The sequence below is a fragment of the Xenopus laevis genome, chromosome 9_10L (assembly GCF_017654675.1).
Source record: "Xenopus laevis strain J_2021 chromosome 9_10L, Xenopus_laevis_v10.1, whole genome shotgun sequence".
Classification (NCBI taxonomy): domain Eukaryota; kingdom Metazoa; phylum Chordata; class Amphibia; order Anura; family Pipidae; genus Xenopus; species Xenopus laevis.
The window spans coordinates 125,707,713-125,826,888 of NC_054387.1; the positions used below are offsets into that span (position 1 = coordinate 125,707,713).

Here is a 119,176-nt window from a genome sequence, read left to right on the forward strand (position 1 = left end):
CTATTTCGCTGAAAAATTCGAGAATTACCCGCAAAGTTAGTGAAATGGCCATCAAAATTCTTTTGACGCGCGTCAATTTCAGCATATTATTTTCACAAAATCTTTAAACATTATTGAAGTGCTTGTTGACAACTACTGATGGGTGAATTTGTCCCATTTGGCTGAAAAATTTGAGAATTTCCCACAAAGTTAGTGAAAATTCTTTTGACGCGCTTCAATTTCAGCATGCGCCAATTTTTTTACGTGCACCTATTTTGTCCAAATGCATTAAAGTCAATGGGCGTCCAAATGGCCATCTATATTCTCGCCCAAATATTTTTGACGCAGTGGATTTTTCACTGGCGAATTTTCTGAGCAGTTTCGCAAATTTAGAAATTCAGAAATTCGCCACAAATTTGCGACTGGCAAATTTATTTGCCCATCACTATTGACAACCTTGCACAATCCAACATGAGATTATTGTTCTACTGCGTTTGCTTCTGCTCAGATTGGGCTTCCATTGCAACATCTTCACCTCCACCTGTTTGTCCTTCTGGTAATTCCATCATCTCTTTATACTGACGCTTGAAGAACCCCAACTGCAGACATAGGTAGGAAATGATAATACAGATTTAAGGGAGTTACTTATCATAGGTTGAATTTTAGAGTTTATGTGAGTTTATTACTGAAATTTACTCACAGTTTGAATGGTAGCTTATTTAGGAAAAAACTCAAACATCTAAAATTCAAACAAAGGTTACTGACCCGAAAACTCAAATCAAATTCAAATGCAAATCGAATTGAGTTTTCCTCGGTATTGATTCGAACTAATGTTACCGACCCGAAAACTCAAATCAAATTTGAATGCAATTCGAATTGAGTTTTCTTCTGAAATAAAACTGTCAGGAAGGATATTAACTTCTTCAAATAGGTCAACGGACCTCTGCCATTGACTTCTACATGAACTCGGCAGGTTTTAGGTTTATCGAATTTGAGTTACTTTCAGGGTAGGTGGATGATTAATTTCGTATTCGAGTTGGTGGTTTTAAATTCGAAATAGTAAGTCTTGACCAGAAAAACAACTCAAAAATTTGAATTTGAATTTACCATTTGAACCTTAGTAAATCTGCCCCCAGGGATAGAATTGACCTATAGAAATGTATCCACCTATAGAACCACTTACCTTATACAACGCAGCAGTGATCAGAGCCAGAAGAACCAGACCCCCAACACTGCTCCCAATGATCATAGGCAGGTAGTTGTACTCAGTGTACACCTCCAGCACCGTCTGGGCCTGAGGCACAAACAGTTGATTAAACATCAAGTAACCCATGCAAAGAGGTCTAAACCTGATCTATTAAACTTGAATTTCTGTAATTTTTACACTTGATTTTCTTGTTGATGTTACATCAGTTTTCACCTGGGCTTTCCTTAGCCCAGCCCTTAGCCAGGATAGCACTTCACATAGATGTGTCTAACATTATCATCTTGTCATATTGTTCCTATCTTGACCTACTGTGTTCAAAATGACCAACTCATGCTATCTTGCCAAGCTGTTGTTATCTTGTCCAATACTCATCACCTTGCTCTACTGTTTCCATCTTGTTCTACAGATTCAATCTTAACTCATTGATGCCGTCTTATGCTACTGTCTCCAAATTGTCAAATTGTTGCCATCTTGCCTTTAGGCTGCAATGGTGCCTTGTTGTCTACATCTACTATCATTGTACCAGCTTTCTCATTCTACCCAACTACAGTGCTGTCCTGTGCTGTCTCACTACAACCTAGGGCATCTTCCCTATAGATATATCAGACTCTTATACTTGCTACTGAGCCATGGAAGGAATCATGTATAATGACAGATTAATAGAGCCAATACCTGAGCACTGGTGAATGGTTGGTTCTGCTCTAGGATGTGTTGGTATCTGTCCGAGTCATACACAATTTCCGCAGAACTTTGGAGCAGCACTTTCTGGTTGGGAGACTGAGAACAAAAAAAAATACAATGATAAGTATTGCCCTACCAAGAGTGATTTTTTTATTATAGGGGTTCTAAAGCCAGAATTGAATTAATGTAATCTTACTCCCTGAAGCATTTTTGCATCTAAATTCATGTTATACTTTTAGAGGTTTGGCATAGACTTGCTGAATAGATCTCTTTAAGGGTCAGCAAAGCCATAACTGCCTAGTTAGTTAATCGTAGGGTTTCCGTTGAGCTGAAAGTCTAAAACTGCTAATATCTCGGTGAGCATATTTTGTTTAATAATGACTTTTATTATATTTCCCTACAAGAGTAGCCAGAACAGCAAATTAACATTCATTCTAACAGACAGACAATTTTAGGCTTTCCAGGTGGTCTGCTTTAGTGCAAAATAGTCTTCAAGAAACCTACTACAGGTTATCATCTACAACTACATCATGAATAGGCCTTGCAGGAAGTTGGCAACTACTTTATTGTAAAAAAATGTTCCCTTTCTCTGAGCAACATTCCAATGGCATAACTGGAAGTTTCTGGGCTGTATAACAGATTCTCTTTAGGGGTTCCTATTGTTTAAACTTAGGCAAAGATTAAGTATTTTCTTCTGACTGCACTTTTATGTTTATAGAAGGCTTGGGTGACTTGCCATGCATCCTTTCTAGCTGACTGATGGAAGAAGATAAGGGTTCAGTAGTGTCTTCAACACATGATGGAATATGAAGGTTCAGTAGTGTTCTCAAAACCTGACATTCAACCTCAATGTTATACAATCCCTGATGGGTTGAAGAAAAGTGACTTCCAATTGTCGATGGCTAGCAAGAGCCATTGCCAAGATATATTGGGAACATACTGAATGCAAGGTGAATTTCATACATCACATACCTTTCTAATATATAGCTTTATAAATCAGCTCTTACAATAAAACTTAAACATATATATTCATATATAATCAAAGTACAAGTCTCATGAGACATGCCCAAGGAGAACAAGTACAGTTGGTCAGGTATTTCTTTTACTAACCTGATTGGCCCAGTCTTTGGTCACTTGTCCAGTGATTGAAAAATTGATTGATTTCTGAATGTCCAAACTGTTAATGGTACACTCAAACCTGAGGCATGTCATCACAGTGCAATTCTATGGAAAAAAACCAAGATAAATCAAAAGACATTTGTAGGAAGAGTAAATAGCTACTTGAAGGTAACTGGAGGGATCAAGAGACAATTTAGGCACTGAGAGGATGAGAAATAAGTTGCTGTGCAAACGGACAAACACTGTTGATATCCAGAAGTGAAGACAGGCCAGAAGAACACATTGTAGACATAAACATTACAAATTAAGGGGTGATAGCCCAGAAGACAGCTATAAAGAGCACCAACCTTTGCATAAATAAATAGGAACAGATGTCCAAAAACGTAGGGGAAAAGAAGTGTTTCAGAGAACATAGCACAATTTCAGGTTGTTTACATCAGTGATACCCAATCAGTGGCTCAACCCCTTCGATGTTGCTCACAGTGGCCTCAACACAGGTGCTTATTTTTGGCAATTCTTGGCTTGGAGGAAAGTTTTGGTTGTATAAAAACCAGGTGTACTGCCAAACAGAGCCCCCTGTAGGCTGCCAGTCCAAATAAGGCCTACCAAATAGCCAATCACAGGCATTATTTGTCTCACCCCAGGAACTTTTTTCATGCTTGTGTGCTCCCCAACTCTTTTTACAATTGCTTGTGGCTCATGTGTAAAAATGTTTGGGGACCCCTTGTTTAAAGAAATACTGGGTATATAATGAGGCGTTATAAGAAGGACAAGTTCTGCCCTTTGGGATAATGTGTGACTATTTGTTAAGCATATTTTCCCCCTAATTTTGAGATGGACCAAATCTGAATTATGGTGAGGATCTTGCAACTCCCTGGATTCTGTCCATCCTAGGAAACAGAAGCTAAGCAGTTATTTACAGCGGAATTAGAACTTGAGCTTGGCGTTTACCAGAACTGGGCGAAATTCAATTTGCTCCTTGAATTCTTCTGCATTGGTTATTTCTCCAGTATTGTTACATATCGTCGTACTGTTGCTTAGATCTTCCTGCAGAGAAATATGGAATTAGGAAATATGCTCTGTGAAAGCTAAACATCAAGTCAACCCCCCCCAGGAACTGTATTTTTTCTGCAATAAAAGGAAAGTTGTGTATAGTAAGAAACTAGTCTACTGGTATAATTGGATCTTGATGAACTAATTCCACTGGAGAGCAAACATATAAAACTTCTGTGTAGTTTATTTAGAGATGCATTGAACCTCATGTTTTGGACCTTATGGCACCAGAAAAAGGACCCATGAAGTCTCAAACATGTAGTGCCATGCATCTCTAAATAAAGCTGTACCTGCTTGCTCTCCAGTGTCATTTGTTCATCTACATTTCATAAAATAAAGTGTACTTGGCAAATCCAATCTTGGATTTAGCACCTAAACCTTTTTTAACTTAGTGGTATTAAACAGCATATGAATTTATATGATATAAGTGGGTTATTGGGCCCCAAGGAAGTGAAGTGAATTTTTGGACCCCCTCAAATTAAAAAGTTGTCCTGCTTAACCAATATACATTGAAATTGCTCATTAATTAAGACCCTACTGTGTCCTCTATACTCCAATGTCCCCTTGCAGCCACAGGGTCTGCTTCCTCTATTGTAATACCCCTAATCTATCAAAAGGAAAATGTCCTACAGACCAACATGACCTTGTTTCAATAAATCTAACTGCATACTAGCTATTGGCTTAAGTCGAAGGGGCTCAGTCATCATAATTCGAAAATGTTTCTCTATGGCTTATCTTAAAATGCAAGAAATCCAAGTTGTGTTTTTTTTGCTGCATTTGTTAAACAGGCATTCAACTTACAATTTCTGGTATTTAACTATTATTGTTGACATTTGAGGATATTTCAGTGGGCTAAAACAGATTTATTTAATACTTGCAGCAATTTTGCTCAGAGTTCAACAAGTTTTTTGGCATTTTAGATGTGGAGAAAATTTTTGGCAAAAAAACAAATGTTGGGATTTCAAATATGTCTTTGAAAGAATTTTGAAATTTGAAAGAAACCCCACAATTTGAACTCAAAACTGACCAAGGGGAATAAAACTTGACTTAGACAACTTTGTGCCTTATTGTAAAATTATGAGGCCGTATTTCCTGACTGAAAACACTGTATCCAAAGGGTGTGAGGGTCTCCCAAAATAAAGATGCAAATATAAAAAGTAGAAAAATTTATTAGGACATGGAGACCTAACGCGTTTCGTGCCTATAGGGGCACTTACTCATAGGCTTAATGGCACACCCCTGTGCATCTGTTATATAGGGGCTGTGACCAATCACAAGATTACAAACACATGTAAGTGAAGTTCCACCTAGTGGTGAAAGCATAAAATTTTACATACATATCCTAAATAACAAAAGATACACCTCAAAAATTAAACAAAAATAGACAAATGAAAAATGATATATAAATGAAAAAATGAACAAATAATTGAAAGAATAATTGCAAATGAAATTATCTGTAAAGAAAGAAAAATATACTAAAGCCAAAAAAGTTAAAATTTACAATACATAGTCTGATAAGTTTTCCCAATGTATTTTATAACTTTCGTATATACATATATAGTATATTGTGTATATTAATGCATATATAGCATACCGGATGGCCTACAATGAAGGACAGACCTCTATTCAAAGAGAAATTGAAATATATGTAGTTTAAAGGTAGACTATTCAACAAGACTTCAAACAAAATCAAAAAAAGCATGTGACGTCAAAGTCGCTATTAAGACCAAAAGGTTTTCTACTCCCCAAGAAAAATATCCATTTTGTTTCCAACCAGAGTAGTTTTGGAAGAACATCTCCCCCTCGTTTTCCTCTTACCACTCTATCAATACCCAAGACAGACAATTTAGTAATGTCTCCCCCATTACACTCCTGAAAATGCTTTGCTATTTGGGAATCCCTATGTCCCTTCCTTATATCCAGAATGTGCTCTCGAATACGATTTTTTAGGGGGCGGGAAGTTTGACCCACATATTGGATATTACATACTTTGCATTCTAAAAGGTAAATAACGAATGAGGTGTTACAGTTAATATGCCATCTGATGGTGTATTGACGTCCCGTTACACTAGACCTAAAGAATTTTGTCTTAGTGACCTGCACACAGGTTAAACATCTAGACGCACCACACTTATACATGCCCTTGGTGTTTAACCAGCTCGTATTGGTAGTAGGTGCTTGAACCAAGCTGGGGGCAAGTGTATTTCCTATTGTACGAGTGCGGCGAGTGACCGTTTTATATCCTAAGTCAAGTACTTGATCCAAGGCTGGGTCTGTTCTTAAAATGCTTAGATTTCTTTCAAGTAATCTCTTTATGTGATTATACTGCAAACTAAATTCTGTGATGAAATGAACAGGTTTATTTATTTGTTCCGACTGTGTGGTGATGTTAACCGGTGTATTGTTATCTGTTCTTAGACACAGGCTCTCTCGTCGTTCATTAGGATGGTAATTAAGGGCTTTATTAAAGGCTTGATTTAAATGTTTTTCTGAGTAACCCCTAGCACGAAATCTTTGTCGTAGTGCTTCTGACTGAGATACGAATTCTTGTACGTTTGTACAAAGTCTTCGTAATCTCATAAATTGCCCTATTGGTACTGCCTTAATAACATGTTTGGGGTGGCAAGAGGAAGCTTGTAACAGAGAGTTTCCGGAGTTTGGTTTTCTATATATAGTGGACAAAATTCGGCCACTATCTTGATAGAGAGTTAGATCAAGAAAATTGATAGAATCTCTACTTACAAAATGTGTAAATTTAAGGCCTATTTGATTTGAATTTGCGTATTCCACAAATTGCGAAAAATGCGCCTGTGTGCCCCGCCAGATCACAATCAGGTCGTCGATACACCGACCGAAGAATACAATGTATTTACTGAAAGGATTATCCATATTGTAGACAAACTCTTCTTCCCACCAACCCATCGTGAGATTAGCATATGAGGGGGCAAATTTTGCCCCCATCGCTGTGCCACATTGTTGTAAGTTAAATTTGTTACTGTACAGAAAGTAATTGTGTGTTAGTAGATATCTTATTGCATTGTACAAAATAAAACTCAAGGGGTCATTTATAAATGCAACCACAAGTGTGAATAATACTGAAGCAATTCATTGAGGCATTTTAGTACACTTGCCTCTTATGGGAACCCTGGAGATACCTTGATCTTTTGGTAGCTCCAGTGTTTCCACAGTGGGTTACATAGTTACATAGTTACATAGTTAAATTGGGTTGAAAAAAGACAAAGTCCATCAAGTCCAACCCCTCCAAATGAAAACCCAACATCCATACACACACCCCTCCCTACTTTCACATAAATTATATATACCCATATCTATACTAACTATAGAGTTTAGTATCACAATAGCCTTTGATATTATGTCTGTCCAAGAAATCATCCAAGCCATTCTTATAGTCATTAACTGAATCAGCCATCACATCACAACATCACCCGGCAGTGCATTCCACAACCTCACTGTCCTAACTGTGAAGAACCCACTACGTTGCTTCAAATGAAAGTTCTTTTCTTCTAGTCTAAAGGGGTGGCCTCTGGTACGGTGATCCACTTTATGGGTAAAAAGGTCCCCTGCTATTTGTCTATAATGTCCTCTAATGTACTTGTAAAGTGTAATCATGTCCCCTCGCAAGCGCCTTTTTTCCAGAGAAAACAACCCCAACCTTGACAGTCTCCCCTCATAATTTAAGTCTTCCCTCCCTCTAACCAGTTTAGTTGCACTTAGTCTCTGCACTCTCTCCAGCTCATTTATATCCCTCTTAAGGACTGGAGTCCAAAACTGCCCCCATACTCCAGATGAGGCCTCACCAGGGACCTATAAAGAGACATAATTATGTTTTCATCCCTTGAGTTAATGTCCTTTTTTATACAAGACAGAACTTTATTTGCTTTAGTAGCCACAGAATGACACTGCCCAGAATTAGACAACTTGTTATCTACAAAGACCCCTAGATCCTTCTCATTTAAGGAAACTCCCAACACACTGCCATTTAGTGTATAACTTGCATTTTTATTATTTTTGCCAAAGTGCATAACCTGCATTTATCAACATTGAACCTCATTTTCCAGTGTTCCAACTTAGACAAATCACTCTGCAAAGTGGCAGCATCCTGCATGGAACCTATAGTTCTGCACAATTTAGTATCATCTGCAAAAATAGAAACAGTACTTTCAATGCAAGGGACCTAGTACAGAGCCCTGCGGTACTCCACTAACAACACTGGTCCAATTAGAAAATGTTCCATTTACCACCACTCTTTGTAGTCTATCTTTTAGCCAGTTCTCTATCCAGGTACAAATACTATGTTCCAGGCCAACATTCCTTAATTTAACCAGTAACCTTTTGTGTGGCACTGTATCAAATGCTTTAGCAAAGTCTAAGTAAATCACATCCACTGCCATCCCAGAATCGAGGTCTCTACTTACCTTCTCATAAAAAGAAATTAAGTTAGTCTGGCAACATCTATTAAAACCATGCTGTTATACACTCATAGTATTATGATTTGCTATAAAGTCCAGAATATTATTCTTTATTAACCCTTCAAAAAGCTTTCCTACCACTGACGTCAGACTAACTGGCCTATAATTTTGAGGCTGAGAACGGGATCCTTTTTTGAATAGAGGCACCACATTAGCAATTCGCCAGTCTCTCGGCACTATGCCAGATCTCAATGAATCTTGAAAAAGAAAGTTAAGAGGTTTGGCAATCACAGAGCTAAGCTCGGTAAGTACCCTGGGATGAATACCATCTGGCCCAGGACCTTTGTTTATCTTAAAATGCTCTAGTCTCTTTTGAATTTCCTCATGTGTGAACCATGCATCATTAGTTGTATTACTAGAATTGGGACTATTAAGAAGGAAACCTTCACTTACTGGTTCCTCATTTGAAAGACGAAAAATATAAATTCAGAATCTGCACTTTTATTTTGTTTTCATCAACCAGCTGACCCCCCTCTGAAACTAAAGGTCCCACCCCTTCCTGCTTCATTTTTTTACTATTAACATACTTAAAAAATAATTTTGGATTCATTTACTGCTTGGAATTGGAAATATCCTTTTCCATATCAATGTTAGCTTGCCTTATAGATTCTTTGCATGATTTATTGGCCTCCTTGTACCTTAAATAGACACAAATCCTAGCGCTATAATAGGGATTTTTTTCGTTCACAATTCATGGCCACAATTCCTGGTATGTAAATAGATTTGGCACTCGCTCACTGTTCAAGATCTATGCCCCGGACCTCACGCTATAAAATTGGAACGGTACAAACTCCTTTCACATCAACCGGTTTTCAACGAAAAATCTTACCCAGGATGTTCTGTGACCCAGGTGCTGCCGCCCTGAGTCCGTCACCAAGGAAAACGTATCCACAGCTTGCAGTATATTGGTTGGACAGCGCACTCCAGGGCCCTCTTAGAACAGAATTGCTTGTTTCCAATTCAGCATTTAAAACAAATTTCCTTTATTCAAACATCTTGGTACACCAAATTACACAGCGCCATGAGGTCTGACGCGTTTCGTGTCACTGCACTTCATCAGAGACCTCAGATGTTTCGGCTGTCCCAGCTAACTTGAAAGCCTTAAAAGCAGGTCTTTTCTTACCCACCTCAACACCAACGCTTCTATTGAACCAAAAAGGTTTTGCTTTGCAACGACGTTCCTTGCTTACAAGTTGAATATACTGACAAGTATATTTATTAAGCAGCATTTTAAAGACTTCCCATTTTTGTTCTGTGTTTAACCCTGTGAAAAGCATTTCCCACTTAATATGTTGCAGAGACGCCCTTATACTGTCAAAGTTTGCACGTCTGAAATTTAGTGTTTTAGTTACTCCCTTATAGAATTGCTTCTGCAACAGAATCTCAAAGGAGACCATGTTATGATCACTATTCCCTAAATGCCCCTCACCCACACAAATGTTAGAGATCAGTTCAGTATTGTTAGTTATTACAAGGTCCAAAAGAGAGTTATTCCTAGTAGGTTCTTGAACGAGCTGGAATAAAAAGTTGTCATTCAGCATATTTACAAACCTACTAGCTTTTTCTGTCTTAGCAACCCCATTACCCCAGTCAATCTCTGGATAATTGAAGTCGCCCATAGCAACAACTTGACCCAGCTGTGAAGCCGCTTGTATCTGCAAGAGTAGCTGGGCTTCATACTCGTCACTTATACGAGGTGGTTTATAGTATACACCAATGATAATTCTTTTTGTTACCTTTTGCCCAGTCAAAATCTCTACCCAGAGTGATTCTACACCCTCACCAGTGCCAGCTATTGTTATTTCTTTAGCGCATGGCTTTAATTCAGGCTTTACATACAAACACACTCCTCCACCCTTTTTAATCCCTCTGTCCCTCCTAAAAAGGGTGTAACCATTTAAATTCACAATCCAGTCACATGTTTCATCCCACCAGGTCTCAGTGATACCAATTATATCATAATTTTTAGAGCATGCAATTAATTCTAGGTCTCCCATTTTACCTGACAAACTCCGTGCATTTGCAGCATACAGCGGAGGTTACTACTTTTACTTTTGAAATTTGCATTACTTAGTGGAGAATAATATGTTAAGTTAGTATTATTCTGTTTTCCTTGTAACAGTGGGACCTCCTTAACTGGTAAACTGTATGCCCCCCTTACTCCTCCCCCATGACCCCTTACTAACCTCACTGCCCCATCTACCCTAGCTTCCCCATAATTCTTTATCTCTACCCACCCTCCCCCTTGTCTAGTTTAAACACTCCTCCAACCTCTTAGCCATTCTTTCCCCTAGCACCGCGGACCCCCTTCCATCAGTAGATGCACTCTTGTCCAATGAATAAGATGCAAATACTTTTTGAAAGTGTGCTCCAGAAATAAAACAACCCCCACTTTGAAAATGCTTAAAGCAACTTGAACCCAATTTGCATCAAAACACAATTGCACGTGATGTGGGTAAAAGATGCAAGACCCCAGTACGAGTGACAAATGGTACAAAAGATTCCTGTGTGTGTGAATTGTAGGTTTTTACCTCAGAGACAGTGATGCTGGGTTTCTTCCATACAACAGTCTCCTTCAGTTTCACAGGGACCATGAATATAATGGATAGTGGTAATGACCTCTGCCCCTGATTCCCAACCTGTTGGGGACAACGACAATACAGCCATAAGTGTAAGTTTGGTGGACTGGTGCACACATTCAAAATGAATTGAAAGCTCCAAAGAGAGTCAAATTGAAACTAAATTAAAAAAAACTTGCTCAGAAAGCTCTACCTACCTTGTACACGTGCTTCACTTCACGCTCAATAGGACTTCTTTCTGATGCAGAGTGGTTTGTGTACTTAGTGGATTCTTCAAGGCTAAGGCAAGAGACAAATGTAGCATTATGGCAGAAAACAATTAACAAAATATATAATAATGTCAGTGATCTAATCTTATCCAACTCATCCCTCTCATTACATGTTTACTTTCAACACATAAAGACAAAGGTCCTGCCAAAGGTAATTAGGTAGGGCACTTGGGATATGCTCAAGGTAAAGTCTAAAAGTAGCAACAGTCTTAAGCTGGCCATAGACGCAAAGATCCGATCGTACGAATCAACGTACGATCGGACTTTCCCATCTCCCGACCCTCTACTAACCATTCAGATCAAAGTCTTTACCATTCCGATCAAATAAGAACAGATCACCCAATGTTCTGCCCCTGACAGCAATCGTACGATACTTATGTCTGACAACACTAGTGACAGTCTCCCTCTGAAAATCGTACGATCGGCAATACACGCAGAGATATTATCGGGAGCCGACAGAAATTTTCTAACCTGTCCGATCGACCAAACGACCGATCTCCGATGGACGAAAAATGTCGGGACTCTCCACACATGGTCCGAAAATCGTACGAATCCACGATTCGTACGATCGGATCTTTGCGTCTATGGCCAGCTTTATCAGTTGCTCCAAAGTAATAACCTGTTTTTGAACCCAACTATCTGCCCTATCCATGATGATGCTTTGTATCGGCTTTACATTGCAATGGACTTATCCAACATACCTGGTGATAGTCACATAGATTCCATACAACACTTTTAATTGGGCAGTTGATTTCATTAGGTCATTGGGTGCTCCTCCATTGTCACTGTGGAAAGATGTAGGACTTGATTCTGGTACAACTTTATTTAAAGACAAGCTAAGTAGTCTGTCAGCAAGAATGGGAGTAAGTGGTGGAGGGATGTGGAAGTTGTGATGGGGAGGATGATGTCTAGACCAAGATGGGGGGGGAGGTTACAGGCATAGCAGGCAGATCAAGAGGAAGGTTGTAGGATGGGTAAAAAAGAGGATCGGGTGATGGTTGATATTCAGGCAAAGCACCGGGCCAAGTAATATTGACTTGGGTATCAGTACTACCTGGCCCAGCTCTGATTTATATGCAGGATAAATAGGTATAATTGTCACCAGCTGAATGGAGGATGAGCAGACCACTGACCCATTTGTCCTCTCTGGTGCTACAAATTGAAAATTTCAGCTGCCTGGTGGTTGGTATATCAACACATGAGAAAGGGAGAATGTCCACATCATCCCTTTCTTTCTGCTGATGCAAACCTTGGGCCATTGTTGTACAGTATTTGGTGGGGTGATTAGTCAGATGCTTTGAAGGCCAAAAAATGTTTGACCACCTTCAGAGATCTGATCATATCAGACAGACTGACCACTGTGCTGTATTGCTATTGGATACACTAAGGAGGGAAATGATTTAATGTCCTAAACAATGGATTAAAGGTGAACTATCATCAGAAGAGGTTTATATGTAGGATCATTTTTAACAATATGATAAAAATTCTCAAGTTACTCTGTATGTTGGTCACCTGGTAACATTGGTTGTAATAGTCAAAAGGTTTCCCAGATCAGCCAAAGAAGAGACATGGAAACTGACCACAAAGATTGCCTGAAAGAGAAAACCACAGAGAATGTTGTTATGCACTGGAATTCTCAGGATTGAGAGTTCTGCACTTGTGTCTTCTGGATGAAGCCCAGGTAAATCCTTAAGTGAATTGGCAATTCTAAGAAACTCATCTTTGCTGAATTGGGAATAGCCACAAAAAAGCAAAAACCTGAATATATATCTATAGTGAGATCTCAAGAACCCATTGAAATCCAACATATCAAGCAAGCAGAAATGTTATGGTATGGAAGTTCATCAACAGATTCCTGATAAACCCATAAACTCTCTACAAGAAATCAGTTAAAAGTGGTAAGGGGGTGACAGGTAAGCCTACCTCAGGCTGCAGATTGTTTGATTGATACTGGTTGATACTGGTTATAAACTAAATGCTTTTGCATTATAACCCATTCATTGTCAATTATTGCTGACAATAGTTCTCTTACCATAGCATTGGGTCTCAACAGAGGGTTGTTGATACTGCAGACAACATATCTCTCCCCCTCAGTAGTAGAACATTTAATTGTCATCAGGCGCCTGTTGCTCTGAAAGATGAAATATTTACATGATATAAAAAGACACCAAGAAGTGGATTTGAGTAAACTGTACATGTTAGAGTGGATAGACACACCATTTAGGATCTATAATCATTACAGATATTATTTAAAAGCAGGAATACGAAATTCAAAAATAGAAATAAAGAATTGGTTCCCATGCAAAGAACTATTCACAATTTTTTTTAAACAGAACAATAAATACATGCGGGCTAAGCTTTTGGCCTCTGAAAAATTGTAAATATATTGGTTACAGGTAGTGATGGGCGAATTTATTCGCCAGGCGCAAATTTGCGGCGAATTTGCGTGTTTCGGTGCCAGCAAATAAATTCGGGAAATGCCCGCGAAAATTCGTGGCAATTTGAAAAAACGGACGCCGGCGTCAAAAACGGGCGCTGGCGTCAAAAACGCGCCGTTTCACAAATTTTTCGCCGTTTCACGAAATTCGCGCATTTTTCGGCGAAGTGAAACGGCGCAAATTCGCCCATCACTAGTTACAGGTAATATATTTTCAACATAAGCTAGAGAGACTGACAAATTGCCGAATGCATTAAACTATTTATCCAGTATAATCTACCTCCTCACAGGCCTACTGTCTAGTTTGTCCAAAAAATCTACGATTTGCAAAAATTAAAAAAAAATCTACGATTTCCAAAAATTCCTTTTTGACTCCAATATTGAACCAGTCCCTGAATCACGTTTATACTAATTATCGTAGCCTTGACTTTTCTCACTAAAACCTAGAACTTTGGATAAGTTAGAGGCTGCCACAAGCATCCCCCAAAAGCATCTAAAAAATACAATATGAGACAATATGAAAGAATGCCAAGAGACTTGGCTGAACATTTTTGGGGCCTTCTTAGCTCATTCTACAGGTATGGGATCCGTTATCCAGAAACCTGTTATCCAGAAGGTAGACTCCATTTTATCCAAAAAATCCAAATTTTGAAAAATGATTTCCTTTTTCTCTGTAATAATAAAACAGTACATTGTACTTGATCCCAACTAGATATAATTAATCTAGTACACTTAGGGGCAAATGCATCAAGGGTCAAATATCGAGGGTTAATTAACCCTCAATATTCGTCTGCGCAAATACTTCGATTGAACGATCGAAGGAATAATCGTTCGATTCGAAGGATTTTAATCCAACGATCGAAGGATTATCCTTCGACCAAAAAAAGTTTGCCAAGCCTACGGGAACCTTCCCCATAGGCTAACATTGAGTTCGGTAGCTTTTAGGTGGCGAACTACGGGGTCGAAGTTTTTTCTTAAAGAGACAGTACTTCGACTATTGGATGGTCGAACGAATTTTAGTTCGATTCAAAGTTGAAGTCGTAGTCGAAGGTCGAAGTAGCCCTTTCGATGGTCGAAGTAGCCAAAAAAACACTTTGAAATTCGAAGTTTTTTTTCTTCTATTCCTTCACTCGAACTTAATGAATGGGCCCCTTAAGGTATGAAGATCCAAATTACAGAAAGATCCATTATCTGGAAAACCCCAGGTCCTGAGCATTCTGGATAACACATACCTGTAGTTTTCTGCCTAAACTAAACAGTCTTCAGTTACAGCCAGGGATAGACGCAAACCCTCCCAATGCTGATTAGTAGGCAGGCTCAACAACAGTAGAGAGAACATCAGTACCTGGATTAGAGACACCCTCCTATAGGACAGTCCTGGGGGTTGAGTTATAATAGCTCTAGAGTTGTATGAATCTTCCGCATAGTTCTGCACCGAGAGAGTGACATTAACCTCAAGAGACACCCCCACCACAAGATGCCTGAGACTGCAATGAAGAGAAGTGATTGTAATTTAACATCTGAAGATAAGTCATAAGAGGTAAAACAGTGGCGTGCTTTATGAAAAGACTACAATTCAGCAACTTTTACTAGACTATACAAAAAGTCAAGCACCCTTATGGTCTATAAAACTCAAGACTACACTATACTACATTGCACTACAGTAGAACGAAAAACAGGCTGGCAAAAAAATCCATGTTTCACAATACACCAGAAAGGTACGATAAGGTTATTAAAAAATCAGTCAAACCACAGAAAAGAACTTGTTTCTACTCACTCTCCAAAGCTGGCGTTGATCCTTAGATCATCCTGGCACTGTCCATCACTCCCACAGTTCTTCTGAAAGGAAACCTGAGGAGATACAGCCAAGGGGACTGATTGGGTGTATCAAAACTGGTGCGTGCATAGGGGATTTTTTTCAAAAGAAATATTTAGTTTGAACATCGGCAGGAAAGTAAAGGGGTTGTTTACCTTAAAATGAACTTTAAGTATGGTGTAGACATTGAAATTCTGAGCCAATTGGTTTTCATTTTTTATTATTTGTGGTTTTTCAATTATTTAGCTTTTTTATTCAGCAGCTCTCCAGTTTGGAATTCCAGCAGCTATCTGGTAACTAGATAGCAACCAGTCAGTGGTGTGAATGAGAGACTGGAATATAAATAGGAGAGGGACTGAACAGAAAAATAAGGAATAAAAAAATAACAATAATTCTAAAATGTTAGTCTTGCAGAGCAATAGTTTTGTAGCTGCCAGGGCCAGTGACCCCAATTTGAGAGCTGGAAAGACATGCAAGAAGAAAGAAAATAATTCCAAAACTATAACAAACAAATACCGAAGACCAATTGCAAAGTTGCTACGAATAGGACATTCTATAACTTACTAAAAGTTTACGTAAAGTTGAACAGACCTCTTTAAGCTTCGGCACTACAATAACTGTGTAGAACACAAAAGAAATACATCATCTATCATTGTGTACAAGTATAAAACCGGGAAGGTATCGAGTCAACGTTACTGCATCAGATACCTGAAATGTGGAACACACTGCTACCCACATTGTCCCACAGAATGAGTGTGAGCTCTGGAATATCCAGATTCACTCTATTGAGCACTCGATTGGGCATCTTCCTTCAAAACAAGCCAACTTCTGTTTGGAACTGGTTCTGATCAGACATGTTAGCTAATTACAGTAATTTGACTTATAAGTGCACCAGTAAGACATATGTTGCATGATTACTGGTGGTCTGAACTGGTTCTCCAACTATCCAGCCAACTTGGCCTTCCAAATGTGCCGGCCAATGATCTACTCATTCAACAGCGTGGTTAAATGGGTAGAGTTGTCTCTGCAAACCAAGTTTTCCATGTGAATTCCAATCCAGTCTCATATAACTGGAGCAACAATGGAGTTAATATGCACTTAAGTCTAACTCAGAACCTGCACTCCTCTACAGAGCTCTACAGCATTCCAGTTTTTCGAAAACTACTGATACCTAGTAATACTAGTGAACCTTTAATGACTGTTGATGGGTCACTAGGTGATCTCTAATACACCTAAAAGTATACTGTGTCCCAGATTTTTGCCATTGAGAGTCTTTGTGACCATTACCTGTTCTGAGAGGCTGGTAGGTGAATCCTCACTGAGAACAGATTGTCCAGTTAAAGTGAAATTAAGAAAAACACGGAGAGGTGACAGGGAGTCCTCCACACACTCCTGGAAAGAGATTGAAGAACAATATGTAAGAGGAAGTCTTATACACTGTACCTCTATGTCATGCCTCTTTATGAATATCACATGGAGTAAAAGTTCAAGGTTCTGCCAGAATGACAAGCCGGTGGAAAGAATCACGTACATGCAATCTTAAAGAGTATGTCATACAGTTATGGCCTTCATTTAATGAAAATGTTTTCTGCAGTGAATGTTCCGTTCTGTCAAACACTGCTCTCTTCTGGATGCGACCAGCATCAAGTTGGAGAGTGTATGTCATCTGGGCAGAGACTTCTCCTAGAAAATTGAACAATTGGGAGAAGGAGGTCATTTTACCCAAGTTTATTTATATGAGCAGATGATACGCAAGCAATGTCTTGAGCCACTTCACCTGCTGTGGTCTTCCTCTTGCAGGTCACACACATTTTGATAGTTGTTGCTATCTTTGTTGTATCAGCATCTGGGCATTCATAAGAGGAAATCGGTATCTCACTGGGGTTAAAGGTCATGGACACTGAGACTCCAACAACTGTCCGAGACCTATGGATGAGTTAGAGAGATTCAAGGTGAGGGCAGGGAGCCTTGGAAAAAGGGAATTATGAATAAAGTGACGTTTTTGGGAATAAAACCAAGTTAAAACTGGAGCCAGAAATACAGGTAAAAATGGGCCACCTTGGACCTATGTAAAATAGAACAGTGGGTCTAACAATATCTGTCACCTTTATTTTTGCCTTTTATTCTGTTTAACTTACCTGAGCACAAGGACTTTCCCTGCACCTCCTATTGAAAGATCCGGTAGTGCATCTCCAGTCATATCCAGATTCCCACTCATTGACCTTCCAAATAACATGAGTCCTTTAGCAACCTGACTACTTGCAATGCGCTAAGGAAAAGCATGAGGAGAATTAAAGACTCAATATATTTATTTAGATAACTCTATGTTTGTAATTTACTGACAGTACCACATCCCTACAGTTGATTAATAATAGTATTGGCATGGGGGCCTCTAAAAGTTACATATCACTGACCTGGACTCTTTTTCTTAAAAATAACTAATTTAATAAGCTTTTAGTTCCCCTATACCTGTTGAAGATCTAATGAAAGCCCATTGTTTTCTATGTATAGAAATGCATACAGACTGTGCTTAATAGTTTCACTCAAGGTGGTCAAAGCTTTGAGAGCTTTCTGTTCCAAGATGGTGTCCAGAAAGGTGGCACTGGACTCAAATATAGAAGGGAAATTCCTTTTCACAATGGATACCTGTGGTAATGATGATTTGGCACAAAAGGTGGATTTATAGGTTGGTACTCATATCATACAATACTTCCTTACCTGGATGTAAGATCTTCTAAAGCCCCCCTTCTGTCCTGGAAATATGTATATTGCCCCTTGGTTTTGGTCTTCATATGGTGCCCCCACTGCCATGTCAATAAGTTTGTCTCCAGTCAAATCTGGCAGAAGGCACAAGGCAGAACCAAAATGACCAAAGTACTGAGTAGGGTCCCCTTGTAGAGTGATGGGACACGAGACTTGGAGCACTGAAGCCTTTAAGACCAGAGAACAAGATATACAGTTATTACTTAAGTAGCATACTAAATGATGGTAAAAAAGTCCATGAGTTTGGGAGAAAAAACATATTACCATAGATCCTACAGAACAGAGGTAAGCACACCTGTTACACACAACTATCCTTGTAAATTAGCTATAAGTTTATCTCATGGCTAAATAATGGGGCTATAGGGCATCACTTCTTACCTCACCAACATGCTGAGAAAAACACAAAGTCTAATTTTTTTTATGTTTTTATAAATTGAAGAGCACCACCTTAATAAAGGCAGGAGGTGGAGCCTAACCATGAAGATGTCATGGCATCGTTTTATTAAACAATAAGCATGTTTTTTATGGAGGTACATAAACGTAAGACCCAGTTAAAAAAAGAAATTAGAAGGCTTTGGACAACCACAATCAATGATCTATGGGTTTTTCATTTAGTAGAGATCGTACCTTGGTATTTAAGGGACAGAGAAACACACGTCCTCCTGGGGTGTCAGGAGTGTAAAAGGTCGGTGCCCCCACCAAAAGGAGTAACTGGGAGTTGACAAAGCCTCCATTCAGCACCGACCCAAAGTATGAACCAATCTGAAAAATGAATTAGCTGTAAGAATGGGACAATGAATGGAAAGAAGAATTTTTCACTAAAAGATAGGGTCTTCTAATTATTCGTGTAATTATATCATCAAATAATTCCAGACAGACTGTGATCCGTCCCATGGGTGGGCATCTCCTTCAAAGTTTTCAATACATGTAAAAATAATGAAGCAAGGAGTAAAATAATGAAGCAAGGAGTTATTTATTTTCCGGGTTTCTTTCTGTACAGTGTGCAAAGAAAGTGGAGGACTGGTCAGATAAAAGTGAGTTAATTCTAAAGCTACTTCTTGGAAAGCAATCCCACATGGTACCTACTATGGTGCAGAAGAAAGTAGATGTGCTCCTTGTAGACTACACCTGGTGCAGCCTATTCATATCAATATCTGTTTGTTTCCCAATCCATTTGTTACCTTCTCTCCCCTAATAACAGCTCTTTGGTTCCAGTCGGAGGAGTACCGGTCTTTCTGATAGACGAGGACACTTCCAGTGTGTTGGTATCTTGGTGCACCAATGGCAATCAGATCTGAGGACAACTGATGCACTGCATACCCTGTTAATAGTAATTATAAAAATGTCAAGATCTGCAACATCATCAGCCTTTTGCTATAATTATACACTGCAAAGTCAGGAAGATATGCAAATTGTAGACCAGCGGTTGTAGTTTAGGAAACTCTTTAGCTCAAGGTTACATAGTGTCAGGACTGCCGGAAGCATCCGACGGCGCTGCTTACCTTCCCGGCGGTCGCAATGAAAATTTAGGATGTCGCCGCCCATGCTGAATACATGGGTGCAGCGTCGCTGCATGATGACGTCATCATTTTGTATTTTGTAATAAAAGATGCCCTGGACGCTGAAACCCTGCCCAATTATAGGTTTTCAATCCTGTGAGTACCTGGGTGTATTATTGTCTGATTCCTGGTTTTGATTCCTGCTGTGATCCTGACTCTGATCCTGATCTGCCTGCCTGTTTGAACTCTTGCCTGGACTTTATCTAACGATTGTGCCTGATTCCTATTTGTACTGCATACTCGGACTTTAACCCTTGTTGGGCTTCCTCTTCAGTCCTGACTACTCCCGCTGGGAGCCGATAGGCCCCCTGACACATGGAGAGGAAAACAATGATGTATCAGTCATTTAGTCATACTTCTTAGAATATCTAGCACAATAAATGCACCTTCATCCCAAATCTCATTGCAATTGTTCTTCACGCTGGGGATTCAGATATTCAGAAACCACACATATATCCCAAAATTTAACCTAAGCGGTTTTCAGGTTGACCTCCACTCTTATTGCTCCAACCCCCTTGCGTGTATGAGGAACGCTACTATAGATGCAAGAGGCGTATCCTATGTTTGGTTTCTCTACAATAGTGATGTCTATGATTTACCAATTTACTGGCCATGTATCTGCTATTTCACATGTTTGGAGGCTGGATTATTATAAATAAAATGATGTCACTCTTAGATGTTTGTGGTGATCATAGGCATGCTGGGGGCTATAAAAATTCTTAGAGGGTCTACATAAAGGAAGATTGCATATTCAATGACCCAAATGCAAGACTGAGAGGACCATCTATGAATCAGGAAGGAAAAAGACTTGGACTAAACTGACCCTATATTATAATGTACCTAATCAACCCTATGTCTTACTGTACATCTTCCACCTGGAGAAGGATTCACTCACCTAGATAAGCTGCCTTCATGTCTTTTTGATCTTGTGTTTCATTTATCCAGAAGTTCTTCATCTGCTTTTTTGAATACACAGAAGCTCCTCCTGACCAGTCATAGGCCCCAACTGCCCCAAGCACAATAAGATCCTGAGTAGAACAGTATGACACGAATCATGAATAAATATTCTATCTCACTAAGCTTGACTGAAAACTCAATCTCAATCATTGTACATTAAAGCCAAAAATAAACAATACTTTGCAAAAATAAAGTGAATCGATAAAACATGACAGTACAAACATTTCAGTGGGCTGTAAAAGAATATATTTTTTTTAGTTGAAGGTTTGCCATTGCTCTTGGCTCACTGTTGTAATCTGTTAAGCAGAAAACAAGACAATTTTTATATCTGAATCCCAAAAAAGATGAAATTGATGTCTTAGGATAGAACGTTTTCTTTACCCCAAGGCCCCAACCATAATGGCAACAGCCTGACTTACAACTGCCTGTTAGTATTGCCACATAGTAGGTGTAGAAGGATGGGGGTCTGAAGGAACAAAATGTTTCTCCCAGCCAAAGCATTATGTTGGTTTTCTAGTCTAACTGGCCAAAAAGAGAATGTCACTGTCCTCAGTTAAGCAAATGAACCCAATACGGAATCAAGAAGCAAAGGATTGTTACAGAAGAACATGAGAGTCACTTACAAAAATATGGTCATAAAGACTTACAGATGATAGAACTGAGCTGAACCCATCCTGAGACATCTCTTTCTGAAAGCCACTTCCAGTCTGTACCTGTACACCTGGGGGAGTTTAGTAAAGGGTAATTAGTGACAGATAAATGACAGAGGTTGAGGAAATACTACTAGTTAACAGTTTTCTGGACATGGTGTACAGGATGCTTCTTATTGGACACATTGGTTCAGTTTCGGGGAACTGTGATCAAAGCTTCAAACTCCATTTACAGGAACAAAGAACATGTAGGGAGAGTTGGCATAACTTAGGGGTATCTTACATTTTAAAATCCTATTGAAACTTTCAGTGGGATAGAGTCACCACCTACCTTAGCCATGCTTCTAAACTCTAGTGGAAGAGTATTAGCATTGCATTTTAAGATCTCCTTTAAGCTGAACCTGGAGATCTGCAAAAAAACCCTGTTTAATAGCATTGACAAGAGGTCTCAAGAAGACATCGGGACAGAGGACTCAAAGATGGATGGGAGTCTGATGTAGGCATGCTTAATAGTAACTGGGCAATGACTAGTTCAAGAAGGCAGCGGTATTAGGGATTTTGAATCTCCATACTGTGAGGTATGGGGAAATTTTCTCAAAAAGTACTCTTGTCTTGTTAAAAAAAAATCAAAAACAGTGGTTTATTTTATTTTGCAGACCTCCATAAAAACGAATAAGCAAGACTCTTATTTAACACAGTTGAGAGACTTGCCAAGCAAAAAAAAACACAGCTGTTTACATCATACAACAACTCTTCTTGGAACCAGTACTTCCAACTTGCACTTTACAAATGACTTCCCCTGCTTGCATATCACTCCAGCCTTTTATAGGAGTCAGAACTCCCACCATTCACTGCAGAATTCCGGTGCAAGCCACCACACCCAGCTGGATTGCAGGTATAAACTTTTTACTTTAAGGGTCTGGCCACACTAGCAGATTCGGGGAGATTAGTCGCCCCAGCGACAAATCTCCTCTTCTTCGGGGCGTCAATCTCCCCAAACTGCCTTCCCCCTGCTCTCTTTCTGAAATGAAAATCGCCTGAGGGAAGGCACACACGGCACTACATTTTCCGAAGTAGCCCAAAGTTTCCACAAAACTTAACCCATAGGGGCAAATTCACTAAGATGCGAAGTTGCGCCAGGCGCAACTTCGCCGCACTTCACCGCACTTCGCCAGGCGTAGTTTCACCAGGGCTCCGCAAATTCACTAAAATCCGAAGTTGCGCACAGGGGTAGCGTAAGGTTGCGAAGTTGCGCTAGCGTTGATTCGCTATATAAAGCGAAGTTACGCTAGCGAAGGCTAATTTGCATAAGGCGGGAAATTCAAATTTCAATGGAGGAACACGTATCTGCACTACAAATGCCTAGAAAACCTTCAAATCAGCAAATAAAAATTTTATTTTGCCCTACACATGTGCCCACTGTCTAGGTAAGTTGCCATGAGTCAGGAAATGTAGGGGGGGAGGAAGGGGAGCCACAAAAATGTTTTGATCTTTTTCAGCCTATCAGCCATCATGTAGAAAACACGCCAGCGTTTTTTTGGGACTTAGAAAAAAAATTTTTTTTTCAAACAAACCCTATCTACTCTATTGCGCTTCGCCAGGTCTGAGGTGGCGAAGGAAGTCTATCGTAAAAGGTAGCGTTCAGTACACTGCGCAAGTTAGTGAATTTGCGTAGTTTCGTCGCTAGCGAAACTTCGCCAGGTGTAAGGGTGCGAAGTAACACTAGCGAAACTACGCCAGCGTTCGTTAGTGAATTTGCGCAGTAGCGAAAATGCCAAACGCTAGCGAATTAACGCTAGCATTCGGCGCTTCGCGGCTTAGTGAATTTGCCCCATAGTGTTAACATAGCAGTAACCCATAGCGACCAATCAGCAGGTAGAATTTACTGGTCACCTGTTAAAAGCAAATATCTTATTGGTTGCTATGGGATACTGCTCCTGGGCAAACGTTGTGCCTTTTCTAACATAACCCCCTTTGGCTTTGCTGCCCACTTAAAGGGATACTGTCATGGGAAAAAACATTTTTTTCAAAATGAATCAGTTAATAGTGCTGCTCCAGCAGAATTCTGCCCTGAAATCCATTTCTCAAAAGAGCAAACAGATTTTTTTATATTCAATTTTGAAATCTGACATGGGGCTAGACATATTGTCAATTTCCCAGCTGCCCCAATTCATGTGACTTGTGCTCTGATAAACTTCAATCACTCTTTACTGCTGTACTGCAAGTTCGAGTGATATCACTCCCCTTCCTTTTCCCCCCCAGCAGCCAAACAAAAGAACAATGGGAAGGTAACCAGAGAGCAGCTCCGTAACACAAGATAACAGCTGCCTGGTAGATCTAACAACAACACTCAATAGTAAAATCCCATGTCTCACTGAGACACATTCAGTTACATTGAGAAGGAAACACAGCAGCCTGCCAGAAAGCATTTCTCTCCTAAAGTGCAGGCACAAGTCACATGACTTGGGGCAGCTAGGAAATTGACAATATGTCTAGCCCCATGTCAGATTTCAAAATTGAATATAAAAAAATCTGTTTGCTCTTTTGAGAAATGGATTTCAGTGCAGAATTCTGCTGGAGTAGCACTATTAACTGATGCGTTTTGAAAAAAACATGTTTTCTGATGACAGTATCCCTTTAATGATCTTTCTCTCCTTGTGGTACCTTCAATAGCAAATATCTTGTCCTGCAGATCCTTCCGGAACTTGCTGAGTGCAGAGAAGTCGCTGACTCTGTAGACATATTTATCAGATGGTTGAGATGCGATAGTAATCAGCTCTCTTTTAGCTTCACCAGCAAAGGCATTTCCAACCTGTCAAACAATCAAAGGGTTTATTCTGAGACACCTGAGATGAGAATAAATGTTATGGTATGCCATACCTCCCAACATTTTGGAAATAAAAAGAGGCACCAAAAAATTTGCAGCGAATATCGCAGCAGAAATATCTGACCACGCCAATTTTTGTGCCCCCTAATTACCATGTTCCTTTTACAAAATGTGGCAGGTTATGAAAGTTTGAACATATTTCTGTTTTTTTTTCCAGTTATTACAGTTTTGTTAATGAAGGTGAATTGCCCTTTAAACTGTGAGTCTAACTTTTCCCAAGGGACCTCCTTATCTAAATTGTTACAATATATTTGAGATATTTGCTTATCTCAAAATTGTTACAAAGTATCTTATTTGCACCTGATAGCTGTTCTGGCCTCTCCAATTAAGTTGGAAACTTTGTATCTTTTTCTGGCTGTGCAGTGCAGAGAAATTCGGGACTTTACAGTAAAAACGCGGGACTGCGGGTTGAGCTGTCAAAAGCAGGACTGTCCTGCTGAAAACAGGACAGTTGGGAGGTATGGTATGCTGTAGGTCCACCACCTAGACATTTGTAATGGAATAAGTTATGTATTTACCCCAATAGCGAAGCGCACAATTCCCATGCGTTCTGCCTCTGCAATGGGTCCTGTGTATTCAAGCGAATCTCCATATTTTTCTCCATCAGTTATCACAATAAGAAACTTCTGGGATCCTACACGAGAACCACTACTAGAGATGAAGAGTTCTCTCCTGAAAAAAAAGAAAATGCTCTATCTCACATTGATTTGAAAAAGTTTAGGATACAGTTCAGTATCATTTGTTTTAATTCTTACAAAGGACAGCAGTCCATATGGAGTTTCAACAAGGACAGGTGATAGATCTTGAACAAGGCATAGACTAAGACAATAAGCATTGGTGTTGGGGTACCATGGCTTATTTCAATCCAAAAAGGGGCTTGCTCACCAAAACACTAAAGTCTCATGTAAAGGAGAAGGAAAGGTTAAAACTAAGTAAGCCTTATCAGAAAGATCCATCTAAATATACCAGTAAACCCCCAAAGTAGTGCTGCTCTGAGTCCCCTGTCAAAAGAAACACTGCATTTCTTTCCTTCTATTGTGTACTCATGGGCTTCTGTATCAGACTTCCTGCCTTCAGCTTAAACCTCATTGCCCTGGGCAAGAGCATGCTCAGTTTGCTCCTCTTCCCCCGCCCCTCCCTTCTCTACTGTAATCTGAGCCCAGAGGAGGGAGAGACTCAGGCAGGAAGTGATGTCACACCACGTTAATACTGCAGCTCCTATCCTAAACAAACAGAGAGTTTCTAGAGCTTTATACTCAGGTATGGTAAAACATTCTACAGAATAAATATAGCATTCTAGCTTGCACTATTGCAGCTAATCTATTGGCAATACAATGCCTCTGTAGCTTTCCTTCTCCTGTAAAACTTCTCTCTTTATTGTAACTTAGCTAAAAACATGCTTGACGCGTTTTGTGTCTTGCACTTAGTCATGAGCTTAGCTTATGAATGGTAGATGCTACATTGCTGAAATACAGCTCTCAGTTACTATCAATCAGGACTTTGCCTTTTCAGCTTGAGGTAGTTCTTCAAAACCAATGGCTGAAATGCAGCAGGTGACTGATGCCGCTGTTTGTTTTACCTTTTGAAATAAAGATCTGTGTTTTTTTAACCTAATTTCGTGCAGAGACCTACATTTTTTATCTGTTCTTGTCAACTATTTGTGCAATTTAGCATGTACTGTATATCAGCAACTCAATTACAGTAAAAGTATCTGTTGCCCTAGAGTAATATGGAATACAAAAGAAACTTTTAAATAATGTGGGGGATCAACCCAATAATTGTAAACCTTATACCTGATGTGGGAGGGGTTTGCATGTTGTGTTCGTAAAAATCGTTACCATGTATGTTTTTTGTTCTATTGACTGGTTTGACACTTACAGCACTTTCTGTATGGCAGTAGCAGTCCAGGTGGTGCCTGCCAGTTGGGTGATCTGACTTATCAGCAATTTATGGTCTCTTGTAGCTGAGAATTCATTGAAATCAAAATGTCGAGTAAAGACATTGGAATACTGCATGATGGCAAACTGTTGGAAGAAACAGGGGCAGTTTAGATGGTGTCTATAGTAACAGTGGATAATAGTCTCTGGGAAGGGAGTGTGACTGTGGGATAGCAGGTATAGTAGGGAGAGATGGTGCCTATAGTAACAGTGGATAATAGTCTCTGGGAAGGGAGTGTGACTGTGGGATAGCAGGTATAGTAGGGAGAGATGGTGCCTATAGTAACAGTGGATAATAGTCTCTGGGAAGGGAGTGTGACTGTGGGATAGTAGGTATAGTTGGGAGAGATGGTGCCTATAGTAACAGTGGATAATAGTCTCTGGGAAGGAGTGTGACTGTGGGATAGCAGGTTAGTAGGGAGATCTGGTGTCTATAGAAACAGTGGGATAATAGTCTCTGGGAAGTGATGTGACTGTGGATAGCAGGTATAGTAGGGAGAGATGGTGCCATAGTAACAGTGGGATAATAGTCTCTGGGAGGAGTGTGACTGTAGGTAGCGGTATAGTAGGGAGAGATGGTGCCTATAGTAACAGTGGGATAATAGTCTCTGGGAAGGGAGTGTGACTTGGATAGCAGGTATAGTAGGGAGAGATGTGCTATAGTAACAGTGGATAATAGTCTCTGGGAAGGGAGTGTGACTGTGGGATAGCAGGTATAGTAGGGAGAGATGTGCCTATAGTAACAGTGGATAATAGTCTCTGGGAAGGAGTGTGACTGTGGATAGCAGGTATAGTAGGAGAGATGGTGCCTATAGTAACAGTGGATAATAGTCTCTGGGAAGGAGTGTGACTGTGGGATAGCAGTATGGGAATCTATAGTACAGGATATAGTGGAAGGAGTGATGTGGATAGCATTTATAGTAACAGTGGATAATAGTCTCGGGAGGAGTGTGACTGTGGTAGTGGTAGTAGGAGAATGGTGCACATAGTAACAGTGGAAATAGTCTTTGGTAGGGAGTGTGATTGAGATTGCGTATAATGGAGATTGCGTGCTATAGTAACAGTGGATAATAGTCTCTGGGAAGGGAGTGTGACTGTGGATAGCAGGTATAGTAGGGAGAGATGTGCCTATAGTAACAGTGGATAATAGTCTCTGGAAAGGGAGTGTGACTTGAGATAGCAGGTATAGTAGGGAGAGATGGTGCCTATAGTAACAGTGGATAATAGTCTCTGGAAGAGTGTGACTGGGATAGCAGGATAGTAGGAAGATGTCTATAGTACAGTGGATAAAGTCTCTGGAGGGTGGACTGCTGGATAGCGTATAGAGGAGATGTGCCTATAGTAACAGTGGATAATAGTCTCTTGGAAGGAGTGGACTGTAGATAGCAGGTATAGTAGGAGAGATGTGCCTATAGTAACATGGGATAATAGTCTCTGGGAAGGAGTGACTGTGGGATAGCAGTATAGTAGGGAGAGATGGTGCCTATAGTAACAGTGGGATAATAGTCTCTGGGAAGGGAGTGTGACTGTGGGATAGCAGGTATAGTAGGGAGAGATGGTGCCTATAGTAACAGTGGATAATAGTCTCTGGAAGGGAGTGTGACTGTGGGATAGCAGGTATAGTAGGGAGAGATGGTGCCTATAGTAACAGTGGATAATAGTCTCTGGAAGGGAGTGTGACTGTGGGATAGCAGGTATAGTAGGGAGAGATGGTGCTATAGTAACAGTGGATAATAGTCTCTGGAAGGGAGTGTGACTGTGGGATAGCAGGTATAGTAGGGAGAGATGGTGCCTATAGTAACAGTGGGATAATAGTCTCTGGGAAGGGAGTGTGACTGTGGGATAGCAGGTATAGTAGGGAGAGATGGTGCCATAGTAACAGTGGATAATAGTCTCTGGGAAGGAGTGTGACTGTGGATAGCAGGTATAGTAGGGAGAGATGGTGCCTATAGTAACAGTGGATAATAGTCTCTGGGAAGGGAGTGTGACTGTGGGATAGCAGGTATAGTAGGGAGAGATGGTGCCTATAGTAACAGTGGATAATAGTCTCTGGGAAGGGAGTGTGACTGTGGGATAGCAGGTATAGTAGGGAGAGATGTGCCTATAGTAACAGTGGATAATAGTCTCTGGGAAGGGAGTGTGACTGTGGGATAGCAGGTATAGTAGAGAGAGATGGTGCCTATAGTAACAGTGGATAATAGTCTCTGGGAAGGAGTGTGACTGTGGGATAGCAGGTATAGTAGGGATAGATGGTGCTTATAGTAACAGTGGATAATAGTCTCTGGAGGGAGTGTGACTGTGGATGCAGGTATAGTAGGGAGAGATGGTGCTATAGTAACAGTGGATAATAGTCTCTGGAAGGGAGTGTGACTGTGGTAGTGGTATAGTAGGGAGAGATGGTGCATAGTAACAGTGGATAATAGTCTCTGGGAAGGGAGTGTGACTTGGGATAGCAGTATAGTAGGGAGAGATGGTGCCTATAGTAACAGTGGATAATAGTCTCTGGGAAGGAGTGTGACTGTGGGATAGCAGGTATAGTAGGGAGAGATGGTGCCTATAGTAACAGTGGATAATAGTCTCTGGGAAGGGAGTGTGACTGTGGATAGCAGGTATAGTAGGGAGAGATGGTGCTATAGTAACAGTGGATAATAGTCTCTGGGAAGGAGTGTGACTGTGGGATAGCAGGTATAGTAGGGAGAGATGGTGCATAGTAACAGTGGATAATAGTCTCTGGAAGGGAGTGTGACTGTGGAGATAGCGGTATAGTAGGGAGAGATGGTGCCTATAGTAACAGTGGGATAATAGTCTCTGGGAAGGGAGTGTGACTGTGGGGGGGGGGGGGGGGGGGGGGGGGGGGGGGGGGGGGGGGGGGGGGGGGGGGGGGGGGGGGGGGGGGGGGGGGGGGGGGGGGGGGGGGGGGGGGGGGGGGGGGGGGGGGGGGGGGGGGGGGGGGGGGGGGGGGGGGGGGGGGGGGGGGGGGGGGGGGGGGGGGGGGGGGGGGGGGGGGGGGAAAAAAAAAAAAAAAAAAAAAAAAAAAAAAAAAAAAAAAAAAAAAAAAAAAAAAAAAAAAAAAAAAAAAAAAAAAAAAAAAAAAAAAAAAAAAAAAAAAAAAAAAAAAAAAAAAAAAAAAAAAAAAAAAAAAAAAAAAAAAAAAAAAAAAAAAAAAAAAAAAAAAAAAAAAAAAAAAAAAAGATAGCAGGTATAGTAGGGAGAGATGGTGCCTATAGTAACAGTGGGATAATAGTCTCTGGGAAGGAGTGTGACTGTGAGATAGCAGGTATAGTAGGGAGAGATGGTGCCTATAGTAACAGTGGGATAATAGTCTCTGGGAAGGGAGTGTGACTGTGGGATAGCAGGTATAGTGGGGGGGGGGGGGGGGGTTTTTTTTTTTGTGGGATAGCGGTATAGTGGAGAGATGGTGCCATAGTACAGTGGATAATAGTCTCTGGGAAGGGAGTGTGACTGTGGGATAGCAGTATAGTAGGGAGAGATGGTGCTATAGTAACAGTGGGATATAGTCTTGGAAGGGAGTGTGACTGTGGGATAGCAGGTATAGTAGGGAGAGATGGTGCTATAGTAACAGTGGATAATAGTCTCTGGGAAGGGAGTGTGCTGTGGGAAGATGAAAATATAATAGTCGGGAGAGGATGGTGCAAAGGGAACATAGTGGATAATAGTCTCTGGGAAGGATGTGACTGTGGATAGCAAGTATAGTAGGGAGAGATGGTGCTATAGTAACAGTGGGATAATAGTCTCTGGGAAGGAGTGTGACTGTGGATAGCAGGTATAGTAGGGAGAGATGGTGCCTATAGTAACAGGGATATAGTTCTGGAAGGGAGTGTGACTGTGGATAGCAGGTATAGTAGGGAGAGATGTGCTAAGTAACAGTGGATAATAGTCTCTGGGAAGGGAGTGTGACTGTGGGATAGCAGGTATAGTAGGGAGAGATGGTGCCAATAGTAACAGTGGGATAATAGTCTCTGGGAAGGGAGTGTGACTGTGAGATAGCCGGTATAGTAGGGAGAGATGGTGCCTATAGTAACAGTGGGATAATAGTCTCTGGGAAGGGAGTGTGACTGTGAGATAGCAGGTATAGTAGGGAGAGATGGTGCCTATAGTAACAGTGGGATAATAGTCTCTGGGAAGGGAGTGTGACTGTGGGATAGCAGGTATAGTAGGGAGAGATGATGCCTATAGTAACAGTGGGATAATAGTCTCTGGGAAGGGAGTGTGACTGTGGGATAGCAGGTATAGTAGAGAGAGATGGTGCCTATAGTAACAGTGGATAATAGTCTCTGGGAAGGGAGTGAGACTGTGGGATAGCAGGTATAGTAGGGATAGATGGTGCTTATAGGAACAGTGGGATAATAGTCTCTAGGAAGGGAGTGTGACTGTGGGATAGCAGGTATAGTAGGGAGAGATGGTGTCTATAGTAACAGTGGATAATAGTCTCTGGGAAGGGAGTGTGACTGTGGGATAGTAGTTATAGTAGGGAGAGATGGTGCCAATAGTAACAGTGGGATAATAGTCTCTGGGAAGGGAGTGTGACTTTGGGATAGCAGGTATAGTAGGGAGAGATGGTGCCAATAGTAACAGTGGGATAATAGTCTCTGGGAAGGGAGTGTGACTGTGGGATAGCAGGTATAGTAGGGAGAGATGGTGCCTATAGTAACAGTGGATAATAGTCTCTGGGAAGGGAGTGTGACTGTGAGATAGCAGGTATAGTAGGGAGAGATGGTGTCTATAGTAACAGTGGATAATAGTCTCTGGGAAGGGAGTGTGACTGTGGGATAGCAGGTATAGTAGGGAGAGATGGTGCCTATAGTAACAGTGGATAATAGTCTCTGGGAAGGGAGTGTGACTGTGGGATAGCAGGTATAGTAGGGAGAGATGGTGGCCAATGTTAGTAACAGTGGATAATAGTCTCTGGGAAGGGAGTGTGACTGTGGGATAGCAGGTATAGTAGGGAGAGATGGTGCCTATAGTAACAGTGGGATAATAGTCTCTGGGAAGGGAGTGTGACTGTGGGATAGCAGGTATAGTAGGGAGAGATGGTGCCTATAGTAACAGTGGATAATAGTCTCTGGGAAGGGAGTGTGACTGTGAGATAGCAGGTATAGTAGGGAGAGATGGTGTCTATAGTAACAGTGGATAATAGTCTCTGGGAAGGGAGTGTGACTGTGGGATAGCAGGTATAGTAGGGAGAGATGGTGCCTATAGTAACAGTGGATAATAGTCTCTGGGAAGGGAGTGTGACTGTGGGATAGCAGGTATAGTAGGGAGAGATGGTGCCTATAGTAACAGTGGATAATAGTCTCTGGGAAGGGAGTGTGACTGTGGGATAGTAGGTATAGTAGGGAGAGATGGTGCCTATAGTAACAGTGGGATAATGGCCTCTGGAAATGGGTTGTGCACAACAAAAAAGGAAATGTGAAAAGGACTAGAAGCACCTTGTGTTCACATGGGACTCAAAAAAATAACCTTGCAAAAGCATCATAGAAAAGTGTGTCCAAAGGGGGTCGATTGCAGCCCTTTCCATGGATGTCAGTTGGCCTTAACTCTTTACACTAAATACCTGAAGTGCAAAGCACTGGGTCTGATAGCACTTGTCTCAATGAAGGTAGGTTGTTGGTAAAGAATTATGGGCAAACCATTGCATTTTGGCCCATTTCTTTGCACCCTTTCTTCTTTGTAAATGAATTTAATAATCTTATTTTTTTGGCAACAATATGGCAACAATAAGAAACTGAGACCTCACCTATAAGTGGCAAAGGGAAAAAGTAGTTTGTGAGACTTACCAGCGTGTCAGTTCCTTCAAAGTCTTCAATTACTTTTGACACAAATGTTAACATTTTTTTAAAATCGTTTGGAGCAATACTCCCTGATCCATCGATGAGGAAGACAATGTCCAGGCTGCGAATAGTGCACTCTATAGAAAATAAAGAATGGCGATATGTGAGACTGCAGAAATGCTACACACTATAGAACAAGTCCAGAGAAGGTGTTCAAAGGAAACCACCAAACCAGAAACCAGAGGTCTCATTTACGAAGGCAAGTGCAGTGTGAAAAGTATCATTCTGGACACAAATCTCCATGTGTTTTTTAATTTATCCACAATGCAATGTTCACCCACTCCACTTATAATTTCAGCTAAGTTTTTGTAGTGGGGATGAGGGTCATTCCCAGTGTGCCCCATTAAAGCTATATTAAACCATATGAGGGTATAAGGCTGTGAAATATTAGGTATTGAAAAATTGGCTAAACTCCAGTATTTATATTTAAACCATCTATATAAGAAACCTGACTGTATGCAGTGAAATTCTCCCTTCATTTACTGCTGTGGATAGGAATTGTCAGACAATCCCTAACTGCTCTGCAGGGAAACAATCATACTTATGAACAGCAGGGGGAGCCCCCGCCTTACTTCCCAGCCATGCAGAACTCAAGCAGCTTTGTTTGTTTCCCTGTAGAGCAGTCGGCGACTGTGTAGAGATTTGTATTGGATTTTAATTTTGCCTTTACATCCCCTTTACTGTTTCCAACTCCAGCTGCAGGGACAAAGATCATGGAGTCAGATTTAAACCGATAAACTGGAATTCTATTTGGAGGATTATTTTGCTGCAGCCACTGGTTCTGCAGAGCTGGAGAAAGTTTGCATTAATCAATACAAAATTTATAAAATCCACATTAGATTACATGACAACACAGGAGCCAGTGCAGTCTGTATATTCTGATTATTAATCAGTCTTGCTGTATCGGTTTCTGGCAGATAATACTTGACTTGTGCTGTTTTGACCATTTATGACGATCCCTAAGCAGCCCAGACCACACTGAGCATGTGCACAGTCTTGGTCTTGCAAAGATGTTTAACAAAGTTACAAGATTGGGACCCCCTGTGGCCAACTTTGAAAGCATAAATCATTTGTTTGCTTAGGTTTGTGGTGCAGTAAGTTCATGTTTATGTTTAGTATACAAAATACAGCATTTCTAGCCTTATTCTATTTTAGACTTTACTTTAAGTTGAAAAATGTTTTCATTTGTGCACTCATTACTTGCCATTCACACAGCGGGTCACATAACCTATTGTTCCTTAAGTCTGGAATGTGACTTTACGGAAGGAAACCTATGGAATGTCTTATGGTTAGGCTGGGGTGATGTATCCCATAGTTGTTTGAATGTATCCATGGACAAAAGAGCAGTTTGGTGCTCCTTCACACAGCCACAGTGTCGGACTGGCCCGGCGGGACACCGGGAAAATACCCGGTGGGCCCCGACCCTCATGGGCCCCCGCCGGGCCAGAACCCCTCTCTAAATATTTATATTAAAAAAATAAATAAAAATTATCGGCGCTGAGCAGCGCCGCCTGCGCATGCGCGCCAAGCGGCGCTGTTGCGCATGCGCACCGAGCGGCTTCCTTGCTGAGCCGGCACGTCACAGTGGGGGGACGGGTGGCCGGAGGGGGGCCCTCGGCAACAGTCCCGGTGGGCCCCGGTCCCCCCAGTCCGACTCTGCACAGCCACATACTGACTCTCACACAATACATACTCAGAATTTATACATATTAATTTAGTCGATTTTTGTAGGCTGTCTGATACATTTGACTGGCAGATATATCAAGGGTTGAAAAGTAAATTCGAATTTATATTTTCGAGTGTCAAATTCACACGTTCTAATTTTAATCCAATATTCGAATGTAAATTCAAGTGTGAGATTCATCACATTCTTGACCATAAAATCAGTCCTAATTCGAATATTCGCCACCTAAAACCTGCCACGTTAATTTACAAGACAATGGCAGAGGTCCGCTGAGCCATTTGAAGATGTAAATAGCCTTCCTGAATCCTGACATTCAAAGGTTTTTTTTTGGGGAGAAAAACTTGATTTGTACGAATCTAATAAGATTCAAATTTTCGGGTTGGGACCACTTGATCGAATATTAGACATTCAAATTTTTTCTTAAATAAACTCCCAGTTGGGAGTATAATCGAATTAAAAAAATTGACATGAATTCGAAGTTTGACCTTTGATTAATGGGCCTCCCCATTTCCTTATATTAAAATATGAGGCACGTTATTTCTTTAAGGGGGTTATTTATTAAAGTCTGAATGCCATAAACTAGAAAGAATTCTATTTTTGTGTACTATAAAATGCGAATTTTTAGTGTAAAGAAAAGAATTTTTCTAGATTTATTATACCCCCAGGATGGAAAAAGTCGGAATCCAAAAATTCAGCATCTCAGACCTACCGAGGTTGTATAGAGAGGTCCCTATCCTATTTGAAAGTGGTCTGCTTTGGAAAAATATGAAAAAATCTGGCTTTTTGGGAAAAATCCAAAAAAATTATACGATTTGGACTTTCACTCGATTTTTTCATGTTTGTCCACGCTCTGATTAATTTGATCTTTTTTTTAATAATAAATAAGGTCCAATTATGGATTCTAGTTTGGTCTGGCTTTTTTAATTAAAATCTGGATTTAGATAAATACGTCCCTCTGTCTCGATGAATCATGACAAAAACGACATCATTAAGCACTTTTTGAATTCGTGATTGGCGAATAAATTCACCTGGCACGAATTCACAGCAAATTTCTGCGTTTCGAAGCCAGTGAATTAATTCTCGAAACTCGCTGGCGGCAAAAAATCTTGGACGTGTGTCCAAAAAGTCACTCACGTTACATTGACTTTAATGGCGTCAAAATTGACATGAACGTCAAAATTTACGCAGGCGTCGAGTTTCAATAATTTTTCACAAAATAATTTTTCGAGAAATTCGCCCATCACTAGTTATCATAACTGATGTCAGGTTCCTCATAACTGTGGTGTATTATATATGAATTTGCATGGACAGTACCTGGCAGAGAGGCAGGAAGTGTTTGCTGTTGTCTCAGGTTATTGTCCAGTTGATAACATCGTCCCAGTACATAGATGCTACTCCCGCAAGTTTTCTGTAGAGTTGGGCCGCATGCCTGGAAGAGAAGACATGGCAGGTATATAACAAGAGTGGTGTCAGTGAAATAACACATTCATTAATACAGCAAAAGAGCATCTGCAGGGCTGGTAGTTGAAGTTCTCAGACAGTTCTCAGACAGCTTTTGGGAGTGGTTCTGGCAATGGAAGCGTTGCATTGAGCCTTGTGTATCAGATTTATGAGATTGTTGGTTTCCAGCCATAAATGTGACGCGCAAGGCTCAGCAGACCATTTCCATGAACGCACTATATAGGCAGTGTTTAGTCTATGAAAAAGTGTTCCTAAGCCTTTGCATGCCAATAAAAGATGTTCCTGCCATATGAAGCAACCTTTGTCTTCCTTTAAATATACAGCCTGCCTCAGCGGAGAAGACTCTTTGGCCAGGGTCTCCAGTTTGACCATGGAGAGAAGCTGGCTGGGAGTGGAAAGTTCCATCTACCAACCTAGCCAGCTACACTTGTACTGTATTGGTTCATTTTGTACTGCCCTAAATTCAACCTGCACCCGACCCACACCTGCCAGCACCCAACTTGCACCCAACTCCATTTATAGATCAACCGACCCTTTTCTGACATCACAAAAGGGGACAGGATGGGGCAGGTGGAGCCCATGAATAGAGGCTGCCAGTGCCAAAAGCTGGTAGAGTAAGGTTGTGGGCATGGACAGTGGAAGAAAAGCTTAACCCAAACACCCTGTGACCCGAACCCCCTGTGACCAGCAGAATGTGTGTGTCAGTTAGCCCAAACCCACCCGACCAGCAGGTCCTGCAGGTATCAGTCCAGCTTGCACATCACTGAAAGGAATCATTACTAGGAAAATGGTTCATGTAATATGGACATAGTTCCAATGACTCATCTGCCCACATTTAATAATAGTCACACAAGCCCATTGGCACCTTAAAAGGCATGTTATTTAATATGAGGATGACAGTTAGGACATACCAGTAATTGGGATGGGTTGCCCTCCTGAGCCGCTATAGTAAGTCCAAGTGATATATTAATATCCTCAGGAGACCCTAAAGCAAAGACAGAAATATGTAAAACAATATAACTTCCCTTTTGGATCAAGCAGAACTTCAGTTCCCTGGCATAACACCCTCTCAGTCCAGGATCCCACTGCAATTTTCCATTATTAGCCCCGAGCTAATGTGTCATCATGTAAAAGATTGCACATCTTCCTTAATTGGTCTCCCACAAATTACGTAGATAAAACTGATTGGTCCTTAGGGCAAAGATTGACCATAATAGGATCTATTTTAACCAATTTAGAGAAAACCACATCAAAAGACAGACGCCACTGTTTTATTAAGCTTGCCAGAAAGGTGGCCATTCCTTGGCCAGATCTTAATTGGACAGGACATCAGTTTAGATCCATGCACAGGTCAGTAAGCTAATGATCTGTAAGGGCTACGTTGGCTGCCTACAGTATATGACCAGCTTAACTTTATTTAAACATATATACTGTATATACTGTATTCTTTATTCATTGTGCTAGAGATGTAATAGGGAGAAGGTCACCACACTTTGGTGACCCTCTGATCTGGTCTGACAGTTGTGGTAGGTTTGCAAGGAGATACTGGTTGCATGCTAAGGCATTGTCGCTGAGTTCTTAAATGGCAAAAAATGTCCCTAGGCATTTTAGTTGACAAAAACAACTATATTATAAGCCAACAATACCGTTAATATTAATCTGTCGGCATCTTGATGTTGCAGGATTGCAGCTATATAAGGTTCCCGTTTTATTCACGGCATCTTGTTGCAGAGGAGCACTCACAATCACCCTGCTATGAGACATAGAAGTGCGTTAGGACTGCACTGAAATATAACCTATATTTCTGGATTTTAAAGAAAATGAAGAACAAAGGTAATATACTGTGAAATTCTAGAGTAAACACACTACATTTTGTACAGTATGGTACATTCCCTAGGGTTGCTCTGACTTCTGCTGAAATCTGTATAATTGTTATAACAAAGAGTAAAGGCAATATTTCAACTCAAAGACAGAGCACATCATTCTTTCAGTATAGGATACTGTTGAAAATATATGTAAACTGACTATGAAGCCAAAAAGACAGCCAGGCACCCCTAGAATTGGGAAATATTTTATTTCGACAAAAGGAGTCTGGTGTCTGCATACAGGATAGTGACAGATGGTCCATAATCCAGTAGGATCCATTAGCCAGTATGAGGCCATAGGGGCAGATTTACTCAAGGGCGAAAAGTCGTCAGCGACCGCTTCACATCCGTTGCTACACTTCCGCTGGGACAAAGCAAATTTACTGAAATGCGGAGTTTTGTCCTGGGCGGTGGACGCTGGTGACTTTTCACTAGCATTACTTGCGAACAATTGAAATCGAAGATGCGCTAGCCGAGCGCACATTCGATAGAAGTCTTGCACTCAGGTTAATTTGCATACGGCGGGAAATTAAAAGTTGAATGGATGAATATGTTGCAGCAAATACATTACATTACACAAGTCCAGGGAACCTTAATAAATATCGATGGGCGAATTTGCGAAAAATTAGTGAAATGGCGATGGAGAAAATTTTTGGGACGCCGGCGAATTTTTTCGGCCAAATTTTCATGGGCTTTTCACGAATTTTTTCGCTGGCGGCGAATCGCGCAAATTCGCGTCTGGCGAATAAATTCGCCCATCACTATTAATAAAGAAAATAGAGTTCTTATAATGTCCTACACATGAGCCCACTGTATAGTTATGTTCCATATGTTAGAAAATGTCTGGGGGAACCTGGTTAACCAAAAAACTAAGGACGTTTTTTGGACTTAGAAGCTTTTTCCACTAAAAAAATATGATGTAAGTAACAGAAGATTGAGGAAGTTCTATGGACTCCAATGGTCTGAGCTGGCGGAGGCAAGTCTGGCGAAAGAGATAATGTACAGTAAATTCAGCATTTTAGTGAATTTGCAGAGTAAAGTCCATTCACCAGAGTGAATTGTCGCCTCACGATGAGCGCTAGCGTCTATCTCTTTCGATAGTGAATTGGCGCCTGCGGGTGGTAATGCTGGTGAATTGTCTCCAGCGTTTACCGCTTCGCCCTTGAGTAAATCTGCCCCATAGAATGAAGGTGCTGTACAATAAAACTTTAGTTTTACCTCTGACCGAACTGCACAGTTTGGTATCCAAAGCTGCTGTCTGAATTCTGGAAGATGATTGGCTGATCAGTGTCCACGAAAAAACCATCAGCAGAAGATAAAACTGTAATCAGACAGATGTTATGAGATAAGGAAATGTGTCTTACCATCAGGTTGTTGGAATAATTTAGCTCACACACAAGCCGAGGGCTAATGGACTATTAGCTATTCTACTAATGGGACCAGTGAACAGTAGCATTGGTCTTTGCACTTCCTTATTGAATAATGGCATTGCCATTGATTTGGTGATACCTAGATGTGAAGATCCAACTTATGGAAAGACCCCTTACAAGGAAAATCCCAGGTACTGAGGATCTGGATTGAAGGTCCCACACCTGTACAGTGTATTTCATAATTCACCAGTGATTAATCAATGTTAAGTACTCCTTTACGTCTATAGGTTTCCATTATAATTGGCTACTTCTTGACCAGGTCTTTTATGTACTGGACACTAACTTTGTTTTCAAGACACCCCAATTATAGATATCTTATTTCTTCTCAACCTCCAAGCAGGGTGTTAGAAACATCAACACCCATGAAACCTGATGGATAATCAGACTACCAGAGTAAATATTCCCATGAGGAATATTCAGTGGAGAGGGCTCTACTCTTGCTCATAACCTGTTCACTAGGCATCCAACTGTCACTGCACCCCTAACTTAACTTCTCGCTGGGTTTGCCTTCCTAAATTCAGAAAAGAGCAATGCTGTTGGTGGCTTCCACTTCCTTCCTACCTTGGCACATGTTGAGTGGTGTAAATGCTCACTGGAAGTCAATTTATAGTCTTGACACAAACTCACAACTTTTCTAGGTCTTCTTCTCACCACTATGCAAACTAGCCTATAGCCAAAGTGCTCTCCATGGAGAGTGGTCTTTGAAGACTGTATGTGGGCAGCACCACATCTATATCAAATGTGGCAGAAGGACAGTGCTTTTGGACAACAAAGGTCCCTTTGAGCTGCTCCTTCTAATGCCACATACACCACATTCTGTTGAATGATAAATTCAGCTGAGGTCAGGACAATGGTCAATGTTTGTCAATAATTGCTATTTTTTCCAACGTTGCCTATTTAAAAAATTTCATTTAACATATTGTCACACCATTATGACTTAGAAGCAAGTTTTAGTGTGTGTCACATCACAACATATTTATAAATAACTTAAACTTCCTCTTTAACAAAATACCCCTGAAATGAATCTGTTAGCATGGACCTTGCTAAGCACAATTGTTTCCAGTGGGTGGAAGAGGAACATGTATTTAGGAAGGTGAAGAATCACTGAGGAATCGGTTTATTCTCCTAAATGTTGTGAGAGCCTATAATAAATAATTACATTTAGACCATGTTGCCATGAATGCATACTGTCTGTATTTTTTGCAATATGAAAATTAGGCAGATACCAATCAGACAGGTTTGAAAATCCCATCTGTGGAACATCTCATTGTGTTGATGGGTGCCTCTCCCAATACAACATTGTTGGCTTGAGGACCGAACAACCAGGTCAACTGATAAGGCCCTGTGTGTTGGTGGCCAAACAAGGTTAAGATTCTCTTGTTTTGCAACCTTGAGCAGATCGTACAAAGTAGGCCCATCTTGTTGGTTGAAGCTTCATGGACAGCATAACATGACGTGGTGTTTTGGAGACAAGTTGCCAGTAAAAGCCACAAAAGATCTAAATCCATAGCCAAGTAAAATGCCTTAATGCAGTGTAAATTGTGAGAACAGCTAATTGCAGTCCTGAAATAAGTCTGACACACTCTCATTATACTTGCGGAGATAAACTCAATTGTTTTAGATAAAGACATATAGTCTGGCACAAAATGATGGATGTTTTGTTCTATGATCTGAACCACGATATAGCGTTTGATTGAGAACCTCTTGTCACGTACGGTATTGGAAAACCCAGAACAGACACCAAGGTTCTGGTCACGACTAAGGAACAGTGAAAAACAGACTAGAAGCACACCAGGAGCTATAAACAATAGACCTACATTGGGCAGTGAACAAATGGACAAGGCGTTTTTAAATATTTGAATTTTGTTGTTGTTTATTTGGTGAATACTGAACTAAATTCACACCCTAAGGGGCAGATTTATCAAGGGTCGCATTGATGATTTGAATTTTTTATGCAAATTTCGAGTTTATTTTAGTGTAATTCGACTAGGGAATAGTCCAAATTCGATTCAAATTTTAAAAAAAAATTGAAATTCTAATTTTGAAATTTATCATGTACTGTCCCTTTAAGAATTTGAATTTGACTATTCGCCATCTAAAACTTGCCAAATTCGTGTTTTAGCCTATGGGGGACCTCCTACAATAAATTTGGAATCGTTTGGTGGAAAATATTTTGATTCGAGTTTACAGGTCGATCCTATTCACCAGAATTTAATAGATTATAATTTTTAATAAACTTCAATTGGTCGATTTTTTTTAGAATTTCAAATTTAGGGGAGTTTATGGGAGTTTTTAGAAACTCCCATAAACTCTAAATTCAACCCTTGATAAATCTGCCCCTAAATGTTCATAAATGTGAGTATGCAAGGGTTTAGGTTCTGCCAAAAAATTAATAACCAACCAGACAGATACCTGGCCAAGCCAAGATCAAGTATCTGTCGGGTAATCTATGGTTCTGGTCCCGTACATTGGCCGTAAGTTTCCTAATCAGGATTGGCCAAGTCAGCCAGTAATATCTGCTCTTGTATGGCTAAACGGGCTTTATAAGAAACCATCTCAAAAGCTTGGGAGATTAGAACATTTGCAATGCCAGGTTCTTTGGGAACATGTCATTGGTGACCACTATCACCTCTAGTATAAATAATGAGAAAGGCGCCTACAAACCTACACACTAAAGATCAGAGAACAAACATATTGCCCTTTGTGCTGACAACATTAATCTTTTCTGGATGCTCTTGCTATGCATTTAAGGAGACCATCAGTCAGTTCTCATATGCTCCCCTTGCAAGTCCATCCCTGACCCCAGCTAGTGGCAGCTGTACATTATACAAGATAACTTTGTGATGAACATGCAGATATACTGTAAGTATCTTTGTGGACAATATGCTACCCTCAACCCCTAGTACCAATATTAGCCATAGCCTCTCAATAACCAATAGAATGCACAAAGCAGTCCATGAGTTACAGCACCGATGCACAACTAGACACCATCCAAATGCTGCTGAAGGGACAGCACGACTGTAATTATCAGTGGGTTTATGAAGGTGTAATTTGACAACATCTGTAGTGAAACCAGTTGCCCTGTCTTGAGTAACCTCATGTCTACAAGTTCTTCCATTAGTAATAAATACCCCGAGGCTCATTTACTAGACAAGTCTCCCTCATCTAGGCATCTACATCGTACAACCAACTAGCAATCATTGTTGATCAGGGAGAAAAAAAAGATAGCAAATATCTAATTACTTCAGTGCCACTATCATTCCATGCAAAATGTCAACCAGGTGCCACTTACCTGTGCAGAGAAGTAGCCAGTGCAGCAGTGCAGCCATGATGAGCAGCAGGAATACAGACAGCTGTGAGCTTGCAGTGACATACGGTGCGACACCCTCAGGATTCTAGGCGCCAGGGTTTAGGACTGCAGGGATGCAAGTTCCTCCATTTAGTATTTATATCAGGTTTTCAGAGTACAATACTTCTGCAAAACTCAGCCCTCGTACTCCGTTCACACCCTCCTATGTTACAGGCTGCTGTCACACCACACACATAATTTCCTTTCAATAACAACACAATTGCTAAGTTTAGCTTTGGCCACTCGCTGACCATGGTTGTCTAATTTAAGTAAAAGGCAATAAATAATGCCCTAATAAATTTCATCTCTAATGGGAAACTCGAGTTTGTTTCATTTTCTACCAAATTTTTATTGTGTGTATTTTCTAGGGCTATGGATGAATTGGTTCTGCCTGCAGGACCTTTCACTTTCAGGCACTTTATAGTATAAGTTTAGCTTTGGCCACTCGCTGACCATGGTTGTCTAATTTAAGTAAAAGGCAATAAATAATGCCCTAATAAATTTCATCTCTAATGGGAAACTCGAGTTTGTTTCATTTTCTACCAAATTTTTATTGTGTGTATTTTCTAGGGCTATGGATGAATTGGTTCTGCCTGCAGGACCTTTCACTTTCAGGCACTTTATAGTATAAGTTTAGCTTTGGCCACTCGCTGACCATGGTTGTCTAATTTAAGTAAAAGGCAATAAATAATGCCCTAATAAATTTCATCTCTAATGGGAAACTCGAGTTTGTTTCATTTTCTACCAAATTTTTATTGTGTGTATTTTCTAGGGCTATGGATGAATTGGTTCTGCCTGCAGGACCTTTCACTTTCAGGCACTTTATAGTTTGTGCCATACTGTGCCTGGGCCTCTGTGAGAATGAACTGGGTTGCAGCCTATTATAAAGCTAGTATGACCCATTTTATTAAAAATATATATGTTGTAGGGGTAAAGTCTGCCAGGCTTGAATAGCCAAATGATTCTGCTGCACAGAGTAAAAATTACTTAAACATCTCCTCATCTTCAGCTCATTGCTAGACAACAAATATGAAGAACCACTCATCTCTATATGGGGCACCACAAGAACCAAATAGGGGTTATTTGTAAGTTGGACACAGTCTGCCCATTTTTTGCACTTGGCACTCTGCCTTACAGCCCAAATGGAATGCCACATGTTTTTGAGTTCCATTGTGGAGCACATAGACCTCCAGCTGTCTCCATGAATACAGAGCCACCTGCATACATTAGAACTGTATTCACGAGGGAAGGGAATGGAAAGCACTTTGGTGCCCCATCTTTTCCCATCCCATATCTGTGGTGGATAAAGGTTGAAATGGGACCCTGGCATTAACTTAATTGTTCTTTTAAAGGGCAGCTGTTATTAATCTGTACACGACTCATACAGCCTGCCTGACTTCCTCCAGGCACTTTCACAAAGCACCTTTATGCAAGAAACCACACATGTACCCTTATGTGAGAAGCATGCAAGGAGGCTGATTTGTGCTTCTTGCTTTTTTCTATTAATACGTTTTTTAAAATAGAGAAAAACTGGAGGATTCGTCCAAAAACAAAAGCACCAGGTTGATATCTCTGGGACAGTTATCTAGTGATCATGGGACAGGCCAAGAATGTGCACTCCATGAGATAGAACTGAGTAATTTCAGCACCGGAACCCAAGTTGGCCAGACATATATACAGTATAAAGATCGAACAGAAGACATTTTCTCGTCTTTCTTTCATAATCTCTTTGTTTCTAAAAGGAAGAGCAATTTAGATAATCCGCAGGTTGTTTTTTTGTGTAACCCCTACTGCAGAGGCAAGAGCATCAGTGATTCATCTATGGGTTCTTGTTTTTCATACTTAGTAGTGGATGTTGGGGGGAAAAAACTTTACTTGTCCATCATTGTCCAAGTGAAAGCTGCCTCTCTTCAGGCTGATCCAGAGGAAAAAAAACAAATTGAAAATTTGTCTCAGAGGTGGAGAAAATCTTTAAAAAGGGAAATCAGACGATTCCCGGAATCAAATCGCTATCCTGACTTTGCTGAAGAGCCACCCATCCCTTTCTTGAAACTGCTTTATGTATTTGCTAATATAGCTCTAAAAAAACTTTTGGCACCATAAGTTGGAACCTCTTTTCTTCTGATCTCAAGGGATGCCCTTGTGTCCTCTGGAAAGTTCTCCTGGTGGGTGAAATTAGTGCATGGAGATAATGCAGATGTTCTCCAGTGTAAACAATCTTTGCCAGCCTTACTTCATAAGAAAGACATTCCATGCCCTTTGTTAGCTCTTCTTTGGCCTTTCTCTATTTCACAAATATCCCTTTTGAGCACTGGAGACCAAAACTGCATTGAGTATCTTTATAGGCACCACAACAATTCTGGTTATGCGTAGGCTACTGCATGCATCGACTCTAGAGCAAAATTTGCAATTTGGTCTAAATTCATTGAGTTCAACCATATGGAAGAGCAAGGAGTGCATTTTGATGCAAGTGGTTTTACACGCAACTGACTGCGTGAAAATTGCAGGAACCGCAACTGCACTTGCAGATTTAAATGAGCCCTGTTGAAATCGAGCTCTGTTCACCAAGGAAAGTAATTCCATAGATACAACAGATCAAAGGTCTGGAACTAGGATTAATCTGACGCACTCATTCTGTCAGTCATCAACCCAACTCCGTTACTGGCGGCCTCCTACTCCTGTTCCGCTTACCTGTCCAGAGGGAATGGCCCCAGCACTAGTGCAGAGACTGCCATTGAGCTCTCTCGCACAAGTAAAGCCAGATTCCCGGTTTAAAAAATGGAAATTCAACTCTTAAAGATACCAGGAGCAGCTTTTTGCCACCCCTGGTAACCTACTGTATCTGGCCTATTGGAGTTTTTCAACTCGCCTCATTGGTGGTGGAGCAACTCTGCATCAACCGCTTATAAATGGGAGAAGAAGCAACGTAAGAAGGGGGACTTGTAATTCATAAGAAATCTATAAAACCAGATAGGGGAAGGGAAACGTATGAAGGAAGTGTGACTGGGGATATGCGTGTTCCATTCAAAATACAGGAGATGATTAAAGGAAAACTCTACCCCTCAACAATGTAGGTCTCTATATAAAGATATTGCATAAAACAGCTCATGTGTAAAACCCTGCTTCATGTAAATAAACCATTTTCATAATAATATACTTTTTAGTAGTATGTGCCATTGGGTAATCATAAATAGAAAATTGCTATTTTAAAAAATAAGGGCCGCCCCCTGGGATCGTATGATTCACGGTGCACACAAACAGACCCACAAACCATACTTGTTAGGTCACATGAGCCAATTAAAAGACAGAGTTGTGTCTTTTCCTTCCACACTTCTTCCTGTTAGGGCAGAGACATGACACACAATCAGATTCGTGGAGATTAGCCTCCTCATCTTTGGGGTGAGTAATCTCCCCGAACTTCCTCGTCTGCCTTCCCGTTGGCTAGAATGTAAATCGCCGGTGGGATGGCACTTGGAGCACTTAGTTTTCCAAAATCGCCCGAAGTTTCCTTGTGAGGCAACTTCTGGCGACTTTTGAAAACTGAGCAATCCGAGTGCCATCCCATTACATTTAAAGGACAAGGAAAGTCTAAAATAGAATAAGGCTAGAAATGCTGTATTTTGTATACTAAATATAAACATGAACTTACTGCACCACAAACCTAATCAAACAAATAATTTATGCTTTCAAAGTTGGCCATAGGGGCCGGTCATCTTGTAACTTTGTTATACATCTTTGCAAGACTAAGACTGTGCACATGCTCAGTGTGGTCTGGGCTGCTTAGGGATCATCATAAACAAAGCTGCTTGAGTTCTGCATGGCTGGGAAGTAAGGCGGGGGCTCCCCCTGCTGTTCATAAGTATGATTGTTTCCCTGCTCAGCAGTTAGGGACCGTCTGACAATTCCTATCCACAGCAGTAAATGAAGGGAGAATTTCACTGCATACAGTCAGGTTTCTTATAAAAACGGTACACATTTTTTAATTAAAGTATATTGGAGATAGGTTTCTTTTTCATTAAAGAAAGTAAAAATGGGATTTTATTTTTTGCCTTTCCTTGTCCTTTAAACCGGCCAGAGGCAGTCCGGGGAGATTAGTCGCCCACTAGAAAAGGAAATTGGTCGACTAATCTCCCCGAATCTGATCGTGTGTCTCTGCCCTAACAGTTAGAGCTGCAGTATTTCTTGTCAGGTGATCTCTGAGGCAGCACACAGACCATCACGAAATGGTGGCTCAAGGCAAGAGATATAAAAGGACAATATTTACTTAAATATATATATATATATGTAAGTTTGATAAGATACTTTAATATACCACTTAATTTGATATAAACTATCTTTTGCTTAAATATTCATTTTGGGGAGTTTTCCTTTAAGCAAGGCGATTCCTAATACATATTAAGAGCAAAAAGTTTTATATATATATATATATATATATATAATGCACAAGTAAGATCCCCACTCACAGGACTTATAAGCATTATAGAAAATTTATTCCAAGAGTCTAACGTTTCGGCCTCCTCCGAGGCCTTTTTCAAAGTAACAAATACATTAACACAAAGGCTTTAAATACCTGGATTGGCGGGAGAAATTTGGCCAATGGAAGATGACGTATCCAACTCATCATTAAAGCGCGACTAATATAAATATCCCATATTAAACAATCATTATCACATAAAGACTATACAAAAAAAAAGGAAATGACATTTACAATATAATGATTTACAATCTCAAGTACAAATTAAAAACAGGTTAAAAACAAGATATTTTGTAAGATTTTACTTCGCTTCCCAATATATTGCCATAGCTATTTACATCGTTGCTAAATGTTGCACAAAATATCAAACGTTTGAGCAAGGGAGCTCTCTCTACATATATTCACTTGTTATTCCTATTCTAATATCCGAATCTGAATATATATATATATATATATATATATATATATATATATATATATATATTGTGGTATGGTGACCAAAAGGTCCCCAGTTTCCTGGGGAAAAGTGATTGATGGAATGTATGTTGGGCCACGGATTCTCAGATATTGTTGCTGAGGTGAGACCAGTAGTGTTCTTAGCAGAGAAACACTATGTCTCTCTGCAAGGTTTTTGTAATTGCTGATCCGGGACTGGTCTTACTGGGAACCCGCAAGAGTAGGGTGGGGCGGATTCCCAAATCCGTAGGCCAGGTTTTCAAGAGGCCCTAGGCCTATTTAGTACACCTGATGCTGAGCAGCAGTGCTGAATGTGTGTGAGACAAACTGCTGGTATTGCTCAGCTTCAGGAGAGAAAGCAAAGCATTTATTTTGTGTTAGCCAGGAGGCTGGATATTTCTGTTAAACTGCTGTGTTTCGGTTTCCTTCCCCCTGCGAGGGGAAACTTCTGCAGCTGCTGGAAAATAAACGCGGGCAGGAAGCCCTTAAACCGTTCCTGGTGTGTGAAGTCGCCTCTTTTGCAGCCTACCAGCGAGTGAACCCCCACAATTGGTGTTTCGGATGCGGGCAGCGATTGCCACACGCGGAAGTTGCCTAACCACAGTAAGTCTCCTGTGGGTATTGTGCGGACTGTATAGCTTATAAGTGGGATTTAAAGAGACAGTGCATTTAAAAGTTGTGAAATGGAGGATGTCCTCAAGGCTTTGCTGCAGTGCACTGCAACTTTACAGAAGGCCCACCAGGAGAGCCAGTTGCTACAGCAGCAGTGTAACGCCACCCAGCAGGAGGCAAATCGTCTGTTGGAGGCCCAGATCACTGCACTGGCGCAGGCTGCTGAGAAAGATCGGCAGCTGGAAATTGAGGTGGTAAAACAACTGACAGCCAGGGTCTCTGGGGATGCTGCCCTAGTCCCCGGAGTGCCACGCTCCATCCCAGGCAGCCACCTCCTGCGGAGAATGACTGGGCAGGATGATGTGGAGGCCTTCCTCTGTACCTTTGAGAGGATGGCGGAGCAGCAAGCCTGGTCGAGGGAGCAATGGGCAATGATTGTTGCACCACTACTAGTGGGGGATTCCCAGAAAGCTTTTTATGACCTGTCCTCTGAGGACGCAAGGGACTATGACAAGCTGAAGTCTGAAATCCTGCAGAGACTGAGAAAAGTTTTGAGCATGGTGAGGTGAGACCCCACCCTATTGAACTGGATACTTCTATAGAAACTGTTAAGGACAATAGAGTATCTGGGGAGAGAAAACAGAACCACCCATGTCAGGTGTTATTGTAAGTGGTACCGAGGATGGGTTGGAAGATGAGTTGGAAGAAGAAGAAGGTGAGTTGTTTCCCTTAGCTGTATTAGCTGGTGAATCTGAGGTAACTGCGGAGACCATTGAGGAACCTAGCATGCCTGAGCTAGAGGTCTCCCGGGATAACTTCGGAACTGCCCAGCTAAGGGACCCGACACTCACTAAAGCTTGGGAAAATGTCAAGGTTAAAAATGGGAACCCCGAAAATCCTGGGGTAGAATGTGTATTTCCCCACCTTGCTGTACAAAATGACTTGCTTTACCATGTGGATAAGGTTCGAGGAGAGATTGTGGAACAGCTAGTGGTCCCACAGCCATATAGGAGAACAGTTCTCAATCTGGCCCATTCTCATCCACTAAGTGGCCACCTAGCGTATGAGAAAACCAAAGACCGAATGCTACAGAGGTTCTTTTGGCCGGGGGTACATGCAGATGTAAAGAACTATTGTGAATCATGCCCCGAGTGTCAGAAATCGGCCCCAATGCCCCATTTTCGCAGCCCATTAGTTCCCTTACCCGTAATCGAAATCCCATTTGATCGTATTGCCATGGACTTGGTAGGGCCACTAATAAAATCTGCTAGGGGGCATCAGTATATTTTGGTAGTCATGGACTACGCCACTCGGTATCCAGAGGCTGTCCCCTTAAGGAACACCTCTTCAAAGACCATAGCTCGAGAGCTGTTCCACATGTTCACCCGCACAGGAATTCCAAAAGAGATCCTTACAGATCAGGGGACTCCCTTCATGTCTAGGGTGATGAAGGAATTGTGCAGGTTTCTCCAAATCAAACAGTTACGCACATCTGTCTATCATCCCCAAACTGACGGGTTGGTGGAAAGGTTCAACAAGACCCTTAAGGGGATGTTAAAAAAAGTGGTGGATAAAGATGGGAGGAATTGGGATTGTTTACTTCCATATCTCATGTTTGCCATTAGAGAAGTCCCTCAGGCCTCTACAGGGTTTTCACCCTTTGAGTTGTTGTATGGCCACCACCCACGAGGGCTGTTGGACGTGGCAAAGGAGACATGGGAGTCTGAAGCCACCCCACACAGAAGTGTGGTAGAGCATGTTGCAGACATGCAGGACCGTCTTGCAAAGGTAATGCCCCTTGTGAGAGAACATATGCTTCAGGCCCAGCAAGCTCAAAGCCGCATATATAATAGATCGGCTCGTGTTCGAACTTTCCATCCTGGGGACAGGGTGTTAGTCCTGGTTCCTACGGTGGAAAGTAAGTTCCTGGCCAAATGGCAAGGCCCCTACGAGATTATAGAACGTGTAGGGGACGTTAATTATAAGGTGTCCCAACCAGACAAGCGGAAAAAAGAGCAGCTCTACCATGTTAACTTAATTAAGCCCTGGAAGGATAGGGAATCGCTGTCCGCCTGTCCTGCAGTTGTAGAGGTAAAAATCCCACAGGTGCCTGAGGTAAAAGTGGCTGAGACCCTCACCAACAGTCAGAAGCAGGAGATGAAAGAGTTTCTGATCCGGAATAGACAAATATTCTCAGACCAGCCTGGGCTTACTGATATTATTAAACATGACATTATAACTGGACCTGGGGTTAAAGTCAATGTTAAACCTTATAGGATACCCGAGGCACGACGTCAGGCAGTGACAGAGGAGATTAGAAGGATGTTGGAGCTGGATGTTATTGAGGAGTCCCATAGTGAATGGTCCAGCCCCATTGTCCTTGTCCCAAAACCGGATGGTAGCATCCGATTTTGCAATGACTTCAGAAAGTTAAATGAGGTCAGCAAGTTTGATGCATATCCAATGCCCCGGGTTGACGAATTGATAGAAAGGCTAGGGCAGGCCCGCAACATTACCACCCTAGACCTTACCAAGGGGTACTGGCAGGTACCCCTCACTGAAGGGGCCAAAGAGAAGACTGCGTTTTCCACTCCTGAGGGGCAGTGGCAATATAAACGCCTACCGTTTGGCTTACATGGGGCCCCAGCAACGTTCCAGAGAATGATGGACCGCATTCTCAAACCACATCAAGGTTATGCTTCAGCTTACCTGGACGATGTGGTTATCTTTAGCCCAGACTGGGAAAGTCATTTGCCCCGGGAACAAGCGGTCCTTGACTCTATCTGGAAGGCGGGTCTGACAGCAAATCCCAAAAAGTGTGCAATGGGGTTAGAAGAGGCCCGCTATTTGGGGTATGTTATTGGAAGAGGGGTAGTCAAGCCACAGGTGTCCAAAATTGAGGGAATTCAGGAGTGGCCCCGGCCCAAATCCAAGAAGCAAGTGAGGGCCTTTCTTGGGATAGTGGGATATTACAGGAGGTTTGTCCCCAATTTTGCCACCCTAGCAGCCCCGCCTACTGACCTCACAAAAGGGAGTAAAGCTGGAACAGTTACATGGACCCCAGAGGCAGAGGAAGCCTTTCTAAACTTGAAGGCATCCCTGTGCAGATACCCTGTGCTGATAGCTCCTGACTTCAAGAAAGAGTTTCTTGTACAGACTGATGCTTCTGAAGTTGGGTTAGGGGCTGTTCTGTCACAAGTAGTGAATGGGGAAGAACACCCAGTAGCATACCTAAGCAGGAAGCTAACCCCGCTGAATGCAGGTATGCCATTGTAGAGAGAGAGTGCCTGGCCATCAAGTTGGCACTGGAGAGCTTGAGATACTATCTGTTAGGGAGGCAGTTCAAACTTGTCACTGACCATGCCCCACTTAAATGGATGGCCCAAAATAGGGAAAAGAACGCCAGGGTCACCAGATGGTTCTTGTCCCTTCAAAATTTCAAATTCTCAGTAGAACATAGACCTGGAAAGATGCAAGGGAATGCAGATGCTCTCTCCAGGGTACATGCATTAGTGGCGTACTGTGCTCAGCCCTACAGGCTTGAGCAGAGGGGGGGGATATGTGGTATGGTGACAAAAAGGTCCCCAGTTTCCTGGGGAAAAGTGATTGATGGAATGTATGTTGGGCCACGGATTCTCAGATATTGTTGCTGAGGTGAGACCAGTAGTGCTGTTAGCAGAGAAACACTATGTCTCTCTGCAAGGTTTTTGTAATTGCTGATCCGGGACTGGTCTTACTGGGAACCCGCAAGAGTAGTAGGTTTCGATCCCCCACAGGGATCTTCGTCAGGAGCAAAAACAAACAAACATTTTTGCTCCTGACGAAGATCCCTGTGGGGGAGCGAAACGTTGAGGCTTAATAATAAAACATTTTTTTGTTTTTTCACTAAAACCCTGTAAGTGCCGCAATCCTTTTTCACTGCTTATTTCCCATGCTGGCACCCAGGTATTAATTTTGTCTACGGAGTGCACCATTCCTTTGGTTATATATATAAATATATATATATATATATATATATATATATATATATATATATATATATATATATATATATATATATATATATATATATATGTAATGGTTTAAAAACCATTATTCACGTTGCTTGAGAAAGAACTGAAATAGTCTTGAAACGTCGCTGTAAAATGTGCACATATATGGTGATGTATACGCTTTTCTCACTATAATATAACTATTTTTGCATATAATTGTGAGTGCTGTCTGTTTTTGTATACTAAATAACGAGGGATAACCCGAAACCTCACTGGGACTGGCACCGCACATAAAGAAGATACTGTTTAACGTGAGTGCTGTTGCTGACAAACACAAGAGAATATATATATATATATATATATATATATATATATATATATATATATATATATATATAAAATACACAAAAGCCATAAATATCCTGTAAATTATATCCTTATAAACAGAGTGAGTTCTGATGTCATCACTTATAAACGGTGAGTTCTGATGTCATTTCTGTCACATGACTCACTGAAACTTGTGTATTATAATAAATAAAGTACCCCCAGTTGCAAAATATAAGGATATTAAAAGTTACCTCGAAGTTCCATGACCTGTATAAAAATATATAGTCAGGAAACTCCTCGGTGACTTATGATATCCTTATATTTTACAAGAGGGGCTACTTTATTCACTATATATATATACCTTATCCCTCCTTATTGAGTTTAAATAGGGTGAACTGTCTCTTGAAATTGTAAAGAGTCTCCAGTCACTTACTTGCTTTTAGATGTTTGTCCCAATGTTTTTCTGGTCATTTTTGTTTTATATTGAGTCAAATTTCTCAAATTTCTCACAGACGTACAGGATGTTGCAGCTTGAAAGGAAACCATGATAGTCTGCCTATGACTTGCAGGGACTTTTTCTCCTTCAGTTTTGGTAGCAGCACAGTCAGACTGGAGGCTCCTGGGCAGGGTCAGACTGGGCCCAGACCCGCTGCTGCTCTCCCGCTTCATTTAGGCGCAATGAATCGCTGGAAAACATACGTGCGTGCATATGTGCGCCTGGGGAGGGAGGTATTGGTGGCACGGAGCAGTTCATGGTTGGGGGGTCTGGGGGATGGTGTAGGAGGCCCCTGAGGCTGCAGACCTGGTGGGACCTGGGCCCCCCAGCTCAACACTTATCCAGGGCCCTCTGGGGCTTCCGCATAGGAGCCCACACACCCCCCCCAGACCCCCAGCCACAAGAAAAATAAAAATTACTCCACAGCAGTGTGAGCCGCCTCTCTTGTGTGAAACCCTTTTGTTGTTTGTTACTACGACTTACAGGCCCACCATCAGTTTGCATCATACAAATCCATGTCAACTGGTTATTTTTAGTCATAATTATATTACTTTTAGTTCTCTCTGCCCTTTAATATCCTTCAAACGATCCAAGCTGGTGTTTGCCTTGATCTCCGCTAACCCCAGGTGCATTGTTCAGGGGTTTGGATTCCCTTTGATTCCTTTAAGTACAGTTTTGGTAATGATCTAATAAATGTCCTTAGGGTAAAGAGCCTTTTAACTTAATTCCCTCAATCAAGTCTCTCCCTGGGCTTTGGGTCCCAACATTTGAAAACAAGAAAGATGGACAAATTTATTTTATGGCCGCATTAGTGATGTGCGGGTCAGATAAAATCCCACCTGTGCCCGACCCTAACCCGCCCCCGCCCAAGCCCGACTTGCACTTTCCGTTTTAAGGCCTGCGCCGCCCCACCGATGATGTCACAAAAGGGGCGGGGCAGGAGGCGCGCGTCTTTAAAAAATTAAACCAGAAGCCGTCATTTCCGTGTGGCGGGCGGGGAGAGCAGGAAGAAGAGCAAATGGAGGTGCAGGGTCGGCCCAAACCCACCCGACCCACAGGTATCGGGCTTACCCGCATATTACTAGGCCACATCCCCGAAATAACACATCCATTTCCCACAATTTGGCAGGTTATGGAACACATTTCTGAGGGTTTTAGGGTCAGGTTTTATGGGTTATTACAGCTTTGCTAATGAAGGTGAATTGCCCTTTAAGCTGCAAGTCACAGTTCCCCCAAGAGACCAGCTTATCTTAAATCGTTACAATTGTATCTTTGCTTTTCTTAAATTGCTACAAATGTATCTAAGTGCAGCTGCAGGGTATTCTGGGCTCTCTGCCAAATGCCTCTTATTTAATTACAGTTCAGACACAGTGTATCTTTTTCTGGCTTTTTCAGTGCAAGACAGTGATGTGCAGGTCGAGTTTTCCTTGACTCGCATCCGACCCTAACCCGATCTCTCGCAACCCGAACCCAGCTCCAGGGCCGGATTTACATAGTGGGCGCCCCTAGGCCCACTGCCGTTAGTCACCGATGTCCCCTCCCCTTTATTTCTGCAAATTTTCATCATTAATGGCCATTGGCCCATAGGAAATTTTAAAAATTATTGTATCTCCAGCGCATTCCCAGTGTTTTTGAACCAAAGTGGGTGTGGTTGGGCAGCATGTGGCCCCCCTAAAATCCTGCCGCCCTAGGCCCGGGCCTAGGTGGCCTTTCCACAAATCCGAGCCTGCCCAGCTCAGCCCGATCTGTTCCGTCCCTTCTATTTATAGGCCCGCGCTGGACACCCCGCAGTGATATCCCAAAAGGGGCAAGTTTATAAATTCAAGGAACGGAAGCTGGAAGCCGGCAGTGTGATGTCGCTTGCAGGAAGAGTGGAAGTGAGCGCTTGACCCGAAGATTTTTGTGGTATCCGGCCCAAACCTGCCCAAACTCAAGTGTTCCAGACAGGACCACACATCGCTAGTGCAGGAGATCAAAGAGAAACTCGGGACATTTCGGTAACAACGACTATCCCACAAAAACACTGCAGTTGGGGTATATATACAGTATATACATTAAACCAATGTGGTGGGATATGTTAGTAACATGCTGGCTGCTACGGTAATATCAAAACTGAAACTAGACGTGTTGTAGCCAGAAGCAGAGGAATGTGAGAATATTTATAGCTGTGTGGGGGTTACTGGTGTGAATTCACACTGCAGCGCTGCTCTTCGGCGCTACACTTTCCTGGAACCAGACTTACTTACCTGACTGCCGTATTAGTGCTGGCGCTTTTCAAGGGCAAACGTTCAAACATCTATAACGTTAAGCAAGGTGTGTGTTAATTACACATTGTGACCCTTAAAATTGCAAATATGAATATGCACCTTACTTGGTACTCAGGCATTTCTGCAGATTTTTATTTACACATGGAGAGGATCTCAGCTGCCATATTGTGTCCTCTGGCCTCCACAGGCTTAGAAAGCCAGGTTTCATTTTTACCATTAGCGGTGCTGTTCTACAGAACGATTGGGGTCACCTCTGCAGAGGCACCCAATATAGTACATGCCACTCTCATAAATAAAGGCTACAAATGAATTTTTTTTAGAAATTCATCCATCAAGTTCAACCCCTCCAAATGAAAACCCAGCCCCATACACACACCCCTCTCTACTTTTAATTAAATTCTATATACCCATACCTATACTAACTATAGAGCTTAGTATCACAATAGCCTTTGATATTATGTCTGTCCAAAAAATCATCCAAGTCCCTCTTATAGTCATTAACTGAATCAGCATCACAACATCACCCGGCAGTGCATTCCACAACCTCACTGTCCTGACTGTGAAGAACCCCCTACGTTGCTTCAAATGAAAGTTCTTTTCTTCTAGTCTGAAGGGGAGGCCTCTGGTACGGTGATCCACTTTATGGGTAAAAAGGTCCCCTGCCATTTGTCTATAATGTCCTCTAATGTACTTGTAAAGTGTAATCATGTCCCCTCGCAAGTGCCTTTTTTCCAGAGAAAACAACCCCAACCTTGACAGTCTACCTTCATAATTTAACTCTTCCATCCCTCTAACCAGTTTAGTTGCACTTAGTCTCTGCACTCTCTCCAGCTCATTTATATCCCTCTTAAGGACTGGAGTCCAAAACTGCCCCCATACTCCAGATGAGGCCTCACCAGGGACCTATAAAGAGACATAATTATGTTTTCATCCCTTGAGTTAATGCCCTTTTTTATACAAGACAGAACTTAATTTGCTTTAGTAGCCACAGAATGACACTGCCCAGAATTAGACAACTTGTTATCTACAAAGACCCCAAGATCCTTCTCATTTAAGGAAACTCCCAACACACTGCCATTTAGTGTATAACTTGCATTTATATTATTTTTGCCAAAGTGCATAACCTGCATTTATCAACATTGAACCTCATTTTCCAGTTTGCTGCCCAGTTTTCCAGTTTAGACAAATCACTGTACAAAGTGGCAGCATCCTGCATGGAACCTATAGTTCTGCACAATTTAGTATCATCTGCAAAAATAGAAACAGTACTTTCAATGGCCACCTCCAGGTCATTAATAAACAAGTTGAAAAGCAAGGGACCTAGTACAGAGCCCTGCGGTACTCCACTAACAACACTGGTCCAATTAGAAAATGTTCCATTTACCACCACTCTTTGTAGTGTATCTTTTAGCCAGTTCTCTATCCAGGTACAAATACTATGTTCCAGGCCAACATTCCTTAATTTAACCAGTAACCTTTTGTGTGGCACTGTATCAAATGCTTTAGCAAAGTCTAAGTAAATCACATCCACTGCCATCCCAGAATCGAGGTCTCTACTTACATTCTCATAAAAAGAAATTAAGTTAGTCTGCAAGATCTATTATGCATAAAACCATGCTGGCACAAACTCATAGTATTATGATTTGCTATGAAGTCCAGTATCTTATCCTTTATTAACCCTTCGAAAAGCTTTCCTACCACTGACGTCAGACTAACTGGCCTATAGTTTTGAGGCTGAGAACGGGATCCTTTTTTGAATAGAGGCACCACATTAGCAATTCGCCAGTCTCTTGGCACTATGCCAGATCTCAATGAATCCTGCAAAATTAAGTAAAGAGGTTTGGCAATCACAGAGCTAAGCTCGCTAATTACCCTGGAATGAATACCATCTGGCCCTGGACCTTTGTTAATCTTAACATGTTCAAGTCTCTTTTGAATGTCATCATGTGTGAACCATGCATCATTAGTTGTATTACTAGAATTGGGACTGTTAAGAAGGAAACCTTCACTTACTGGTTCCTCATTTGTGTAGACAGATGAAAAATACGAGTTCAGAATCTGCGATTTTATTTTGTTTTCATCAACCAGTTGACCCCCCTCTGACAGTAAGGGTCCCACCCCTTCCTGCTTCATTTTTTTGCTATTAAAGGACCAGTAACATCAAAAATCTTTTTAAAAAAAATTCGTTAGTATACATCAAAAAATAAACACCAACACAAATTAAACTTTTAAATAGCAAAGCCTTTATTAAAAAATAACTTACTGAAACTCCACTTCCGTTTCTGTTCAGAAAAGGCGAAACAGCGACCATCCATCCTGCAGCAGTTGATTTCTTCTCCCTGGCTCTCTCTCAGCCAGCTTCTTCTACTCCTCCACCACACTTTCCCCAACCACTAGAACTTTGTCACGGCCAGCATCCCAACTACAGCCGCCAACCTCACCCACCAATAAGCATCTTTTAATCTTCAGACGTGCCGGCCGCGTGAGGTCAGGTCGCGTGCAGTTTGCAACCCTCCAGCACATGGCTTCGTCCCTCCCAGGCAGTTTTCCAGCCCTTGCTCATTCTCACGCCCTCTCTCTCTCTCTCTCCCTCTGTTTCTGGAGCAGCAGCAATTCGGCCGAGCAGCAACAGTTCTACTTGCTCTTGGGTAACCTGCTCAGCCCTGAAAACAGCGCCAGAAAACAAGCAGAGGTAAGAGTTTGACTGCGCAAGGGGGCGGCTCAGCAGCTGTATGCGTCTAATTCTGTGAGGTTGGATTGAATTAGCTGCTGAACGCGGCCCACGTGTGAGCCTAGACCAGCACCTCCCTACGTGGAACCCAGCATATGAGCCCAGTGCTATGGGTCCGAGCTACTCTGCCTTTTCTATAACTTTTTGCTGCAATGGGACTTGGGAACGTACCATTATTAGAAGTGTCATAGCAGCTTCGTGCTGTGTCAGTCTGAAAATACATGCGCTAGACGTATGGCGGCCAGGAGAGAGAGCGAGGGAGAAGAAATCAACTGCTGCAGGATGGATGGTCGCCGTGTCGCCTTTTATGAACAGAAGCGGAAGTAGAGTTTCAGTAAGTTATTTTTTAGTAAAGGCTTTGCTATTTAAAAGTTTAATTTATGTTGGTGTTTATTTTTTGATGTATACTAATGAATTTTTTAAAAATCTTTTTGATGTTACTGGTCCTTTAACATATTTAAAAAATAATTTTGGAATTTTTTTACTGCTTGGCTTGCTGCAATATCCTTTTCTATAGAAATTTTAGCTTGCCTTATAGCTTCTTTGCATGATTTATTGGCCTCCTTGTACCTTATAAATGTTTCGGCTGTACCAGCTAACTTGAAAGCCTTAAAAGCACGTCTTTTCTTACCCATCTCAACACCAACGCTTCTATTGCATCAAAAAGGTTTTGCTTTGCAACGACGTTCCTTGCTTACAAGTGGAATATACTGACAAGTATATTTATTAAGCAGCATTTTAAAGACTTCCCATTTTTGTTCCGTGTTTTACCCTGTGAAAAGCATTTCCCACTTAATATGTTGCAGAGATGCCCTTATACTGTCAAAGTTTGCACCTCTGAAATTTAGTGTTTTAGTTACTCCCTTATAGAATTGCTTCTGCAACAGAATCTCAAAGGAGACCATGTTATGATCACTATTCCCTAAATGCCCCTCACCCACACAAATGTTAGAGATGAGTTCAGTATTATAAGTTATTACAAGGTCCAAAAGAGAGTTATTCCTAGTAGGTTCTTGAACGAGCAGGAATAAAAAGTTCATTCAGCATATTTACAAACCTACTAGCTTTTTCTGTCTTAGCAACCCCATTACCCCAGTCAATGTCTGGATAATTGAAGTCACCCATAGCAACAACTTGACCCAGCTGTGAAGCCGCTTGTATCTGCAAGAGTAGCTGGGCTTCATACTCGACACTTATACGAGGTGGTTTATAACATACACCAATGATAATTCTTTTTGTTACCTTTTGCCCAGTCAAAATCTCTACCCAGAGTGATTCTACACCCTCACCAGTGCCAGCTATTGTTATTTCTTTAGCGCATGGCTTTAATTCAGGCTTTACATACAAACCCACTCCTCCACCCTTTTTAATCCCTCTGTCCCTCCTAAAAAGGGTGTAACCATTTAAATTCACAATCCAGTCACATGTTTCATCCCACCAGGTCTCAGTGATACCAATTATATCATAATTTTTAGAGCATGCAATTAATTCTAGGTCTCCCATTTTACCTGACAAACTCCGTGCATTTGCAGCATACAGCGGAGGTTACTACTTTTACTTTTGAAATTTGCATTACTTAGTGGAGAATTATATGTTAAGTTAGTATTATTCGGTTTTCCTTGTAACAGAGGGACCTCCTTAGCTGGTAAACTGTATGCCCCCCTCACTCCTCCCCCATGACCCCTTACTAACCCCACTGCCCCGTCTACCCTAGCTTCCCCATAATCCTTTATCTCACCCACCCCCCCTTGCCTAGTTTAAACACTCCTCCAACCTCTTAGCCATTCTTTCCCCTAGCACCGTGGACCCCCTTCCATTGAGGTGCAAACCGTCACGACTGTATAGGTTGTACCCCAAGGAAAAATCAGCCCAGGGCTCTAGGAACCCAAACCCTTCCTTCCTGCACCAAGACTTGAGCCACGCATTAAGCTCCCTAAACTCCCGCTGTTTTCCTAAACTTGCACGTGGCACGGGCAAAATTTCAGAAAAGATGACAGTGGAAGACCATTCCTTGATCTTAGAGCCTAGATCCCTGAAATCATTCTTTAAGGTCTTCCATCTACCATTTATTTTGTCATTAGTACCGATATGCACTAAGACAGCTGGGTCATGCCCAGCCCCACCCAATAATTTGTCTATCCGATCAACCACATGCCGAACCCTGGCACCAGGTAGACAGCAAACTGTTCGGTTGTAGCGATCTGGACGACAAATTACCCTACCCACTTTCCTAATAATTGAATCCCCTACAACCACAATCTGCTTAGGCCTGACTCTACTCTCCTCCCCACCACTACTAGAGAAACTGGTCTCCCGGCTGTTAGAGAGATCAGCCCCATCTAGAATTGCCAATCCAGAGTTCATACTCCCATCATCTTCACACAATCTGGCAAATTTGTTGCGATGTATATATGTATCTCCGGATCAGCCTCCATTTTCCTTTTGCCCACCTTAGATTTTCTAACTGTCACCCAGCTAGCTGCCTCCACATCCTGCTGCTGTTCTGTTCCCCCCAAACTATCTGACCCCGCTAGGTCCTGCTCAGTGAGCAAAAGACTCCTTTCAAGATTTTTAATCGACCGCAGTGTTGCAATTTGTTGCTCTATTGCTCTAACTCCAGCCTCCAAAGTGGCAATTTGCTCACAACCACCACAGAGGTAAGTATTTTGGATCTCTTGTTTCAAATCTGCATACATATGGCAGACTGTGCACTGAGTCAGACCTTCAATCTTGCTAGCACTCATTATCCCAGTTACAGATCAAAACAGAAATAAAAAATAAATAAATAAAATAAAAATTAGGGTTTAGAACACACTTTTGACCTAGTTTGAACCTCCTTTAATTTGAAACTCCTGTATTTGTAACTCCACTTACTAGGGTTGCCAACTTTTTTAAAAAATTTTACCGGCTGCTGGGGGGCGGGGCCACAAAGGGGCGGGCCGTGACATCAACAGGGGTGGGCCGTGATGTCAAAAGGGGAGGGGCAACCCAACGAACGCTAGAAGAGGCAAAAGAAAAGGTAAGTTGCAGGGGATTGGGGGCAGGCTGATGGCTCCTTTTAATCGTATTACAAATTTACCGGCAGCTACATTACCGGTAAATTTGTAATACCAGCCCGGCCTTGGTAGGTATTTTACCGGCTAGGCCGGTAAAATACCGGCCAGGTGGCAACCCTACCACTTACAGATCCCCCACTTAATTCCTGTATTTGTCCACTTACAGATCCCCCACTTAATTCCTGTATTTGTAACTCCACTTACAGATCCCCCACTTACAGATCCCCCACTTACAGATCCCCCACTTAAAGAACAAACACTAGAGCAAGTTCCACTGGAGTCCCAGGGGTTCTATTTATACAGTCTGTTCAGGTGCAACTAATCAAACCCCATCCCCTCAAACTGAGGGAAAAACTAACTGCAAAGTAAAGCAGGTTGTGACAAACTTGCTGTAAGCTCACTAGCACATCAAACTTTGCTATTTAGCACCCAAGACAGAAAAAAAACCTTTAAAAAGTAAAACCACAGTAGTTAAATATAAACCTTAATATAAAATAGCAGTTAATAACAAATACGTATCCTTTTCAGTTGATTTGTTTGCTTTAAGTTGCTTTATTCCAGTCAGTAGCCTGTTTCAAAAAGTAAATAGGCCTCTGTATTCTTTACTCATCATTTGCTTTAAAGGAGAAGGAAAGGTCTTTTAACTTGGGGTGTACTAAAAGTAAGGCACCCCCACGGGATTGTATGTACTTACCTGAAATCCCGGGCTGGGGCTTCTATAAGAAGAAAACTGCACTGTTCTGGGATTCTACCAGCCAGCACCACGGAGCGATCGTCTTCTGGCTTCTTTTTTTTTCTCGTAGCTGTGCATGCTCAGTAGTGCGAAAAACCAGACTTTAATGAAAAGAACAACTATTACATTCTACTGCGCATGTGCCCCGGGAAATTTGAAGAAAGAAGAAGCCGGAAGAGAAGCGCTCCGTGGGGCTCACTGGAAGAATCCCAGGGCGGTGCAGTTTTCTTCTGATAGATAGGCGCACTGGCATAGGGTGTCAACTAAGTACATGCGATCACTTAATTTTTGCACCCCCAATTTGGCACCCCCAAATTAAATTTTATTTGGCTTTTTATTAGTTCTTAATTATTCCTTATTAGCCATTGTCAGGCACTGGCAGATAATTATAGTAGATCCAAAATATGAAGAGTTAATGCCACAGTGGCCTGTAGCCTACAGCTTGGGCTTCTTGTGGGCGGAGACTGTTGTTTTATGAATGGTTTTTGATTTTAATAGATGTGCGCAAATTTAATTTTCCCTAAAGTGATCGTTGAGTTATTACTGAAGTAATCACAACTTATTTATAATCTATTTCGCACGGATTATTTATACTCTATTTATTTACAGAATATTCATAGTCTATTAATAATATAGATTATTTGTAATCTATTTCGGACTGGGCCGGCGGGTCACCGAGTGGGCCCCGGCCTCCCTTCCTGCCATGACCGCCCAGTCGTACACATGCGCTGGAGAGGGGGACAAAGGGAAGATACCCACTGGCAAAAGAAATCCCCACAATGTACTTTGGTTTTACTTCAGGTAGGGATCCCTCATCATCGTCAACACGGGAGGTAAACTGGTATGGTTTATTAGCTAATTACAGGCTATTTCACACTTATACAAGTCAAAAAGTAAAGTGGGTGGTCACAGGGTAATCTGAATGCACGGTGCCAGGAGAGACAGGTCAGAGAGAGAAGAAGATATTCCAGCCACACTGTGTCCATTTGAAACATGAAGCATCTCCAGTTGACTTCCCGCCTCAGAAAGGGCTTCTAGAGGGGAGAAGAAGGAATAATGGAGAAGAGTTGAGTTAGCCAAGAGCAAGAGTAAGGGTGACTGGAGGAGTAGGAGTGAGGTGAGGGTAAGGAATAATAAAGAAGAAGGGTTGAGTATTTTGGGGACAAGACATAATGCAGGAGAAGAGTTGAGTTAGTCAAAGGCGATGGATACTTGAGGAGAAGGGTTAAGTAAGGTGAGGGTAATGGAAAATGGAGGAGAAGGGTTGAGTGAGGTGACGGTAAGGGATAATGAAGGAGAAGGGTTGAGTGAGGTGAGGGTAAGGAATAATAAAGGAGATGGGTTAAGTAAGTTGGGGACAAGACATAATGCAGGAGAAGAGTTGAGTTAGTCAAGGGCAATGGTTACTGGAGGTGAAAGGTTAAGTGAGGTGAGGGTAAGGGATAATGAAGGAAAAGGGTTGAGTGAGCTGAGGGCAAGAAATAATGGAGGACAAGAGTTGAGTGAGTTGATAATGTACAGGAATTATTCGAGGTCTAAAAAAAGAAGGGAAGACAAGAGGAATAACTGCAGGTGAGCATAGGAGAAGTGGAAGCAACAAGCAAGAAGTGTGAATGAAAAGAGAAAGCAAATGATAATATAGAGAAAGAGCCTCAGAGGGGACTCTCTTCTTGTACCTGTCAGTTTCACAATTGGGGCTGAACCCTCCCATAAAATCAGAGTGCCGCGGAGGGTCACAGGGCTGCGGAATTCTGAGGTTCCAATCTTCAGGAGACATGGAATGGAATCATTCAAACCCCCAACCAACTGGATACCCCCAGCAGAAACCTCTAGTCTTGTTTCTCCTGCACCTGTGGAGTGTTGGGAGCTGACCTGTTGAGAGGAGGAAAATATGGTCACAAATGGGGGGAGAGAACAGGTGATGTTGGAGAGAATGGATGAAATGAAGCAGTTGCAATAGCAATATCATTGAAAATACTATACACAGAAGACATAAGGAAGTTGCACTGAGGGTTTACCTTAATCCCTGAGCTTTTGGCGAATAGAGATCCATTGACGAGGTTGATTTTCTCCTTGTTCCTTCGTAGAAGACCAACCGTCACTGCAGAACAAAGGAAACTCCCAGCATCCTTCAGTAAATCACCTAATCACCCACAGGGGAAAGGAAAAGACAAGGTGGGGAGTGAATATTGATTATAATGGGTATAAAGGAGAAGATGACAGCTATGAGCCATTTATATGACGGATATTATTGTTTTTGGCAGTCAATGGGGTCACCCTACCCTATTTCCCATTCTTGCAGTAAAAAGGAACCAAATCACTATCCTGCAACCTCTTCAATCTATGAACCACAAAAGAGATTTGTAATAACGGGGCAAATGGTACTCTTGCTTTGCAACCTGTAGCAACCAGCCAGCAGTTGTCTCTTGTCAATCTAGCATGGTTACAATAATGAAAGCAAACATCTGATTGGTTCCTTCGGGTTACTGGACAGGTTACTATACAGAAACCCTATATTGTAGTAGTAATGGACAGCTATCCCTTGGCTTGTCCTGGTACAAGTGCCAATTGCAGTGGGGGGGGGGGGGGGTGATGGTTCATAAAGAATTGAATAATAACTGGTTCATACCAGATGTTGTGACTTGGACGATCCCATTGATACTGGGTAACATGGTCTGAAGAAGATTTCCCATTGTTTCCCCCAGCTGGATCCATGGCTTAGTCTCAGGTGAAAATGCCTTGAATAGGGCAGGTGCGTTGACCTGTGTTGCATATAATAATATAATTACAGAATATAATATCAGTCTCTGACAGCACTTACTTCATAACCCCAGGGTGCTAAGTGGGTCAGGCAAGAGAGAATGCTAAAGGTGTTATCACTACAATTGTGTAGAGAAGACTAGTAGGGAAGAAGTGAGAATCATAAGTACATGGTGGCTGAACTATAATGATCCTGTGCCCTATGTCTCCTGGGTAACTAGTGTAGGAATGTAAAAGTTTTCCTATGCCCCAGGGAATGTGTTAGCCAGCTAGGCTGGCACCTTTTTTCCCCAGAGGAGAGGGGGAGTAGTTCCCAGAGGTTATAAAAAGGGATGCTCACGTGTTTGTCCGGGCCCCGGTTTCTGGTGCGCCCACTCGCTGGAGGAGGTGGTATGTGGAGAGCCTGAGGTGGAGGTAGGCCTCAGTATAGGAGCAAGCAATTGTCAGGTCAGAAACTGTAATAGGTCACTATCGGAGTGTTCAGGAAAGTTAGTGATCAGCTAAGGCTCCAACAAGGAGTTTAGTGAAGGTTTAGCACCCTGCGGTGACAAGGCCGCCAGGTTAGGGAGTCAAGTGTTGAGGCTCAGGGATAGAGAGATCCTTGGAGCGTGAGACAACAGATTCACCTTCAATAGGGATCGTGCACCAAAGGCAGGGAAGGCGAATCAATTGAGAAAGCTGACTAAAGGTGGCCATAGAGACATAGATCCTATGGTACGAATCAAGGATTCATACGGTTTTCGGATCGTGTTTGGCGTGTGCCGACATCTTTCGTCCATGGTCGATCGGTCAGGTTTGATTTTGACCCGACCAAACCCGCCGGAGCCTATTGCACATCGTAATCGGATCGTTCGGCCATACGGCCAAACAATCAGATCACCCCCGATATAGCCATGCTCGAGAAAGATCCGCTCGTTTGGCGATGTTGCCAAACGAGCAGATCTTTGCGTCTATGGCCACCTTAACAAAGGATCAGGGAGGATCTGTGAGTAATATATTTGTGTAAATGACCTGCTACCACTACTTGTTGGGGTGTAACTTCTGAGCATGCACCTTGCATATGTGATTGACCATTAAGTAGTGGATCACCAGTTCAATAAATCGTTTGGCTGTTTTAAAGAACCACTGGCGCAGAAAGTCATTTGATCAAGAGTTGCTGGGAGTTGGACCCCTTTCCCGGGTTCTGGAATCAGTGTATAGTAACCCAAGGAAGGTTAAGGCAGACCCTGACCCATCTACCTGTTACACTAGCAATGCTCAAAGCATTTCATATCTAGCTGTGCCGCTTGTAACTCCCCCTCCCCCCCACTAACTTTGCATAAAATAAACCACATTGCAAGGTAAAAAAAAAACCCTCTCTGGTTTGCAGTGTGTAAGATGTGCTAAACCTCACTGAAAGAGGATGTTATCTTGTGGTCTTGTCTGGTATGAGAAAGGTCTGCTTGTCTGAGCTGTATTCACTCTGAAATACACTCAAATTTCATTATACAGCCTTATTCTTTCTAAAGGGGAATTATATCTAGGTTAGAAATGCTGCAATTTACTGTATGTACCAGCCCAAGGCCACCACAGCCCTTTAGATCTGCACCTTCAAAGATACCCCTAGAAGTAGATGTGACTTTATGCTAATGTTTTAATGTTTTCCAACAAACCCTTAGTTTAGCTTCTCAACAGCAGCCCAGAGCACACTGAGCATGTGCAGTGCCACCGACTCTTAAAAAAATGACCTAGCACCTTAAAGGCCTGGATCATTATTGTTTTAGGACTGCTGAACCTCTGGGCTGGTACAGTCATTTCACTATATAAAACACAGCAGTAGGGATGAACACAAACCCACTGTTTTGGGATTCGGCCGAATCAAGAATCCTTCATGAAACAATCGGCCGAATACTGGAACATAGCTAAAGGAATTCAGAAGGGGAAAAAGAGGACCCCATGTGCAGCATGATGTTAAAAAAAATTTAATTTCCTTCTTTGTGTAACAAAAAGTCACAGGATCTTTAGGATTCAGATTTGGTCAGGCACTTGGATTCAGCTGAATCTGAATCCTGCTGAATAAGTCTGAATCTTGAGCCAAATCCTGGATTCGGCACATCCCTAATTTACAGTCATCTTTTTAGGGGATCGAAGCACAAAAATAAATTGATGTGAACTTATTCAGAGTGGTCCTTTGAGCACTGTTGCAATTTACAGTTCATTTTCTATTTTTAGCGATTTCTAAAATTGCAGCAGTTTTATATCGCTTATACCCGGCTTTTGGCTCAACAGTTACCTTTCGAAAGTCACTGTCTGTGACCGTAATTATCAATACATTTTCTATGCACTTCCTATAACGTCAGTTGACCCTAGGGTTGTTGACTTTCAGAGAGAGCGAAAAGTCTGATATTAGTCGTCTAAATAGCTCAGAAACCACTAAAAATACAAAATGAATGCAAATTGCAAAATTCTCACTCCTCAAACACTTTTTGGGGGTTTAGATTCAAGTTAAGACTTTAGTTCCTCTTTAGAGTAAACACTTTCTGTATAATTTCCTTGAACTCTATGTTTTATCTAGAATATAGCTCGTCAGCAGAGATGGGCGAATCGTACCCGTTTCCTTCGCCAAAAATTTGCGAAACGTGAAAATTCACTGAAATGTATTGAAGTCCATGGGCGACAATTTTTTTTCCCACCCATTAGAGGCTATGGGCGTCATTTTTGTGGTGAAACTTGGTGAAAAATTTTGCCACTAGAGGGCTCTTGCCCAAGACATTCTATTTACATGGTAGAAAAGTTCTCTCTGATATAAAACGCCAGCTGACAATGTTCTGCTATAATCTTGGGTTAAGGATCCATACATTTGTTTTTGCAGGAGTTACTGGACTGCAGTTCCCAGCACCATCCAACCTATGAAACAATAAAAGCATGCTGGGAATTGTAGTCCACAGACTGGATGAAAAGCACTAATAAAGTATGAGGAATTATCTAATGTGAATCAAATTTAAGTTGTATGGTGGAGACTATTCTAAGGAAACCCAATGTCGGGTTGGGAATCGATAGCATCACTGTTCTTCTTCTTTAATTCACACTTCCCTATTCATTAATATTAGAACTGGACTCATGTAAACGATCCCCACCACACACACACAGAAACTCACACCCACGCAGAAAGCACTTTCTATACCGTGAATATCAAGGTGGCCCTCTGGTGGCCGGCTGTAGACATGTGATAATTTGCAGGTGCACATTTATGGCTCCAGGTCTTGTATTCTAATGGTTGCTATGGGTTACTAGACCTGGAGACCCTGCATCTGCTATTTCATTCCAGCCTTGGTATTTCACAGTTATATTAAAACCACAGAGGAGCAGAACCAGAGTGCCTATTGGGCCAGGGATGGTCAGGTTATATATACTTGAGCAAAGCAGTTCAGATCTACCAAGGCTAAAAAAATTGTCTGGGGACCAAGGATGCTCTTTTGTTATAAACACTCCAACTTCCCAATTTAGGGAAAGCCAAGAATGGGCCAAAATATCTTTTTCCCGGCAAGTGCTAATATCCAGCTATTTTCTACAGCCATCTCTAAATGTCACATTTTTCTAGGGATGCACCGAATCCAGGATTCGGTATGGGATTCGGCCTTTTTCTGCAGGATTCGGATTTGGCCGAATCCTTCTGTCCGGCCGAACCGAATCATAATTTACATATGCAAATTAGGGGCGGGGATGGTAATCGTGTGACTTTTTGTCACAAAACAAGGAAGTAAAAAAATGTTTTCCCTTCCCACCCCTAATTTGCATATGCAAATTAGTATTCGGATTCGGTTCGGTATTCAGCCGAATACTTCATGAAGGATTCGGGGGTTCAGCTGAATCCAAAATAGTGGATTCGGTGCATCCCTACATTTTTCAACCAAAAACATTCACCAGCTCTGAGGGAAGGTCAACGTGTAGAAACTATGGCCAACGAGTAGAAGTTCTTCAGTGTTCTAAATAGCGCTCGGAAAAGGTGGACACATTTTTGATTATATTTATAAAATAGATGTCCATGGGTATAAATTATTTGGCATAGAACAGTTTGTCTTAAAGGAAAATAACATTACTGTATAATAGTGAATTCTTGGCAAAATGCCTTTCTTTTCATGGCAATAAAGTGGCAAAAGTTTCAAGTTCCAAAAATTTGATTTTTTTTTAATATTAATAAATCAGCTCTACAGTCTGGTGTTTATTTTTAATGCATTTGATGTTTATATTGGATGCATATTTAATAGCATTTAATGGAATTGATGTTTATATTTAATTAACTGGTGTGTGTTTGTGTGTGGGGCCCACTGTAGCTACCAGCTCAGGGTCCCACCTCCACTCAACTCCACTCCCCTATGTGCCTGCCAACCTATGCACGTTTCAGCTTCTCCTTGTCACAATTGGAAGTGGCTGCTGCCAAACAGTATTCGAAAGGCATAATGCATTCATGACTAGATTGGGGCCTTTGCTGGTGCTGACTGGCATTGAGCACTAATAAGTATTACATATCGGCACTTTCTATCAGCCAAACCTAATTCTAACAATGATATATAGTTTTCAAATGCGTCTGGGATGAGACCAGATGTGACATTATATCGCTGGACACTTACCGCTCCCACCAGTGCTCTGTCCTTCACCAGGTCAACAATTTGTTGAGCGATCTCTTCCCCACATCGATTCTGGGCTTCCTCCGTGCTGGCTCCGAGGTGAGGCAGGCTAATCACCAGGGGGTGCTCCACTAAGGCTCGATCTTTGGGAGGCTCCTAAAAAAAGGTCCATTGTAGTAAACAAACAAAACAACCAAATAAACAAACATTCACACTCAACTTGCCCTCCCACTGCATTAAATATTCTCTAGTCATTCATATGTTTATATCTTTGTGGTCAATTGATACTCTAAAGTACACTAAAGATGCAGTAATCCTCTTGGACTCACTCCTCATTAGCATGCATTTACCAGTTCCTGGGTGAGAGAGCCTAATCCCCTGCCTCCAGTAGAGAGACAGTTATAGAGCTTTAATACTCCCTCATGTAAAGGCAGGAGGTGTGGCTTGGATCCAACTCAATGGTGGACTGTAGACATAGAAGATCAATATAAGTTAAATGGGTTCCTTGTGCCTTATCTTCAGCTGAGACCAAGCCCAACCTCCTGCCAGACCATAGGAAAGAGCAACAGAGGGCCTATAGAGAAGCCTTCACCAAAGTAAGTATTTTAAGGAAACTAAAGAAGTAGCTAACAGGACTTATACAAATGGGTCAAAGATTCTTACCCATTTAAATAAAAAAAGATTTAAAAAGATTATGCAGGTATGGGACCTGTTATCCAGATTCAGGAACTTGGGTTTTCCAGATAAGGAGTCTCTCTGCAATTTGGATCTCCAAACCTACTAATAAAATAATTTAAACATGAATTAAACCCAACAGGATTGTTTTGCCTCCAGTAAGGATTAATCTTAGTTGGGATCAAGTACAAGGTATGGTTTTATTATTACCGAGAAAACGGAAATAATTAAATAAATCGGAATTATTGATTATAACAGAGTCTATGGGAGATGGCCTTTCTGTAATTAGAGCTTTCTGGATAACGGGTTTCTGGATAACAGATACCATACTGTATGAAAAAATGCTTTTAACCAATTGCACACATATTTTCTATTACCTCAACATAGGACCCCATTAATGCAGGTTTTAACTCCATAGCTGAAAAGCCATGCCCTTAAAGTTGGGAACATATCACCAAATGGGAAGAATGTTTGGGGCAGTTGAAGGAGATACTTCATTTGGGATTACTAGTTACTATAAGTTACACACACTGCCCTACATTGAAATTCATTTGTCTACTCACCTCTACAAATACGTCCAACCCATCTCCGCCACACTGTCCACTCTGCAGTGCCCGCAGCAGGGCCGCCTCATCTATGATGCCCCCTCTAGCACAATTTATCACCTTTACCCCCCGTTTGCACTTTGCGAATGCTGTGTCATTTATCAACCCTGGAAGTGGAAAAATAAAAAAACAGTAAATAAAAAGGAGAGTGAAATAGAGAGGAGAGGGAGGTTCAGTAGGGGAAGGAGCTATCATCCTACAGGTCCAAGTAATCAGTGGGCCAAGAAGGCTACGTATACCTGTAGTAGAGGGGAGAAGGGGTGTGTGTACAGTGATATAATCACACTGCTTCCAGATTTCTTCCAGTGGAAACTGCTGAACTCCAAACTGAGAGGTCACTTCAGGGGGGATGATGGGGTCATAACCGATGGTCTGAAAAGAAGTAGGACAGTTATGCGAAGGAAAACTCAATTGTGAAACTATGGGAGAAGACAAAGCATGGGAGAACATCAAATACTTAAACCGTGAGACAGGTCTAAAGGACAGAACTGCGCCTACAAACATTCTCCAATGAAAGGCTTAGCTGTAGTTTGCTCCTTGGCTATTCAACAGAAAGCATGCTGGGAATATGAATATGGGCTCTCCCTATAGAGTAGGAGAAATGAAAAGGAAGATAAAACCGTTGACACACATTTTATAACTACCAGCTGCAAAAAGGAGCATTGGTTCTCATAATGTGTCTGGTTTAGGATAGAAATCCATTCTCGTATACATTAGGGCTCTATATTATATATTTCAAGACTTGGAGCAATGTCTAATATCTGTATAACTGTCTGGCTTTGCAATGTTTAAAAAACGTAATTTTGGAGATACTTGGGTTAACCAGCCAAGCACACTTATGGTATGATCCACAGTATCTCAGAGTAAGGTGGAAGCACACAAGCCAATTTAACCAATCAGTTTGGTCATTTCTGTTTTAGACCATTGTCCATGAATAAGGCTCCTACCCAACCTTGTTCTTTGTTTGGACAGCTGAGCTAACATGATTACAATAGCCTTCCTTGACTGGCCAACAGATAGAAGTTTGACCCCCATAGGGGTTCAATGCACAAAGGTCAGTATGAGATGGCATTTTCACATAGCAATTGAACCATAGGACTATAGGTAAGGCAGACTGAACATATATTCTGTAGACTGAAGGTTTGAAAATCAGAAAATGTAATGACCAGCCCTTTTTTATTGCTCTTTGGCCCATGTTGTTTTCACAAAGTGGTGGTATTGCATGTAGCATTCAAGCAAACCTACTGGCAGCTAGAAAACCTTTTTATTTCATTTAGGGCAGACCTCTTGTTTGGGAGTTATTTTGATGAACTTTCTATTACCTTTGCAATCTTTTGCTTCTATGTGACCATCGTTGTGCTGCCGTGGGGCTGTTGCAAAAGAGATCCACCCATTATTGTGATGGCCTAAACCACAGAACCATTGCACAAAGCAGAAACAATGGTTTTCTGAAGAAAAAGACAATCCACCAATGCACTAATGTTTCCAAATTGTGGTGATGTCCCCACAGGGAGTGACCTGCCACAAGACCAATAAGTGTCTCAGATAGACCAGTCATTCTAGGAGAGTCATTATTCTAACTCTCATATATCTATGCTTTAAACAAAGTAGTGTCTGACCAAATCATGGACCTCAAAAGGAGACATCAACCCAATAGATCCGAAGACCAATGAAGCAATTGGAAGACTGAGACTTCAAAATCTAAAGGTTCTGGTTGCCCAAAACCACAGTAACCGTAGAGCCAATCAGGAGAAGAACCAAAAGAACAGACGCAAATGCATAGTACCTATACTGTGCCTCTTGTCATGATGGGAGAAGGAAATGGGAGACTAACATAATATACTATATGTGGAATTACAGAATGGGAAGTGTTAACTGATGCATGGCAAGTGATAAAAGAAGAAATTAGTGCAATTAAGGAAAAGAGTATTGAGTGTCACTAGAGAGAATAGAGTTAAAGCAGAGAGTTAGTGAAGTAATATAGGAAGAGTATAAGTAGGGGTTGGTAGAATTGGTGAAGGAGTTAGGGGTTGTGAATTATAGGACAACGGGATGAAGTAGAAGTTATTGAGCAGCTGGGGTTAATGAAACAGAAAACAGACAAAACATAGCACTCTACTGCTCACCTGCATCTGGAATGACTGCATTCTGATAGCAACCTCCTTCCCAATCCGACCAAGGCCTAGGATTCCTAATGTTTTCCCATAAAGCTCTGATCCCATGAACTGCCCAAAGAAGAAGATAAAATAAGGAAGAATGTATTACAGATTGAAACTATCATGTCCATCTTTGTCCCCTTTCTGCATTCTTCTCTATCAAATTCTTCTTTATCATTTTAATTCTCCTATCCCTTCTCATTACTGATCCTTCCTTAATCCTTTTCCCTGGCCCTTAACTGCATCTCCATGTGCATCCGTCAGACCCTGATTATGTATCTACCTGTTTCCTTCCCTTCCAACTCCTCACTTTCCTCCATGTTGTCTTCAGGTCACATTCACATTCCCATCCCATTCATTTCTTGATTTTCCTCTTCCTTCATCTACTTTTCTATTTAATTTGTCACCTTGCTCATCATTTTCTTTCCTTCAATTGAACTCCATATTTTGTGTTTCCTTCACTCCCCATCCCTAGTAGATAAATACTTTGCTCCCCTAATATGTCCACCCCATCTCCTGAGCTTGCTCCTGCTTTATCCCCCCTAATAATTCAATATTACCACTCAATATATTGATTTAAGTCCTTAGAGAAACATTTATTGATGTAGCCCAACCAAAAGCACTAAATATCACATGTTCCTCACACTACAAAAATGTTTAGTATCCCTGACCCATAACATCCCCACCCTTATCCTAATATCTCTTCTTCCCTTTCTCTGCAATATATTTGTCTTCACTTTTATTGGCTTTCTATTCTCCTCCTTCTGTACTTCTTACTTTTCTCCATGTACTTTGATACTTCAACTCTTGTACCATATCACAGTCCAACTTTCCTTTCCCTCTCTTTGTTCTTTTATTTCACTAACGTTCTCTTCTACTGGAAGTCTCCAAGCTCCTTACTATTTTGCCTCTTACAAGCTTTCCCAATTTTATTATTATAAAACTCAAGAAACTTGAATAGCCTATAAATTATTTCTTAATAAATGGTGCTTAATGTCGTCATCAATTATAATTGGTGCTCAGTCATGTTATTGTCATGACTTACTGAAACTTGTGTATTAGAATAAAATATCTTTATATAGTTTACAATAGGGGGTACATTAATCACTGGTTAGACAGAGACTTCTCACCTTTTTCCGATCCCATTTTCCAGCTCTCATGGATTCAGCAGCCTGTGGAATTTGCCTAGAAAGAGACACCATTGATTATAGAAGCAGGATCTCTGAGACATGCAGTGATGAAATTGCATCCAATCCCTTGCCTTATAACTTACCTGGACAGGCTGAGAATGAGTCCACAGGTAAGTTCTGCTGCACTGATACTGTTCCCTGTTGGAGTGCTGTAGAAATAAACACAGATTGTTTTGTATTGTACACTTAAAGGATAGACACCTCGGCTATCTGAAATGCAGAACCTATAGGGGACAATTACATTGCAAGAGCAGTGAGAATTTTCCGAGAATTTCATAATTGTTGTGCACATCATGGGGTGCTGAGCCTACCCCAATTTTTCTGAAAGTTTTCCAATTCCACTTGTCATTGATCCCAGTGTTCAGCATGATTCTGTTGAGTACACTAGGCCTATTAATGCAGGACACAAGGTGGTAGTAGATCCAGGGTTCCCCTGTGCATCAACTGGCACAGCAGCTCTGGATTCAAAATGGGAGGAATAGTATAAACACTGTGGGACAGTGGGTATTGCAAGGAAAAAGTGTTGGGGATGGGACTGTTAATGGGGCCTTCCCTTTGTGGTGGTGGCTGAAAACACATTTATTAAACAAGCGGCCCTTAACATCCTTTTTTACCAAACAATTGTGCATTACTTCATCACAATGATGCCGTTCTTGGTGGCACACTCAACGTCCACATTGTCCACTCCTGTTCCCGCTCGTCCCACCAATTTCAGCCTGGATCCTGCAGTCAGGACTTCCGCTGTGACTTTGGTGGCTGAACGTACAATGAGACCGTCATAGTCCTGAGGAAAAAAGGAGAGGGGGGGATTAGAACATCCACATTAGAGGATTGACGGTATTTTATTGTGGTTATCTCCAGTTCAAAACTTTCCATCATATGAAAAATCACAGTTTTGGAACTATTGTTTCCCTCTTTGTCATTTGTACACCTGTGAACCTTCCTATGCAGTATGTTTCCTTACCCCTACATGAGTCTTTAGCTTCATATTTTATCCTCATTGCAGCATCATATCCTTATCTTGTACAACTTCCTCCTATAGTCATTACATTCTTCAAATTCCTTGCACTACACCAACAACCTCCTCCTTTCCCTTACATCCAAGATGGATTCAATCAAACCTACCTCACTCATTCTTTTTTTAATCACAAAAGCTATACAGGTTCTACACATCTTCTCCCTACCTCAGAGAACATCCTGAATAGAGAAGAGTGAACAAGTGAAGGAGTGTAGTGAGTTTCTTTGGAGAAGATCTGCAAGATGAAAAGTCTAGAGCAGTGATCCCCAACCAGTGGCTCACAAGAAACATGTTGCTCATCAAGCATGTTGCTCCCAGTAACCTCAAAGTATGTGCTCATTTTTGGATTTCTGACTAAGAAGCACATTTTGAAGGCATAAAGCATAGGCATGAAAGGGGGTTATGGTGTAAAGAACAGTGATGGGCGAATTTGTCCCGTTTCGCTGCAGTGAAAAATTCAGCGGATTTCCAGCGAAATTAGCGAAACTTGATTCTTGACGTCTGTGTCAATTTTGACACCGGTGTTAAAGTCAATGGGTGTCCGAATAATGTTGACCCGAGACGGTTTTGACGCGAGCAACTTTTCTGATGCGCGTCCAAAATTTTCGGTGCAGTTTCACAAATGTATTCACCCACGGTGAAACGCGGATATTCCCAGCGAATTCTCGTCTGTCAAATTGATTCACCCATCAGTAGTAAAGAAGAGTCCTGCTGCAGGTCTGTGAGTTTGGGTCTGGCAGAGGGTAGGGAAATGCAGATATGGGTAATGTGGAAGTTATCAGGTTGATGGTCACAAAATAGGCTTCTCTGCTGAATTCCTACAGGGAACTAATACGAACAGGTAAAAATGGGTCTGGTCTAACCAGTTAAAACATGTCAGTCTTTTGGGTGAATTAATCTGTAATATGTCTAAGCAGCATCAATAAAAGTTAATTGTTACAGCGCTTGTGCGGATGCCTGTAGGCTGTCAGGGGATGCTGGGAGTTGTAGTTATAACAGGGTGGAGCAGGTATAATTGGATGAGACCAGCGCTAGCAGGATTAATGGTGCACTTGTGCCCACGTCAGTTCCATGCCAAGAGACTTTGCTTCCTCCCCTTCTCTGACATGTAACCTCCATGGACTCCTGTTGCTCGGGAGCTAAACACTCATTAATTTTTTCTTTCAGCAGGTACAACATGTTTCCTTCCCTGTCTCCTCCTCTTCAGTTTTCTGTCCCCTGTTCATTGCCTCTTGCTCTGTGCTCTCCCCCCTCCCCTTCTCTGCTCTCAGCCCCTCCCCCTTTTCTGCTCTCAGACCCTCCCCTTTTCTGCTCTCAACCCTCCCCCTTTTCTGTTTCCAGCCTCTCTGCTGACACCTCTGAGCTCTCTTGCATCAGATTCCCAAATGAATGAACTTGATTGAGTTCAGATTCCAGCCTGGGAGAGCTTTATGTGCAGGGAATTGTCCATGCAAAGCACATATTTAACCCCTTCCCTGCAGCAGAACATTGCTGTTTAACCCCTTTCTTGCACAACATCCTCCCTCCCTCCTTCCTATAGTGATACAAATACGCAACATTTTCTGCACGAATACAATGTTACCTCTAACATCTTCCTAAACACTGACACTCGTGAATTTGTAATCCCCCCTTTATCCATTGAGAAGCTGCTTCAGATTTCAATGTGATCATTCAGCCCCCCCCATAAATGCACCCAACCTGCACCCCTATAACTAACTTTTCCATTCAAATGTATTGGGCAAGAATAACAACAGCACCGGCCCAAGTGGAGAAAACAGGCAGAAAAAGCTTCATTGAGCATTACTATGTGCCACCTCATCCTATTACATCCTTGCACATGGCTATACATCATCCTGCATGACTGCATAGATACCAGTGTGGTCATGCACCCCAGATTTACTCTATTCCATAATGCACCCCAGATTTACTCTATTCCATCATGCACCCCAGATTTACTCTATTCCATCATGCACCCCAGATTTACTCTATTCCATCATGCACCCCAGTTTTACTCTATTCCATCATGCACCCCAGTTTTACTCTATTCCATCATGCACCCCAGTTTTACTCTATTCCATCATGCACCCCAGTTTTACTCTATTCCATCATGCACCCCAGTTTTACTCTATTCCATCATGCACCCCAGTTTTACTCTATTCCATCATGCACCCCAGTTTTACTCTATTCCATCATGCACCCCAGTTTTACTCTATTCCATCATGCACCCCAGTTTTACTCTATTCCATCATGCACCCCAGTTTTACTCTATTCCATCATGCACCCCAGTTTTACTCTATTCCATCATGCACCCCAGTTTTACTCTATTCCATCATGCACCCCAGTTTTACTCTATTCCATCATGCACCCCAGTTTACTCTATTCCATCATGCACCCCAGTTTTACTCTATTCCATCATGCACCCCAGTTTTACTCTATTCCATCATGCACCCCAGTTTTACTCTATTCCATCATGCACCCCAGTTTTACTCTATTCCATCATGCACCCCAGTTTTACTCTATTCCATCATGCACCCCAGTTTTACTCTATTCCATCATGCACCCCAGTTTTACTCTATTCCATCATGCACCCCAGTTTTACTCGTATTCCATCATGCACCCCAGTTTTACTCTATTCCATCATGCACCCCAGTTTTACTCTATTCCATCATGCACCCCAGTTTTACTCTATTCCATCATGCACCCCAGTTTTACTCTATTCCATCATGCACCCCAGTTTTACTCTATTCCATCATGCCACCCCAGTTTTACTCTATTCCATCATGCACCCCAGATTTACTCTATTCCATCATGCACCCCAGTTTTACTCTATTCCATCATGCACCCCAGTTTTACTCTATTCCATCATGCACCCCAGTTTTACTCTATTCCATCATGCACCCCAGTTTTACTCTATTCCATCATGCACCCCAGTTTTACTCTATTCCATCATGCACCCCAGTTTTACTCTATTCCATCATGCACCCCAGTTTTACTCTATTCCATCATGCACCCCAGTTTTACTCTATTCCATCATGCACCCCAGTTTTACTCTATTCCATCATGCACCCCAGTTTTACTCTATTCCATCATGCACCCCAGATTTACTCTATTCCATCATGCACCCCAGTTTTACTCTATTCCATCATGCACCCCAGTTTTACTCTATTCCATCATGCACCCCAGATTTACTCTATTCCATCATGCACCCCAGTTTTACTCTATACCATCATGCACCCCAGTTTTACTCTATTCCATCATGCACCCCAGTTTTACTCTATTCCATCATGCACCCCAGTTTTACTCTATTCCATCATGCACCCCAGTTTTACTCTATTCCATCATGCACCCCAGTTTTACTCTATTCCATCATGCACCCCAGTTTTACTCTATTCCATCATGCACCCCAGTTTTACTCTATTCCATCATGCACCCCAGTTTTACTCTATTCCATCATGCACCCCAGTTTTACTCTATTCCATCATGCACCCCAGTTTTACTCTATTCCATCATGCACCCCAGTTTTACTCTATTCCATCATGCACCCCAGATTTACTCTATTCCATCATGCACCCCAGTTTTACTCTATTCCATCATGCACCCCAGATTTACTCTATTCCATCATGCACCCCAGATTTACTCTATTCCATCATGCACCCCAGTTTTACTCTATTCCATAATGCACCCCAGATTTACTCTATTCCATCATGCACCCCAGTTTTACTCTATTCCATAATGCACCCCCAGATTTACTCTATTCCATCATGCACCCCAGATTTACTCTATTCCATCATGCACCCCAGTTTTGCTCTATCCCATCATGCACCCCAGTTTAACTCTATTCCATCATGCATCCCAGTTTTACTCTATTCCATCATGCACCCCAGTTTAACTCTATTCCATTATGCACCCCAGTTTTGCTCTATTCCATCATGCACCCCAGTTTTACTCTATTCCATCATGCACCCCAGTTTTACTCTATTCCATCATGCACCCCAGTTTTGCTCTATTCCATCATGCACCCCAGTTTTACTCTATTCCATCATGCACCCCAGTTTTGCTCTATCCCATCATGCACCCCAGTTTTACTCTATTCCATCATGCACCCCAGTTTTGCCCCTCCCCCCAGGTTCCCCCCTAACACTCCCACCTGGATCAGTGATAGGAGCTGCTGATGTGTCAGTCCTGGGCTCTCTGTCACCTCGATTCCCCTATGGTTGCGCAGGATTTGGGCACAGGCTGGTGCCAGGCTGTCACTGATAAGCACCCGGCGGATGTCTGATAGAGACATGTCTGTCTGTCTGTCTGTGACACTCTCTCTCCCTGCAAATATCTTACTTTCACTCTGCAGATGGTCCTGTGGTCTCTCCTCTCTCTGCTTTAGTATCTCACAAATCCTTTCCTTGCAGATTTTCCGAATCAGTGGGTTTTTTACCCACCACCTCCTCCTCCTGCTACTGCCTCCCCCCTCTCTAATTGCACCAGCCCCTCTCTCCTCCCTCTACTCCTCCCAGATCAGATGAAAAATGGGGAGACTTTCAGAAAATTCAGCTAAAAGGGCTGCAGCCAGCACCACACGTTTATTACAATTGTCCCTGGTTTTTCAAATGAGAGGGGATGTAAACCCCTCCAAATACATTTTGCTTATTGAAGAAACATTATTTTCACCAATTCTTTCCAATATACATTTGTTTCAAATTTTCTATGTTTTAAAGTTATATTTTTCCTTTTTTTTCTTTGTACTTCTACGTCTGCAGAGTCCTGCAATGTAAACAGTGGGATTCAGATATCATGTTCCACTACTCACTAAAGATCACTAGAAACTCAGCCATAAAGCAGGACAGGACTGATTCTTTGTTAAACTTACACTTTACCAATTGATTATGAATTACAATGCAAGCTCTCATTAATTCTGTTCACAAACATAGCTCTTATTATCCCACTGTTACTATAGGCATCATCTCTCCCTACTATACCTGCTATCCCACAGTCACACTCCCTTCCCAGAGACTATTATCCACTGTTACTATAGGCACCATCTCTCCCTACTATACCTGCTATCCCACAGTCACACTCCCTTCCCAGAGACTATTATCCACTGTTACTATAGGCACCATCTCTCCCTACTATACCTGCTATCCCACAGTCACATTCCCTTCCCAGAGACTATTATCCACTGTTACTATAGGCACCATCTCTCCCTACTATACCTGCTATCCCACAGTCACACTCCCTTCCCAGAGACTATTATCCACTGTTACTATAGACACCATCTCTCCCTACTATACCTGCTATCCCACAGTCACACTCCCTTCCCAGAGACTATTATCCCACTGTTACTATAGGCACCATCTCTCCCTACTATACCTGCTATCCCACAGTCACACTCCCTTCCCAGAGACTATTATCCCACTGTTACTATAGACACCATCTCTCCCTACTATACCTGCTATCCCACAGTCACACTCCCTTCCCAGAGACTATTATCCACTGTTACTATAGGCACCATCTCTCCCTACTATACCTGCTATCCCACAGCCACACTCCCTTCCCAGAGACTATTATCCACTGTTACTATAGGCACCATCTCTCCCTACTATACCTGCTATCCCACAGTCACACTCCCTTCCCAGAGACTATTATCCACTGTTACTATAGGCACCATCTCTCCCTACTATACCTGCTATCCCACAGTCACACTCCCTTCCCAGAGACTATTATCCACTGTTACTATAGGCACCATCTCTCCCTACTATACCTGCTATCCCACAGTCACACTCCCTTCCCAGAGACTATTATCCCCCTGTTACTATAGGCATCATCTCTCCCTACTATACCTGCTATCCCACAGTCACACTCCCTTCCCAGAGACTATTATCCCACTGTTACTATAGGCACCATCTCTCCCTACTATACCTGCTATCCCACAGTCACACTCCCTTCCCACAGACTATTATCCCACTGTTACTATAGGCACCATCTCTCCCTACTATACCTGTTATCCCACAACCACAGTCTATTTCCAGGGACAATTAGTAGGTAATTCATAGCTACTGTGTAGATGATCATGGAGTAAGTGATCTACAAAAAAGTCTTAGGAAAAAGGTTTTATAGAGATTATGAAGATTATGGAAAGCCAAATACATGAGTTACATTTTAAATAAATACAACATCTCACGGTATAAGACATAATGCACCATTACTTAACGTATAAAGATTATCAAAAGTCACCTTGAAGTTCAGTGACCTAAATTACTTCATATGTGATGTGACAAAAGTTATATAGGTTAGCACCATTTATTAGGATACACTGGCATGGGATCCCTTATTTGGAAACCCTGAGTCTGCACAGTTTTATAAAATACTGTAGGTAGAGTAGTGATGTGTGGGTTGACCTATGGTGACCCATATGTTGACCACCGGTTGGGTGGGTTTCAGGTTAAAATTTGGTCAACCATTGTGGGTTAGGGTTGAGTGTGGGTCAGGCAGGGAAAGTACATTCCTCATCTTCTGCTGAAGATTCCTTGTCTTGGAACCAGAGAGGAGCACAGTAGTAGCATCCAGAGCAAGAAGATGCAGCTATGGGTTGGGTGCAGGTTCTACAATGGCAACATTTCGCGGGTTATGGTCGGTGGGGGTTGAATAACCTGCACATCAATAGTCAAAAGGGTAAACTCACCAGAACAGAAAGAAGCTCCTAGTATTCCCAGAATAACCCACTGTACTTTCTGTTCCAGTGTCTTGCTCTTTTGACTTGATAGAGTTGCAGGTTCAATCCACTGGAACTGGGGTTCCATTGGGCAGAAAATGGCAGCTTTACCCTGTTCCATCCTACCACCCCTCTGATAACATTTCTTTCTTGATTTAGGTTAGAAATGTGAGTTATGCATTCAAGTATGGGTGGAAGATATTGGTTGGCTGTGAGATCTACATAGACCTCTAAACTGTTGCCCATGTGCAGCTCAACCCTAGAAGCCACCAGCCACCAATGACAAATTTTATGTTGAACACTTTATCACTTGATACTAACTAGATGTTTTGGACACCAGGCTGCTGTGCTTTATTCTCTCTCTTACCCAGATGTTTCCCAGTGGCCTTCACACTTGATTGTTTTCCCATAATCACCAGTTAACTCTTGGAGCTAGTGGTCTTTATGCTTATCTAGAGATGGGCATCGGCGGAATCCTGGAATTCCTGTATGTCTAAGAATACTGATAACAAGACTCTGTTTTGCTTATTCATTAATAAATATTGACATTTTAGTTTAGTTTAAATAAATAAACAGCCCATTATTACAGAGTGTCCTTAGTTGGAGTCTTATGTTGCATCACACTCTTTGTCTTCCAACTCAGTATCCATCTCTTGGTATTTGCTTCCAGAGATGCACAATATATATTGTAACAGGTTTAAGGACTCCAGGATCTGGAGGAAAGAAGTGAAGGTAATGTTTGTGCCATTAAGGTCCCAAAAATTGAGTTCTTAGATCTTTAGCCCAAAAGTTTATGCAGGAGCAGTGAGAATATGAGGATTTCCAAAGATGAAGCCAATGACCCACTGTAGTTAGGTGCTGGGATTTGTGCTTGTGTTAGCTGGAATTCGGGAATGTATTCCTGAATCCATGCAGAATATGCTGTGACGCTGGTGTAGACACCTGGCCTGTTTGGAAGAGCACAACCAAAACCCCAGCTCACTATTCCAGCGAGAAGCCATGACCCATTCCAGGGGCAGACGAGGGGACCTCCAGAATCACCCTGCAAGCAGAAAAAAGAAATAATATCCATTGTATGTAATGTACTAAATTAGCCAGGGTGCCTAAAAACCCATGATACAGGTTCCCTCAACTGAAGAATACAATAACATAGTTACATAATAGGTAAGGTTGAAAAAAGAAACACGTCCATCAAGTTCAACCTATAAGTTTTTTTTTTTAATCTGCCTAACTGCTAGCTGATCCAGAGGAAGGCAAAAAAAACCCATCTGAAGCCTCTCCAATTTGCCTCAGAGGGGGAAAAAATGCCTTCCTGACTCCAAAATGCAATGGGACCAGTCCCTGGATCAACTTGTACTATGAGCTATCTTCCATAACCCTGTATTCCCTCACTTGCTTAAAAGCCATCCAACCCCTTCTTATACCTATCTAATGTATCAGCCTGTACCACTGATTCAGGGAGAGAATTCCACATCGTCACAGCTCTCACTATAAAAAACCCCTTCCGAATATTTAGGCGGAACCTCTTTTCTTCTAATCGGAATGGGTGACCTTGTGTCAGCTGGAAAGACCTACTGGTAAATAAAGCACTAGAGAGATTATTATATGATCCCCTTATATATTTATACATAGTTATCATATCACCCCTTAAGCGCCTCTTCTCCAGTGTGAACATCCCCAATTTGGCCAGTCTTTCCTCATAGCTAAGATTTTCCCTTTACCAGTTTAGTTGCCCTTCTCTGTACCCTCTCTAATACAATAATGTCCTGTTTGAGTGATGGAGACCAAAACTGTACGGCATATTCTAGATGGGGCCTTACCAGTGCTCTATACAGTGGAAGAATGACCCCTCCTCCCTCGACTCTATGCCCCTTTTAATACAGCTCAAGACCTTATTTGCCCTTGATGCTGCTGACTAGGGATGTAGCGAACTGCGAACACCGGCAAAAAATGCGAACAGTTCGCGAACTGTTCGCGAACTTCGAACATCCGAAAATCGTTCGATTCGAACGATCAAAGGATTTTAATCGTTCGATAGAACGATTTTCGTTCGATTCGAACGAAATTCCTTCGATTTTAGCGATCGAATGGTCGAACGATTTTTGACGCGAACGTCGCGCGACGTTCGCGAACATTCGGCGGACGCGAACAGTCGAAGTTCGCGCGAACTAGTTCGCCGGCGAACAGTTCGCTACATCCCTACTGCTGACTGGCATTTCTTGCTACAGCCAAGTTTATCATCTACAAGGACTCCAAGGTACTTTTCCATAATGGATTTGCCTAGTGCAGTCCCATTAAGTGTATATGTGGATATTTTTACATCCCAGGTGCATGACTTTACATTTATCAACATTGAATCTCATTTGCCACTTAGCTGCCCAGATTGCCAGTTTGTCAAGATCCTGTTGCAAGTGCCACATCCTGGATGGAATTAATTGGGCTGATAGTTTTGTGTCATCTGCAAACACTGATACATTACTTACAATACCCTCCCCTAAGTCATTAATAAACAAATTAAATTAAAGTGGACCCAATCCCGAGCCCTGAGGGACCCCACTAAGAACCTTACTCCAAGTAGAGAATGTACCATGAACAACCACCCTCTGTACCCGATCCTGTAGCCAGTTTCCTATCCACGTGCAAATGACTTCATTAAGCCCAACAGACCTTAGTTTAGAAAGCAGTCGTTTGTGGGGCACAGTATCAAAAGCTTTGGCAAAATCCAAATAGATCACATCTACTGCCTCCCCCACTGTCCAGCATCTTACTTACCTCATCATAAAAACCAATCAAATTTGTCTGACATTACCTATCCTTCATAAAGCCATGCTGATTGCTGCTCATAATGCCATTCAATAGGATGAAATTTTGAATGTGATCCCTTTACAAGCCTTCAAATAATTTGCCCACCACAGATGTCAAGTTTACTGGCCTATAATTGCCAGGCTGAGATCGTAATCCCTTTTTAAATATTGGAATAACATCAGCTTTTCTTCAATCCATAGGCACCATACCAGATGAAAGTGAATCTGAGAAAATCAGAAATAGGGGCTGGTCTAAAACTGAACTAAGCTCTCTTAGATTCCGGGGTGTATGCCATCAGGCCCTGGAGCCTTGTTTACATTAATTTTTATTAAAGTTTTATGAATCATATCCTGAGTCAGCCAGTGACTAGATTGAGGTCAGTGGTCAGTGGTCAGTTGAATACTACATTCTTTTAGACCTGTTTGGGGATGACGATGTGCACTTGGCCTCACAAGTAACTCTAGCAGTTATTTGAGACTGCAGTTATTTGTGAGATGGAAACAGCGATGTAGAGGTGCAACAAAGTTACACGATTGGTTACCTGACATGAATCCTTCCCTCCAGCATTGTATCCTGCACAGATCATGTCCGACATTATTATGTTCTGAGAAGCCGCCAGCGAAGGATTGTCAATGTGGTACATCTGATCACAGGACACACGATCTATAATAGGAACCGCGACCTTCTGTAAAGTCCGTGGATATGGAAGACTCACTGTGAAGACAAAAGGGTGAATATGTGAGGTGCCTCTAGCAGAAACTTTGCTTTCAGAGCACATGAACTTGCCATAATTTTGCTACAATGAGATATAGTATAGTATTGTTTTCCTAGGCTCTTGTAGACCAACATTTGTTGAGGTCAACCCTTAGCTGAAAGTCTTTATCATGCCAATGGCCTGGCTATAGTTCCAGTAGCATCAGATTTAAATCTTCATCGTATTTTGACAACAAGCCAGGACCCTATCTCAATCTTCTGGGGCACAGATATCTGTTATATACCTGTAGGAACATACAGTATGGCTGTTTTTACCAATGGGAGGAAAGCATTTTCTAATTTCTGAAAATGTCTGAAGCCTATATAAATCCATATTTTATTATATCTCAATGAATTAAATGATTCCTTGCAAAACCTTATTTGTATCCTTACCTAGTTGCCTGACAGAGCCCCATCCAGTGACGGTGCAATTAATTCCATTAGAAAAGACAGCGCTTGGGGTGGGAATACAGACAGGTATGATTAAGTCTGTAAACTGCACAGGATTCGCTAGCTTGATTAGTGCAATATCGCCACTGTTACCGATCCCCTTGAACGCGGGGTGAATGTAAATGGCAGCCACATTCTCCAAAATCCCAGAAGGCACAGATAGTTGGTATGCCCCAAGGTTCACTTTGAATTCTGAGACTGAGACTGGTCTGAGAAAAGTAAAAGAGAAGTAGAATTTTGGTGAGAAATTGTTCTATCGCTCTACAACAGCCTCATTGATACCGGCCACCTGTCCTGTTGTTATGGTCTTGATTTTTTGGACATGATGAAATGATCAATTTGATTCACCTCAAAATCTGTTTCAAAAGTACTAGCTTCCACCTGTGATCTTTGCGAGGTGATCAGTTTGGAATAATGCTTTTTGGGTGATTTGGCTTAATGGCTCCCCCCCACCTGATCATTGAAGACCTTATTTGAACCTGCAGTGGGGGCTGAGTAAAGTTCAGCTCTGAGAATGGACACAATGGAAATCCCACCTGAATAGTCATTTAGTCAGCTGCTGCAAGCCATAATCTGCTTCACTAACCACTGGTAGATCTGGTCACGTGTATTCAACTGATCTATCTTATTCTTTGTATGATCATTGTTGTCCTACCCATTTTACATATTACAAATAACAAGAGATTGTTTGGGTTCTGCTATGTCCCTGAAATGCATCAAAACGAGTGACTTACTGTGCAAAACAGTGAGCAGCACTGATGGCCCACTGGCTGTCGATAAGTGAACCTCCACAGATATGCAGGCCGTTCTTCCTCAAGCTCAACTGCCACGGAAACTCCCCTTGAACCGAGTCCTGGCCACCCACAATACGATTTGGTATAGTAGGCTTTCCGCATCCTAAGCACAGATACAAACACATCATTACACCCATTAGAGCATTTCATCACTCATAGGAGAAACAATTTTAGTAGTATGTTAAATCAGTATGATCGAATTTTCCAGTCCCCGGGACAATGACTGGGTCATGATAGGGGCCTACTGCAACCTGTTAGGAGTGGCCGCATCACAGCACCAATGTGGTCCTTGTCCAATGAGATTTTTAAGCTGCCCCATACATACTGTATCTGGCTGATTCTTGGCCAGATCACAGTCAGGCAAGCTTTGAGAAGTTATTGATCAGATATTACCATGACAACTTTTTAGGGGTTTCCACCTCCATTCATTACTGACTCCAGCAAGTCCACACCAATGAGATAATCTGCTAAACTGAACAGAGTATCACCTACCTGAGTATGCCAAAATATATGAAGGACCTGAAAGAGAGGAAAACAAGGCTGTTATGTTTACTTAGTTGTATTTTTATAGACATATTTCCAAGTTATGAGTGATATCATTCAAAACAGGCATGCTGGATTCAAAACAGAGCGGTTTTTATCTTGTTTTTAGGCAAACTAGGAGAGCTTTACTGCACACAAATGAAGGGCCACATTTTATTGCAATTTCCAATTAATTCTTTAACTGATTTTGGAGATGTGTTTATTTCATAAAATTAATTTTTTTTGGATACAAAGTGGTACAATCCATTGCTTTAAGAGAAGAATTACTTTAAGAAAAGTAGGAAATCAAGAGGCAATACAAGGATTGTAGAATGTGTTCCATTCCACAACTTTACAGTGTATATAAATTAAAAAATTGCAGTGACTTGAAACACTGTAGCAAAAACCAGTTTCCCACAATGCCTTGCAGGCTTCTTCATCATTTTGTTTATAAGATGGATTCTGGTCCATTGTTCAGATGTCCTAGACAGGTACTGGTTTCAGTAAAAATTAAATTTACAAATAATTTTAAATCCACATTTTTAATGAATGTATATCAAAATTTGCTGAGAATTATATTTTACTTCTTAAAACAAAATTGTGTTTTTGGGCTTAAACTCCCAATGTTATTAATTATTAATAGGACAATAACACCAGTAGAATAAAGATACCTATGCCAAATATAGAAAGCCATGTCTCCACATTAAGACCTCCATCTGCCAGTGGTTTGGTTGGCATACCCAAAGTCACCATACTTTCCACACACTGGGCCAGATTCAATTCAGTGAGAAAAAGTTATCTTATGGTTTATCACATGAAAAGTCATGGATAAGATTCAATTTGAGGAGAAAAAGCTTATCTCCTAATCAGTTTCAGATTTTTTTCCATAGACTTCAATAGAGTTTTCATGTAAGAGTTGAACTGAAGAAGCTGCTTGGATGAGTAGTGAAACATCTTCAATGATTAGTCAGCAAGTTCAGTTGCTCTAGATTTACTTCTACTAGATATACCATGACCTGGATGAATGAAATACGTTTTTATGAATTGAATTGCATCTCAAATTTAATCTTGTCCATGACTTTTCATATGATAAACCTTTTTCTCACCTAAATGAATCTGACCCAATATGTGATTCATTACTAGAGGTTACCATTATGAACTGAAGTGGTTTATGTGGGTGCTACTGAACAGGAACACCAAAAGAAGCACATTTAGCATTTTAAGTATTTTGGGGCCCTCCCCTGAGGCAGAAATCCCGACAAGGATGGTGGAAACTGAAAATGAAGGACAGATGAAAATAGAGAAGGTTAAAGTATGGGAGAACAGAAGAAAAGAGAACGAGGTTAGCAAGTAGGGAGGAAATACAGAAAAAAATGTAGAAATGTAGAATATGGGAAGAATGGGAGATAACAGGTTGATGAGATGGAGTATCATTAAAATTGTGGTGAATAGAAAAGAAAAAGATAGAGAAAAATACCAAGGATGGATACATTATGGAATCAGGCATGAAAGACAAATGAGGGAAGAAAACAAAAAAATGAGTGACAAGGAGAATGATAATAAGAACTATGGTTAGTGGATCCTATGTTAAGGTTCACGGTGGGTCACCACCACCACCATCTAAGTCACACACTACCCTTGGCACTGACAACACATTCATTGAATATGCTGTGTCTTTCTTCTTGCTTCTCCCCATCCCATCCTTTAATATTATGCACCATGGTTAAAACCATGAAAAACATTCCAGTTAATATTTACCAATATTAATAATGAGATTATGCAACGGTTTAAGTGACTGTTTTTTCCTGCAATGCACTTACTTGTTGCTATGATTAGAAGGGCAAGAGAGAACAACATCAGAAGTCCCATGATCCTTTTTGCTGCTGTTTCAGATTAAAGGACTCCAGGTGCGTCTGAAGAATTAATTGAAGGACCACTGAGAGTTTAAGGATAGATCTTGAAGTAGCCCGGGGTGACAGCCTCTGGCATGAAGATGTTCCACAAACAAGAACTGTGGGACAGATGCAGATATATAGCTGGCTTATAAAAAGTTATAAATAGTAATTATATAAGTTTGTTAGTCAGGTGTTCATAGAGTTGCAAAACCCGCATTATCATTCCTTTGTTTTTTTGCCTCCCATTGTAAACTCTGTCTGTATTCCCCTCCCTTAGTGAATCACTGACACTGTTCTCCAGTCCTAACAATCTTCTACCCAGACAGTAGTACAGCAACATTCTCCCTCAGCCATATTCGGGGATGCCAGAATAGGGATGTAGCGAACGTCGGAAAAAATGTTCGCGAACATGTTCGCGAACGTCCGGACAAAAATGCGAACGGTTCGCGAACGTTGCGAACCCCATAGACTTCAATGGGAAGGCGAATTTTAAAAGCTAGAAAAGACATTTCTGGCCAGAAAAATTATTTTAAAGTTGTTTAAAGGGTGCAACGACCTGGACAGTGGCATGCCAGAGGGGGATCAAGGGCAAATATGTTTCTAAAAAATCCATTGTTGACACAGCGCTGCGTTTTGTGCTGTAAAGGGCAGAAATCACACTACGTCACTCAGGTGGTGTTTCTGGAGATGGTATTATTATTGATATTTAGACAGAATGTGAAAAAGCTCACACAGCTAAGTGGCAGTGGTTTGAAGAACAGATGCAGATGAGAGATCAGCAGCAGGACAGACAGCTGCCCACAGCAGCTACATACAGAGCACTGTAGTAGAAGGTAGATTACTAGCCAGCAAAGCTACCTAACCTAAAATGTCCCTCAAATCCCTGCAGAGTTCTGTCCCTACAATACAGAGCAGTATCAAGTAGATTACTAGCCAGCAAAGTTACTATCAACTGTCCCTCAAATCAGTGAAATCACTAACAGCTCTCTCCCTACACTAGCTCTTCCAAGCACACACAGGCAGAATGAAAAAACGCTGCAGGGCTTCAGTTTATATATGGAAGGGGAGTGGTCCAGGGGGTGTGGGGGTGGTCCAGGAGGAGGAGCTTCCTGATTGGCTGCCATGTATCTGCTGGTCTGGGGGAGAAATGGCAAAAAAAAGCGCCAGCTAAGGCGAACCCAAATTGGCGAACGTTGCGTTACGTTCGCGAACATTCGGCGGACGCGAACGGTCGATGTTCGCGCGAACAAGTTCGCCGGCGAACAGTCCGCGACATCCCTATGCCAGAAGGTGGATCGAACACATATAGTGGGAACCCTAAAAGCTAATTGTGATGTATCTGCATGTGAGGCAGATTGACATTAAGGGGCAGATGTATTAAGGGTCGAATATCGAGGTTTAATTAACATTCGATATTCGACTGGTGAATTAAAATCCTTTGACTTCGAATATCGAAGCCGAAGGATTTTGCGCAATTCGTTCGATCGAAGGATTAAATCCTTCTAATCGAACGATTCGAAGGATTTTAATCCATCGATCGAAGGATTATCCTTCGATCAGAAAAAACTTGGAAAGCCTATGGGGACCTTCCCCATAGGCTAACATGGACTTCGGTAGCTTTTAGGTGGCGAACTAGGGGGTCGAAGTTTTTTCTTAAAGAGACAGTACTTCGACTATCGAATGGTCGAATAGTCGAACGATTTTTAGTTCGAATCGTTCGATTCGAAGTCGAAGTAGCCAATTCGATGGTTGAAGTAGCCAAAAAAATACATCGAAATTCGAAGTAATTTTTATTGTATTCCTTCACTCGAACTTAGTGAATGGGCCCCTAAGACATTAAGATATACTTTATAAAGGGATAAGGTGAACCTATTGTAAATTACAAGGATGTCACATATCATCAAGACGTTCCAAGATCTCAACAAGGTCTCCAAGCTGTCCAGTTGAGGAATTCCAAAGAGCAACAGTTATGTTTTGGGGAACACATTATCGTTTTTAGTAATACATCCTCTAACTGTCTGAAAAGGACTGAATGAAAATGTAGTTCTGTATATGGGACATCAATGTCATTTCATTGGCTCTCTTGCTTAGCTCTCTGTTATTCTTTAATTTAAAAAACGTTAGTCACAATCATTTTGCATAAGCAGTGAAACCAGAATAACAGCAACTACTCATATCAGCAAATTAAACCATGTGTTGAAACATGTGTCAGTAAGGGAAATTATATGGCAAATGCCCATATTCTGGTTTGCTGCATATTTATGAGTTGTTTGAAGAACAATAAAAAAGAATCAAAATATGTAAATAAAGCTAGAAGAAATGATCTGTACATCAAGTTTTTTTAATTTTGTTTTTTAATCAGTTAGGACAGATGCAAGAAGAAGAAAGGGGGGAGAAGTGAAGAGAGAAAGAGAGAATAGAGTTGTGCTTCGGGAGAGACTAGAAGGGAGAGACAGAGGGAGGGGATGGGCCCCCTATGAGTGTTACCAGGCGAAGTCTAGGTCGACTTAATTAACGTACTTCGACTATCGAATCGTCGAATAGTCGAACGATTTTTAGTTCGAATCCTTCAATTCGAAGTCGTAGTCGAAGTAGCCCATTCGATGGTGGAAGTAGCCCAAAAAACATTTCGAAATTCGAAGTTTTTTTACTTCAAATCCTTCACTCGAAGTTAGTGAATTGGCCCCTAAGTGTCCGGGGGGCACTTAGGGGCCGTAACTACGCAAACTCACTAAGATGCGGATTTTACTGAAAGTTACCTCTTGCGCCAGACTTGCCTTTGCCACCTCAGACCAGCCGAAGTGCAAAAGAGATAGGAGTTCCTCAAAAAAAGTTGAAAATTTTTCCAAAAAATGCTGGCGACTTTTCAGTTTTTCAGGGTGATAGGCTGCAAAAGATCGTACATTTTTTTGGGGTACATTTCCTAACATATGGCACATAAACTATACACTGGGCTCATGTATAGGGAATTACAACAACTCTTTTATTTTCTTTTATTAAGGTTCCCTGGGCTCATGTAGTGTAATGTATTTCCTGCAACATATACGTCCATTAAAATTTAACTTCCCGCTGTATGCAAATTAGCCAATGCTAGCGCAACTTCACTTTGCTTGCCGAATTAACTCAAATTTTTTTTTTGCCATGGATGCAACTTCCCATTTTAGTGAATTAGCGTTGTCCTGGCGAATTTTCGCCTGGAGAAGTGTTGCGAATTTTCGGAGGTTAGTGAATTTGCCCCATAGTCTTCCCCCAACGAATCACTCGATATTTTCCCTAATTTTTCAGGGCAGCCTCTAGCCATGTACGTTAACTTTTGGCTGGGGAGAAAATCATTGATTTACTTTTTCCAGAAGCTTAAAGTTGGGGTGCTGTTGCCTTCCAGGTCATCATGATGGGTTTTTTGACAAAGCATATGTTGGGGAGCCCCAGTCTCGCTTCACCATAAGCCAAAATCATGTAATTGCCTTTCTCTAGGTTACATCTGGGGCATACATCTGGACAACCAAGATAAATCTGGGGCAGTCTGTTAGGTGTCAAGTATACAAGATTGAGAAACTCTGTGGGGCACATTTACTTAGGGTCGAATATCGAGGGTTAATTAACCCTCGATATTCGACCATCTAAGTAAAATCCTTTGACTTCGAATATCGAAGTCAAAGGATTTACCGCATTTCCTTCGTTCGTATGATCGAAGGAAAAATCGTTCGAACGATTCAAAGGATTTTAATCCATCGATCGAACGATTTTCCTTCAATCGAAAAAAGCTAGGAAAGCCTATGGGGACCATCCCCATAGGCTAACATTGATGCTCGCTAGGTTTTAGGTGGCGAAGTAGGGGGTCAAAGTTTTTTTTAAAGAGACAGTACTTCGACTATCGAATGGTCGAACAGTCGAACGATTTTAAGTTTGATTCGAAGTCGTAGTCGAAGGTCGAAGTAGCCAATTCGATGGTCGAAGTAGCCAAAAATATACTTCGAAATTCGAAGTTTCTTTTATTCTATTCCTTCACTCGAGCTAAGTAAATGTGCCCCTGTGTGTATGTACCTATCTCTACTGGACAGGAATTTGACTTAGAATTTCTATCCAGGACCATTCATCTAGTTGAGCTCCGGGCATCTCATCGAGGTCTCCACTACCACTACTACTTGGTTCTGTACATCTTTAGAGATCAGCCACTCATCTTCTTCAAGAGCCAAGAGGCTTTATTTTGATATTTGCAAGCACTAACTCTTACAACTTGCAATATATAATGGACTCACATAACCTGAGCTTTGGCAAACCTTCTTTAAGTCAACCTCTAAAGTTCCACATATACAAATACTTTGTCATGTCAATCATTCCACTAGGCTTCCAAGAATATTTGGGACAGCAAATAAGTGATTAGATACAATTTTATTCTAATACTCTCCAGGTTGGGATTTCAGAAATATCTAGGAGAGTATTGAATGCCTCTCTAAGTGGCTTTCAGCGTCAACCCTCTTTGTTTACCGCTTTGTCCCTTCTTTTCAGAAGCTTCTGTCTCAAGATTTGGTGACTGGTGGGAAATGTTGTCATTATTACACCTTATCAGTCACACTAATCATGTATCTTTTCCTGCTGTGCTAACCTATCAGTAGTTATCAGAGGTTTCAAGGAATTGTGGTTTAGCAATTATTAGAGAGGTTCTCATGGTTGGCCACCTGACATACTGTCATTATGACTGTTGTCTTCCACAATGTGGTATGTTATGACACTCTGGATTTTTAATTTGTCCTATTGTTTTCCTGAAACAAACAGGTAAGTTCTTTCAGTGAAAAATATACTGTAAAGTCACAGCAGCAATAACAAACCAATTACATTTATGATGTACAAAGCAAACAATAACATCAATTGGAACTTCCTGGTTATAACTGTCTTAATTTATTTCGGACCAAAACACAAAATATGTTGATATACATTTATTGAATTCTTTTTACTTACCCTAGTAGCCTATTAACTTTCCTTCTGTAAATACTCTTTTAAAATCTACAGTAAACTAGATAATAACAGACCTACAACATGAATTAGCGGAGAATTTCCGCATTTCACGATTCGCTTCTTAAATTTCAGATTTTCTAATTTTTTTGTGAAAATGTTCAAATTTCACAATTTTGTTTGTGAAAACTTTTAAATTGCACAAATTTTTTTTGTGAAACCGTTCAAATTGCTCGATTTTTTAGTGGAAATGTTCACATTGCACGATTTTCTAGTGAAAACATTTGAATTGCACGATTTTTTCGTGAGAACATTCGAATTTCATGATTTTTTCATGAAAACTATCGAATTTCATGTTGTTTTCGTGAACTTTTCAATTTCGCAATTTTTCCCGAATTTTTTGGGAAATTCGCAAATTTTTGGGTAAAGCGAAACGGGAGAAATTCGCCCATCACTAGTGACACTAGCTCTAGACAACAAGAAAGAGAGCACTGAAGAACCTGAAATTGAGGCTGTCAACTATAACCTGACTATCAGCGATCCATCACTTATAGGTAAAATGTTGTCAACAGATGCATTATGTTAGAGTCCATGCAAAATCGTGGAGGAGCATGGATTCTTAGATGATTAGCTAATCCATCATAGCTTTCGTTGCTTATAAGAACTCCCCTTCCCAAATGTCTCTGCTGCAAGACTGCACCACCTTCATTACTGTTCAAATCATTTATTATAGAGATCCATCAATAGATTGATGGTTTACTTAACCATTTCCAATATATATATTGGGTCAACATCCTACTAAATCAATTCTAAGGTTATGGTCTTGAGTTTGGGCAGTAGGGATGCCTTTATTGTTGGCTGGACATGAAGATGGACAACAATGTCCTAGGACATTTTTCAGAGCTGAATTTTTATAACACTTCCTATTTACAATGTAATAGAGATTTTAAAGGTATCAAACTACACATTCAAACCCTTGTTGCTTTTTGACCTATACCATTTGGCTAATGGGGCATTTTTTAGGTTCCTGAGGTTAAAGTATTCCTATTTTCATTCATTAGACTTCAGTTTCCAACGAGCTAAGTGCGCTCTTCATATATATAAATTTTTGGTTTGACCCTTTGCATGATATCAATTTCCTTCAAAATGAGGCCCTTCCTATTGTTAAAGCTTCCTAATGCTCCTGTAAGGTCAGTCCAACTCTTCCTCCAGTAATGGTGTCTGTAACGGCTGAATCAGAAACCTTCTAGACACCATATGTAGATTAAATTAATTAAAAATGGATTAAAAAAAGTCATATCTGAAGGGCAGTACCAAGATAAAGTTTATTTCAATACAATCATCATGTGCCATTTGGGAATTGAAAGGTTCTTAAGCAGTTACAATTTAGTGATGCTGAAGTAGCTGAAGGTGATGCAGAAGATCTTGCCTAAGCCAGAAACCCAATAGTCCTCCTTAGGTTTGGTATAAATAACACAAACATGCCTAATACAAAACAGCATGCTTTCCATGGGCTTTACAGATATCTCATGAAAAGGCAAGAAAACATTTCTCCATATGCAAAATAGCTTTTAGATAAAAATATAACAAAAAACAAAGATCCACTGTGATCTTATATCATATAACTCCCAGCTGCATGGAATTGTAAATTCTTGAAGATTATTAGCAAATATAAAATAGAAGAAGAAGGTAACTTAGTAACATAGTAAGTTAGATTGAAAAAAGACACGCCAATCAACTTCTACCTTTTAAGTCTATATATAACCTGCCTAACTGCCAGTTGATCCAGAGGAAGGCAAAAAACCCCATCCGAGGCCTCTCCAATTTGCCTCAGAGGGGGAAAAAGTTCCTTCCTAACTCCAAGATGCAATTGGACTAGTCCCTGGATCAACTTGTACTATGAGCTATCTCCCATATTCCCTCGCTTGCTAAAAAGCAATCCAACCCCTTCTTAAAGCTATCTAAGTGCATTATTTTATTTTAATTAATAACTAATAACATCTTTATGTGCATACAGAAAAGGAGGAGCTAAATGGTATACACCCTAGAAACCAGATTACTGAAACTGAACTCTTGAGAGCTGATGAATACAAAGCTAAATAACTAAAAAAACACAAATAATAAAAAATGAAGCCCAATTGCAAATTGTCTCAGAATATCACTCTCTACATCATACTAAAAGTTAATACAAATGTAAACAACCCCTTTAAGGATTTATTGGTATGGACAATCAGCACATCTGCTTCTAAATATAAACTTGTTTCCCCTCCAAAAAAATTATAATTCAAGCAATAATTCTAGGTCTACGGTGTCCATCAACCCCGGCACAAAGAAAGTAGAGAAATATCCTAATTGCGCATGTCGTTTCTAACGAGACCAGGGCAGTTGTGCAGTAATATCACTGAACCCCAGGGCAAGGAGAAAAGAGGAACGTAATAGTCATCAGAAGAAAGAGAGGCCTGTGGAATGTGTTATTTTATATAAATATTTTATATTAAGAATAAGATAACTATCTGCATGTTACTGTATGTCAATTGTAGATCTCACAGACATTGGCAATCTGCAAGCAACAGCAGTTAATCCAAATCATAGCTGCACACCAGGAACAATATGGAACGAATATGAAAACGTATCTGACCTAATTTAGATGTTAGTTATGGGCTGTATGGAATCACTCACAAAGAAACCACATCCAACGCCCAACATCCAGCTGCAACAAAAGTCATTAGATGCAGTGACGGACTTGGTGGTGGCAACGTGTAGCACATAGCTCTTGGTACAACAGTGACCCTCTTTTATTTGTACCTCTGTTCACCACTGGTTTCTTAATGAAACGTTCTCTGTTCACCATTCAAATCCTACACATTCGATTGTTTTGTGAAAGTTACAATTATCTGGGCTCATGGGACCCCTTAGGCCTCAGGGCTCCATTGCAAACATCTAGCTACACCCCATGGCCAACAGAAAACCTTATGCTTCTGCCTTACTTACCACTCTTCTCCCTTTTCAATTACTCAGTTCACTCTTCTAGTTCTGCTTTATCCATTCACTTTCTTCTGATCTGTCTTGCACTTCTTCCTGTTTTCATTGTTTTTGTTTTTTCTTCTTCTTTTCCATTCTCATATTCTCTCCAATTGTTTGAATTACTCTTTGAAACACATCCTGTCTCTACTCTTCTGGTCTATATTTTTGAGCTTCTTCTCTAATTTCTAACCCTATTTCCCCTCTCCTTCTTACCAGTTCTTCCTAACTGTATGATATATACTATGATTCATGTTCCCTCTCCCCTCTCTTTTTTGGCCTCATTTTCTCCAATATTCAACCTTCAGTTTCTCATTCTTCTGCCTACAGAGCACTTTAGGATTAGGAACCAGAAAAGACATAAACGGGTTACCAGAAACCACATGTCACCACAGTAGATTGCACTGATGTCCCACTACTACTGCTCTATTAACTTCTTCTGTAAAAGCACTGTAGAATGTATGTATGTATGTATGTATGTATGTATGTATGTATGTATGTATGTATGTATGAATGTATGTATGTATATATGTATATAAGTATAGTGCTACTTAAGAGCAAAGCACTGTACAGCAGAACAATAAATTAGTAGTAGTGATGGGCGAATTTATTCGCCAGGCGCGAATTCGCGGCGAATTTGCGCGATTCTCCGCCAGCGGATAAATTCGCGAAACGCCCGCGAAAAACGAAAAAACCGGGCGCCGGCGTCAAAAACGGGCGCCGGCGTCAAAAACGAGACACCGGTGCCGTTTCATGAATTTTGCGCCATTTCGGCGAAGCGAAACGGCGCAAATTCGACCATCACTAATTAGTAGAACAAACAGGGGGTCATTGCAATAATAAATACAAATAAATACAAAATACAATACAAATAAATATAAAGTACAGTTACAATAAATATTAAGTGCTTAGGGGCACGTTTTTTAAAGGGTGAAAGTGAAAATTTGGAGTAGTTTTACCAAAAAGGAAGATTTCCCTCAACAGTGCCATTTTACTAAAAGGAGAATACACCGAGTTTTGGATAATTAACTTTGCAGTGGTGAAAATTCTCTTTGCATTGTAGTAAATTCACCTACAATCCAGGTTCAGGCTCATTATAAAGATTGAGCAGCCACTTTTAAATCTCTTTCTAAATTGTCTAAAAAAGTACCTGGTCCTATTTACTGTATATTTAGGCTGCAGATCACAATAATAATAATAATAACACAGATCATGTCAGTGGGTGGCTATGCTGCTCCAGTCTCCAGTGCTTTATCCTCACTGATCGATATCACAATGTACAAATGCACTTGCCAATTGTTGCCTCATTCGTCAGTGAAAATTATCAGCCTTATGTTGCTTTTATGGTCTCTATGTAAGATATCAAATAGCTGAGGCAGAACAGCACACTTGAAAAGAATTTATACAAGAACACATCCTTCAAAATTACAACCTCCAACTATGTTTCGGAACTATCCTTTCCTGTTCTAGGGCGCGTGGTGTGAGATGTCGCAAGCTTATAATTGTACTGTGGCAGCCATTATTCTCTGGAATTTTTATGTGGGAACCAGGCTGCAAATTATTGAAACACACCCAACAGAACACGTTTCACTGACAATGTAAATTGACTGAGCAATTAGTAGTGTGTTTATTCAATAGCGACCAATCAGTAGGGCAAAAACAAGAAAAATAGTGGGTTTTTTTTTGAGACTAAACTTCTCGGGGAGTTTTTCATTTCAAATGTCCCAGTGTTTGATGAAATGTTTGCTCATGAAAATCAACTGTTATATGCTACTGAGAATAGCTAGCAGCCAGTTCTTAAATTGCCACCAAAATTGCCTTATTGTGGTGGTTTGCAAAGAGAAAAGAGGAACATTGCATTAAATATCTATTTGGGTGTACAGCATAAGTGTTCCAAAGCAAAGGAGGGAAACAGAGAAAGAAGGGATGTTAGTATTGGCATTAGTGATATGCAGGGTAGCCCTTCAGGGTTTGGGTTGAGCTCTTCCTTCTGCTCTTCCAGACTCTATTTATAGGTGCATGGCTGCCATACCACCTATCGTAAAGTCAGAGAAGGGTGGATAAGGCGTAGATCTATAAATAGACTGGCGGCGCCGGGTGGGGTTTGGGTTGACAGGACTCAGGTTAGGGTTGGGTGCGGGTAATTTTTCTGACCCGCGCATCACTACTGGAAGCATTTCTCTCCTAAAGTGCAGGCACAAGTCACATGACATGGGGCAGCTGGGAAATTGACAATATTTCTAGCCCCATGTCAGATTTCAAAATTGAATATAAAAAAATCTGTTTGCTCTTTTGAGAAATGGATTTCAGCGCAGAACTCTGCTGGAGCAGCACTATTAACCGATTCATTTTGAAAAAAATGTTTTTTCCCATGACAGTATCCCTTTAATATCTAACTTTGCTTCCTTTCATATTGCTTTCCTTTTACTTATAGGAAACTGGCATGGGAAAATACATCAGTTAATAGTGCTGCTCCAGCAGACTTCTGCACTGAAATCCATTTATCAAAAGAGCAAACCGATTTTTTTATATTCAATTTTGAAATCTGACATGGGGCTAGACATTTTGTCAATTTCCCAGCTGCCCCTGGTCATGTGATTTGTGCTCCGATAAACTTCAGTTATCTTTACTGCTGCAGTGCAGGTAGGAGTGATATCACCCCCCTCCCTTTTTCCCGCCAGCAGCCAAACAAAAGAACAATGGGAAGGTAACCAGATATCAGCTCCCTAACACAAGATAACAGCTGCCTGGTAGATCTACAGTGGTGGAACTACCGGGGGAGCAGGGGGTGCGAGCGGGCCAGAGCCCCCCGGCAGCCCGCGCGCCACTGACAAATGCGGCCAAATGGGGCCGTACGGAGGGGGCGGGCCCGGCTGCGTGTCGCTCACCAGGGCCTGCCCCCCTCTAGTGACGCTACTGTAGATCTAAGTACAGCACTCAATAGTAAAAACCGATGACCCACTGAGACACATTCAGTTACATTGAGAAGGAGAAATAACAACCTGCCAGAAAGCATTTCTCTCCTAAAGTGCAGGCAAGAGTCACATGACTGGGGGCAGCTGGGAAATTGACAAAATGTCTAGCCCCATGTCAGATTTCAAAATTGAATATAATATATTTCTCTCTTTTGAGAAATGGATTTCAGTGCAGAATTCTGCTGGAATAGCACTATTAACTGACATGATCCCTTTAAGGTCAAGCATTGTAGGGAACAACAAAGGACAGATAGTACATTTTAGGGCAATTAATAACTTTTAAAACCACTGAAAATGTTCAATTAATGTAGGGTGGAAAGTTGATTGAAATTAATTTATTATGCAAACATTTATATTTGGGTTTAATACAAAATCACAAAACACAAAATCTTACTCAAGATGCTTATAACAATTTTATTTTGCTGACGCTATTCAACAACAGAGTAACAATTTGTAGATAGTATATCTATAAATACAGCAGCTGCATTAAGTACTGTCTGGAGCATCAGCAAGTTGTTAACAGGCAATAAAAACTTTGCAGGCAGAACCATGAGCTTCTCAGAGTCAGGAGACTAAAACATCTGCTGTTGGGTGCTTTCTGACTTGCTGGTTGCTTAACTTTGTTGACTGGATTAATGGCCATGGAATGTGAAAAAAGATTGTACATATTATGTTGGGTGTGAAATTGGGACCATTTGCATTTCTCCATAACCTAATCAAGTACATCTTTATATCGCATTCTGGGGCTGCTCTCTTTCACAGGAATAAGTGGTTAGACCCAATAACTAGTTCTCAAATTCATAGAAACATGCACAAAAATGCAGTGGGTTCCATGACCCCCTTCCTTACTAGGGTCACTAGTAGAGCCCACGATTAAGTAGCCTAGGGGGCATGAAACGCGTAGGGCCAATGGAGATGTTGTCATTTTTTAACTTTATTTTTGGCGGCCCTTGTGGCCCTTGTGGGTGCCAGACACCCCTTTTTTCGTATGCCACTAATAGGTAGGGCCACCTATTTTACTACATGCCTACATACAATATATTGATGGATATTCAATCAAAACATAGAAAATAATATCAAGTCACAAGAGAAATGTTGTAGCTCCAGGGCAATCATCTATTGCATGTGCTCCAATGTATGACTGTGTTTTAGGTGCTGTATAAGTGCCGTAGGTCACTGTATAATCCTGCTGTCACTCAGCAAGGGAATGCACAAACTTCATGTGCTGAGGTGGATTTTTGACTCGATTCTAAAGTTAATGAGTACAAGGTTACACCTACTGGAAATCCATTGACTTTAAAGTCAATTGTTGTCAATTAGTTGCGTCCTAAAAGATAACCGACCTATGTGGAATTCTGGACCACTGGAATTCTATTTCCCAGTAGCAGAAACTTACAGACTTTTTTCTTAGTTCTGATTTCTATTTACAGTATTTCATGTCCTCCCTTTGCTTATAGCAATTAAACAAGAAAAAGATTCACCCAGAATCTCAGTAGGGGCACCATATCCATTATTTTGACCCCCTAAAGAGGCTAGTCCCATAATCTGGGAACCTCTCGTTGAAGAGAAAGGATTGACTTATCATTCGATTATACTTTTGGTTTGGTTGGCGCGTGTCAACACTTTGTTTTGTGCAATATGATTGGATGTTTTGTTAGACTTGTTGTGATTGGCCATTTTTCTCTAAAATAGTGTGTGTTATGGATTGTTTCTGTAATCTATGATTAAGTGCCCAGGAGGCACATGAAACGCATCAAACTTTTTGTACCACAAATAAGATGCAATACTTTGTTTCTGGTCTGTGCCAGCCTTTACTCTACAATGTTGTGTGATTACTCCCCTTAGCTGAGGGTCTGGGGCATGTCCACCCGGACCCACCATTACCCATGGTGAGTGCACTTCTACAGATGGGGGTCATTTGTCAACAAAGAGATTCACCCAGAATCTCAGTCTGGACCCCATATTCATTATTTTGCCTCCCAAAGAGGACAATCTGGGAATGTGAGAATACCTGTTGGACTAGTGGTATGGCGGAGACGGCCACCTCTTCTTCATCGCCCAATGTAGGTCTATTTCTATTAGTTCCTTGGTGCATTTTCTAGTCTCTTTTGTTTGTTTTAGACCTAGCCTGTTCCTGACCTGTCCTAATTTGCTGCCTGTCCTGACCTCTGCCTGTTTATTGACCATTCTCTCGGGTTCTGTTTGTGTACTGTATGTTTGGGGCAACATTTGTTCTCAAGGGTTTGAACACAAATAGGAAACTAGTCACAGTAGTAGAACAGGTCAATATTAAGCAATCATTGGGCTTGGGCCAAAATAGATACTGACATTTGACCCTTTGGTAGTGTTGGAATACATTTTCCAGGGCAGCAGTAATATGAAGTGTTACTGCTACCATCTTGACCTATTGTCACTATTTTCCCCTACAGTCACCATTTTCCCCACTGTCACCATTTATCCCTGAAATTACCATCTTGCCCTACTGTCACAATTTTTTCTACAGTCAACATCTTGTCCTATCACCACTTTCTCCTATACTTTCTCCTACATCCACCATCTTCCCCACTGTCATTATATTTTCCTACAGTCACCATCTTGTCCTACTATCACCCCTTCCTCCTACAGCCACCATTTTTCTTTACGGTCACCATTTCCCTCACTGTCACTTTATTTTACTACAGTCACCATCTTTCTCTACTTTTACCATCTTCCATATTGTCATGAACTTCCTTTACTCTCTATATCTACTCTTGCTACCTACAGCATGATCATGGATATGAATGATCCAAGGAGAAATAAGAAATACTTTCTACATATACATACTTTCTACATATATATAAGAAATACTTTCTACATATATATATATATATATAACTTTCTACATCTACAGTTTCATCCAACTTAACCTAGATGTGAGAATGGAAAAAACTTGGGTTACTAATCCCAAAAGTTTTTTGAACCTCAAATTGCTCTAAATTGCTGATCGCCATGTCATCGCCCCGCCCATGGTATGTAGCACTCCCCGAAGGGCAATGTCACTGACCCACCCCGGTGACATCATGGTCCTGCCCCCTGTCCAGATTGTGAGTTGCACAAAGGTGGCAACCCTATTATAACTTAAACTTTGGTCTTAAGGCAACTGTCTATTTTACTTATGTAGAAAGGACTTTTTGGGCTGAATGTTTGCTTACAGCCACCAGAGGGCTCCACTAAATGCTGGTACTATAGTGAATACATTATATTCTGCCCTGTGTGAGCCATAGAAGGCCTCTCTATAGATATGTCCTTGGTCTGTTGGGGGTGGGGGGGAGGCAATTGGTGCCTATTTATTTCCATGATACTTGTAAAACACTGGCCATGGAAATATCATGTTTGGACAAAGACAAATGTAGGAATTAAATTTGGGAAGTGAAGTCGACGAAATGTATTCAGGTGATCCGGGAACACTTAATACTATTCTGCAGAGAAGATGACTACATAGGTTCCAAAAATATGTAGTGTACATGGATAGAGAATTAACTGAAAGGCAGACAGCAAATCTAAACTTGTCTCCCGACTACCCCTGAGTATATGTGGAATATCGGCGCTTGTGTGGCACCTGCCTTATCAATATCTGAATCATATATGCTGTTCTTAGTCAACTAATCCGTAGAGACCTCATGTGATGGCCTTGGGAGTGGGGGAGTAATTATTATTTTGACTAAAAAGGGGTCAACTCAGTCTTACACCCATATAATCAAATAATTTCCAATGCAGAAACTAAGCAAAAGGTATCTTGGATGAAACAACCTATTCGCCAGTCCATTTGGGGTGGAATGATTTGGAAACAGCCCTACAGTCTTGGGAGTATGATTTTAGACGGAGCACAGACTTTCTTTACTCACTAAGAAGATGCTTTTATCATCTATATCTATAGATGGAAAGAGCAAAGGCCTGTGATGACAAGAGCAGATGTTTCCCAGACAACACTGGGAAGAATAGGGCTGAAGCTCTTGAAAGGGAAGTATAAAATGTGAAGTCTGTACATGACATGGAAGAGAGTTGGGTGGGAGAGAACAGTGTTAAGTGGTGGGACTTATGTGGGTGCACTTTAATGCTAGGGCAGGGGAAGCCCAATTTCAGTAGGTTCGACATATATTTCAAGTCAATATATAAATGTCCATAAATAAACCTGCATACTAAAATCTAAAAAGATGTGAGACTATTACCTTTGTTTGTCTGGTGTGTCTATTTGGGAGTGCTCATTTTTATATAAATCCTATTTATTCCTTGATATAAAAAAATCATCCTGCTCCATTTACAGGCAATGTGCCATTGTTATGCCTATAAAATAAATAGGAGTGATCTCATTCATTAGTCAGCTTTTGTAACAGGCGCTTCTCCTTCTCTTATTTCACTTATATATTTAATATGACTTTTGCATTGTAACAATGCACTGGAGGCTGTGCCTTCAGAATAAGGTGCGGTTATTGAATAGGACTGAGTAGCATCTGATGTAGTTGTGTGAGTGGCTAATTTGTTATTCCTAGGGATTGGGACTTTACACCCAAGGCATTGGGTGTAGAACCATTCTCCCTTGCAGTTTGAGGGGGATAAAAGGGACCCGCTGTCTTGTACATAATGGTGGTTGTCAGCATCTACTTCCCAATTTCCAAATCCACTTTTGCTCACTAGGGCCTTAATACATTTTGTACGGATGCATACAGCCCAGTAAGACTAATAATAATCTTATCATTTTCTTCTTCATTTGCAGGAGGCCTTTAATTACTATGCACCATAGGTGGAATTTAATGGAGGCTTGGGTAGGCTATAATTTCTTCCTGATGGGTTTATTGTTCTACGTGTAATTATTTTGCTATTTCTTTATTATAATAACATTTCCCGTTAAAATGTAAGATTTAAGAGTTGCACTGCCACAAAATGCTGCTGATGCACAATAGAACACGGAATTGACACTATATTTAACCTGCCATGTGTTATCAGGTTATAATTAGGGTTGTATCGGAAAACCTGATGGGATCCACAGCCCCAGTCCTGCTGCCTGCTTGGGTTGGGGCGGATCTGTTTGCAGCACAAATTTTCAAAGTTACACAATGGAGCAGGGCACATGGGGTGTGGTTTTTGAGACGGGGTGGTGGGAACTTGAGATGGCAACCCTGGTGGGCACCAGTCTGAACCTGGGTATTATACATGGAGTTAGCACTATATTTACTCTGCCATGTGTTCTGTAAGTAATATACATGCAGTTGGCACTGTATTAATACTGCCGTGTGTTCTGTGGGTATTATACATGGAGTCTGCACTCTTTCATGTGTTCTGAAAGTATTTTAGATGGAATTTACCCTTTCCGGTATACTCTGGTTATTAGACTTATAATTGGTATTATATTTATCCTGCCTTATGGGGTATAACACATATAATTAGCACTGTATGTGCCATGTATTCTATGAATGTGATATATGGAATAAGCACTGAATTATAATGCATGTGTTCTTAGGTATTATACATCAGATTTCATCTGCTTCTCTAGCTTAGCAAGCCAGCCTATAGACAGTACAGTTTGTGCTTGAGACATTTTCCTATTCCACCCATGTCCAAAATAATCACCGAGTAAGCTAACGTTATACATTGCATTTTGTGTTTTCTCATGTCAGTTAAGGTCATCGTCTTTCATTAAATCTTTATAACCATGTGTTAAATCTCATACTATAATTTTGTGGGCCTTGCTCATCTTGTTTGTTACTTTCATGATCTGAACTGACCTAATTGAGTAATCAGCTTTCCTTTTTGTTTAATTTTAGGACTCTAATACAAGTTTACAGTCCATGTTTTAGATGTCCAACTCATTAAGGGGACTCGGTACTAAGGATTTAAGGGAGGGCACGGGTTAATTATGATACCGGCAGCCCAAGTCATGGATAGGAGAATTGCTGGAGTGCCATTTCACTTGCCATGCCTCTCCGATGAATCGTGTACTGAACTCTGGAATTACTGCAACCCTAGATAGGACAGTAACTCCATGATTACACATAGGATGCATACCCATAGATATAACAGACTTGAAGTTATGGTGTTCATAACAGCAGATGTCAGAACAGATTAAATCAATTGTGTTTTTCGGTTGGGCCAATGCTCTGTTGTGAATAAATAAATACAATAACTTGACCAAAAATGTTTTTCTTTTTTATCTACCAACTAATTTTTCTTAAATGCTGTTTCTGTGGCTTATTGTGCTCATAAAACAGAGCTGGGTTATGTATACGTCTCCCTCAGTCCTATACACCCACTTAGTTCTAGGGAGCCCAACCAAGGCAAGAAGCAAAAGTACAGGTCCAGCTTAAGTGGTGGCAGGACCAGGGGAAGCCTATGGCACTTTGGATACTGCTGACAAACAAAGGACCACGTGTTTGTAAAGAATTGACAGTTTCACCAACTTGCAATACTGTATGTAATTCTGTCTTACTATACAACTACTATGTTGTGGGGTCAGGGCATCTGCCTTTATTGAGTTCCTCTAAAGGAATAGGGTCACTGGAAAACATGGGTCACTTGAAAAAAATATTAAGTCACAACCTTGTATAAGGAATATTGTATTATCCATCTGAGAAGCACAGGAAGCTTTTTTTTTTGCACATTTACTGTTCCACCTTGCTTTTCTATAGTTACTGAATTGTCTTAAATAAAAGCACCAGCCAATGATTGCTTTATAACTGAGCTTTATGGAGGATAGTTCTTCTGAATCAGAAACATGGCTACCTCCTTACAAAACTATACATAGGGGTATATTTATCAAAGAGTGAAGTTAATAGTGAAGTTCCGCCACTAGAGTGAAATTCCAGCACTCTCCATTCATTTCTATGGGATTTTTATAGGCGTATTTATCAAAGGGTGAACTTTCACTTTCACCCATTGATAAATACGCCTTTCAAAATCCCATAGAAATGAATTGACAGCTGCGGAATTTCACTCTAGTGGCTGAACTTCACTCTTTGATAAGTTTACCCCATAGTTGTATAGTTAATATAGGTTGAAAAAAAGACAAAAACTCATCACCTTGAACCCCTCCAAATGAACCTCTGTGCACATGTATCACATACACAAACATAGTTATCAATACACTCACATATAAACCATACATACTGTATATTTTAAGATCACAATACCCTTGGATAGTATACTTCTCCAAGAAATCATCCAAACCACACTTAAAAGCATAAACAGAACCAGCCATCACAACAGCATCCAGCAGGGCATTCCACAACTTCACTGCCCTCACAATGAAACACCACTTACACTGCTTCAATTAAAAGTTCATCTCCTTAAGTCTAAAAGGATGGCGCCTGGTTCATCTACTCAAGTCTCTGGTTTGTTGATCTTTTTTGTAAGAAAAAATATCTCCCACTATTTGTTTATAATGTCCTCTGTACTTGTAAGGGCAGAGATATTGCAATTCGGGGAGATTAGTCACCCGGCAACAAATCTTCTCTTCTTTTGGGCGACTAATCTCCCCGAACTGCCTTCCCCTCAGCTAGAATGAAAATCGCCGACGGGATGGCACTCAAATCGTTTTGTTTCCCAAAGTCGCCTTAAGTTGCTTCACGAGGAAACTTCGGGCGACTTCGGAATAAGAAGTGATCCGAGTGCCATCCTGCCGGCAATATTCATTCTATCTGTGAGGAAGGCAGGGGAAGCAGTTCTGGGAGATTAGTCGCCCCAAAGTAGAGGAGATTTGTCGCCCAGCGACTAATCTCCCCGAATTGCAAAGTGCTCTCTGCCCTAAAGAGTAATTATGTTTCCTCACAAACTCATATACTCCAAAGAAAACAACGTAGTTGCATGTCTCTGCACTTTCTCCAGCTCAACTAGAGCCTAAAAACTGCACTGAGTACTCAAGAAGATGCCTTATCAGCATTCTATAAAGAGGGGAAATGATGTTTTCTTCTCTTGATTTAATTACCTTTTCTATGCAAGACAGTACTCTATTTGCTCCAGTAGCCATTGAGTAACTCTGCTTACAGTTACACGGCTTGTTATCCACAAACATCTCCAAATCCTTCTCAGTGAAGGATACCCTCAGCACACTACCATTTAGGGGCGGATTTATCAAAGGTTGAGTGTTAGAGCTTTTTTTTTTTTACCTCAAATGAACTCAAATGACCTTGAAACTCGAATGGTATCTTACTTAAGAAACAACTGGAATGGGAAAAACCTGACTCAGCGAGTTCAAGTCTCGCAACCTGAAAACTCAAATTGATCGAATTTTTGACAAAAGAACCGTTTCAGTTTTTGGGCAAAACTCTCTGAAAAAAACTCTAACATCAAGCAGGCTATTAACTTCTTCAAATGGTTCCAGGCACCTCTTCCTTTGACGTCTACAGAGCCTAAACAGGCTTTAGGTGGTGTATTTCGGGTTCAAGCGATTTCCAGGGTTGAGGTATAATAAATCTCGAATATTCAAGTTTTTTTTAACCCAAATATGGGAGTTTTGACCAAAAAATTCAACTCGAATACTCAAACAACTCGAACCTTAATAAATCTGCCGCTAAGTGTATAGCTTGCATTTATGTTCACACACAAAGCTATAACTGACTGATATATCCACTGGAGGCAAAAGTGTTTAATATCAATGTGACTTTATTCTAGGCATACTTAGTGGCAAAAGTCCTGTAGTGGGTGTGCAAAAAACCAACGCTTTTCGTGCCTCTACAACCGGCACTTCATCAGAGAACTGAACAAAACTCTGAGGAAGTGCCCGGTTGTAGTTTTGTGTGTGAATTGGAGTGTTCGGTGGAAGTGCCGAGATCCCGCGACTGATGAGGAGAGCAGAGCTCCGCCATTATTACATCTCCACATTTTGCCGGTATTGAACTTGCTGCATTTATGTTGTTTGTACCAAAGTACATAACCTTTCCACATTGAACATCATTTGCCAGTTTGCTGCCCAGTTCTCCACTTTAGTAGAAATAATTGAATTGGTAATGCACTAAGAAAGGTATGGTCTTGTTATGTAGAAGAAAGGGGACCTTCATTAGCATGCATTGCCTTGTTAAAGAGAAATATAATCTAGGGTGTCCCCTGCTCTTCTCTGTGTGGGTAACATATACATCATTATTAAAGATGGGGGGAGAACATATTCCTCTTTTGAGAGAATACCACTATCCTTTGACACAGAATAGATTCAGGGAGGCTCATGCTTGATCATCTCTCTATGACCAAAGCCTTGTCACTGTGCTTTTAATTACACAACTCAATTTTAACCTGTGTATTGTGGCTTTATACATAATGACATGTTCATTATGGTTATACATGTATTTATTATTGTGAAGACAGAAGAGGTTATGGATACTCGTTTGCCATAAGAGACTCTCATTATCAATGTTCCTGTTCTTATGCAGTCACTATGGACTTGCTCTTCATTTCATCACTAAAGCCGGTAATATAATTCTAAATTTGACTTTTTATATGACCTTTATTTTGAATATGAAATATGACTGACATTACACCGCACCCAGCAGACATAAACGTTCCAGACAAATGCAGATGAACTAAAGCAGGGACTAGACTGAAAAGTGTTGTTGGGATTTAAAAGCAGCAAGAAACTCACCAGTAGCAACTTGTTGTGTCCATCTATAGGTGGTGCCCAATGGCCTGCTTTCAGTTAATACACTGAGTGGGGCTCATTTATCAACACTGGGCAAATTTGCCCATGGGCAGTAACCCCCTGGAAACCAATCAGATTGCTGCATTTGTTATTCTATTCGCAGCTGGCTTTAAAAAGCTTATCACTGATTGGTTGTTATAGGTAACTGCCCATTGGCAAATTTGCCCAGTGTTGTTAAATGAGCCCCAGTGTGTCTTGTAACCAGGTTCAATATCCTTGGATAGTGTTTGAGATCAAACATCTAATGGGGTAGCTGCTAACTTTTGGCTGTTAGGGGATCTGTGATAGTTGACTGACAGCCAATGACTCACATGAGTAATTAGTGATGGGTGAATTTGGGGCGTTTCGACGCAAAAATTTGTGAAATTCCCGTGAAATTCCGGAAATGGCGAAAAATTCACGAAACGGCGCCGGCATCTCGTTTTTGACGGCAGCATCGGTTTTTTGGACGCCAGTGTCCGTTTTTTGGATGCCGGTGCACATTTAATGGTGAAAATGCGCCGGCTAATTTTCACAGCAGTTTTGCGAATTTATTCGCCGTCCGCGAATCGCGGGAATTCACTGGTAATGATGGTTATGGGGCTCATCTTCCATTTTAAGGTATGGATGTTGTTTATCAATGCTTAAAAGGCCATGCCAGATAACATAAGGGCTAAGACTGCAGCCACAATTTGGGTTTTACAAAAATGGATGCAATTGTTGCATGTATTGACTAAATTGTGTTTGTTCAAACACACTTTCTGCAGTTGTGCCAACAAGTCAGTCCTGATGAATTACATGTAAATTGATGAAAGGGAAACCTGGATTACGGGTACCTTGAAGGTGAGTTTCTACATGGGCAGCACACTAACTCCCAAACTAGATCTTATTTACAGAACAGTGTGATCCTATTACATTATTCGTTTGAGTCTTCTACAATCATGCCTATTAAATTCACATTTGCTCTGCATTTTCTAATTATTATCTATTGTCTATTTTGATCAACTGGCATCAACTGGCAGTTAGGCAGGTTAAATATAGACTTAAAAGGTTGAACTTGATGAACATCTGTCTTTTTTTCAACCTAATTAACTTACTAACTTACATCTGAGTGTCAAAAAACATCTGTATTGCATCTGTGGTATCCAGTTAGTTATAGTTTATAAATAAGAGCCTACAGATCCCCTTAATAATAATAACCTACACTGTGTTTGAAATAAATTCCTATCCATCAAGGTTTGTACAGCAGTCTATAAACTTTGTTTCAGTATGAGGCGGGTGTTCTGCAGTGAGATGTGCTCTAGAATTGTACGATTCAAAGGGCATTTCCAGGATACCCCTCGTTGGTTCATGTTCCAGTATGTCCGTCCTATTGATCTAGAGATGAAGGTTCAATTCCTTGAGGGTGAAGTTATCCACCTATGCCTTGTGATGGGCGAATTTGCGGCGTTTTGCTTCGCCGAAAAATGTGCGAATTTCGTGCGAAATCCGCGAAACGGTGAAAAATTCGCGAAATGGCACCGGCGTCTTGATTTTGACACCGACGCCCGTTTTTTTGACGCCGGCGCCCGTTTTTTTTGACGCCGGCGTCCGTTTTTGACGCCAGCTAATTTTTGCAGCAAATTTTCGTGGGCGTTTCGCAAATTTATTCGCTGGCGGCGAATCACGCAAATTCACCGCGAATTCGCACCTGGCGAATAAATTCGCCCATCACTACCTATGCCACATAGATTCTTCTCTGCCTTTATAAAAGCAGTTTCTCCCCTGTCCATCCATCTTTCCTCCTACCAGTTTGATGGACATGACCTCCTCAGGTCAGGTTATCGCTAGATTGTTGTTGGTTTCTTATCAACAGGGAGTCTGTATAGATAAATATTTGTGTTGTGGGTAATAGGTACGAGTAACAGATACTGTATGAGTCTAGTACATCAGATCCACACATATCTCAGCCTTCTTTTGCATGTGTATGCTCAACACAAAGATGAACTAGTCCAATGGCTCTATTCCTAGAGCAACATTTAGAATGGCATAACAACAATGACGCTTTGCTTAGTCATTCTGGTATGTGACTGATCATATAAATCGTATGACCTGTAATTATTTAGAGAAACAATTTAAAGCATTAGTGGCAATAAAAACGCATAGACTGACTCATTTTGTGGTGTCAGGAATACTTTATATTCAATTTATATATATGTAGGTAATAAATTCAGTTCAGTTCAGTTGCTCAGAGCAAGCAATCCGGCCATTGCTTTAATTTTCTAACTAGTAGTAGACTAATTAAATCTAATCGCTGATTGGTTACTATGGGCAACTGCAATGGTGCTGTTTAGTAGCCATGTATTCCCTCTGGTCCCCAGTGGCTGTTGACTGAAGTTGACCAGCTTTGCCAGCTGCAAGCAATAATGAAACCTGTTTGTCTATTATTTTTTCCACATTGCACAATATCACTGACAATTCCAATTGTGTTAAGGAGTCCAAAAGTTAAAGTGAAGAAACAAAGGCAAAATCTTAAAGTCCCAGTAATGAAGTTTTTAGCCCATATGATATTACAGAAGTTTGTGCAGGAGCAGTGAGTAGACGAGGATTCCCAAGGATGAAGATAATTAACCACTGTTGTTAGGTGCTGGGATTTGTGCTTGTGTTAGCTGGAGACCAGGAACGTATCCCTTAATCCATGTAGAATATGCTGTGACGCTGGTGTAGACACCTGGCCTGTTTGGGAGAGCACAGCCAAAACCCCAGCTCACTATTCCAGCGAGAAGCCATGACCCATTCCAATGGTAAACAAGGGGACCTCCAGAATCACCCTGTAAGAAAAAAAACAAGCTAATTTCTGTTGAACAAAGAGTAACATACAAAAAAGCCAGGAAGTGAGTCAAGAGAATAAGCAATGGGATTTGGCGATTTGATCAGGCGATGGAGAACATAACCAGCCATCTTGCAGAGACTGGGAATGGAGGTTTGCATTTTTAATCAGACAGTAAAAAGTGGCCTGCAGACTATGGAGAACATTTAAGCAAGAGATTATTGCTGCTTACAACCTGTAACTTGAAGATATGATAGAAGCCCCATGCACGGTATATATTGTGATACTTGAGTTGAAATTATGTGCTGACCCATTTGGAGATGAAGCAGTTCACTAATCCTCAGAAATGAGTCTAGATTACCTGACATGAACCCTTCTTTCCAGCCTTGTATCCCGCACAGATCATGTCCCACAATATTATGCTCTGATTGGCTGGCAGCGTGGGATTGTCAATGTGGTACATTTGATCACAGGAAGCACGGGCAATTGTAGGAACCAGGACCTTTTGTAAAGTGCGTGGATATGGAAGACTCACTGAGAAGAAAAAATGTTTATAAAATAGTATAAATAGATGTGAAATGTGATTTAATTAAAAGAACAAAGGCTTGAAAGACCTGAGATCTTTGTCCATTTGGTGAATTTAATCTAGAACATTTATACTCCTTTAATTGTTTTGTAGACCACTACTTTATAGACCAACATTTGTTCAGACAAAATGGTGAATGGGTGAGGTGCCTCTTCTCAATGTTGCATAGTATAAATAGATAGATATATTATTTCATTAAAGGGATACTGTCATGGGAAAAACATTTTTTTCCCAAAATGAATCAGTTAATAGTGCTGCTCCAGCAGAATTCTGCACTGAAATCCATTTCTCAAAAGAGCAAACAGATTTTTTTTTATATTTAATTTTGAAATCTGACATGGGGCTAGACATATTGTCAATTTCCCAGCTGCCCCAAGTCCTGAGACTTGTGCTCTGATAAACTTCAGTCACTCTTTACTGCTGTACTGCAAGTTGGAGTGATATAACAACACTCAATAGTAAAAACCCATGTCCCACTGAGACACATTCAGTTACATTGAGAAGGAAAAACAGCAGCCTGCCAGAAAGCATTTCTCTCCTAAAGTGCAGGCACAAGTCACATGACGAGGGGCAGCTGGGAAATTGACAAAATGTCTAGCCCCATGTCAGATTTAAAAATTCAATTAGTAGCACGTAAGGAGAGCACTCACCCGAACTCCAGAAAGCAGGCTGCGACCAACAGATTAGGCTGTGCTAACAACGCCGACATTGGATATTGGATTTAAAAATTCAATATAAAAAAATCTGTTTGCTCTTTTGAGAAATGGATTTCAGTGCAAAATTCTGCTGGAGTAGCACTATTAAATGATTCATTTTGAAAAAAATTTTTTTTTTCCATGACAGTATCCCTTTAAGAGAACAAAGGTTTGAAAGATCTGAAATCTTTGTTCATTTGGTGAATTTAATCTAGAGCATTTCAGTCATTTAAACTCCTTTAATTTTTTTGTAGACCACATTTTTGTAGACCAACATTTGTTCAGGTCACCCCTAGGTGCAAAGTCGGCACCACAACAATAGTAACAATATAGTCAATAGCTTTCAATACATTGAATAAGTACTCACTTAAATTCTCCTCATATCTGGACCTCAGGCCAGGCTCTATCTCCACTGCCTTCAGTACAGAACTCTAAAGAACTGACCGCAAACGTTGCAGTGCCATTGCACACAGTGCATTTCAGCTATACAATGGAATATCTTTGGGTATGTACCTTAGGGCCCTTGCATAAGGGTGTTTTTTTATGTTAGTTGTGTTCATATTCTCTAAATAAATCCATAATTTATTGTTTGTTTGAATCAGCTTGTAAGGTACTAACTTGCCCTCTTGATTTTCTTGGGTTTTATGAACTGCAGAGCTTTATTCATTTTCATACCTTGTTGGCTGATAGTGCCCCATCCAGTTACAACACTATTCACTCCATTGGGAAAGTCAATGTTTGGGGTAGGAATACAAATAGGAATGATGTAGTCTGTAAACTGCACTGGCTTGGCAAGCTTGATTAGAGCAATATCTCCACTTCCACCAGCCCCCCTAAATGTGGGGTGTAGGTAAACAGCAGCCACATCCACAACAATTCCAGAAGGAACTGAGAGTTGGTATGCACCAAGATCCACTTTGTAATCTGAGAGGAAGATGGGCCTGTGTGAAGTGATAGAAAAGAGGAAAAAAATATATTGTGAATTTCAGTAGATTTGCCCAGTTGAATTTCAAGTATAGTTTAAAATGATACCCCCCAAAAAAGTAGTTTTCAAGGTTTCTGATAATAGGTACCTTTGCCTATAGGTGGCCGTACACAATAAGATCTGCTCATTTGGCAAGGTCACTGTAAGGAATACTTCTACTGCCGCTCAGGCACTGCTACTGCTGCTTCCACCTGCCTTCCCAAGATGGCGGCGCCCAGGGAATCCACGCGTCTTGATCGGACTCCAGCGTCAGAATGGATGCAGTGTCGTGACGCCATTGTCAGAATGGACGCAGTGTCATGATGGCAGCATCATGATGTCATTATGCTTGTTTATAACCAAATGACGCCTATTTAAGGCACCCTAACACTACAGTCATTGCCCTAATATAGGTTCTACCTTGTGTGTTCCTGGGTGCGCTTTACTGATTATTACTACTGATTCCTGTGTTTGACCTCGGCCTGTTTAATCGTTCTTGAAACTTCTCTGCCTGCATTGACCAATCTGCTTGGACTTCTTGTGTCTCATCCTTGTTGGTTACCTTGAACTGTGTTGGACTGGTGCTTCCTCCTTGGTCTGCTATTCCTGGCTGAGCCTTCAGGTCCTTACAGTCACCAAATGAGCAGATCTAAACTCGATATGCCCACCAAAGGCAGGATCATATTGGTTTAATCCGATAGTTCGGCCCTAGGGCCATCGACTGGATTACCGCAAATGAAATGGGCACTGACAGGATGAGGACTGCATCAGCATCCTTGATCGCTAAAAAAAATCAAACCAACATCTGCCCAATTTTTGGTCTGATATGATCGGGAGACCCATCAGAATGCCCCCTACACTAGCAGATAAACTGCCAAATCACACTAACTTGAAATGAGTGTTCTTTCTTTAAGATGTAGTAAGAGAATTAAGTTTACAACTCCAAGAGCTCCACTTTGTTGGACTGAGGGTGGCAGCATCTTGTCCCATAACTTCCTTAGTGGTAGTGATATTACCCAAACACCATAGACCCCCTTTGTCATTTATTCTCTGTATCCCTACAGTGAGAGGGATGGGCTTCAAAAATCTGAGTGTTATGATACACCCTTAATTCTTTGGACACAATGGGGATGGGGCTGACATTTGAAACATCATAACAGACACAGGTGCCTATATCTGCTCCGAACATTGCAGTTTCCAGTGGTGAAAGGAGCAGATAATCACTTTGGGGTGCATACATGTTAATTGTGTAAATTGACTTAATGGCACCTATAGAATAGTGTGGCCGCTGTTATAGGCATCAAAAAAACAACTTACCGTGCAAAACAATGAGCAGCACTGATGGCCCACTGGCTGTCAATTAGAGAACCCCCACAGTTATGAATCCCAAGCTTCCTCAAGCTCAACTGCCAGGGAAACTCCCCTCGTACCGTGTCCTGGCCACCCACAATACGGTTTGTTGTTGGTTTGCCACATCCTACGCAGAGAGATCATTAAACCCATTAGAATACATCACCCCTAAAAGGAGAAACCATTTTGGTATTCTTTGAGCAAAGTTTCAACTTGAAACTCAGATAAAGATAAACTGAATCTCATACGAAGTTGAAAAGTTAAAGGAGAACTACAGTAAATTTTAAAAAAAAAACAATACGGCTATAAAACGTATTAAATACAGAACTTACAGTACCAGCCAAGAGGTTCAGCAGCCCTATAACTATAATGATCCACATCTTCAAAATTGCCCCCAGCAGATAATGTCATAAATGTGCCCATTCAGATGACAATTATAAATTCTTCTCAGAGCAGTGCACATTGTCCAGTGGCCACTTCCCACCGGCAAACCATGTGTAAGATAGTTGGAACAGCACTAGTGATGGGCGAATTTGCGCTGTTTCTCTTCGCCGAAAAATTTGCGAATTTCGCATGAAATTCGCGAAACGGGCGAAAATTCGCCCATCACTAAACAACACCACAATTTAACTTAAAATGCCTTTATTGTACACTTACGGCATTACAGCACGTTTCATGGCCATGCAGCTTTTTATCAAGCCAACACACATTAACAACTCTCTTTATACCCTTTTACACCATCTAGTGGCCATTGGTGCACAAAGCTTTGTGAAACCAACTTGTGGTGCTGTTACAACTATCCTGCCATAAGAAATCCCAAACAGCCAGCCAAGGACAGAATCAGAGACTTGGATTTTCTTTATGTATGGCCATCCTTGAGGTGGTGGGGCGAGGATGATGATACACTTTTGTGTTTGCACACAGGTTTTGAGTTTGAGTTTCACAATCAGTGAGATAGTCTGCTAAAATCAACAAAGTGGCACTTACCTGAATATGCCCCGATATATGAGGGACCTACAAGGGATGAATAAAAGGCAGTTAATAGTATTTGTACAAAAATATCTCACCACACCAGTCATTGATGTAACATATTAAATAATAGGGAGGCTGTATTTTGTTTGTCAGGTATTAAAGGAGTGGTTCACTTTTGAGTTAACTCTTAGTATGTTATAGAATGGCCAATACTAAGCAACTTTTCAATAGTTTTTAAGTTATTTTCCTTCTTCTTCTTCCATTTGAAAAAAACCAAATGTTCTTTAAGGCTACACATGTATTGTTATTGCTACTTTTTATTACTCATCTTTCTATCCAGGTCTCTCCTATTCATATTCCAGTCTCTTTGCATGGTTGCTAGGGGAATTTGGAAATTGCAAACTGGAGAGCTCCTGAATAAAAAGAGAAATAACTGAAAGCCCACAAATATTAAATAATGAAAACCAATCTCAAATTGTCTCAGAATATCACTCTTTACATCATACTAAAAGTTAACTCAAAGGTGGGCAACACCTTTGAGCTGACCATACACGTACTATTTAGTGTATGGACCTCCACCAAGCTCAACTGATATCCATGCTCAATAGACATCAACCGGTTCCTGAAACTGGCACGTTAGAATATTTAATCTGTTGATGCACCATGCCAGTCAGTCCATGGTGATTTGGCAGATGTGGAGTGAAGAGGAGTCACAGCTTTTCTTCTTCTCCTGCTGCGGGGGCATTGGTGTGCTCTTCCTGAATGATCAGAAAGGTAGGGAGGCAGCCATGCTACATGTGACCCCTCTTATGCTCTCTGTCCTCTCAGCCCATGGGACAATCAAATAGAAAGGGTACCTGGTCAGTCTGCGTACAGCCACCTTTAGTTTAATGGAAGTCTATGATTTATCTCATGAACACTTCATCAAAGTCTGGAACTGAATCTGAAGGTTTCCTACAAGGTAGGAAATGTTCTATTTCCTGTTCCCTCTCTCATAAAATGTCCTATTTCCCATTCTCTATCTCATCAAATGTCCTATTTCCCATTTCCTATCTCATCAAATGTCCTATTTCCCGTTCCCTATCTCATAAAATGTCCTATTTCCCGTTCCCTATCTCATAAAATGTCCTATTTCCCATTCCCTATCTCATCAAATGTCCTATTTCCCATTCCCTGTCTCATCAAATGTCCTATTTACTATTCCCTGTCTCATCAAATGTCCTATTTCCCATTCCCTATCTCATCAAATGTCCTATTTCCCATTCCCTGTCTCATCAAATGTCCTATTTCCCATTCCCTGTCTCATCAAATGTCCTATTTACCATTCCCTATCTCATCAAATGTCCTATTTCCCATTCCCTGTCTCATCAAATGTCCTATTTCCCATTCCCTGTCTCATCAAATGTCCTATTTCCCATTCCCTGTCTCATCAAATGTCCTATTTACCATTCCCTATCTCATCAAATGTCCTATTTCCCATTCCCTGTCTCATCAAATGTCCTATTTCCCATTCCCTGTCTCATCAAATGTCCTATTTCCCATTCCCTGTCTCATCACATGCCCTATTTCCCATTCCCTGTCTCATCAAATGTCCTATTTCCCATTCCCTGTCTCATCATATGTCCTATTTCCCATTCCCTATCTCATCAAATGTCCTATTTCCCATTCCCTATCACATTAAATGTCCTATTTCCCATTCTCTATCACATCAAATGCCCTATTTCCCATTCCCTGTTTTATTAAATGTCCTATCTCCCATTCTCTTCCCCAAATAGATTAGGAGATCAGAAATGCAGGTAGACAAGAGGAGATCATCAAGCAATTTTGGCGAATAGAGTTGAAGGCTAGAAATACAACTGATAAATACTCAGAAGCAAAATGAAAGAGAAAAACTGAAAACAAGACCAGATAAAACTTACAAAAGGGAAGAAACAACAAGAATATCAAGAGGACAAGTGTGGTTAGTGGATCCAAGGTTCCTAATGGGTCCCCACCATCCAAGTCACAAACTCTTCCTTATATTTGGGGACACAATAATTAAATATCATTTGTCCTTTTTCTTGCCCCACTTTTTCTTCTCCTTTACTGTTATTAATTAAATATTATGAATAAATGTACAGGCATATTCCAGTAATTATATTTTAATTTTAAGCATGGAATTATGCTTAAATAACTGCTATAACTTGGGGCACTTACCTGTTGCTATGATTAGAAGGGCAATTATTAGCAGCCCCATTCTCCTTTTTGCTCTAGGTGTATCACAGAACTCCGATGGGAATCTGATGAAAAAGGACCTCTGAGAGTTTCAGGATCAAATTTGGAGTCTGGGGTGACAGACTACAGCATGAAGCAGTTCTACACAACAACTGTGAGATAGATGCAGATATATATAGATAGCAGACTGCTTTATAAATAGTAATTATAAATAGCAGGTTAGTCAGATGTTTAAAGGTTTCCAAAATCCCAAGATTTATTCCTTTATTACTCGCCTCTGCCATCGTAAACTCTGTCTGTATTCCCCTCCCTAAGTAAATGACAGACACTGTTCCTAGTGATCTCTTGCCCAGACAGTGGTGAAACTACTACTTTAGTAGTTACTACAGAGCAGGAATCCCTAACCTTTTTTACCCGTGAGCAACATTCAGATGAAAAAAGAGTTGGGGAGCAACACAAGCATGAAAAATGTTCTTGGTGGTGCAAGAAAGTGCTGTGATTGGCTATTTGGTAGCCCCTATGTGGACTGTCAGCCAACAGGAGGCTCTGTTTGGCAGTACAACTGGTTTTTATGAAACCAAAACTTGCCTCTAAGCCTGAAATTCAAAATTAAGCTCCTGCTTTGAGGCCACTGGGACCAACGTCCAAGAGGTTGGAGAGCAACATGTTACTCACGAGCAACTGCTTGGGGATCACTGCTACAGAGGGTAGATTGACCACTATTACACGCTATTCATTTAATAAGAAGCAGCTGATTGTGCTGTATCGTTGTCCAGTAAAAAGGACCATGGGGCATCTAACAATATGCTCTTTTGCCCTTTAACAGGTAAGTACATTTTAGGCAAAAAAGGAGGGTGTGTGAGCACTCTACAACTGCAAACATTCAGAAAAAA

The 119,176-nt window shown here is 41.1% G+C and overlaps 4 protein-coding genes across 7 annotated transcripts; all 4 read right to left on the bottom strand.

Annotated features, from left to right (window-relative positions):
- Positions 1–356: 356 nt before the first annotated feature.
- On the bottom strand, positions 357–42,113 carry LOC108701919 (integrin alpha-M). Of its 2 annotated transcripts, none has more exons than XM_041576405.1 (30): positions 41,968–42,113; positions 38,464–38,566; positions 37,027–37,130; positions 36,292–36,365; positions 35,234–35,348; positions 32,182–32,312; positions 26,325–26,470; positions 24,965–25,118; positions 24,224–24,371; positions 21,557–21,630; positions 20,848–20,980; positions 19,575–19,714; positions 19,021–19,155; positions 18,349–18,561; positions 17,769–17,899; positions 17,408–17,556; positions 17,162–17,313; positions 16,918–17,022; positions 15,592–15,665; positions 15,160–15,301; positions 13,410–13,508; positions 12,890–12,969; positions 12,079–12,162; positions 11,306–11,387; positions 11,061–11,168; positions 3,938–4,033; positions 2,978–3,091; positions 1,859–1,963; positions 1,163–1,273; positions 357–578 (listed from the first exon to the last, which is right to left on the bottom strand). In XM_041576405.1, the coding sequence occupies exons 1-30, from the start codon at positions 42,002–42,004 to the stop codon at positions 465–467; spliced, it is 3,453 nt and encodes a 1,150-aa protein (XP_041432339.1). In that variant the 5' UTR covers positions 42,005–42,113; the 3' UTR covers positions 357–464. The 2 variants fall into 2 exon arrangements, with proteins under 2 accessions (XP_041432339.1, XP_018092420.2); XM_018236931.2 differs by having other exon boundaries at positions 37,027–37,133.
- Positions 42,114–62,002: 19,889 nt separating this feature from the next.
- Positions 62,003–78,637, bottom strand: phgdh.L (phosphoglycerate dehydrogenase L homeolog). 3 transcript variants are annotated; one of them, XM_018236746.2, is made up of 12 exons: positions 78,327–78,637; positions 73,794–73,945; positions 73,245–73,310; positions 73,102–73,156; positions 71,942–72,040; positions 70,055–70,187; positions 69,774–69,922; positions 68,539–68,691; positions 63,798–63,930; positions 63,187–63,311; positions 62,845–63,040; positions 62,003–62,202 (listed from the first exon to the last, which is right to left on the bottom strand). In XM_018236746.2, the coding sequence occupies exons 1-12, from the start codon at positions 78,465–78,467 to the stop codon at positions 62,075–62,077; spliced, it is 1,530 nt and encodes a 509-aa protein (XP_018092235.1). In that variant the 5' UTR covers positions 78,468–78,637; the 3' UTR covers positions 62,003–62,074. The 3 variants fall into 3 exon arrangements, with proteins under 3 accessions (XP_018092235.1, XP_041432451.1, XP_018092234.1); XM_041576517.1 differs by having other exon boundaries at positions 78,515–78,632; XM_018236745.2 differs by lacking the exon at positions 78,327–78,637 and adding an exon at positions 74,346–75,427.
- Positions 78,638–81,663: 3,026 nt separating this feature from the next.
- LOC108701920 (serine protease 27) lies at positions 81,664–88,525 on the bottom strand. Its single transcript, XM_041577029.1, has 6 exons — positions 88,030–88,525; positions 86,180–86,206; positions 85,628–85,790; positions 84,837–85,102; positions 84,232–84,404; positions 81,664–81,927 (listed from the first exon to the last, which is right to left on the bottom strand). Exons 1-6 carry the CDS (start codon positions 88,076–88,078, stop codon positions 81,664–81,666), a joined length of 942 nt encoding a protein of 313 aa, XP_041432963.1. The 5' UTR covers positions 88,079–88,525.
- Positions 88,526–111,184: 22,659 nt separating this feature from the next.
- Positions 111,185–115,477, bottom strand: LOC121397988 (prostasin-like). The gene is made up of 5 exons (XM_041576310.1): positions 115,435–115,477; positions 115,065–115,224; positions 113,459–113,724; positions 111,864–112,036; positions 111,185–111,503 (listed from the first exon to the last, which is right to left on the bottom strand). Exons 1-5 carry the CDS (start codon positions 115,475–115,477, stop codon positions 111,300–111,302), a joined length of 846 nt encoding a protein of 281 aa, XP_041432244.1. The 3' UTR covers positions 111,185–111,299.
- Between the last annotated feature and the right edge of the window lie 3,699 nt (positions 115,478–119,176).

What these genes read in the sequence shown, in the direction of transcription:
- LOC108701920 (XM_041577029.1), bottom strand. Translation starts at nt 88,078, where the DNA reads ATGGGACTTCTGATGTTGTTCTCTCTTGCCCTTCTAATCATAGCAACA. An exon ending in GCTGCTCACTGTTTTGCACA is followed by an intron (nt 85,103 to 85,627) that starts GTAAGTCACTCG and finishes TACTTTTCTCAG; the next exon opens with ACCAGTCTCAGTCTCAGAAT. An exon ending in GGGCTCTGTCAGGCAACTAG is followed by an intron (nt 84,405 to 84,836) that starts GTAAGGATACAA and finishes TTGTCTTCACAG; the next exon opens with TGAGTCTTCCATATCCACGG.
- LOC121397988 (XM_041576310.1), bottom strand. Translation starts at nt 115,477, where the DNA reads ATGTGGATCATTATAGTTATAGGGCTGCTGAACCTCTTGGCTG. An exon ending in GCTGCTCATTGTTTTGCACG is followed by an intron (nt 113,725 to 115,064) that starts GTAAGTTGTTTT and finishes CACTTCACACAG; the next exon opens with GCCCATCTTCCTCTCAGATT. An exon ending in GGGCACTATCAGCCAACAAG is followed by an intron (nt 112,037 to 113,458) that starts GTATGAAAATGA and finishes TTTTCTTCTCAG; the next exon opens with TGAGTCTTCCATATCCACGC.
- phgdh.L (XM_018236745.2), bottom strand. Translation starts at nt 74,570, where the DNA reads ATGCCTATGCTTTATGCCTTCAAAATGTGCTTCTTAGTCAGAAATCCA. An exon ending in TATTCAGGATGTTCTCTGAG is followed by an intron (nt 73,946 to 74,345) that starts GTAGGGAGAAGA and finishes TTTTTTCCTCAG; the next exon opens with GACTATGACGGTCTCATTGT. An exon ending in ACAGAGCACTGGTGGGAGCG is followed by an intron (nt 63,931 to 68,538) that starts GTAAGTGTCCAG and finishes TATGCAACACAG; the next exon opens with GTCAACGCACCTGCCCTATT.
- LOC108701919 (XM_018236931.2), bottom strand. Translation starts at nt 42,004, where the DNA reads ATGGCTGCACTGCTGCACTGGCTACTTCTCTGCACAG. An exon ending in ACTGCCATACAGAAAGTGCT is followed by an intron (nt 25,119 to 26,324) that starts GTAAGTGTCAAA and finishes CTTTTTTTTCAG; the next exon opens with GAGAGAACTCTTCATCTCTA. An exon ending in CTGTTATTAGGGGAGAGAAG is followed by an intron (nt 19,156 to 19,574) that starts GTAACAAATGGA and finishes TTCATTTTTCAG; the next exon opens with ATTGGTTCATACTTTGGGTC.